This window comes from Barbus barbus (genome assembly GCF_936440315.1).
Source record: "Barbus barbus genome assembly, chromosome: 7".
Lineage (NCBI taxonomy): Eukaryota > Metazoa > Chordata > Actinopteri > Cypriniformes > Cyprinidae > Barbus > Barbus barbus.
In genome coordinates, this window is record NC_136735.1 from 5,657,396 (window position 1) to 5,779,291 (window position 121,896).

Here is a 121,896-nt window from a genome sequence, read left to right on the forward strand (position 1 = left end):
AACACTAGAACTATGTGCTCTTTTACACCTAACCCTAATTTTGCTCGCTTGCTCTTATAGTTTATTTATCCCTTAAGAACCAGTAAATAAGTCAACCTGATGCTGTTCTAAAGCCATATTAGGCTACCTCTTTTTTTTTGGATCACAAAAGTTGTCTTATTGTACTTTTTTTTTGCACTTTTCCATTTAATAAATTGTAACCTTCTTCAGTCATTTTTACAAACAAAAAATTATCCCATGCAAATCGTTCCATATTCCAAGTGTTCTGAAGGCATATTGTAGGGTTTGTTGAGAAATAAATTGAAAATCCCCAGTCATAGAATTTGTGCATTTATAAGAGTTCACACTGGAAAAGCACACAAACGTTGGAAAAGCACAAAGACAAGTGACAGACAGTAACATACTGCCTAGAATGAATGCAAAGAGCGCCCCCTCATATAATCACTAAAAGCAATCACTCACTTCAGATCGTTGCGATCTCATGACATTTCGTTAATAAGCTCCCTATACTGCACAATGAATCTGTTATTTACATCATATCTACACTTTGCTATAATGAGGGGATTTGCAAGCGTTTTAGTCAGCGTTTTGAGCAGTGAGTGGATTCTAACATAAACACTTCTGGTCACAGATATGCCTGTGATTGGCCACATTGCTCAACGCTGCAAATATGTTTCGCTAGTATCAGATGGGGCCCCCTGGTTCCCCGGCATTCAACTATATGCAAAACGGAGCAGGACGTGGACCACAAAGTTGGTATGCATAAAGTCATCACAGAGAGACAGTCAAATAGTGGAGCAACAATTTGATTTTCTCTCGCTACATCCCATTCATTCTTTCCGCCTAATATATTTACAATCAATTTAGCAATTTAGTGGATGGGCGACTCGGGAGGGACGTGAATTTTGCTTTAGCGTGCACCTTTTAAAATATCAGAGAATTATTAAAGATCACAGACAGGTGCAGACACCCACACAGATAAACATATATGCTGCTTTCTTTCTGGATGTTTACATGTCTGGTCTGAGGAGCTTATAATGAATCTCCCGTGGCTCCAGTTGGCCACTTCCGCCGACCATCCCATAATTCAAACTGACAAGGTGCCCTGAAGCGCTGTCTTAAACGAGACTATACCGTCCTGTTTTGTTTCAGATCAGGTGTAGTTTTTTTCTAATGGTGGTTTAGATCAGGACCCAGATTTGGATGCTGGTCCTGGATCAAAGGAAAAGGGAGCCGCCCCCCTGTGGTGTCCTGAAAAGGTCATACAGTTAGGGGTCTTTGCTGGTTGCTTTCATCATCGTCAGAGTGATTTAATGATATATTTAATTTTGATTTCTGTATAAATTCTAAAAATTATGCTTATATTTATGTTTATGTAAATTGTTATAGCTTGTTTAGGGTACATATTAACACATTTTGTGAGAAAACAGAGGCATCCTAAAAGTTCAAGTTCAAGTTCAGGTTTATTTGTATAGCGCTTTTTACGATACAAATCGTTGCAAAGCAGCTCTATAGGAAATTAAGTTTCCACAATATATTTATATATTGCAGAAACTTAATATATTTAACTTATGGCAAAATTTGGTAATTCTGTATGTTGTCTGAGCTTTGGCATCCTCCGAAGTCCTCTGAGGTGTTGGCATCATCTTTTCTCAGGTGTTCGGTCATCTCAGATCATTTAAGGGTTGGATCCAGGCTGAAGCTTCTGTCATTCCTAGTTACCATGGGATGTTAATCCCGTCGCAGAAACAGAGAAACAAATAGAGACATAATTAGCGTAGCTGCTGTTCCATCTAAGCAAAAATTATTTGTTCAACCCAAGCTAAAGAATAATAATAAAGTACATTTGATCAGATATAAGTGCAGTACAAGATTATAAAATGCATTATGTGAATGCTTGGCTAAAGAGATGTGTCTTTTAATCTAGATTTAAACAGAGAAAGTGTATTTTAACCCCGAACGTTATAAAGAAGGCTATTCCAGAGTTTGGGAGCCAAATTCGAAAAAGCTCTACCTCCTTTAGTGGACTTTGCTATCCTAGGTACTACTAAAAGTCCAGAGTTTTGCGACCTTAGAGAGCGGGTTGGATTGTAGTGTGGTAGAAGACAAGTTAGGTACGCAGGAGCTAAACCATTTAGGGCCTTATAGGCAAGTAATAATATTTTGTAAATGATACGGAACTGAATAGGTAGCCAGTGCAGAGACTGTAAAATTGGAGTAATATGATCATATTTTCTTGACCTGGTAAGAACTCTATCTGCTGCATTTTGGACTATCTGTAGCTTGTTTATTGAAGATGCAGGACAACCACCTAGCAGTGCATTACAATAGTCCAGTCTAGAGGTAATGAATGCACGAACTAGCTTTTCTGCATCAGAAACCGGTAGCATGTTTCGAAGCTTGGCAATGTTTCTAAGATGGAAGAATGCTGTTTTTGTAACATAACACCCAGATTTTTGACTTTAGAGTGTAACAGTACATCCGTCTAGTTGCAAATTGTAATCCAAGAGATTTTGTGTACTGTTTTTTGGTCCAGTAAGTAATATCTCTGTCTTATCTGAATTTAATAGGAGGAAATTATTGGTCATCCAGTCTTTTAAATTTTTTCACAATCTATTATCTTAGTTTAGATTTGAAATATTAAATTGTATTATCAACGTGAATGTTAAAATCTCCGACAATTAGCACTTTATCAACATTGACCAATAGATCTGAGAGGAAGTCTGCAAATTCTTTTAGGAAATCTGTATATGGCCCTGGCGGTCTATACACAGTAGCCAGAGCAAGAGACAGGAGAGATTTATTTTGCATATCTAACAGTGTAACATTAAGCAGAAGTAGTTCAAATGAGTTAAACCTCCTGTATCCTGTTTTCTGAGTAACATTGAGAATATCACTATATATTGTTGCTACACCGCCGCCACGACCAGTCTGACGGGGCTCATGTTTATATCAGTAGCTTGGTGGAGTAGACTCATTTAGACCAAAATATTCATTTGGTTTAAGCCAGGTTTCAGTCAGGCAGAGTACATCAACTTTATTATCTGAGATCATTTCATTTACAATAACTGCTTTGGGTGCGAGTGATCTAATGTTTAGGAGCCCAAGCTTTAAAAATTGTTTTTGTTTTGTTTTTCCAGTTCTGTAGCTCTCAGTGATTTGCATGTAATTTACAAAACCCATAATAACACTTTGCAATTACTTATAATGATTTAGTATTTTGAGATATGGCCCACATTTAGTTCTGTTTTTTCCAGCTCTACACTCATGCATGGACAAAAAACCCATCCAAAATCAAATGCAGCCACCCGTGTCTCCATGTTTTCCAAGTTTCTGTTGGCAATGAGGCATATTTGTTGCTGAATGTTAGTTTTATAGAAACACAGACTCTTCTGGGGCCCAGTGTTATGTGTGAATGTGTGTGTGTCTGTTTGGGTTAGCATTGATTAAGCAAACATTGTCTTGCGAAAGTTTGAGTCCCAATTGTTTAAAATAATATTTCTGGGATTCCTTGTACTACCAGAGCAAATTTTGTTTTTGCTACTGAGAGGGACAAACAGATTTTCAAATGTGAGTGTTTGCACAATTAAGGATTTGCAGCTTTTAAGTATAAATTTGAAGGTGTTCCCATTCAACAAATCTTCACCTCAGTGATCACTGAAACTTCAACCCAGTTAGCAGTAATGATCCTCCAGCATCAAACGATGCATTGGCAGAAAGAGTCTGTCGGCAGTGTGCAGAATGAGTAGCAATCAAATCAGCTTCAGGCTCTAGCAGACAGGAAACTCTGCATTAGAAAAGAGGAGCGGAGGCTTTTTAATGAGGTTTCCAAGGTTGCTCTTGTTGGGTTTCCAGTTTGGCAGCTTCATAAATTCTCAAATTCCCCATGTCGGTTCCAGTGAGTCTGGATTCTGGTGCCTTGACCTTCACAACTACCACAAAGTGAAAGGTGTAAAAAAAGATCTTGCAGAAGTGCTTCAGGTGATTTGTTCAGCTGGCAGTAGTTCCAGTTTCCCATGCAGGAGGATATTCATCAAAAGCAGCTGGAACAGAAATGGACGAGGCGTTATCGGCCTTTTCTGTTGGTAGAATAAAGAATCTATCAGAGCAGGGACCAGGAGCATTGGTGAGAACGGCCTTCATTTATTCTAAAAAATGCTGGATATCTGTAAGCTTTCGCTGGCTTATCTCAAACAGTGGGAATCCTTACTCTTTGTAGCCTCCCCTGAAATTTGTGTGCAAAGCGGTTGTGTAAGTTCCCTGAGATTTTCAGTCAAGCCAAAAAAATCTAGCAACGCAGTCAATGCAGGGATTTCTGACCTACATCCACAGGTACAATGAACATCTCATCAACATTAATGCATTACCTCAGATCTTATCACCTCTAGGTTCTCTGGGGTGTTGCAGTCCTCTTCTTTGTGCCAGAAATTGAAGTACCTCACTGAATATTCCTCCTCAGAGCAGCAATGAAATGTCCAGATATTGCTCAAGACCTAAGTGTTTGGAGCACGTCTCGAAGTTACTGCCAGACATCTGTGGAAATCATTTGAAGTCTTGATATCAGTCGTAGTTATCTATCGTGATTCTTAATTTTTGTACTTTTGCATTTTATTCAGATCTGTATATAAATGAGTTTTTTACAATAGCCTTGTACAAAAAAATACTTGTAATATTTAAGTAAAATGACATTAAAAAGGCATAAAATGAAGGAAATTATTATACTTTATGATACTGGTGTTCCCAGCATGTTTTTTTTTTTTTTTTTTGCTTCTACTGTTTTGTTTCTACTGTTGTCATTGCCGATGCTATTGTCAACTTTTGCGGTTGCCAGGTTTTGGCAGGTTTATTTTCTATTCAGAGTGTTTGTGCTTAAACAATATCTATTAATTGGTGTTTTTAGTACCAAGTGTTGAGGTGTGTATGAGTAAATATTGTTCACTTAAACAGGTTTTTTTTAAATGTCACTGCATCACATCTATACGGTTTTAACAGAGTTACTCAGTATTATTCTTAACCACCATAGACACTGAGTATGTGATTAGATTCTTTGCTTCTTGTTTTAGCTATTAGTCCTTTTAAGATTAGAAAAGTATTTGATGCCTCATTATACAGTAGTTTCTTCAGATCAGTGTGTGTTCTTTAAATCAAATGGTTTTCTGAAGAACTACAGAATAAAATGCTCTAATGGCAAACTGACACCAGGCTATAGAACACTTATTTTGAACAGGGATCCACAAGTGTCCCTTTAAAAATATATGTTTATGTCACTATATGCAGCCTATATTATTTGCTGTTTCTGAGATATACTAGGCTCTTAATCCTGTTTGTCATTATGCTATACCATTTGTCTTTTTCTAATTCCATGCCCTAAATCGTATCTGGTTTATTCGTTTTTGGGGGCTTTCCTGTGTTATTGCCTGTCGGATCTAAACCAAAGATTTGTTGCCGTCAAGCTGGAAAATGGCAAGCCTGTCTGATGAGAAGGATGCTTTATTACTTTGCATCTTTGTTTACTTCTGCTATATTCGTGATTTGAAGTCTATGACGATCCTGGAGCATTTGCAGCCTCTGCTATTTGACACAAAATGACTTTTCAGATAAGTGTATACTGTTGCAGAGAGAGTTCATCTGAAGGCACTTGAGATATGGAACAACAGCGAAAGCCTGAGATGACAATGTGAAAGTGGATTGAAACGAAGACACAAAGAGTCTTTTTATCCTCCCCAGGCGGCTGAATGCGAAACGAAGGAATGTAAAGCGGGAATTGATTTAGGAACCAAAAAAACAGAGACAGGAGGGAAAGAGTGTAATGGAATCACAGAAGACTGAGGATGAGACACAATCTAAACCAAGAGCAGTTCATGGACAAGGACTCAACTACACAAACAAGACCAGGAGACAGTTTTATTTAAAACACTGAACACTTACATTTCTCTAGAGATGGTGTTAATTAAGAAGAGCCAACATAGACATTTAACATTTTATTGTTAATGAAAAGATGCTTTGAGACCACTAATTTGGTTGAGACTGTAAACACCAAATTACAGTGTTACATTCATTATATAAGTTCATTAACGTGAACTGTAAGGATATTTAGGGCCTGAAAGAATGGTTTTTGCTTTGGGTCCTGTACAACACCATTGGCCTTTCTAGTCATTTATTGAATATTTTTATGTCTTAGCAGCTAATAATTAAAATTGGTGAGAACCACGTTCTTCATCAAGTGTGAAGGACCCAATAATAACCAGCAAAAAATTCAAAGACTGATCATATGATTAACATTTAGTTTTCTCTTGCAGCAGATGCGTATGTACGTTCACTCATGAAGGTTTAGGATTGTATATAAAGATTGATTAGTCACATGACATTTAGAGGCTCAAACGGTTATGCCGTCTTGGGCAATGTGGCAGATTTTAAATTTTGTGCTTCGTGGTGGTCCTGCTCAAGCCAAGCAACTGTCATTGAGATGAATGTAAAATGCTAACAGACTAACTCTCTCCAGATATTATAGACCTCCTTAAAGGTAGTGCCATTCCAAGTCTGGTCTGGTTATTGCTAATTAAAAATGTACTTTGTTAAAATACTGCAGAAACAATGCCTGACAAAACTCAAAAGTCTGCAATGGTACAACATCACCTGAATGCAACTCAAATTTCAGAGGCCTAAAAAACAAGAGAATGAAAGAAAAACCAAGAGCAAATGGCTAATGAATAGACAATGTTTTATTTAGACAAAAACATAGTATTTGTACAACTTCAATATTTGAGGTCTGGTTATTGATTTCATAAGTAATAATGGCATCAGCTATTCAAGCGCACTCCTAATGTCACCAATATGCCATCAATATAGATTTCTGATATTACGTTTTAACGTTTAAGAGTGCAATATATGACCTGAAGGGTCTCTTTCAGGAAACTGTATATTTTATAATATCTCCATCAAGTTTTCTGCAATTAAAACTTTTTTCTAAACATTTTCTTAGATGTCACACAGGTTCTTAATAAGGATCGTGAAACAAATGATTAATAAAAAGTGAGTAATCTTTAAAAAGTAATATTAAGACCAACAACATTGCAGAACATGACATTTGCTCAGCATTTGGTCAGCACAGAGCGATTGGTTAATGCGTCATTCACAGTTTGAAGGCGCCGCCGACATGTGCCTAACAAGTCTAGAATCAAACAAGTCTTTGGGTTTAATATAGAAGAAGCTGAAGTACTGATCGTATAGCTTGCTGGCAGACATGAACAGGCCTAAAATATGCCTGCTGAATTATGAGTGTCATCAAAGTTTATAGCAGAGGCACATTTATTATTAACAAAGCAATGCACATTCTTTATAGCTTTTATGAACAGCTAAATACACGCAGAACACTTAAACGCTGTCGCACAAGGAAGGTCTTTGTAGCTAAGGCATTGAAGCCGTTTCTAGAAACTTCCACCAATGGTAAGGAAGGGTGTCAGCGAACACTAGATGGGTTCATCCATCCCAGACCGGTTTTTTTTCTTTTCTGCGAATGGTACATCAAACATCAATAGAAAGGCAATGATAATGTTTGTTGGTGAGTTTTCCATTACACTGGCAATAACTTTACAATATCATTACATAGTGACATTGTCAAAAAGTGTTCTAAATATAAACCATATGAATACATACATTACACTTAACAATGAAGCATATGAATGGAAATAACCCTCACCTATAAACGATGAGGGGAAGAAGCTAAACAACAAAGAAAGCAAACAACAGGTTGTGTCTCTAAGGCCTCCACTGACACCTCGCATTTTCAAATGTCTGATAGTGTGATCTGGGACAAGAAAAGGCACTTTGCTACATTTTGCAGAGAGCAGAGGACAGTTTAAGCACATCAATACGGATCAGGAAACGCTATCTTGAACCTCATACTTGACAATCATTGAACACCACACCCTAAAGTGCTTTAAAATCCCAGTTTCCACAGATTCCCATCCCCTCTGACATGTGAAAAAGTTCAGTTGGCTAGGATCCTGACGTCCAGAAGCAATCTTTCACATCTCGTTCTACCTGTCAGTGCAAGTCCCCAGATGAAGAAAGGGAAGTTTCTGCCCAGAGATGAGGCGCTCCCAGTGAGTCAAAGGGTCAACGGCTGCACTCTATCTATTCACTTGACAAGTGCAACCATAACGGTGTTGAGTTGCTGACCTCCGGAAGAAGATGTCTAAAATAAACAACTCGTTTGCCTTGCAGATGTTCAGTTGTCAATTAAAAACATTGACCTACATACTGCAAAAAATATTTTGCCATATTGCATATTTTACTCTGCGTTGCTAGCATTCATTTGGCAGGTATACAATTATCAGAGATTAACAGAGAGAATCATTTATCGTGTTTTACACGCATCTCTCTCTGAAAACCTTTAGTATCATTGAAATACTAGTTTTTCGTAACATTTTGAGTTAGATTCAATGTGATATTTTCCATATTCATTTTAATTTTAGTTAAAGTTTGAGTGGTTTTGATGTGTTTTTGGTGATTTTTATTTTAAAAATGTCTATATTAACTTTCAGTTTTGTTTCCGTTTAGTTATATATTAGTACTTCAACAAACTAAATGAAAATGAGAAATTTTGCCATTGCAATAACATGAAGTTATTCCAAGAAAATACGATTTTTACAGTTTTGATTTTAGTTATCGTTAATAACTCTGCTGGTTTGCTAAACTGGTTTTATCTTGTAGTTGGAATAATTTTGATCTGTTTAAAAGGGAATATTAAGGGTTGTTAATATTAGAATGAGTTTCCAAGTATTGCATCAAACTTCTTGGAGTTCTATTGCACTTTTCCAACTTTAGACTGCTGAAGTCCTGAAGGAACATAGCGTATTAGTCTGTGATTGTGAAGGACACTGGGATACGCAGAGTTTTTCGCAATCAGCTGTAGCAGATACATATAATACATTTTCTGTGTGTGTGTGTTTCTTTTTTGTTCACTTCACATCAATCATTTGATTGTAGAGGAGAAAGAGAAAAGGTTATTTTGTGTTTAATGCAGGAAAATTGATCGAATGTTTCTGTTTTGAAGATTGTGTGTGTGTGTGTGTGTGTGTGTGTGAGTGAAAAGCAATATACCAACATTCTTCATCTCAAAATCCCCTTCACTTGCATCTGAAGTCCTGTCTCTCTTCTAAATCCCTCTCCTATTTCTTTTTCATCCTCTCTTAAAACTCTCTAAAAGTTGGGCCCAAAAGTCTGAGACCATGTTGAAAATATGGGATTCAAAATGTAATTTAAACCAGAAAATAAAAAGAAGGATTTTGAAAAATCTACAAATAAATGTAAAGTGACATTATGCCATTTCAGACTCTGCATCGCTATTCCTTTTTAGGTCATGCTGGAGAAAGCCAGGCTTTGCACTTGATCATTAAAAAAAAACTTAAAATTGGTTTGCTAATATTATATTTTATGTTGAAGGGATTGTATTAAATTCTAAAAATACGAAACAGATTTTCACTGGTGGCCTCAGACTCAAGGTTTTAAATAGTGTTTTACAAATTCACAAATAGTAATTCTTATGCTGATTAAATATTTTAAACCTTTTAAATTCAAAATAGATTTTTCTAAGTCAATTTAAAATTCTTGATATTTCCAGCTTTCCGTGTGCATGAAGACCCTGGTGTTCCCAGCACACTGCACCCTCCACCCAAAACAAAGTATCCTGGCATTGTACGGAGGGGCCCTCACGACCTGCCGGGGTCACGGGTCACGGCTGGAGCTAGGCGTGGCGACAGCGGGCACCGGGTGGAGGCTGAGCTCTGCTGCGCGGGAGGGCGGAGTCACTGGCACATTCAGGGGCGTGGCTTGAGGCTCAGGCCACACCTTCCACAAAAAGCCAGAAGAAGAGACAGGCGGACAAACAGACAAATTGAAGGGATGAACGGAGAGACGATAAGACAAGAGAGCACAGGAAAGGAGACGAAATAAAGATGGAAACGACAGACAGAGAGAGAAACAGCGTTTAGAGTGTGGACTGGCCAATGATCTGGGGTCTTGCAGGCTGAGGCTTCTCAGACGCGCTCATGCAAGACTGTAACTGCAGATCCTGCAGAAACACAGAACAGGACAGACAATGGCACCTCTGCACTGCTGTGTGTGTGTGTGTGTGTGTGTGTGTGTGTGTGTGTGATGCAGTTTTGAAGTTTAGAAAAGTAATGATGCAATAATGAAAATTTCAGACCCAGTTTTCTCAGCATTTCTCTATTTGAGTTCCACTGAGAAAATAACAGCATACAGGTCTTGGAACAATATCGTGGTGAGCAAATAATGACAGAATTACATTTTTAGATGAACGGTCCCTTTAAATTACACTTGTAAAAAATTGAAGCCTAACAAGCACAACATACTGCCCTTCTGTTTCCCAACATTTTCAGCCATTTTCTTTCTTCCTGTTTCTCATTCTGTAGAATAACATGTTCTTTCTGATGCACAATGTGGTTCTAATTCAGTCTCTGAGATTCCCTGCTGGTACTCCACAAAACTGAGAGAGACAGATGGAGGAAAATAACCCTTTTTCTCTGGAATGATACCGGAGATGGACGCAGGATCTGTGAACTTTATTTACAAAATACATTTATAGGTCAATTTAAATTAATGAATTAATTTCATTATAAATTATAATATTATTTATAATATCTATAGTTTAATTTAATATATTTATGTTTATTAGATATATTCTGTTTATGATGAATTTAAGTATAACCATTTTATTTCTCGAAAACAGGGAAAATAAAGTTGCCAAAGTAGCTGTGTAGTGTAACAAAAATAGGCACAATTTGTAAGGCTTCCCGTGTGTACATTTTATAAATAATGGGAGCGATCTACTTTTTGGTTGGTGCCAGAGCAATTTGTTTTTCTGAAAACTTCAAGTGGTGATGATTGGTTCTCGGTTCAAGACCAGCAGGTTTAAAGAGCCATTTCTAGGCCAGTTTTTTTTTGTTGTTGTTTTTTTGCTTTGTAAACATGCAGAATGGAACCAAATTGGCCTCCAGTTACAGCAGCGCTACACTGCCGGTGACAAAGGGCTAAAAGAGAGAGAGCGATTGTGTGTCTAATGTCTCCAGCAATCAGATTGAATATCAGTCAAAGCAGGGAAAGCCAGTCTGCCACAGAGAGACATTAGAGCTGATATCAACTCTGAGGATGCAGAAATGGCTTAAAGGGACTGGCTTTTTCCCAATGATCCTACATCAGATGTTGTGATGTCCATCAAAGGCAAGGAATTCTTCAGTCATACAGATCTGATTCAGTCTCTAGAGCCGTACAGCTCCGATTTCCCCACTGAATGAACTATGGGATCGTCTGATCTCCCTCCCGGAAGGACACTCTTATAATACACTCACATTTCTACACACACACATACTTGTACTCTATTATGGTCCACTTGGCCAAACTGAACCATAACAAAGAGGAATACATTTCATCATCTCTTCTGCTAGGGTTGAGCAATATTATAAAATAGAACTGGTAAAAATGGGTATGTATACTGATTATTTCAACAAGAACTTGAAGTGTGCTTCCAATTACAACTTATAGTCATATTTATAATTTCTAATAAAGTTTTTGAGTTTTTTTTGGACATAATATATTGCTACATTGTCTGAAGAATTATCTCTTGGCTCCAAATAATAATACAAACCATAATAATAATTTTAATGATTTTCAAAAATATATGTGAAATAACTATGTGGTAATATTTAACATGGTTGATTAATAAATTATTTATTTATTTAAAGAATTTTCACCAAGAATATCTATATTACTGGCCAAACTGGACTATTTTGACAATTATTTGACTTTTTCTACATAGTAGAATAGTTGTAAACATAAAAACAAAAAAAAATCATGAATGTATTAATGACAAAAACTTTGTGTCATTGTTATATAAAATGAATCATTGATGTAAGATTTTGGTCATACTATTGCTCAGTCCTTTCTTTCTTTCCTTTTTTCTTTTTCTTTCCTCTTCTTTCACTCACAAACACACGCAGATGCTAAAATGCATGGACATTGGGAATGTTTATTGGGAACATATGAGTATTTCTGTCCCTAAGGGCACTTAGGGGGTTAGGACTGATGGACAGGAAGACACACACACACACAAACTCTCGCTCTCTCAGTCCATTTGCTGTTCAGTAAATCAATTTCACTGAGAATTTCCTCTCTTTGGGGAGGGAGGAAGGAGCAACATGTTGGCAGCTGTATCGAATGTAAAATTCTCAGCATGTAATCTACAGAGAATTCATGAACACACCAGCAAAGGGCTAAAAACCAACTGGCCCAAACTGTACCATTTTGTTTTTCTTCTTCTAGAAAACATTTCAGAGGACATTTCCCAAAAAGTAACAATTCTGTCAACATTTACTCACCCTCATGTTGCTCCAAACCCTTCAGTGGAACACAAAACATAATGTCATAATATTAAAAATGTTAAAGGGGACATATTATGCAAAAATCGCTTTCATAAGGTGTTTGAACATAGTTGTGTGGCTGCAGTGTGTGAAAACAACCAGCCTATAATATAAAAAATCCACCATCTAATTTTTTTTATAAAACCAATAAATCATAAACAGTCTCTCCAAATGAGCTGTTTCAGATTCTCCCTCTGTGCACGTCACTGAGGGGAAAAGTCCCACCCATTTGTGACGCTGCCCTATAAGCATAGACACAGCCATGAGTGAGAAGCTGCAGTCCACCATTACTGGAGATATATACACTGTCAGTGGCAAAGAGGCTTTACAAGTGTTGTGTTTTGGGATGCACTAATAAACATAGGAGTCGCCATAATCTCCCCTCATCTGAGCCGAGGACAATTTCATTTTCAAAGGAAATCAGTAACATCCCCTAAATGTTTAAGAATCAATACCAGCGATCTAGACAAAGTAAGCATCATACGTTTGTTTTCCAAATTGCCTTTCTGAAAGAGCTTCTTGGCACTCTGTAAAGCTAATTGCTATAGCTATCATTGTATCTGCCTGTTTTCACTGATGATGCCTTCAAGTGCTGCCAGAATGATCGTGAATAGGAATGTAGTAGTTAAAAGTTGCATATGAAAGCAATGTGAGTCGATCCCTTGAAGTTGTCGAGCTCATAATCAGAAGTGGAACTTATAAAGTTTGTGATAGCATGAGACCAGCTATGTTGTTATTTTTATCCCACCGTGCTCCCCATCTGTGTAATTCATAAACGCAAATTAATCATGCACAGTAATCAGATGACTGACTTTGAAACCGAGTTTTATGTTTTCTGTAAAGATAACAGGCTTGTATTAATAGTTGAATGTTTATTTGCAAAGGCTAGCACTGCTAATGCCAGAGCTTGAGCTCTTGAAGCTCCGCCCTCTTCTCCAGGAGCAACAGCTCATTTGCATTTAAAGCAACATACTCAAATTCAGCTCGTTTTGGCTCATTCACTAAAAGTGTCAATTTTAACAAGCTATAAAAATTTATCTGTGCGGTATTTTGAGCTAAAACTTCACATATACGCTCTGGGGACATCAGAGACTTATTTTACATCTTGTAAAAAGGGGCATAATAGGTCCCCTTTAAGATAGACTTTTGAATGCTATCAAGTAGATCATATGACTTAGAGTGCTTTCATACCTGGCCCGTTGTTTCGGAACCTGGCGTGTTTCCCCCCTTAGCTCGGTTCATTTGGGCATATTTGAACACGGCAATCGCGCTCGGATTCGCGCCAAAACAATCAGTCTGAGATCGCCTGAATGAGGTGGTCTCGGCTCGATTGAAAACGCACTCCGGAGCGGTTCGGTTGTAGTGAGAAAGCAATCCGATCCAACGGACCAACGAACCAGGCTATATCACAATGTATGATGGGCAATTACATAAGATCCGTGAATAGCATTAGCTTTGTTGTTTTGCTAATACCTCAGAATTAACCTGTGAATGTCTTCGCCATTCAAAATCAAAGCACACTTTTTCATTTTATAATGCTGTCTTATTGCTCTTCTTCGTAGTAGGTGCATTTTAAAAATGTTTTCCCTATGAATCCTGGACTCCTGCTCAAAATGATACATTAATATAACGACATTTCTTCCTGACAGATGACAGCCGTGACAGCTAAGTGAAATCCTGGAAAATATACCGTGGAACTTTGACCAACGAGAGAACAGTTTACTCACGCATGACTTGTATTAGCAAATTTGTTCCACTTAGAAACTTTGCCGTGTGAAAGCGAACCGCACCAAGAATAAAAAGCAACACTGTAATAATTTTAATCCCTGTTTCGGAACAAAGCAATCGATCTACAGGTGTGAAAGCACCCTTAAATTCCTTAAGTCTTCTGAATTGTTCTGGTTTTCCTTTTTATTCAAAAGCATTGATGGTTCGAATAATGTGAAAACTCTGCTAAACATCTATTTTATTCCACAAAAGAAAGTCAGTCAGGTGAGCAAATGCTTAAAGGATTTTCATCTTTTGGGTTAACTGTGCCTTAAAAACAAATTTAGAGAACATTCAGTAACACTTTACAATAAGGTCCCATTAGTTAGCATGAGTTAATGCATTAACTAACAATGAACAAATATATTAGCTGTTTAAAATTATCATTAGCTGTTTAAAATTTTCCTCTATTTCATGTTAGCTCAGGTCAGTTAAATAGTATTAATGTAACATTTGATTTTAATAATGAATTAATAAATGTTGAAATTGTCAAGTACTCACGTATGCGAGATGAACACATATTTCGCATGCGCATGACGTCACCATTTTCACATATTTGCAATAATACTATTGTTTTAAAAAACTTGCACTTTGAAACCCATATTCAAAAGTTTCCAGACACACAAAACGTTGTTGTCGTGTAAATGAACTACAAAACGCATAAAACTTTTCTGTATTTAGTTGAAAATGGTGTCGCATAAATGTCCCCAAGACTAAAAATATTAACACTTTAGCAATATCAACTAGGACTGGCAACATTAATGCGTTAACAAATTTGATTAATTCAAAATGCATAATGCGTTAAAATGATCTATAATAATGAAAACACCCATAACCCTGGTAGGCAGAAATTTCTATTTAAAAAAAAAATCAGATGGAACTCTAAATAAACTAAAAGTTGTGTGCATACATCGTATTTTGAAGTAGCCTACCATTTAAAGGGGTCATAGGATGCCCATTTTGCACAAGTTGATATGATTCTTTAGGGTCTTAATTAAAAGTCTATAACATACCTTGGTTAAAATTTCTCAATTGTAGTGTAAAAAACACCCTTTTTAAACCTGTCAAAATCAGCTGTTTTCAGCAAGCCATTTTTTAGTCCATGTTGCTTTAAATGCTCTGACCCCGCCCCTCTCTTCCATGGGGTGACAAGCAGTACTGTTTACTTTAGCAGCGAAACTGGCTAACAAGTACATTATTAGGAAAGGTGATTTGCAAAGATTCACTTAATAAAATTGTACTCACTTCTTCTGTAGGTGAGGCTGGATCACGAATGATTTGTGTGATCATAGATGCATTTAGGCAGACATTAATCCTCTGCATTTTCAGCGGCTCAGATGTAGGGAGTAATTGACAACTGCTATATTCATTCATTAAATCCCACAACTAAACACTTCAATCGCTTAATCGGAGATATCTTGTCATTCAACTATCGTGGGCGGGGCCTGTACAGAACTACGTCATTCTGACAGGAATCTCAGAACAGCCTGATTTGAGAAAGGGGATTTTAAAATAGGGATTTAAAAAAAACACACTGGGTGGATTTTTATCATTATAGGATGGATGTGTACACACACTTCCAACACACATTTATGTTCAAACAACTTGAAAAGTGACCCCTTTAAAGCTTATTGAGTCTGAAGTCTAGTTTGAGCAAGTCGACAATGAATAAATGGTGTGTTTAATTTCACATTTCAAGTGTGCGATTAATCGCAATTAAACTTTTGATCTTTTATCTGTTGACAGCCCCAAAATAAACATTCAACAGATTTATTAAACACATGTAAAATATGTGAAATGTGCTTTCAGAGTGACTGTACCTGGCTGGCCTGTACGTGTCCATTAAAGTCGTTGTTCCGAGGCATCAGGAATGTATCGTGGCTCATCGTTTTCTCCGTCCGCGGCACACTGGGATCTCCATCCTCCACTCCGTTTGCCTTGCGCACACACAGCACCTTGCGGAAACTCTGCTTGAAGTTGTCGGACAAGAACCCGTAGAGCAGTGGATTGGCGCAGCTGTTTGCATACGACAAGATAACGCCGAAAAAATACACCCCTGCAATCACACTGTTTTCCGGGAGTATGAACACCAGGTTTACGATGTTGATGATGTAGAACGGCAGCCAGCAGAGGACAAACACCACCACGATCACCACCACCATGCGGGTCACCTTACGCTCGGAGCGTCTGCGCTTCGTAAATCCCGCCCTGGCTCCGGACGACTTCACCTTGACTACGATGAGCAGGTAACACATGCAGATGACCAGCAGTGGGCCGAAGAATCCGAGCGTTGCGGTGTAAAGTATGAATGCTGTCGACCAAACGCCTCGTGGCTCCGGCCAACTCATGTTGCATGAGTTAAACATGTCCTGAACATCCGAGAATATCACCACGGGGAGAACAACGATGAAGGAAAACGCCCACACTGCTGCGCTAACTGCTTTAGCTACTCGTGGTCGGCGCCACCTAGTGGAGCGAATAGGATGCACTACTGCTAAATAGCGATCAATACTCATCACTGTCAAACAGAAGATGCTTGTGAATTGATTTAAGGAGTCTGCCGTCATGACGACGCGGCACAGGAATGAGCCAAACGGCCAGTAGGAAAGTACGTTTTGCGTCGTAAGGAACGGGAGGCCCAAAATATACAGCTCATCGGCCACGGCCAAGTTTAAAATGTAGATGTTTGTAACTGTTTTCATTTTAGCATAGCGTAAAACTACGTAGATAGCCAGAGTGTTGCCAGTGAGTCCAACGATGAACACAGTGAATGATATGACAGCAGTAATCATCGTGCTGCTCCCTTGAAATGGCATGCTTTGATCGGACACATTGGCAGTGTAATTCCCAACTGGACTTCCTGAAAATCCCAGTCCAAAGGAGGAGGAGGAGTTATAATCCCCTGGGATTGGCCCCACCGACCCGGATTGGTTTAATGACGCCATTCTGGATCTGGAATGGACAGAAGGATAAAAAAGGATCAGAAACAAATGCAGAGGTAAGGTTGAGTGACCGGGAGAGAGTATAAAGCAGCAATGAATCCATAACAGCTCAGTGGAAAGGTACATAATATCTCTTTATGCGTGTATGTGTTTGTCAGAGGAAGAGAATATGGCTTGTGTTCATTTAATGTGCTTGAGATGGCTTGTTTTAGAGTGAGAGATCAGAGAGACTGAATCAGTGTAGATGATCACACCTCAGCTATATCAGAGCCAAAACAGCAAACCCACACAAGGAGACTGAAGTGACACAACGCATACATGCATATCTCTCTGTCGCTTTCTGCCTCTGTTTCATGTCTCTCCTCAGTGTTGCATGGTGGCACACTACCTTCATGCAAAAAAACCATGGTTTAAAAAAACACTATACTTGACATCTACTGAACCAAATAAGTTTTTTCAAGCTTCTGAACTAAAGAGGCAAAACTCAATTAACTATGGCAACAATTGCAATTATAAAAAAAAATGCCTTAAAGTTTTTCTTTATTGGATTTTGATTGATTCTGCCATCTATATTAGTTCAGAGATCAATTTTCACAGTCCATTTTCTCTAAATTTGAGCACAGTTGACCCAAAACCAACTGTCAGCACAGATCATAATCTAAGAGATCTGATTTGATTTTAGTTAACCTAAAGCACAATTTTACGCGTGCCTGTTTTCCCGTTCATTGTTACATAGACTACTGTCACTGTAGGGTTTTGAATCAATAGTCCAGTTAAATTCTCTGGTAAAATAACATCTAGTTTAAAACTACTACATGGTTTCTGTAAATTCTCACCTTCTAACAATAGTTTTCAACACAATAAAATTACAATGATATGCATTAAGACAAGAGTCTTCTAAATAATGAAAATATGTTAGCCATAAGTTTGAAATGTGTTATCAAGAAGAGGCAAAGTTGGGGAAACTTGTCACATATGTATACATTTATACAGTTTATTATTTACAGTCTTTTTAGGCCATAACAATGGTTTGATATTTCTGTTCTGACTTCACTGCTGGTCTATGCAACTCACAGCATTTACCCGCAGAATAAACGCGTTGGGGGTCTCGACTGATTTACTAAAAAGCATTTTCTTTCAAACTATCTGCTCTCATCCTTGATGAAATCAGTTTGAAGTCGTCAAAGACAGCGATAAAAGAGCTGCGTGCCGGTCTTTCGTGGTTGCAATCTTTAGAGGCATTATTTATGATGCTTAGAAATAACACTTTGTAAACTGCGTAATAACTAAAATGCATATTTTATGTTATTCATCTGTGATGACATTAAAACTTAGTACGCTTAAACAAACCAACCATTGTATTAAAGTGCATTATTGGGCAATTCTAAAGAAAAAAAATAAGATGTTCTTATTTTGCGCAACGTCCCATACGATCAGAGGGTATCAACGAAAACAGTCCTGAAGCAAGTTAAGAACATCCTTACAATTATTACTACAAGATTCCTTAACTTAGATGGTTTGTTGACTAAAATAAAATCAATCAAAACCTCAATCCGAAATGTGCTTACCTGCGTATGTATCAGTGAAACGCAGGAAGGTGTAAAACACCCCTCGCAGGAGAAGAGAAGAGTAGATAAATGTTAAAAACACGGGAAAACATAGTGCAGGTTAAATCTGTCAGCAGCTGTATTTGTTGAATTGGCTTCAGGACAGCCTTTTGCGTGCGCGCTCTCGCACCAGTGCAGCCTCGCGACAGGTGATGGCATCTGCTGCCCGATTCTCTCCGAGATCGAGCTAAACCTGGAGAGAGAGAGAGAGAGAGAGAGAGAGAGATAGGGATCTCAGTTAAATCGCAGTCCTGCAGTCAAGCTGTGCGCGTGCTTCAGTCACAACCGATCCCACGGGGTAATAATTCTTCAACCCGAACATTTTCCAGACTGAGAAATGATGCTGCCAATTATATGGAGCTTGAAGGAAGGCGAGTTCTTATTATAGTTTTTGCATATTCAAATTCCACATGCAACAGAGCCAATAAAGTTTATGCGCAGTTTCAACTCCTCCCTTATTACCTTATATGGCTCAGCGCAGAATGTAAACAAAGTAAACATTTGTTAAGACTTGTAATGGTGAGTATAAGTGTATGGACTACTTTTATGGTACTGTTGAAGTCCTTTTTGACGGCAGTAGGCTATCTACATTAGCTGTAGCGTGTTATTATTTTTTGGGCCATTCCACCGAAAGGGTGCCCTTTGCTTCCAAAACTCTTCAGAAAAAAAAAAATTTAAAGACTGAATCTAGTAATACACATGTTTAACTATTCAAAATCTGCATTGGTCCATCTTAGGTAACTGTCATGATCAAAAAATATTCATTTTATCATATAAAAAATCCCTATTTATCTACACAAGGTGTATTTTTCTAAAGTACACAAACCTATTTTTTCATTTTAAAGGCGACTCAAACCTAAAACCTTCTCGATTTTCTATGATGCAATTTATTAAACAATGGGATAAATTATGGACCAAACTTAATAAAAAAAAATAGTGGTTTAACTGTATTTTTTAAAGAAAAACCTATAAAGTAACAGGAATGAAACTGGTAACAGGAAGGAGTATCCACAAATAATATTTGTTTTTCTTTGGATACTCAAACGCCATTCTATATATGAGTCTAATACATAATGACAGAAATTTCAATAGCATTTTCTGTCATACTTGCAGGAAAGTAATATAAAACAACAATGCAAGAACAACCATAGGGTTTCTCTGGGCAAAAGCATTGTCTCAGTGTGGATAGAAGGCCAAAACGTTGAGAAAAAGATGCATTTTCAAATTTAACTAGATTAATATGGATGTAGCCCAATATTTACATGAATAAATCTGATACTCAATCCTGTTACTTTTACTCAGTTACTATATAAAAGTATAGGATACATGAGTAACAGGACTGAAAGTAACAGGATTGAGATTTTAGGATAAAATTAACAAATACATATAATCTAGCCACATGGAGGTCATGACAAAATTATGAGAATACTCAGCAAATTATAGTGATTCACCACAGATTTGTATTTTTAAAATAAATAAGTAGCATCTGAGAAATAATTTAGGTAACAGGACAGTATATTTATAATGATGCTCCCAGCCACCGTTACAATATCATCAAATATACAGAAAAGAAAATAAGACCACATGCTTTCGATCATTTCATTGCCTTCAGAAGATCCAGATGTTGCAATATTACGTTGAAAATGTGACTTATGGAATTTTACCAGTTTTTTGTGATAGAGTAACAGGACTGAGTGAAAACCTGGGCACACCACTAAAATGTGTATTTTATCCAAAATATTATAAATTTATTTTGAAATAAATGTATTTAAAGCACAGATGAGATATGGAGGTACACAAAAATGCAAAATAAAAATGATTTCTGAAGGATTTTAAACATAATATTTAATGTTCAAATGTAGCGTTAGACATGTGCAAATGCTATATTTTTAGTGTTTCAGGTAGTTTTTAATAATTTTTTTAATATCATATTTTAAATTTGCTTAATAATATGTATTTTATGGTTAATTTTTATCCATGTTTGTACCTATAATGTCCTGGGGACAGAAATGGCACCCATTCGGTGGAATGGCCCTTATACATTTTCTGAAGGAAATGTACTTATTTTCAAAAAGTGATCCCTTGGGTTAATGTTACTCATCCCAAATTGAGCTTTATCCACTTTATTCTTCAATGCAGAAGCCTATATGGGGGAGACTTCCGGTTCATTAGGCGCTATAGGGAAATAAGGAGAAGAATTACAACGTGCAGTAAACGGTAAATTAAATACATTAAAATAATATGGCAAGACACGCAAATTTGCAATATCAAGCAGCAAAACGAGCTGTTTTGTACGGCTAAAAATAGCTGCAAGCAAATGAGACCAGAAGCAAGACCCATAATATTTTACAAATGCCTGCGCCCATTTTTATGGGACGAATAATGTGGATGAAGCAAGGTTTATGATGCAATATTTCATAATAAACAAACAGGATGAACACTATTATTCTGTGAAATTCCTTTAGGGATAGGATCATTTAAGGAGAAACAACAAAGACATTTGTAATTTGGAGAGAAATGTCATTTGTTGAGACCAACTTGGGAATGTAAACACAAAATTCCACTTTCATTCAAATATGGATCATTTGGTCTTATTTTTGCGACCATTTGGTTTTTGGTATTGTTGCATTGTGTTTATGGCAATTAATCACATTTTCTTTCCAAATGTTTTTACTGTTATGTTTCCAGACTTTTACTTTAGTGGCAAACTTTTCCATTACTTTCAATGATTCACATTATGAAGAATAATGTCAAAATGCAGGAAGTCTTAAAAATAGCAAAATGGAATTTCTTATTTCTCATTTTTGACCTTTTCTTGCCAGGTTTTGTGAAATTCACCCCTTTATCCATCTTTCAAGAGTGCCAACAACATAACACCTCCAATATGGACCTTAGCAGCTTTATCCATTAAAATGAGTGGCGCGACCCACACGGAGACCTGAGAAAGTTTTGATTCCTGACATGACCTGGAGGTAGATGTGCCTTTAACAAGCTTAAAGTAACTTTTAAGAAGAAGGTGCGAGACAAAGATGAGGCGTATGGCTCACAGGTGTCTCCCTTCACACATGGCATCTGTACTGAGGCGGTTTGACAGCGACACCTCATTACATAATTCACTTCTCAGTAGGAAGCAGAGTTCCTGTACTCATATCTCACCTACAGCTGGTTGATTTTGCCATACTTATGCAGCAAACAGATAAAACAAAAGAGCTTTGAGATGCGCAGAGTTGTGGTACACAGAACACACCGTTCTAGGTGTTAATCGCACAGAAACAGATGGTGTCTTTCATCACGGCATCACTGGGGAAAATTAATGTTTTTAAGTACCTAGTACAAAATATTCATGCTACCTGACAGATATCACATATTCACTTTCTTGAATATATCTATGCTACATACATACATAAATGGAGAAGATTTAAGTATTACTGTACATGATTATGGCCTTAGTTTGTGCATAAAACTTTCATATAATCTTTAACGTGCATAAATGCATGGACACATATTTATATTCAAACAAAATATCAAAATATATAATATATTATTTGAATGTATTGTTGAACGTTAACATGCTTTCAGGTACTCCTGGTTGATAACATCAAAATAAAAAAAATTCTCTGTCAACAAATACTCAATGTTAAGACAGTAGGGGTGTTTTGCTGCTGAGAAAATCCCAACATCCAGAAAACACACACACACCAGAGATCAATTGAAGTCGAGTTCATTTATGCGTGAGGCAGCTTTGAACTTGACAAGTACACAGCAGGATAATTACAGATATTGATTAACTAGAATCCACATGTGTTCCTGCAAATCTTCAGGTTCATCAGTGTTTCCTCGACGGCTCTGACAGGTCGTATTCTGTTTCAGTGATCACCATCACAGGGTATTTTTAGGCTACTAATCTCTAAACCTGTGTCACGCTGAATAATATAAAATGCATAATAATGCAATATGGAAATTTAGATGAATTCATCCTCTCAGTATTCAGATTAGTGGTTGAATTAAATGATTTTTTTCAGTGACCCATTTTTTGCATTTACTATATTGTCTATCATATATATTCAAAAATTCAAAAACATCACAAATACCCTTCAAACCCTTTTTGACTGCTGATAGCCTCCCCTACTGGCCAAAACCCACACTGAATCTATTTTAGATTTGTATCAGATTCAGATTCTTGTCTTCTTGTTTCCATGGCAGTTATATTCAGTATACAGTATACAGCCTACATGTGTAATTGAGTAAGTTATTTCTGAAATACTGGATAAAGAGAGAAGGTTGAGGCAGAAGACGACAGGTAAAGGGTTAAGGAGGAGCTCTGTGAGGATCGCAGGTGTTTCTGCTAAATCATTGGCCTTTATGAAGAACATAATACTATCTGCAGGCATATATTGAATGGAGTGTGTTGAGTGTATGTTGAGACAGGTAGTGGTATCTTCCACAAAATTAGTGTTGATGTCTCTCTGCTTCTGCGCCAGTCTAATTCACTTACATTGCAGTTAGCATGGAAAATTTCCCCAGCTGCAGACATAAGAACAGCCCCAAGTGAGGTTATATCACTGTCACAATTGAATTCAATGCAAAAGACTTTCAGGAAATGAACATTTCTGCAATGTTAATACAATATTAAAGTATTAACAATAACACCGCTTGCTGACACATGCACGACTGAGGAGTTTCTGAGGAGTACACCATTCAAGCTTTGGTCATAACTGTAAATCATAAGATGTCTGTGTGTCATTGGATTTTGTGCTTGGTTAGTGTCATTATGGAGATTTATTTCCATGATGCCGTTATGGATGGTTAATATAGTTTACCTGCATTTGGACAGAGAGGAAGGAGATTCAATACAGTTTATTATGACTCCCAGACTGCTATTTGTTCTTCTGCTGGCAATAAAAGCCCAGCAGATCTTACACAACAGATAGAATGTAATCAAATCAGCATTTGCACCGCCTTCTTACCAATACCTCAGTCTAAGCAGTGAAATTACATTAGGACTGCTTTTATATCGCCACTTTGAGGTTTGATCTCAAGACATTTATCTTTAGAGGGCCGCTGCTGTAAGGTTCTCGAGCACAAATATATGCAATTAAAGGACACGCTGGTATGATCAGAAAAGAACATAAATGAAAAAATAAATTGATATGGACAGCTTGGGCTGCTCCAGGCATGATATTTACAAATGAAATATTATGAAGTCAGAAAAAGCCAATCTAATCTGTGCTGAAATATATTCAATAAAACTTTGATGCAGCTGCAGATTGAATCCGACTGAATCATTCATTTGGAGATGCCGCATAAATTCTTGGTAAATTCTTGGTTCGCTTTGATGTTTTGTTTTGTGTGACTTTAAGCATCCAAATATTTATATGCACAATGTCACTTTTAGCATAGAAATAGACAAATTAATCTGACCAGCAAGAATATGAATTAGTAAATAGCAAACAGAGAACATGCTGCACACAGTCAGAAAACAAGCCTGTCTAAACTTCCAGCTGTATGTACTGTATAGCCAAAATATTGAATAAGTATTATTAAAAATAAATATTTTTACAGTCTGTAAAATTGTATTTTATATTATATGTATTTATTTGATTTTGGTTATTAATTATATGCATTTACTTTTTATGAAATAAATTATTAAATGGGATTTATTTATTTATTTATTAATTTTGGCAACAGTCATTTTATCACCCTTGTGTCATAAAAATTGCACCTGTCACAAATAATTATATTATTCTAACAATTTAATATACAATATATAAATTATATTATTTTCATTTATGTTACTTTATTATTGCATTATTTTACTTTACATTAAATAAAATTAATTATTAAATACATTTATTTATTTATTTATTTATTTTTGTCATATTGCAATTGTCATTTTGTCACCCTTGCATCGTATACAGTCACTAGCCACCTGTCACAAATTATTTTATAATAATTTAATATATAATAATTATTATTATATTTATATTATTTTGTTGTATTATTTTACTTTTTAATAAATTATTAAATAAATTATATTTATTTATCTAATAAAAAGAAAACTAAGACCATAATAAAACATTCTTTCTTTACTTGAAATAAAATAAATATTAACTGAAAGAAATTAAGTAAACTTATTTGATTTGATTATTTGATTTGCCAAGGCAACATTTCTCATTTTCATTTAGTTCAAAGTAATAACAGAAGATATTTTAAAAATCTAATTCAAAATATTAACAAAAGCTATAATAGTATATTAATCATGCCAAAATAACACTGTAGTAGGTGTTAGAAACCTTGATTAAATTTTTAAGTTATGTAAAAGCTGTTTCATGACACTCAAATATCTCAGAGATCATCCTAATGCAACTTACACCAGATATATATAAAAAAAAAAAGATTTTAATCAGTATATTATGTTGCGGTTCCTGATAATGTTCCAGTCTAATAGCACATAACTGCCTTATTCACTCACCAGTGCAATTTTAATCACATATGGAGCAGTAATTTAAGTGCCCGAGTGCAGAAATAAAGAAGCGTGACTTCCCATTTCGAAGTGTTATGTCAGATCTAATATGACCTTATTAAAAACTCAAAGTTTTGAAATTTCAAATGAATCCCAGTGCTTTCAATACAGACCAATGCTTTCAAAGAAACAGCAAGCGGTGCCAGTTTGATGTGAAATTCCTCCTGCTGAAAATATGAAACCACTGCAGCTCTCGCATACATCACAGGTCATTTTCCCTCCTCCGGCTTGTCTGATCATAACCCACTCCTCTGCAACTTTTATCCCACTTTACTGAGTTCACCTGACCCGAGGTCAGTGACGGATTTGTGCTGACGATCCCAAATCAGTGAATTATAAAGATGAGAACTGATGCAGACGATCTTCTCTGATAAATTCTGGTAGAAATGAAAAGGCTGAGAGGGTCTGATCCCTGTTGAAAAAACAGCATATATGCTGGTTAGGTATGTTTTGAAGCATGGCAGCTGGTTTGAGCTGGTTTAAGCTGTTTATGTGCTGGTCCTAAACCGGTCCTAAGCAACTAGCTCCTGCTCAGGACCAGCTTATACAAGCTCAAACCAGCTGCCATGCTTCAAAACATAATAATATCCTTTTTTTTAATGCTCTGCCTCACAACAGACACATAATGACAGATTCCACAGCCTCACCATTGGTGGAAAAGTGGTGTGCATGTGTTTCATTGCTCCAGTCTTCAGTGTCACATGATCCTTCAGAAATCAGTCTAATCTGCTGAGTTGCTGCTCAAGAAACATTTATGATTATTATCAATGTTGAAAACAGTTGTGCTGCTTCATATTTTGGTGAAAACTAAGATATGTTTATTTTATGAGGATACTTTGATGGGTTTGATTAGGATGCTCAAAAGAACAGTGTTGATTTGAAAGGTAAATATTTAACATTGATTTGTGTGACAAACTTGGCTCAGCTGGAGTTAAATAAAAAACTTTCAGGCCATTCAGATCCTCAAAGACACATGTAAGTACAAAGGAGTACACAAGAAAATTATCCTTATAAACACAAATAAACTACTTCAGCATTCACCTGCCACTGACGTGGAGACTGGCAGCGCACACGGCTCAAAATAAACACAGCAATGTAATAAAGAAAGGTTAACTTAATAAACAAAGCAGGTGGGAGAAGAGACGGACGGACAGATGGAAACATCCTACATCCCATCAACTCCTGAGTTTTGGCTTGAATTTTTTTTATTTTGCCTTTATCTTAGGATGTGCAGAGCAGCTCAGATCAGGGTGAATGAGAAGCCTGTGAAAACACCTGTAAGACACACGCTACATTCCCATGGAGAAAGTCGAGCAGTGGTCTCTTTATTCCTCACAGTGCTTATCAGGCATGCAGCTTGTTGAGGAGATCTGTGTGTGTGTGTGTGTGTGTGTGTGTGTTTACGGTTTTCATCCGGCAGATGAAAGAATGGTAGTAAAACACTACAGGAAGGACACTGATTTACATTTACACTTGTTCATGTGTATACTAGAACAGAGTATAGAATAGAATAGAGACGTTTAACATGGCAATTATTTAGAAAACCTTAGAAACACCCTAGCAACCACATAGCGATGCCCTAGCAACTACCCAAAACAGCTTAGCAACACCCTAGCACCTAGCAACTACCCATAACACCTTAGTAACGACCTAGCAGCAACCCTGAACACCTTAACAACCATAAAATCCTAGTAACCACATAGCAACACCCTAGCAACTAACCAGAACACCTTAATAATAACCTAGCAGCTACCCAGAAAACCTTAGCAATGCCTTAGCAACCAGAAAATCCTAGTAACCACATAGCAACACCATAGCAACTACCCAGAACACATTAGCAACATCATACCAACTAAATAGAAAAGTGCTACAAATCACTCAGAAGACATTAACAACACCCTAGCAACTACCCAGAACACCCTAGTGACTACATAGCAACACCCTAGCAACTACCAGAACACCTTAGCAATGCCGAAGCAACTACCCAGAATTTCCTAGTAACCACATACTGTAGTAACATCCTAGAAACTCACCAGAACACCCTAGTAACCACATAACAACATCCTGGCAACTACCCCCTTATCAACACCCTAGCCTAGCATCTACCTTAAAAACCTTAGCAATACCCTAGCAACTACCCAGAATTTCCCAGTAATCATATAGTAAAATAGCAAACTACCTGAAAGGTCCCAGCAATACAGCAAAGTGCTGCAAACCACTCAGTACCTTAGCGACCATGCACACCTCACATTGTGGCCCCACGTGATTCAGAAACTAGTCGTTCTCTACGTGAACAATTTGTAAGCAAACTCAGTGAACTCTGAAAATAACAGCACAGGTGAGTCTGGATCTACTGAGCCTGTGTAACTCTTCTGTGTTTGTCTGAAATGAACAGAAGTCCAGTTACACTGAGCTGCCATCTCTCACTGTGTTCTTCTCCTCAGCTCTCTTTTCTCCAGTTTTCTCTTCCTCCTTTCATCACACCTCTCTGTTCTGAGCAACAGAGGCACGATAGCTCTGTCTCTCAGTTTGTCTTGTTCTTTTATGCTGAAGGTGGATCACAGACGTCTGTGGTGTTTTAATGACATCCACTGGGAAGACTGACTCGCAACTGGCGCTAACGGGCACGTTAACTCCTGAAACGCAGTGCATGCTGGGGGACAATAACTCTGAGAGGACAGACAAGTTGGGTGGTAAGACTTTTCTTAGTTGAGATTTACTCCCTCTCGTGTCCTTAGATGGCTTCTTCCAGTTCGATGTAAAAAAGCGCAGATTTGCTCACCTTTTAGTGCTCAGTCCTGTTCTGTACACACAGCTCAGTAATTTAAGGGAGAAACAACCACATTCTACAAACGAAATTCTACACAGTGTGTACAGAAACAAATTTAACAACTTGCTGTCAGTGCTGGGTAGTAACGGATTACATGTAATGTGGATTACGTAATCAGATTCCAAATATTTAGTACTTGTAACTAGATGTTTTAAAATGCTTATAATCAGATTACAGTTGCCTTTTATAGATTACAAGTTATTCACATAATGGCAGTAAATTATTCCTAATTTACTGATTCTCACTAATTATTTATTCTCTTAATTTTTTATAACAATAATCCAATTTAAATATATAAAGTTAGGTCAAATGTAATCTAAAAGTAACCTAAACGTAGTCAGAATACATTAGCTATCTAGATTACATTGCTGATTACAATTTTCATCATGTAAGTAGTAATCAGTAATAGACTATAATTTGTCAGTAATCCACCCAGCACTGCTAGTTAATGACATATTTAAATATGTCAGAGTTGTGGGGAAAGAAATCAAAGGGAAGGAGGTACCGCTTGACTCAGTGTTGCCAGATCTTGACATAAAACATGAAACATGAGAACAAGCTTATAAAACACAAAAATGTAAATTTGTTATCTTGGAAATAAGTCGCATACCGAAATATCATGACCTGCACCTGCCTACTTTATTAGTTATCTCCAAAAAATGGATCATTTTATGAGCCGAGACCAGAAAACTAGTCCAAAGATGGTTAATAAGCATTGCTTATGCTATATGGACATGGCAACCCATCAAAACCGCGCTCTTGCGAACATAAAACAAGATGGCTCTATTGACGGTGGTTTAGTTAAAGGGGTCACGAACTGCCTTTGTTTTTTATTTTGTACTGCTCTCTGCGGTCCACTTTATAATGTTATCAGGATTTTCAAAAAACATCATAATTTAGAAATAATAAGCTATTTTCTACAGGGACGTGTTTAGTGTTTTCGGGGCCCTCAGTAAGTGGATCGTTAGAAATCATCCCCCTTGATGAAATTCGCAGTTGATTCCCATCCCCTTCTGTAGAAATCGTGTTCCTGGGGGCCCCCCTGGACCGCAGGGCCCCACGCAAATGTGTGGGGTGCGTGGTGCCTAAACACGCCACTGATTTTTTGTCCTGTTTTAACACCCCTCATCTGAACACTCTGTTTGAATAGGCATAGCGGATTGTAGACTCGGAAATAAACGCCCACTGATTGGCTAACAGTTGTGTATGTTTGACAGTCTACACCAGGGATACTCAAATCTGGCTCGCAAGATCCACCTTCCTGCAGAGTTTAGCTCTAACCCTAATCAAACACACCTGAGCATGCTAATCAATGTCTTCAGGATCATCAGAAATCACAGGTAGGTGAGTTTGATCAAGGTTGGAGCTAAACTCTGCAGGAAAGTGGATCTCGCTAGCCAGGTTTGAGGATCATGGTCTACATCCTTCACAGAGCACACAATCTGCATTGTAAAATATATATAAATAATGGTGACTTGACAGATGGACGCTGCTGTGATTTAGGTCAAAAATGCATAAATAGTACATATCGAAAGATCTGTTTAACAGACAAAGCAATAGTGAACACGTGATGAAAACAGTTACTCACACTTGGTGTTGCAACATCACTGTCTCATCCAGTATATTCGGCACATATCTGGATCTTCATCCATTCTTAATGTTGGGATCAGAAGGATGGCAAAGACTGTTTTTACACAAATCTGGTTGTTTTTATCGTTTGGTTTCTGTGCAGACCTGCACGTTTGCCTCTCGTTATTTACACTACACGTGCAAATTGGTGGGCGGGGCTAAACAGGCAGTGATGTAGAAGCAGGTGTTGATCTTCTTTTGCGGAGGCGGTGCTTAACCACACTATTACATCATAGAGTAGAACATTCCACAAGCTGCCGTTTTAGCAGATTGGCTTCAATATAAGCTGTTTTTAGACTAACGAGAAAGTTTTGAGTTCTGAAACAAACAAGATGTTTTTACAGTACAATTACCTCTTGTATGTCAAAAGATCAAGGGAATGTTGGTTTCTCAGTTCATGACCCTTTAAAATCACTGAACTTAACGATTCTTTGTTCACTTGTAATATTGCTTTGAACAAAAATAGCAGCAAGTAACATTGCTATGGTTATAAAAGTATTAATATAATCTGTTTCGAGCTTGAGTTCTGTTACACACACACAAAATGATAGGCCTAATTAAGGCGATTCACTTCCGTATTTAAATACGATTGTCACTTCTGAAACTTAACAGTGTGTAAGTGGCCATGTGTGTTTTTCAATGATTTGCATATTTAGTCTCCTCAAGTCTTAGACATATTTAGTTGCATCCTTGGGTTCTGTTCCAGTCCATACAGCACTAATACATATGAAGACCTCCTCTACGGCTCCCCCTAGAGTTTAAACGCACAGCATACCCCATCAAGACCTGGATAATTCATCCACGTTATGCCAGAGATCCAATTTGCTCTGGTTAGCGCAAAACGATGTGTACGAATGATGAATTAGCCATATTTGGTAGATTTCTCTGAGGAAAAGAGAAATTCATGTCTGCCTTCTGAACCTTCTTTAAAAAATGAATGTGTTGTAATTTTAAAGAGTATTGCTATAAAAGGGAATATCAGACTCTCAGAAATGCTCTGGTCAAGCTCAGATTCTTAAACTTTATTAATTAGGACTTGATTATTCATACAGCGGCAAGAAAATGAAGAGAATGTAAATATAGAGATAAAGTTAGCATTGTTCAAAGAGGACGTCATTATCATTTTGATATTTTTTAACAATCTTTTGAAATGTTGATATTATCATACTGATTCCTGTAATTTCATCAGACCGAATGTTTTAGGGTGAGGGTTTTCAAACTTTTTAAACTAAATATAAAGGAAGCTGTATATCTTTAAAAACCCATTTATACTGTGTGAAGAAAATATTAAATGTGTTGAAATGTCTTAAAATATTAACTTAAGAGAAAGTAAAACAAAAACATTGTTTACAAAATTGAATCGGCCTAATTGGCTTTTACATTGTCATTATACTACAAACTGTTAAATTATGATCTGGAAAATATTTACAGAGGCCCTAATTAAGACTGTGTGTGAGATTAGCAATGTCTTTTCCTAAAAGAAATATAACCAATTATAATTTTAAAAATATGTGTGTGTGTGTGTGTGTGTGTGTGTAAAATAACTGGAATTAATGTTCTAACCAGTCTTTAGGAAGCAAAAAATTTAAATTTGTGAATTTAGCAGTAAAAGTCATCAAAAAAGATGCGACTTCCTGGATGCTAATGTCATTTATGCAAAGAATAAAATATTACTTAAGACTAATGAACATCACTATTGAAGACATCACCAATTCAAAATAATATAGACCTATCTTAAAAATATGTTTTATTAAAAAAAATCCAAGACTAGAAAGGGGAAAACAGAAACAACTGCAATATATATATATATATATATATATATATATATATATATATATATATATATATAGGTTTTCATGTCACAGTTGTAAAGTTCAGCACCTAGTGAACAGTATTTGGATGTTTCAGTATTTGGATCATGCCACTTGCCTTTACATCAATTCATTTATATGTGCCTGTGGTCTCTGCATATGGACAATAAAATGGGCCGCATAGTAGTGAAGTTGTGCCATAATTAAATAAAGTCAGAGATAAAGCCTAAGACATCTAGCTATGGCAATATATTGGGTTGTATCCTAATAATCAGTAGCTTGTGTTGTGTTAGACGAAGCCTCGTCCAGTGGAGAGCAGCGGCACTGCAGGATGGGAGAACGAGAGGAAGTTCTTCAGGAACTTCTTGCAGAGCAGAATCCAGAGTTTTCTCCCCCCTCCTCTGGAGAAGAAGTGAATCCAGTTCCGTTAACGGAGGAATAGAGGGGGGACTTCAGCGAACTTGGGGGAAAACGCGATTTGCGACGCTTTCTACGCCGTTTCTCTTATGGAAAAACTGGGAAAAGAGTGAACTTTCCTCCCCGCTCCCCGAGGAAAACTTCACCAACAGAAGGGGCGATGAGATGCGAGTGAGCTATGCCTTGTAGAAATGGACAGATTGTGTTTAAGCGAAAACATGGCGTCTGTCTCCCAAAGTTTGGATTATTTTCCAGTCTGCTCTTTGCGCTCTGCTGCCTGGAGGCGCGCTCGGGCGTCGCGACAGACGGGAAAGCCTGCAGCCCGTGTCCGGGTAACTGCTCTTGTACGGCGGTGGGACCGCAAAACTCGTGCGTGGTTAATTGTTCCAGCATCGGACTGGATCAGGCCCCAGCGGCGTCAGACCTACCGACCGACACGCACACTCTGTAAGTGACCCACCGACCGCCGCCGATCGTGTTTGTGGGCGATGATGCGGGTGTTTGTTGTGATCTGGTTGAGGAGAAGGGTGAAGAATGTTGGGTGGTGTAATACTTCAGACTGCCACTGTTTATGTGTCAATCAGTCATAACCGAGGATGTCTGGGATGGGGGAAAACAGAAGGGTTGAGTGGGGGAAAACGCCCCCCTTAAGGATGGTGTAATTTATTTATTTCTTCTGTGGAAATAAAGTTAAATGTGTTCAGAAAAGTTAAAATAGTTTTATTGACAGTGGCATAAATGATGAACCAGGTATGAAAATGTCCAGAAGTTTAATATTATTAGATTTTTATGAAAAATTAAATTTGTACCAAGGGGGTGTTTTGCCTCACAGGTGGGGTAAAATACCCCCCTGATAAAGCAATTTGCTTTATGCATTCACGGCAAAATCAGAGTGCAGGCAGTTTTAGCTTAAAATGAAAAAGAATATAATTAATAATCATGAATTACAGCTAACTTGCTACCAAACTGATGCTAACCTGAGGTCATTTTTAAACTTAAAGTCCAAATATTTTTATTCAAACAACTACAGTAGTCAACATTTGAAGTGGATCAAAAAAGTTCATCAAAGTTGTCCTAAGACAACAACGCATTTTGGTTTTATGTTTTAGGACAACTTTGATGAAAGGTTTTGATCCACTTCAAATGTTGACTAGTGTATACATTTGATGGAAAAACAAAGAGTTTGCCGTTCAGAACAGAGTAAATAACTACAGTAATGAAGCCATGTTCCTGGGGGCGTTTTACCCCACAGACTATGTTTGAGAAAAAAAATGATGTCATTCTGAAAATATATTTTTCTTAAATAAAACATACTTCCTATCTACAGGCCCTACTGTTCTCAGATCATATATTACTGTGATTTTCTACAAAACAACAAGTTTTTAAACACTTTTTTTGTATTCTAAAAACATTCAGATGCAGTGACTAAATGTCAACTGGTGTAACCATCTAGTAAAAATGTTTTCCTTAGTATTCTGATATTTTAGTCACCGTGAAGGTTATGTGACATGAAAACCATCTAGTTTGTGGTTTTGTCACATGACAACAATATGGCTTCCTGCATATGGGTAACTCTACACTGACTTTTTGGTGACCAGAAGTTTGTTGGCCAAGCGTTACTATTTTAAATCATTTTATATTTTAAAATCATTTTTGTTCTAAAACAATTGCTGCAGTGCTTGTGTTTTCCCAACACATCAGCCTTTTCGTGAGCCCCCCCCCCCCCCCCCCTCTTATTTATATACAGTTGCACCACCTAGACATTTTTGACCCAAAAACTACCAAATCAATCCATTCTTATTACTGAACTCATATGGTGCTGTCTTCATCTCAGTCTGTAAAAACTGTCAAAAAGTGGTACTCTAGCTTTCTCTAAGTGGAGAAAAACACATCTCAACCCAACAAAAGGTCCAAATAGCTGCATAAGTTTATGCCTGCGCTCGATTTAACCCATGCACACAGCTTGTGCCAGCAGATGCATGAAGAGTTTGTTGCATCCTGCGACGGCGTCCTTGCGTTGAGAACACTGTGTTCTTTAGTCTCGTTTCTGTGGCGCTCGAGCTCCAGCATGTGTTATCCATTCACATAGGCTGCAGATATATGTGCAGAAAGATCTGATACTTTGAAGGGCATAAACTTCAAGACCGAAATCTTTCATCGGACAAGTGTTGTAAAATTGTCAATAACACTATAGGTCACATTTATAAGTCTTCATTAGGGGGCTTGTTGTTGTGAATATTTCTCAGGCTGTTTATTTCTACAAGTCGATTTCTATAGACACAAAGCTAAAAAGGTTATTGGTTTTTCCGCCATTATTGCCCACGGAAAAAAATGACAGTTCATTGAACACACATTGAACAAACAGAAGGGCCAAATATGGTGATACTGAAACAAGCATTTGTGCAATTTGACATGAAATCTTACTAAGATTTATACAGTTTATGACAAATAGCCCTGGCCTCCCCCGGTTAACTCCAATGCTTTAAGATTGCAATAAGTTGTGCTAATGCAGCAGTAAATTTTATTTATGAATGTTTTTGAACACAGATGTCTTTATGGGCAATAGTAGTTTTTTGTTTGTGTTGTTGTTTTTTACAGTTTTAAAACTTAAATTCATGCTGTTTTCTCTGTCTATAAAAGTGTTTCCTAAATGGAAGAAAAATATGCAGAAAGTGTTTATGAAGTGGATATTTTAAGATACAGACAGAAAGACTGATTTAAATAGAAAGATTCAAAGATGAAACAAAAAAATGTTTCAATCTAATAAGCAGCTGAAGTTTTACAAAAGTTCTGGAGCTTCTCTGTCTTTTCTGGATAGAGGAATTCAAAAAGAAGTATAAAGTCAGTGAGTCTTGGGTTTTGAGACTGAAATCTCCAGAGACAGTCGCCGTAGGTCTCAGAGACGAGCACAGACGCGACGTCTTAAGAGCTTTAGGAGTTTTAATTCATTGACCTCGCTTCCTTTCTCTCGTTGCGCCGCCACGGCCGCCCAGTGATCATTCATATTCTGCGTCTCTAAGACCGAGATAGATGCTAACGTTTTCTTTGCTGTGAGAATGAAAGGATGTCTGGTTAACAGTAATTAAATGTAAAAGCCTGTCGTCCTGGCGCTGACACACGCTGGCGAGGTGCATTAGCGCTGGAGCGCGATCTGGCAGCGCGCCGCGTCTCTCAAGTTCACAGCTGCTGCGCGCAGGAGCGCCGCTTTCCCTTCCATCCGCTCCTTCGTTCCACCCTTCCAGAGAAAAAAACGCAGATCAACTCCCGTTCCCATTCCTGGGAGGTTTCTTCTCTTGTCTTCATTCTCCAGTTGTGTCATTCTGAACTGGATGAGTATGACGTGCAAATCGAACCTGACTTGCTTCTCAAACTTCCAAAGTAGCATCTTAAGAAGCTGTGTTTTTATTGTGTATTGGAAATCCATTTGAATCTGTAAGTGTCTGGTGTTGACGCGCGCGATGCAGTAAATGAGTTGTTTACAGTAAATGAACCGGCAGACTGCTGCACTTCTGCTCACGCGGTGATTCACTGATTCGCTCGTGAAATTTAATAGGAACCATCATTGACTCAGGAGTGATGTAACTGTGCTTAAGGAGCTTCATCTGTGGGAAGAGCTGCAGTGCGACAACAAAAACAGAGACTTGTTCAAGTCTTCCTCAGATGCAGGGATGTTTCTTGCTGGGGCCTGTTTCATTAAACAAGTTTACCAAATATGCCAGGTTTATTTCAGTTAGTCTGATGTACTAAATTAAATAAACCTGGCTTATTTGCTAAACTTGTTTAATGAAACAGGCCCCTGGTCTGTGTAGTGGTCTTCACTGGCTTTTGATAGTCTGCATTGACTTTTTAAGTTTATTTATTCATTTATTTAATATGTCTAGCACAATTAAAGTTATTTTCATTTAGTATTTTGTTGATCTAAGTGATATTTTACCCCTGAATATTAATTATTTTAATAATTAATATTTCATATAATTGCATTATAATATATATGACTTTATATTAATTAAAAAATAAATGAAAAGGAGTGGCTTTTTAGCAGTTTGCAGTGGTCTTTGACCTGTGTTGGTTTATTAGTGTTTTTACTGGTCTTTTCTGATCTTGACTGAAACATGACTTTTATTTTTATTCAAGATTAGTATTTGGATAACCTTAGATGTATTTATTAGTTAAATTAAATAAATGATAGATAGATAGATAGATAGATAGATAGATAGATAGATAGATAGATAGATAGATAGATAGATAGATAGATAGATAGATGGATGGATGGATGGATGGATGGATGGATGGATGGATGGATGGATGGATAGATTTGTGCGAGTCTTTTTTTATCCAAGTTTGCACGTCTGTCTGAACCTGAAAATGGAGATAATACTATGTGGAAAGGAAGAAGGTCTGAATTCCTGCTGTCTGTTTCTTCTTCTCTCAGAATGGTTTAATCACGTCGAGCTGTCGTGAGTTTGTGTGTGTGTGTGTGTGTGTGTGTGTGTGTGTGTGTTTCACAGGCTGGGCTGGAACTCACTGACCGAGTGCGCCGGGAGGTTTATTTTGTTGCCATGACAGTCTCACATCATGACATCACCGTACACAGAAGCACAGGCGGACCGAAGAGCAGTACTCAGCACCAACAGCACATCTCTGCCACTTACCTCTGATTTAAATCTTTATTAGATGAACAGAAGTGCTCAAAAAGTTAAAGATCGGCAATCAGCCAGCAGTTTGAGACTTCTGAGCAATAGTGATGATTGACTTCGAAAACACTACTCAGAAAAATTGACTAAACCTTTTATCACACTTTTTCATATTACAATCAATTGTTCACGTACAAGGAAATTGATTTGTTTTAGTAGTTTAATGCTTGAAATAAATGCTTCAACTTTATTTCAGTTGCCAAACATCTAATATTTGTAATGATTTTTATTTCGGCTTTATTTCAATTACCAAAAATTATTTTTAATAGTTTTAAACAATAAAAACTCTGGAAAAGAGCAATGACTCCATTGAACTTTTGAAAACAGTTATCTAAAAATATTTGCTGAAGAAGTTAAAAATCAACATTAAATACTTATTTATTTTTACTCATTATTTAATACTCAGGGGTTTTGGAAATATGAGCAATAGTGATTATAACTAAACCTTTTTTTTAAATTTTCATATTACAATCAGGTGACATATTTGTATTATTTTTTTTATTTATTAATATTTTTTATTTCTATTTAGCTTTCATTTATTTTTATTTAATTTTTAGTTATTTTAGTGCTTCAACTTACTTACTTTATTTCAGTTAGTTGTCAAGGCGACCTTTTAAATGAAGTGTATTATCTAGTATTTCTAATTTATTTTATTTTTAATATTTCTGTTTAGCTTTATTTTTATTTAGTAATTTTAGTGCTCCACCTTATTTTCATTTCCAAGACAACATTTCTGATTTGTATGTTTTTCAGTTACCAAAAGCAATTTTGAATTATTTTAGATTTAGTTAATGATAACAACACAATGATTTTCTGACTTTATTCAACTTTTGCAAATGGTTTATATCTTTATTAGCAAAAAAATAAGTGCTCAAGAAGTTAAAGATTGACATTCACCCCCGAGGATGAGCAATAGTGATGGCTGACCTTAAAAACTTCTCTCAGAATCATTAGAAACCTATAATGTCTTATTACAGTCAGGTTTCACTTGAAAAGCACTGATCTAGAGTTGGTCTCCTGCACACCCCGGATCATCAGGTTTAAATGACTTAGTTTTGATGAAAATGCCCAGGAATATTTGTTCCAGACGCAGCTGGTTATGTAAGTCATTTGTAGCGGGGCTGTGCTTCATTTAGAGGAACACTGATTCATCATTAACTCGCTAGTGTGTGTGTGTGTGTGTGTGTGCTTATATTTTGGAATGCTTTTGGAATCTCAATGTGCTTTTTCTTCCCCTCCTCCTTCACTCCTGTATTTATCTATCTGTTCATTCACATGCAAGTAAAAATAACCGCTATCATGCTTTTCCTCGTTCTCTCACATCTCTTTCCTCTGGCACTGAGAGCCTGAGGCAGTAAAGCGTCAAACCCTGAAGCAAAAAAAAAAAAACCAGCAAGAAGACTTTGCATGAGTTACTGCACAGCGGCCAAATGCAAGAATAATAACACGCTGCGAAGGCTTCGATAACCCTGAGTGCCTGTGTTTTCTGCACAAGTAATGACGTCCTTGATAAATTTGTCCCTGACTCACATGTCTGTGTTTTTCCACTGATTCAGAAGTATCTGTTGGCGTCTTCGCCGAAAGACCCCATGAAAACAAAACTAGACCTTTGTGGCTTTTAGTCCATGTCTGTTAACCCCATTTCAGCTCCGTTATGTTGAGGTCTTTTAAGGATTTTTTTTTTGTGGACACAAAGTACTAAAATATTGACCATAAATAATGTGGAGTGCTGCGATTATTTGTAAGTTTTGTTAAAAGACACAGTAAAACATTATGACATTAATTGCTGTTGATAGAGCTGTAGCAAAGACTGAATGTAGATCAGACGGACTAGAAATTGGAAACCAACCAGAACACTTTTTGTCATTATTTGAGGGTAAGACAAAAATTTAGATAACATTTGTGTCAGATTTGATTTCTGTTTTAAAATGTTCTTGAAACTTGAGTTTTGAAAAGTTGAGTATATTACACTGTAAACGGAAGCAATCAAAATCAACATTCAACATCATCATTTTTTAGATTATATAATAAATAAAAAGAAAACAGATAGAATAGAAAAAGAATAGAGCAAGCTAGTGCCTTTTAGCTTCTCTAGTGTTAGTTTTTTTTAAGAAAACAAGCAGTTAGTAAATGAATAGAGTGCAAGATTTTTTTTTTTTTTTAAGAATAGAATTAGAATAGAGAGTGCTAGAATTAGTGGGTCAAATGAGGATGGAAAAGATGTGTTTTTAGCCGATTCTTGAAGATGGCTAAGGATTCAGCTGCTCAGATTGAGCTGGGCAGGTCATTCCACCAGGAGGGAACAGTTAATGTAAAAGTCTGTGAAAGTGATTTTGGGATGACACAATAAACGCAAGCTTCTAGAGAGCACATAAGTCTGAAGTAATGAATTTAGGTAAAGGGGTGCAGAGCCAGTGGTGGTTCTATAGGCAAGCATTAATACCTTGAATTTAATGCGAGCAGCTATTGGTAGCCAGTGCAAATTGATAAACAGAGGTGAGACGTACATTATTTTTAGCTCATTAAAGATTAATCTTGCAGCCGCATTCTGGATTAATTGTAAAGGTTTGATAGAATTGGCTGGAAGACCTGCCAAGAGAGCATTGCAATAGTCCAGCCTGGACAGTAAAACGTTATTTTTAGTTAATGCCAAAAACACTTTTGAAGAGCAATAACTGCAGACTTAGTTGAACTTTTTCATACATGTATACGTCATTTGCACAGCAGAACAGTTCACAGCAGATATAAACATCCTTATATGAGCGCTTGACGCATATAAACACACTCGTTCTTTGTATTAATCTGGCTTTCTCAATCTCACTCTGTCTCCAGTCGATGTCTTCCTCTCTGCTCCAGATCTTGAGCTTCTATTTCCTGTGTCTGGAGCTTTCTCTCTGTCTCTCTGCTGATGTTTTCCTCTCTGTTCTCCAGACAGCTGGACTTCTCCTGCTGCGAGTATTTAAAGGGTCGTATAAGAGCAGAAAACATGTTATGAAATAGAACCGTGTAAATAAAGATAGAGCTGAAATATTTTTGCCTACTGTGTCGGGACGGCTGGCTGTGAGTACAGTTTGGTCACATCTCACATTTATTCCTGAGGTTCATGACTGTTTTCTATCTTCCACCAAACAGAGTGTTTATTGTGTGTGTGTTACTGTATCTTTAAGACTACTGTCTATGGTTGATCCCTGTTGATTGGCTAACCTGTATGTCGCAGAATAGGTGTCGAGGTCAAATGTGGACACTCATATGTTAATGAGCTTATAGTTTTGATGTCATGATGATTTCTGAGCAAGTTATTTTGCTGTTTAGTTTTAGTAAAAGATCTGGATGGACTCTGCGGTGTGAAGATTGAAGTTTGTTGACAGTGTATTTAACTTTATAATGTCAAGACATGAAGAATGGTTGTGTTTTATAACAAAATAGAATGGAATGGCAAATCTATGTAAAACATGTCTTAGCCATATTTCACCAGAAAATACAATAAAAACATTTTTAAAATATATATTTTGCTTTAAATAATAGTAGCAAAACATTTCAAGACTGAAAATATTTTGCTTTATTACATTAAATTGACATTCCCAAATATCCAACTTTAAATTATTATATTTATGAGGTATATTTATGTAATATATTTTATAGGTAGATTATATAGAGAGATGTTATTGTTTATATTTATGCAATTTTATACTTTTTAATTTATTTTAACATTTTAATATATATTAAAGAACTAACATTACTGTTATTCATTTTTATTTCATTTAAATGCACTACAGCAAAATGCATTATTTTGTATAAATATATTACAAATTAAATAACAGATATTTTTCTCACATTGCACTAATGTGAATCAGATTTGTTTTTAAGGTAAATGAGAGTGTGAAATAAAATATGCTTATTTGCCATTATTATGCGAAACATATTTTTCTCGTTTCTTTCGATTGGCCTGAAATAAAACCTGGATGTGTTCTTGTAAGATTCATCCAGTAAGGAGTGAGTTTTCACCAATATACGGTGTTACTTTTGGATATAAACAGACTTCTGAGGTGCCTTTCGGCTTCATTGATTCAGAGTGATTTGGCTGTACAAACAGTGAGTCAGCGACTCATGCAGCAAATGATTCTCTGGCTCAGTGAGTCAATCTATCAGTCCGCAAATGATTCAGTGAGTCATTGTGCAGCTGCTCTGTGGTCGGCCCCTGCCATCACTGCACCGAGAGTGTGTGTTGTTTTGATAGGTGTGATATTATGTGTGACTCTATTGGCTCTCTTGCACACTGCTAAGTACATGCACAAAACACGTGTTACTCTTAAAGGCTAGTTCTGTAAACTGTGTTAGCGATGACAGAATTTCATGTGGCTTTCTTCAGTGTAATGAGATGGTCGCAGTTATTGTTTAGTATGTGTGTCACAGGAGATTTAAACATCTTGAGATCAGATGACGTTTGATGTTGTTCGACTGTGACTCGGTTTGTTTACGCGAGTGTGTCGTATATGTGCACGTCTGTAGGTTTGTGGTTGTGTGTGTGAGAGTCAGCTGGGATCCAGACAGCTCATCCAGTAGCAGAGTAAAAACACACACAATGTCCTGAGAGGGACAAAGCGAAGAGCTTTTTACTGTGAAGGACTGGCAGTTATTACAAACTAATGTCTTTATAATCTTCTTTAGGAAACAAATCTCTCCCAACTAATGCTGTTAAGGAACACTGTCATTTGGTACATTATAGGTTAAAGTGAACAACAGCACTAATATATTCCATGCTATTTATTTTCAAGTAAAAACGTTTGTATACAACTCGATTGCACATAAGGTAGTTTTCGTAAAAACTTGTCTTCATTACAATTTATTCAAACGTACATGTATAATTAACAGTAAAAAAGCTCCCTCTGGTGTTTTTATTGCTAACTAACCAACTGTGAACACTGGATATCTTTCCTGAGGTAAATGCAACGTTAAGTGACATAGTTCGCATGCTGTTTTATTTGATTTGATATTATTTGTCTTTCTTTTGATTGAAACACTGATTGAGTGACATGAGACGCGATACATCTTGGTAGTTTGTGATTTATCTTTCAATATACCTTCTGATGTTCATTCATGTTTATTTTGTACTATAACTTAAAGTGGAAGAGACTTAAACTCCGTGCTGCCGCTTGAACTGAAACTGCTACAGCGATCTGTCACACAACATTTAAGAGTGTCAAAACAGTATTTATTGATTGAATTTTGTGATTAAAATGTACAGGAATTGAAAGCTGAGGCTTTGTTTCTTAAAGCACAAAGCTCGTTGTGATTTATAGGATTGAAGGTCCATTACAAATAATGTTTATTGAAGGGAAAACCATGGACCTTGCAACCCTAGCTTGAACTACAGGTAATTCATAGTGTCAAATAGAGCCCGCATTGATGCATAATTATTGCTTTAACCTGGACAGGCTTTAACTTTAAACATTTGCAACAGACAGTTGCTGTCTGACACAGGAAATAATCTGCCCTGGTAATCAGCTGTTTTTAAACAATCGGCCATTGGCATTGTTATTGTCCTGTATAAATATTTTTCAATTTACATATTTAAATTTTCACACATTACACTAATGAGAATGAGAATTTGGAGGAAAATCTGCTTAAAAACACTATTTTTTATTCGTTGATGGTGGTTTTTTTAGCATCTCGCGCCATTAGCATTACATTAAAACATGTCAAATTATAACAGTAAAAACATGTCTTGACTGTATTATAATTCTGTCGGTTTTTGAACACAAACATGTCCTGTGTGAATGCCCCCTCCGTAGGCAGCTGCCTATAGGCAGCACTGCAGTTTGCTAGCTCTAGCAACGGAGCGTTTCTCTCCTCCTCCCCTCGTTTCCCGGCAATTGGAAAGTATCCTGTTAATCATCCTCCTGGGACGGACTTCCAGGAGGAGAGGGGCCGCTCTGCCACATATGAGCCCAGAATGAGGCACCCTGCCCGGGTCGGACAGATCCAGAGAGCCCAGCTGAGGAATAAAGCCAGATGCGAGCGGTTCACAGTGGGTGATTGTTCACTGAAAGCCCCGAGGTGCTACGGTACCACTCTGGTGCTTATCAGGGCCAAATACACATACACACACATAAACACACTCACTCAGACTTAATATTTACACAAACACGCGTACGTTTTGGCTCTTATTTATACACACGCTCACTTAAATAAATGAGATACGTGATCATACACACACACAGAGACACACACACACACACGAGCGCTGGCCAGAATCGTTGACCCCCTCCTTCTGAAATTTCGAACATAAACAAAACGGAGCACGCCATAAAATTCTTTCCTTTTTCTTCCTTCTCCCCCTCCTCCTCCTACCCTTACGCTTTTTTCCACCTCGGCCACAACAGACAGACTGCTGTTTAGTGGGTTAGTGTGTATCCGTGGTTACAGCCAATTGTGGTTTGGCTGTTTTGCCGTGGCGATTACGGCTCTCCTATGCCTAATGCTCATGGCAATGGTCAGTGTTGTCATCCTCATCGCCCGAGTCCACGGCTCCAGTCTCTTCACCTTAAACCATTGCTATGTTCACAATAGCATGCTACCATACTACACTAGCAGTATTCAATATGTATAAAGTGCACAGTAAGCAAAATGTCATTATGCAAAGAAAATCTGTTTAATCTACTACATTTGCTCATCTACTACATGTCCTCATTTGTAAGTCGCTTTGGATAAAAGCGTCTTCTAAATGACTAAATAAATAAATTTGCAAAGTGCAATGATGCACTAAACCTGACCTTCGATTAATAGTGTGATGCATGAATCAGAAGCAGGTTTTTAATGACATAACTAGTGTTCCCTTAGTTTAACATACTTTTTAAAAGTATTATATTTTTTCAGCACTGATAATACAAGTCAACTAGTCAAGATTTAGTCATTTTAATGTTAGATTTTAAAAATATTACATTATTTTGAAAAGTGGATACCTGGAGCGGAAAACAAAATATTTTCATTTCACTTCAGTAAAGCGCCACCTACTGTCAGAGAGTGAATTTGCATTTTTATTCAGCCAGTCTGCTGCTTTTGGTGCCAACTAGTCCGTTACAAAATTTCCATGTAAACAACTGTGAAATTAGTTGCAGTGCTAACCCCAAACCCCACTAGACTCCTAAAATGTTTGTGCAAAATTAGATGCCAAAAAAACGTAATTGTGAGATCATAACTTGATTATAAATGCCAGAATTTTGGCAATATTTAATACATTTTAATCATATGCTGATATAAACAATTCAGTTGGTGATCGTGTGGCCAAAATGTAGCATACTACAGTTTGAAAGTGTACCATTACCACATCAAAAAAAAAAATCCATTCTGAATGTAACTTACCTACACTAAGAGAGTGACGTGACACAACAAAACTAGAACATTCTATAGTCAACAAACATTGTTTGCAGGGAAGACAAGTTTTACAAGAATCATTTTTGGGAAAAACTGATGTGACTATGACTTCTTCTGTCATATTCCCTTCATATTCCAGTCTTTTTTCAGGCTAGAGAGGCTGATATGAATCTCTTTGGCTGTGGAATGAAACATACTCTCTGGGCTGTTTTGCCATCTTTCTTTCTGTCCATTTGACTCTCTCTCTCTCCTACTGGAAGTGGCACCAGACGGCCCTTCGGCCCTTATAAGGTGAAATCAGCGCGCCTGGTAGAGTAAAACAGAACCATATGTCGCTCGCTGACTCCCTCGCGCAGCTCCGCCAAGGGGCTCGGGCTCTGGCGCGGAGCTGCACACAGGAGTCTAACTCCTGCTAATATAAACTGAAGAGGTCACATTTATATGGTCATGTTCAGGCTGCACACTGGTGCTTTATGTTACAGAGAGGGAGGAAACTGCGTTCTGTGTTCATGCGCTGCAGTAACATTATTTTGGCTCTCAAATGAATAGCTCATGTTATTGTGAGTATGGATTTGTCATAATACCCCATTTCCATGCTCATGCCAGCTGTGAATCAGGATGTTTTCTGATCTCATGCATGAAGATCTTCTCAATGACATCATTAGGAACCTCTTTTAGAAGCATGATGTGATAGTTTGATCTTCCAGTGACTCATGGGATTGGTCACACAGAAACTCTTTAACACAGGAATGAATGTTTCATATAAAGTTTAGTGGTGAAAATACAGTAGAATTTAGTTTTATTTTATGATTTGTTATTAATTTTGTAGAGTATTTTGCCCAAATCTAGCCTATTATGATTTTAATTTTTTTTGCTCTGTGACATTTATTGACAATAACACCTTTCTTTTCCTTTTTTTCTTTTGATTTTGAGGTGAAATGTAACTTAAACATGTACTTTGATACATAACATGGAGTTAATAAAGGAATAGTTAAAAATGTAAGTTTATGGAAAATGTACTCCCTCTCAGGTCATCCAAGATGTAGATGTTTGTTTCTTCATCGGAACGGATTTGGAGAAAAGTAGCATTACATCGGTTGCTCACCACCTCTGCAGTGAATGGGTGCCATCAGAATGTCCAAACAGCTGATTAAAAAATAATCCACATGACATCAGTTAATATTGTGTGAAGCGAAATTCTGCATATTTGCTGCATATTTCTCTCCTGATTTAGACAAGACAACTTTTTCACTGCGGAAAGCAATATTATGGACAGAGGAATCATGTTTTAGCTTCTAAACATCTTAATGATGGATTTGTTTTGCCTCATTCTGACGGCACCCATTCATTGCAGAGGATCCACTGGTGAGCAAGTGACATAATGCTAGATTTCTCCAAATCTGATGAAAAAATAAAAACTCATCTACATTTTGGATAAACCTGAGGATGAGTATGTTTTCAGCAAATTTACATTTGTGGGTGATCTATTTCTTTAGCATATATCTATGTAGTTTATGCTATACGTGCTAAAAACATACCATGATACTTTTTGGTTGGTGGTTACTTGCACTCTTAGAAGAGATTGAACCTTTAGAGTTCAAAAAAGAACTTTAAAGTGCACACTTCTAGCTATCAAAAAGGTTCAAATTTGAACTTAAAGGTTCTATAACGATCCACTGGTTATTTGGCAGTTATTTTTTGAACCTTTGTTGTTGTAAAAGGTCCGTATTAGAACCTAACATATTAAATGTACATATATTTCTAAGATGTACTGTAAAGACTACTAGACTGAGTACAGTTAGAACACCATTTAGTAAATTACTAATTCACAAACTCAGTATTAATGAATTTACTCTTATTCAGTTACTAATTGTAATGTCAGATGCAGTTGTGGCCTCCATCAGTTTTTTCTGTGCCCCATGACCACCTCACATATCTCTAAATTGCACAATAACCTTTATGTTGTTGTCAATTTTTAGAACACAAATAAAAAATCACAAAAATCAATGTTCAATTTTATGTACAAGAAGCTATTTTGTGTTCAATTGAGAGGGTGAAATTCTTACCCCTAAAAATAAACTTTATATTCAATAGGCTATCTTCATATTTTACACCTGTACATCCTTTAAAATTTCACATTCAACCGTCAAATCTCAGTTAGCCTACTAATTCAGCTCAGAACATAACAAGTGACAAAAGTGAATTATTTGAAATGAATCTGGTTGGCAAACACCTTTTAGACATGATCAGGTTGAGCTCGTGTTTATACTATTGAGGAGCACCATTATGTCGTTCTGTAACTCTCCTTCAAATGTGAAGCAAATCTGTGTTGTTTAAGGTTTCATCAGCAAGATTATTTTTCTTTCTTTATTTCTTTCTTAGTAGTTTTATTATTGTTGTTGTTGTTCTTGTTGTCATTATTATACTATTATTATTACTATTATGATTATATTGTTTCAATTTTGAGAATAAAAACAAAAATTTTTAAACCAGGCGGAGGGTTTCTGGGCTTGGTGCGTAACGCAACGTAAAGCACTGAAACTGTTTTGCGCAAGATCTTTTAGAAATAATGATGGAAGGGGAGGAGGAGGTCTGAGAAGTAGACGATGTGAACAAGGCCCTACATTCATCTTCAACACTGAACATGCTTCAAAGTTGAGAGACACCCTGACATTCATTGAAAACTGTTTAATGTATCATAATGCCAAAACCAATATGCCAGCCACAATGGCCAGTTTTTTTGATTAAATGAATGTATATGTATATAAATGCATGATGTTGATTATTTATATATGTGTTTGTTGGTTTGTTTTGTAGTACATATTTATGTATTAAACGGTTTATGGACAATCGCGGTGTTCTGTCTATATAGTGAAATTGGATTATAATGTATAATAATAATAACAACAATAATAATGCTATTGCTATCTAGAAAAAGGTTCAAAAAGGAACCCATGAGGGTCATTAATGCACCTTTAAGTGAAGTTTCCAATTAGAACCTTTAAGGTTCCCCCAAAGTTGCAATCTCCAGGAACCTCAAAAGGTTTATTTTCGAACCTTTTCTTCTAAGAGTGTGTGAGGCTTTCTTCCAGCTGTAGTTATGAAGTAAGTGTGCATTCAGACAGATCCCGTCTCTGTCCAGAGCTCACAGCAGAACCACAATCCGCTCTTGTCCGTCGAAGTGAATCTGGGCACTAAATCAAGCCTTTTCAAATGCTGCATGGAAAATCTGAGCTACACGTGAGAGCTACTTCATATTCCAGCGGCTGTCCTGCTGTTCATTTTTCCAGCAATCAGGCGCAGGAACACTAAAGCCCAAGTGGAAATAATCGGCTTCAGATCTTCCTTCTGCAATCAATAAACTAAAATAAATACTTGAAGGAATGACATACAAATAAAGAGAGAAATCTCCAAAGCAAGGATTTAAAGATCGATCTTGAGCGTTCATTTCCATATGAGTTTAATACATGACCTTTTTTAACTGCTTGTCCATCATGTTAAAGTTTCTGTGACTGTAAGTGCATGAATAAGAGGCAAGCGTTGTTTAGTTCATGATTGGTTGTCTGTTGCTTTTTTTGTGAAACCCTGCAATTTGGGTTAAAAGAAGTGCTATAAATTCAAATGTGAAACTTCACTTAACGCAATATTAAAATGGTCTTAACCTGATGTTAAGTTATCATTAAGCATAGTGTGAAAACCCTTAAAACTAAGCTGCAGAAATGGCTTGTACAGAAATGATTTAGCATCCTAGCAATGGTATTATCATTTATTTTGCATGCACTAAAAAGCCCTTAGTTTAAATCAATAATTATATACACAATCTATTTTAAGTATTTATTATAAAAATGTATACAATTAATGATTTGATATTTTATTCTATAATTATGTGCATTTGACAGACACTTTTATCCTTATTTATTTATGTATTTATTTTAAATCAAATACTGGACCGATGATTGTTTTCTACCTTTTGGGCAAAAGGTATTCAATTTTTTAAATTTATTTGTTTCTAGTTTTTTTTCTGTCAAAAAACAGAACTATGACATGCTTAAACAATCAAATTTGCATCCTGATGAAAATGAAAATAAATATTTAAATAAATGATTTTATACATAGAATTATTTTTTTCAAAAATGTTATTTTTGTATGCATTTGACAACCACTTTTATCTAAAGCAACTCGAATTCAAGTTTTATTTTATGAAATGAAATGAAATAAAATGAATATCTTAGGCATCAAACCTACACTGTAAAAAAAATTCCGTAAAATTTACGGTAAAAAACTGGCAGCCGTGGTTGCCAGAATTCTACCATAAAAAACGTTTTAGGTTTTACGGTTATAACTTAAATTTACAGTTAAATACCGTAATTTCTTTAATTGATATAATCTTAATATACAAACCTATTAAAGTACTGAAATCTGTTTTGTTCCTTTGAAATACACTGATAACCACCAAATGCAGGTGATGATGAGAAAGTTACATGATCAGCCAAAGCCCATCACAAGCAACATTTAAACAATTGCATATACAGAAGGTGCACAGTGTCATTCACACAAGCACTAAACACCATCATGGTGAGACTCATTAAACTGAAATATGCAAGAAACATTCATTTAACAATATTAGATGTAACATACAAACCTAATAAACATAACTGATAAGAAAAAACTAAGAAGAAACATAGTTATTTCAAAGAAAAAACGTCAAATTCAAACAGAATTTGAAATAGAACGCAGGGAATTCTGGGAACGTCAGTTTACGGTTTTTCCCTGTAAATTTTACAGGAACTTAAATTAACCATGTAACAGTTAACCATGTAACAGTATGTAACAGGTTTTTACCGTAGCATTTTCACAGTTTTTTACCGTTAAAATCACGATCATTTTTTACAGTGTACGACCTTGGTGTAGTGATTGGTGTACACAAAATAAATTATTATTATTATTATTTTATTTACTTATAGAGGTTGTTGCTGTCAGAAACAGGACTACAGCAGCACACTTACACAATCAGCTTTGCATCCTGACCAGGATAAACTCCGACAAACTAGAATAACTTTAAGGCAAAAGTTTTTCTCTGATTTCTCAGCTGTTGCCTGTCTGACATCTCATGACTGTGAGCTGAAGATATTCTTTTCCATTTCAGCTGCTTGAATAAACTTTCAGAGACCCTTACACAACACGATATAAATCTGATTGTGCTGAAAATACACTCGGTCCCTCAGTGACTGACACACATGCCAGAAGAGCACAGCGCTCCGCTTTCATTCACTTTGCACTGATAACGTTCAGATTTGTTGTCATAGTTGCACACAAACACACACACACGCAGGCCGTGTTATGTAACGTGATGATGTGTAAGAACGCCTCCTATTAGTGAGGAACGGACACAGTAATGACTTTAGCAGAGGCTTTTCAACAGCATTGACGGTCAGTTAAGTAAAACTCCTCCTCCTCTCTTACACAGTCTGTCTGGAATGGACAGATGTTTTCTTCTGGGAACAGAGTTCACACACACACACATGTGCTGACACCCGTCTGTTGTGCAGATTGCGTTATTTATTTAATCGATTGGTGTGTTAATGGGAAAGACTGATGCTGATTGATCCATTATCCTGATTTTGTTTGTACTTTGCATCATGGGTGATGAAAGATGAATCTGAATCTAAGAAAAAAATAAGAGAATGTGGGTTTAATAATTAATTCTTTATATAATACACATGTAATATTTATTTACACTGTTCAAAAGTTTGGGAAATAATGTTTCTGAAATAAATTAATACTTTTATTCAGCAAGGATGCATTAAATTGATTAAAAGTGACAGTAAAGACATTCATATTATTACAAAAGCTTTCTGGTTCCTTCAATAAGCAGTAAATAGTATAAATAATATTGCAAATGAAAAAAAGGACAGTGAGTAATGTCCGTTTTCAGTGCTTGGTTTACCCAAAAATGCAGTTGCTGTCATCATTTATTCATGTTGTCCAAAATGTCTATGGCTTTCTTTCTTTCTACACCAATGTACAGTGATTTACATTGTCATTGTGTGCTCAAAGTACTCAAATTAGGGATTTGAGAGCTACAGCAGAGGGGAAGATTTCAATTTTCAGTCTGTTCCTTGCATAAATCCATTGAATGGTGCTTGTAATGTTGTACACAAGTCACAAACTACTTGTATAATACTTTCTGTGGAGCTCCATTCACTTTTACTATATGGAAAAAGAGCAGCATGAACATTCGGCTAAACATCTCCTTTTTGTGTTCCACAGAAGAAAGTCAGTCATACGGGTTTGAAACGGCTAACTTCTTCTCAGTCTTCCCTCATGAACAGCTTTCTGCAGCGGTTATCTCGAGTATGAGTGTGTGTGAATCTCTAAGCGTCTCTCTCTGGCTTCTGTTGCAGAGATCTGTCCAGAAACCACATTCCCTCAGTGGATTCAAGCCTCTTTGATCACCTCACCGCCCTCAAGGAGCTGTAAGTGCCACGTCTCTCGTGCGTGAGCGTGTGTGTGTGTGTGTGTGTGAGTGTGTGAGTGTGCTGGAGACGCAGTCAGTCATGTATGTCTGTAATGGGTGGTCTGGTGCTTGTATAATAGGGGGTCTGGTGTAAACGTGAGTGTGTTTCTTTGTGCTAAAGCAAAAAGCATACACGTTTTCTAATCTGCAACTTCGTGTTTACCCCCCCCCCCCCCCCCCCTTTATCAGCTATAGCTATCAGGTATAGATTAATTATATTTTCCACAATAAAAATAAAGCCTCCTTTTAGAAGATTAATTGAAATTATTTTCAGCCCATTTTGTCTCCAGATTCTCATTACTGTAATGCAGTTTAATGGATCACAACATCTTTTAGTGCAGTAGACTATTTTATTTTAATATGAGTTGCTGAAAACGTAATATGAAATATTAAATAATATATAATGACATCTTTTATTACAGTATGCTATTTAATTTTAATTAGTTTAATTATTATTCAAATTAGTTTAATAACTGGAAAATATTTCAATTATATTCAATTCATATCTAAATTTGATTATATAAAAAAATCTTAATTAAATGCTAAATGTGAAATACATTCGTTTTATTATTATCAGTATTATTAATAATAAAATATTTTATTATGAGTAACTGAATATAAAAAATAATATTTAATAATATATTATGACATCTATTCTGGCAGTAGATGTTTTATTTTAATGACTAAAGATTGGAAAAAAAATGTTTAATGACTTTAAAGATTGATTTTTTTTTTTTAATTGTTATATTTAAATTGTTATGTTAAAATAAACTGAATTAGAATGCTAAAAAGCAAGTTGTTTTTATTATGTATTTATGTATTATTATTAATAAAGTATTAACTGAATAACTGCATTTTTATTTAAATTTTTCATTTTTATTCTCATGACTGGAAAATATTTACAATAAAAAAGTGAAATGATTATTATAATTATTATTAATTACATTAAGTATTTGTTGTTATTATTATTTTCTTATATAGTTCTTATATATATATATATATATATTTTTTTTTTTTTTTTTTTTTTTTTTTTTTATGGGGAACTGAACATAACTGAAGCAGACACACTCAGGTCTTCCAGTTCAAACAGCCTCCTGTTTGCTCTTCTCCTCAGGTATCTCCAGAGCAATCGTCTGGTCACTCTTCCTCACGGGATCTTCAACTGTGGGCCGTTAGCTGTGCTGTAAGTGTGCATGTGGGCGGCAGTATGGTCTAGTTCCCAGACGGTTTTTGAGCTCATATGGTGAGAATGTGTAGGCGGATCTTTCTGGAGTCTCTCCCGAACCGCAGAGTCAAACGCTGAAGAAACTGAACTTGAATCAACCGGACACACTCCACTCTTTCAGCTCAAACAAAAGCAAAATAAATAGAAAGTGAAACAAGTCATGTATCCAGATGTTTATCTTTGTTGTGTGAACAGTAACACACATGCACCTCGACTACAGCGTTTCTAACACACACACACACACACACATTGTTCGTTCAATCACAAGCCCATTACAACCAATTAAACGTCATAGCTTCAGGCTTTGACTGCACTATTTCCTGCTCCATTTCAGCACCTTCACACACACACACACAATGTCTGGTACACCAAAATCACTCCAGAACTTTTCCATATGCTGCTCCAACGGCTGAACAAGGGAACGATTATACTGAGAGGAAAAGAAAGAAGGGACTTGGAAAGAAGGAAAAACTACTGAGGCTGAGCAATAATATATATTTCACTTTTGTCTTGCAGAGATTTGAGCAACAACCAGATCACCACCATTGAGGAACGAACGTGTGATAATTTATTCAATTTAACTACGATGTGAGTATAAACACACACGTTTCCAATGTTTGAACTTTCAAAACTTAAAAAAAAGCTGAATGACCTGAGCTTAAACCTGAAAACCAGTCTAGATCGAAATGATAATATATAGATGCACAAGTTTAGTTTAGTTTAGTGTGACGGGTCTGCCTTATGTAATGGATTTCTCAGCAGAAGAAAGCAGAAGATCTGTTCTGGCATCATGTCGTCAGATCCAGTAACAGACACACCCTGAGTCCAGCTTCCAGACGCTGTACTAGCTCACTGTGTGTGTGTGTGTGTTTGTGTGTGTGTGTGTGTGTGTGTGTGTGTGCATGTTTATGTGGTTTATGAGGACACAAATTTGTATAATGACATGGGTATGACAGAGGTATAACAATATGAAGGTGGTTTATGAGGACACTGCCTATGTCCCCGTAATTCAAAAGCTTAAAAAACATACTAAATGGTGTTTTTCTGAAAATCTAAAAATGCACAAAGTCTCCTGTGAGGGCTAAGTTTAGGTGTAGGGTTGGTGTAGGGCAATAGCACACACAGTTTGTTCAGTATAAAAACCATTACGCCTATGGAGAGTCCCCATAAACCACAAAAACCAACATGTTTGTGTGTGAGGGATTGATTCCTGTCTGAATTGTGTTTGTCCACTGAACTGAAATTTCATTAAACACACACACACACACAAATAAACAACCTCTAAGACACAGTTATTTTGTGTTTGTTAATGCTTTAAAAGCGGTCATTTAAATGGGTGAATCTCACAAGGAAATGACTTGGTCAAATTAATCACAATTATATTTTCTGCAATGATGATGAAGCTTCTTTTTAGGACCATTAGGATTTATTGACATGATTTTCAGCGTTATGTTTGTCTCCAGATTCTCATACCATAAAAGTATTGAAAATATGTGTGGACACATAAAATACATAAAATACATTTATTACAAATATTACCATTATGTTTACATACATTTGTACAGTTTTGTGTTTGTACAGTTGTAGCAGTTTGAATCATTTATTTTATTTTTATTTATATGAGTATTTGGATCAATTAAATAATACTAAATAATATATCATAGCATCTTTAATTGCAGTAGACTTATTTTTATTTTATTTTAAATGCAAATCAGCCAGATGCACTCAAGTCTTCCAGTTTAAATAAAAGCAAATTGAATACAAGTTAACTGGTTAAATAGAGTTTACTCCAATAAAAGATGTCATAATATATTATTTGTGTTACAAAGTACAATTACAGGTTGGTGGTATTTTTGAACTGAATTTAATTTCAAAGTGTGTCCAGATGATTTGCATTACAGTAATGAGATTCTGAAGAGAAAAATGTGCTTAATTGTCAGGAAAATAATGTCAGGAAATCCCAATGGTCCTAAACAGTCTATTTTATTGCATTTTATCACAGTAACGTTTTGCCAAATTGTAATGATTATAGTTAAAAGAAACATTAAGATTCTTTGTGATTTAATATTCACATGATTAAATGGTCTTATCCGAATTTTATTGCCGTTTTTTTAATTTTCCAAAGCTTAATTTTCTAGTACAGCGTTCCCTCTGTGAATTTTCAAGTACTGCTTTCATACGCTGATTAAAATTCTCCGGTGAACGTCTTTCAGTTCCACAATAATTATAGATTAGAGTGTGTGTTGTGTTTCCTGGACTGATAAAAGAGTGCGTCTGCGGTGACAGATTGCTCCGCCGCTGCTGTACCATCATTTGTGTACATGTCAAACAAAACAAGGCTTAAGCTACACCAGGGTCTCCACGTCCTCTTTAAATTACTATCCTTATCACACATTGCTGTTTGAATAAGGGCCGTATAATGTTTTCAGCCTTTGCCGGTTCATGAAGTATTCCCTGTGTCTTTTGGCAGAGATCTGAGCTTTAACCCGTTCGTCTGCGACTGTAAGCTGGTGCGTTTGGTGAGCTGGCTGCAGGATCAGGGCATTGAAGTGAAGCGGCCTAACTCTATGCTCTGTGACCGGCCGCCCGAGGTGAAAAACCAGCCACTGCTCAACGTCAGTGTGCACACCTGCGGTGAGTGACAGGGGCACATCTCTGTGTTTAAGTATTAACTACATGACGTATTTAGGCCAGTTACTTGTGCATGACCTTCTATATATAAACAGACACACATGCATGTATATATTTAAGAAAAATATGTTATGTTTATATATTAAATAATTTATATATAATATAAATGACATGAATATAAATATATGCATGTAAATATTTTCTAAATATATACTGAATGTGTGTGTATTTATATATGCATAATAAATACGCACAGTACACACACAAATATTATGTACACAAAAACTTCTATTTTGGATGCGATTAATCGTGATTAATCATTGCCCAGCACTAATCCAAACGAATCAATATCAAATTGAATTGAATCGAATCACAAGCCAGTGAATCATGAAATCGAATTGAATCATGAAATGTGTGTCAATACTCAGCCCTAACCTTTAACTTTACCTGTTGACCTTCATTTGTTTGTTAGCTCACACCAATTGAGACCTTCTAGAAACTGGGACGTTTATTTCAGAGCTTTGAATTGGCTGTTGCCATCTCTCTCTCTCTCATCTCTCAGGCCTGACGTACGCCGGCTGTCTGCAGGACGAGGAGCATGCGGCAGGTGTGGAGCTGGTCATCTTCTCCTCCTCCACTCCTGGGCCGTTCTCGCGTGAGGAATGCAACTCCAAATGCTTCCACGAGAACCAGCGCTACGGCGGTCTGGGTCAGCAGAGAGAGTGTCTGTGCAGCACCAACTCCGAACCCAACCACATCAGCGAGTCCCAGTGTTCGGCCCGCGTGCTCGGACCCGCTGGTCATGAAGGAGTGCCGCTGGACTGTGGCGCAGGATGTGTTTCAGGTCCGTGTGGAGACATTCAGATTGTTACCTTGCTTTAGAGTTGAGTAGTCATGTGATTATTGACATGAGGGGTCCTATCATACACCCGGTGCAATGCGACGCCAGGCACGACGCAAGTGTTTTTTGTTAAGCTGAAAATTCAGTTTTGCATCACAGCAATAAATTACATTTTACAATATATTCACATAGAAAACAGTTGTTTTAAACTGTAATGATATTTCACAGTATTACTGTATTTTAGATAGTATAAATGAAGCCTTGGTGAGCAGAAGAGTCTTCTTTCAAAAATGTTCAACTCCAAACTTTTGAAGACTAGTGTGTCATAGTAGTTTGAATATGCTCTCCGTCCACAGGTGAATTTCTCCGCCTCTCTTCCTTCTCGCCGTGTGTCCGTTCATTCAGAGGCTGTCCTGTCTGTCGCCTCGTCCGTCTTCCCTGCCTCTTTCTCATGGGACTTCGGTGACCTTTCGCCCCGGGTCAACACCTCTACACCCAACACCACAGCCAGGCATAAGTACGGTGTCCCAGGACGGTACCAGGCTCAAGTGAGTCTCTCAGCGGGTCACCAGGAGATCGTGGCGCAGGGGTACGTGAGCGTGGAACTGCCCCCTCGACTCGAGCTCCACTGCCCCGAACTCATAGTGGCTAATCAGAGCCTGGAGGAGGCGGTTTCTCTGGTCAACTGGGGCGGAGTGGGCGTAACCGTGGACTGGAGGATCAGGAAGGATGGGAGAGAGATAGCAAGAGGTACGAGACAAAAACATACACTCTGTTCTAAGGCCAACATATATAAACATATTAGAATGATTTCTGAAGGATCATGGGACATTGCTGAAAATTCAGCTTTGATCACAGCAATACATTATATTTTTAATTATATTTACATAGATAACAGTTATTTTCAATTGTAATAATATTTCACAATATGACTATTTTTACTGTATTTTTGGTCAAGTAAATGCAGCCTTGATGAGAAGAAGAGACTTCTTTCAGAAACTTACTGACCCTAAATATTAAATGTGACCCTGGACCACAAAACCAGTCATAAGGGTCAGTTTTGTGAAACTGAGATTTATACATCATTTATAGATCAAAGCTGAATAAATAAGCTTTCCATTGATGTATGGTTGCTTAGGATTGGACAATATTTGAATGCGATACAACTATTTGAAAATCTGGAATCTGAGGGTGCAAAAAAATCTAAATATGGAGAAAATCGTCTTTAAAGTTGTCCAAATAAAGTTGTTAGCAATGCATATTACTAATCAAAAATTAAGATATGTTTATGTTAGGAAATGTACTAAATATCTTCATGGGACATGATCTTTACTTAATATCCCAATGATATTTGGCATAAAAGAAAAACAATTCATAATAAAAAAATTTCTGCAATTTTGGATAAATTTTTTTCACTACACCCATGCCAGTGCGTTTTAGGATTGTTGTCACAAAGGATAAATGTCATATTGTGTCTCAGCTGTAGCATGATGATTTGAAACACCTGAATATTAGTCAGGAATGTGCCTTGAAATGCTGTCTGGATAGGCAGCTCACTACTGTACGTACAATCGCGTATAAACTGGCACAGTCTTGATGACACATTCTCACAGACACGGTTATGTCAGGACGGCTCAAATATAACATGCTCTGAAATGACCATGGGACTCTCTCTTAAAGTATCCTGCTTTTCATGATCTTTCAAGCCATAAATGTCCCATCTCTTACACAAAGCATGGCTGTCCCTGTCGTGCGATGGCATGTGAAGATTCTCTGGTTTGTTTATCAGCCCTGCAGAGATCTGTCCATCATTGTTTGCTTTGAGAGAACAGATAAGAGTGCGCGGCGCTGATCCCAAGAGGAGTAACGGGAAGAAACAGGTTGCAGAAGCAGGGCTGAGCAGAGGAAATCTTTACTGATTTACTTACGGCAGGAAAAGCAATGCCTAATGCAACTTACCATAGATAATAAACACGCTTATCAGCTTTTAAAATATTTTGATGTTGACATCCAATTACATTCGTCTGTCACTTGGTAGAAGCTCATGAAATGAGATGTCAACATGAAAAAGTTGTGTAAGATCATCAAAAACCATGAATGAAACCAATTCTTAATAATACGATTGTAAAAATAAAATAACAAAATATGACCCAGATTACATTTTATATAGGTTAATGACCTATAAAATGACTTACCCATAAAAGTTCATAATAAAAAAACATTTTTTTGTACAGCGAGTTATTGGCTTTTTTGTTGTTGCCCTGAAATCTCAGTGAAATGATGATATGCATTTTATGCTCATGTTTTTATATGTCTTTCAGCATATTTAGCATATAATATTTGCCCTTGTTTTATATTTATATTACTTATGAATGAATCATTCATATTTGCTGTTGTCTTATGTATTAATGAAATTGTGAATTTTCCAGTTCATGCGGTTAAAATCAACATATTAAAATCATTTCTGAAGGACCATGTGACACTAAAGATATTATATATATATATATATTAAAGTTAGATTGAAATTTAAAATTTCTCAATATTACTGTTTTTACTGTATTTTTAATCCAATAAATGCAGCTTTGTTGAAATTTGATGTGGTTCTTCCAAAAACATATTTATGATATATTTTAAAAAGCATATTATATTATATTATTGCTGTTTAGAATTGGAAAATTGTTCATTGAAAAATGATATTTCTCAAGTCAATCTTTCTGGCCCTTTAGCGGAGCCGCTGTGTTTGCCAGATGCGATCCATCACGCTGACTCATCCCGCTGTTTCCTGTTGGTGTCGGAGGAAGTCAGCTGGTCAGACGCTCGACGGAATTGTTCAGCCCGTGGGGGGGAGCTCGCCGTGGTGCATTCCCAAACCGTCCGGGACCTTCTGGCCCCTCGAATCACACAGTGAGTCAGAAACCCTAGAACTGCTTTTCAACTGTTATTCCAAAACATCTGTAGGCATTTATTCTAAATTCCAAAACTCAAATTTTGGAATTCCAAAATCCAAAATTCCAAAATCTATTATCTTTGTGTTGGAGGATTCCGTCTCAGATATCTTTGGATGTTTTGATGGCTTTCATGTGATTTCCTCGTGTGTTCAGATTCTGTCTGCAGCTGAAATTACACATTTCACCATTAAATAATATCAGACAGTTACATCATTCATCTCATAAAGATGCTGAATTAAACTACTTCCGCTGCCAATGCAACATTTTCCTCTGAGACCTATGCCATTTTTGAACCCCACTCACTTTGTCTACACTCTCATCGAGTCCTCTAGAGTTTGACTCTGAGACAGCAGCAGGGCACCATGGAAAATGCCTTTTAAAGTCAGTCTCAGCTGCCCAGTTCATGACCTACAGCAAAAGGACTGAAAATGTGTGAGTTCTTCACAGGAACAGACAGAGCAGGCAGAACATTCACAGCCAAAGACCAGATGCAGACTTGATGAAAGTTCACAAGGAGACCAAAAAAATTGTGTCTTATTAGAATATTGGACGTGTGAAACCATTACAGACATACAGCAAAAAATTATTTTACTTGAAAAGCAAAATGATATAAGATATTAAGTCTTGCTTTTTGGGGGAAAAAAATCTAAAGAAGTTTTTACCTAAAACAAGAAAAATACCTGCCAAAATCAAAATTTCTTACTCCTATTTTTTCTTATTTTAAAGAAATAGTTTTTTCATTGAAACCGATTTGCAGAAATAGAGCATTTCATCACTTGCTCAGCAATGGAGCCTCTGCAGTGAATGGGTGCCGTCAGAATGAGAGTCCAAACAGATAATAAAACCATCACAGTAATCCACACCACTCCAGTCCATCAATTAATGTCTTGTGAAGCAAAAAGTTGTGTGTTTGTAAGAAACAAATCTATTATTGTAGCTTTTTTCATTTCAAACCATTCTTATGGCCAAAATAGGAATCTATAGTCCGTAATAACACTTCCTCCAGTAAAAAAGTCCTCCCACATCAGAATCCACCCACATATTTGTTTAGACAGTTTTGGGCTATTTTTGCTTGTAAACGCTGCTTGAGAAGAGACCACTTTTTCAATGGAGAAAGCAATATTATGGATTATGGGCTCGTATTATAGCCAGAAGCAACAGTTTGAAAAAATGTCTTAATGATGAATTTGTTTCTTACAAACACGCAGCTTTCCACTTCACTGATGGACTGGAGTGCTATAGATTACTTGTGGACTATTGAGATCAGCTGTTATTGATTATCAGCTGTTTGGACTTTCATTCTGACGGCACCCATTCACTGCAGTGGATCCACTGGTGAACAAGTGATGGAATGCTACATTTCTCCAAATCCGTTCCTATGTAGAAACAAACTCATCTACATCTTGGATGACCTCAGGAAGAGTAATTTTTTATTTTTTCAAGCATAAACACACTTAATCTTTGAAGTTTCATAATTTTTTTTTCAGAAACTTTTCAGAGACTGTATCAAATGTATCTTGAATTAAAAATGTTTTGATGTTTCTACTAGAAAAGACAAAAATACTGAATAAGAAAACCATTATCTCTTTGTTTCGGCATGTGATGTAATTGATGCACATAATGAACATTTCTGCCTTCGTTTGCTTCATCTTGTTTGTTGCTTTCATCTTTTCTCTCTCTTGTTGTTTGGCCGTACGTTGAGCACCTCACCTCAGAGAAGAGATCCGTTAATAGCTCATTTTGTTTTCTATAATGAAGCCGCATGTTTGCCTTCAGAGATCGAGCTGATGTCCACCCTTGATCTGTGTGTGCTCATCATCTCCCAGAGCTGAGAAATCAAGTTTTTATGTCTCTGCTGAGCGTCTAAACTCCTGGTTTGTATTCAGATTTCGTGTTCGTGAAATAATCGGTATTTATTCCTTTTTCCTGGATGGAAATTCTGACCACCAAGTCTAAACACATATTGTGTTTCTTAAGTCAAATCACATTTATTTATATAGCGCTTTACACAACAAATTGTTTCAAAGCAGCTTCACAGTAATAAGCAGTACTAATGTTGCAAAATTCATCAGTTATGAAATGATTGTATTGTCTGAGCGTCTCTATGTCGAATGAGCTACAGCTTTGCTGTGAGCCAGTTTTATATCATGGCAAATGATTTCAAATTGACCGGCTCATGTCATATTAAAAAAATAGCTCATTTGGACATGATTGGACTAAATGGGAAGTCCTTTCTGGCAGTGATTATCGTTATTATTCATCAGCAGTGCGCAAAATGTGTAGAACCTAAATCGCACAGTTGATATTCACAATTACACCTTAATTATGACCGATTTGCTTCCTCCTGATTCTTTAATTGACTTCTCCAACTCCGGGAATCATTTCCTACTGGTAATAATGACATTGTGGAGGTGTTCATGTGTGCTAATCTTGTAAAAACGATCATCTCGGCGAGGCCTGAAGGCAACATTAGCTCTGATGTGGACCTGATCTTGTGCTGATAGTAAAACGTCTCTGGATTCATTTACTCTTGCTGAGCTGCTTCCTTTTCCATCATACTCGAGTCTTAAAATGACCATTCTGATATTTACAGATATATTATGTTAATACATATTTAATCTTGATATAAACTTGCATTTACAGTCAGAGTTTCAATACTTCATTTGTTTTGACTGAATTTGTTTGTCATGAAAGAAGGCTCATTCTTTGAATACTGGAAGTAGTTTTGTAGCATTTTATTTATTTGTTTAAACCTTTTCATGCATTTTAAATGATTTATTACAAACAATGAACAACACTTTCCTTGATAATAACAGCGGCCCTGTAACATAAGGATAGAACAAGGACAGAGAAAGAAAACACACGTCTAGATGCTTACGTATTTATTTAAATATTATCGTTAAATGTTATGTTTTTATGATTTTGTAGAATATTAATATATGTATTTTTTTATTTATTTAAATGTTTTCATGTATTTTTAAATCATTAAACATGATTAATTAAATATTTATTCATTTTTGATATTTATTTATTTATTTAAATGTTTAAATAAGGAGTCTATAAGGAAAAGCATGTTCCTTCCACACAAGTTTTTAAAAGCATCCCAGGAGTCGCTGGAATCTAGACAAAGAATGAGCTCAATATAAGAGTTTTCTTCTTTTTTTTCCTCACTACATCATTACCATGCATTGATTCTGTGTTTTCACAACTTTAAAATTATTATAAAATGTGAAAACTAGAAAAATAAGTATAAGTGTCCAAACTCTCAGCCATGTGTGTGCAACTTTCTTCTTTAGCGATGGAATGTTTACAGGTGTGAACACACACACACACACACACACACACACACACACACTGTGGTGTTACACATCTGCTGAAACACAGCTGTAGAAATACGTTACACTCCAGGAGGGAGGAGACACCAGTTCTATGTGTTTATGTGTGTTTATCTATGCAAGTGTGTGTGTGTTTCCTGTCTTCTGTTCCACACCCATCATTAATTTGAGGGCAGAGCTTCCACTGACCAGAGCGAGTGAGAAAGCGAGAGCCAGAATGAGTCTTGGAGGAAGTGTGTTTTCTATCTCTTAACCTGCTCCAGATGGACCACATACCCCCCCCCCCCCCCCCCCCCCCCCCCCCACACACACACACACAAGTGAACAGACCACTTTTTTATTGTTTCTTTTTTGGCAAAAAGTGTTTTTGTCCCTCTTTCCCTCTTGATTTTGTTCTCTTTCATTTGTAGTTTTCACAGATGTGAGATGTTGGATTCAGCCCGTTAGAACCGTGTGTGTGTGTGTGTGTGTGTGTGTGTGTGTGTGTGTGTGTGTGTGGAATAGGCCTGTCAAAGGCTGTGGTGTTACTACTGGCGGTCCGCTGGGACCCCTGATGACCAGACCCTCCCTCTTCATCTGTGAATGTCATGCAGTTAAATAATTATGATTATAACAGAGAAAATGTTTGACAGTCAAACCAGAAGTATCTACATGGTATTTATTGCCCTTTGCAAGATAATACAAACATAAATTATAAGAAAATTAGTTTAGCAAGGTGAACGTCTTAATTCTTAAGAATGTTTCCGAAGTTCCTCTTAACTGCCAATTTCTTCTTATTGTCTAACTTAATAAAAAAGATAAAACACAGTTTTTAAATTCTTTAAAGTCAAACTCTTCAGAATAATTTTTTTAAAAATCATCATAAATAATTTCTTAAATAATCTGAACATTTTTAAGAATATATTACGAGATTATCTGTAGAACTTTATATTTAAATGAGTCCAGTCTGGTGTTATTTTAGTATTAATAATTTTTTATTAATATTTTGAATTAGCTTTTATTATTTATGTCTTTTATTTTTATTTTTTTTTCTTTGTAAAGTTAATTTATTTTTTATTTTAGTTTTATTTACTTCCAGCTACTAATTCTAGTGCTTCAACTGAATTTTTTTTCAATTAGTTGCCAAAGCAACATTTTTTTATTTTTGTTTAGTTTAAGGTTTTCATCTAATATTTATATTTTTATTTTATTTCAGTTTTATTTCAGTAAACAAATGTGTTTTTAAAAGTTTTAGTTTAGTATAACAACCCGGCTCTAAAATGCATAAAAATATTAAAATGACTAATGACAAATCGTTCAATACAGTTTTGCAGGAATTCTTGAAAAGTATCATTGAGCCGTTCATTCTGTGATTTTTGCACTGGGGCCTGTTTGGTCCTGTTTTCCGTCACTGTTTTCATGTCTCGTTTGAAGGCAAATGAAACTTCAAAATGATCAGCGTCCCGTCGGGTTCAATAACGCATCATTAAGGCTCACATTCCCCTCGGCTGCTGCTTTATTAGGGTTATTGAAGCTCTGAACACACTATGCATAAAACATTGAGAACGCATTCACCTCGCATTAACGTCCTGTGTGCGTTTGATTCCATGGGAAGCTCATGGTAAAGAAAAATCACAGGCAACGTCTCTTTAAAATCTCAGTCGCTGCTCCTGGATGGTAATGAGAATAAATGGAGAGCGAAAGCAGTAGTTAGGCAGGGAGTGATAATTCTGTCATCATTTATTCACGTCATTCTGAATCTGTGTCAAACAAAAGAAATGTGTTCTGTTCCCCTTTTTTGAAATGAGCTGTTTGTTTTAGACCCGGAAGCAGCTCGGGGGTCTGGTTTGTGATGTTGTTGTCTGTGTTTGTGTGCACTGCAGGGAGCGCGGCGTGTGGTTGGGTTTGAGCGATCAGTACTCTCCCCGTGTCCTGCGCTGGGTGGATGGTTCAGAGGTCCAGACGGGCGAGGAGGGCACGAGGGACCGGACCACACTGCAGCCTGGAAAAGTGTGTGTGTCACTGGACGGCAGCGGGCAGCCCAGCTCACACTCCTGTACCGCCAAACGAGCGTTTGTCTGCCAGTTCACACGCCAAGGTAAACAACACCATACACACACTGTAACAAAAAAAGGCAACTTAAAAGTTTAAGGCAACCAGCTTCAGCAGAGTTTTCTCAACTTTTTGTTGTATAAACTTAAAACAAGAAGTTGAGAAAACTCAAAAATCTGCTGAGGCTGGTTGTCCTAAAAATTTTAAGTTGGCTCAAATTTTTTTTATTTTTTTTATTTTTTACAATGCTGTAAAAAATCAAAGGTTGAGAGAACTTAATCGTTTAAGGCAACCAGCTTAAGCAGATTTTTGAGTTTTCTCAACTTGTTGTTTTACGTTTATACAACAAAAAGGTGAAAACAAGAAGTTGAGAACTCAAAAATCTCAAAAAATGTTGCCTTAAACATTTAAGGTTTCCCAACTTTTTTTTTTTTTTTTTTTACAGTGCACTCTGGACTCTACAGCTGTAGTCTGCATACCATACGTACTATATGGTATGCGTGAATTGAATTGGTGCATCCTAAATAAATAAAAAATGCTTGGATGTGCACTGTTTTCAGTGGATTTTATGTGCATCTGCACATGCAGGTTTTTTTTATTGGCCATAACTTTTTGCAACATGGATGAGGAGTGACATCTGCTTTAGTTCTTAATCATATAAATTTTTTTCTTTTCTTTTTCTCTTTTTGTTGAATGCATTAAGTACACTTCTCTAGATTTCTAAAAGTCTACAGCTACGTCCAACTTGCATACTATATAGTATGCATCATTTCAGTTGGTGCATCCCAAATGTAAAAAACTGTACTGTTTTCATTTTTAGGTGGTTCTCTGCATAATTTGAGCTAATATTGCCGCCAAGCCTTTTCAGTATGAATGAAGAGTGACATTTGCACTTGTTCTTAATAGCATTTTTTTGTTTACATTCTTTTTGTACATAAATGACAAAAAAGGTTAAGAAACAGACTTCAGCTATAAAGCAGCTCTACAGAAGACAATAGTGCCATTATGCAGCTCAGTTCAGTTCAAGTTTTGTTTCAATGATAAGAAAAAATTACTTAATGCACCGTTTAAGCAAAATATGACGCAGAATAGATGCGGCCTACATGTCTGATTATCACTGAGCAAGTCAAATAAACTATGAAACCAGTTATTCCTGCTGAATTCTGATTGGTCAAGGTAGTTGACCTGCTCCAATCATGTCACTCAAAGCACATGAGCAAAGTTCAGATTGATACGGAATGAAGTAAATCATATTTCATATTTCCACTGAAAATGACCTTGCAGTAGCCGTTGCTGCTTCGAAGGTCTGCACTGTTTTAGTGCAGCAAATTCACTGGATGAGATGAAATTCAAATGTTCAATTTCCACATAACAGGGTCACTAAAAAATGAAAAGCGCTTTTGAATTGAAACGGCAGCGCTATTATGTCACGGCACGCCGTTATTCCCTTTGCACCCAGTTGAGCTTATTTCACTTATTATACTCTCCCTGATGTGATTTTCAGCTTTTTATTCAAAGTGTGGCGCACCTCAGAATGGTGATGCATAGAAAGATCAAAACACGCACCGCAGCTCAAACAGCAATCGATTCAATCAGTAACGCTGCAGCTGTGTGTGTGTGTGTGTGTGTGCTCAGCTTTTCATATGGAGAAAAGTGTTTCATGTGATAACGAGTGCTGATGGGACAGAGTCTGAATGCACACGCTTCTCAGCTGCATTTGGACGCCTGATAACAGCAGGAGATAAGTGTCTGTGTTTGTCTGCAGTGCATGTTCCTGATGCCGCTGTGTATGCGGTGGGCACTGCTGTGTTTCATTTCCACAGTCCTCTGAGCAGCCCCACAGCAACACACTCCTCAGTGCCCAACACACCCACCAGGAGCATCGAGGTAAACACACACACACACCTCCACCAGAACTATAGAGGTTTTAAAACTAACTTTAGATTGTGTGTTGTATTTTTTTACCAGGAGAAATTGTAAAGTTATAAGAAGCCTATTTGTGTACATTTTGTTTCTTTTGGTGGAAAATTCATTAAATCAATCAATCAAACAATCACTCCAATTATATACATAAAGTTATTGTTTTTTTTTTTATGTACTTTATTTGTATTTTTACCATGAATCTTAGAAATACAGTCATATTGAAAGATCTTATATATTGTAGTTTTTATTGTTGTTAAAAAGTATATTTGTATCATTTGGTATAAAATGCAATACATGTATAACCATGCATACATACAAAAAAAACCTATTTGTATTTTCACGAGGACAAATTCTAGTTAATCAAATTAAAATGCAATAAATAAATAATTATAAATTAATTAATATACATACATATGTATTTATTTATTTTTTAAATTATACAATTTTAAAATAGCTTTATTTTTATTTTCATTCTGACAAATTCTAGGAAGTTAATCAAATTGAAACGCAATAAATAATATATTATTTAAAAAAATATTATTTATTGCATATTTTTAAATAATTATAAAAAAATATATGTACATGCATACATATTTATTTATTTATTTATTTTAAAAAAAAACTTCATTTGTATTTTCACTCAGACTCAAGTTCTAGGAATTGAATCAAATTTAAAGATCTTAAATACTTTTAATGTATTGTTGCAGGACAATAAAACATATGTGTTAAAAAGGTGTAAAATACAATAAAGAAATCATTATAAATAACTTTTTTGAAATGAACTTTATATTTTTGTCATTTCACCAGGACAAATTCTTTGACTCTAATCAAATTGAAAGACTTATAATTAGAAAGAAATGTTGTAAGAAGCCTTTTGTTCAATCTTGTTGTGTTCTGTTAACTTTTGATGTAAAAATACAATTAAAATACAAACATAATTCTGTTGACTTATCAGTGTAGTGCGCTTTATACCTGCATTTAGTTTCAGCTCTTTTTGCACTTTTAAATGAAAATATTTTTGGTATAGGATGTACATAATATTTATGGATATGTGATTTATTTTTATTTTTTTTCTATCCAGAAATGTACACCAGCTTGGACAGACATTGTGGTGATTAATATGATCTGTGCTGAGCTTTGGTTTGGTGATGTTGACTTGTTTAACTCTCTGTCTGTGTGTGTGTGTGTGTGTGCGCAGATGCTGCTGTTCCCTGGACTGAGTTTTCTGAGCGCGGGGCGTCTGTCATCTCTGGAGCTGATCACACAGTCTCTGAGCGCAAACACTCAGCTGCGCTTTCAGGTGTACCGACCGCACTGCCAGAGATTCACACACAAGTTGCTGCCAGGTACAGAACACACACACGCGCGCACACACACTAACTTCATCTGTATGAGGACATACTGTACACTAGTGTTCACACAGTTGGGATTTTATAATGTTTTTAAAGTAAGTCTTTAATGCTCACCAAGGCTGCATTTATTTAATCAGAAATACAGTAAAAAACAGTAAAATTGTGAAATATTATTTTCTATGTGAATATACTATAAAATATAATTTATTCCTGTGATCAAAGTTGAATTTTCAGCATCATTACTCCAGTCTTCAGAGTCACATGATCCTTCAGAAATCATACTAATATGCTGATTTGCTGCTCAAAAAACATTTCTGATTATCATCAATGTTAAAATAGTTGTGGTGCTTCATATTTTTGTGAAAACATATTTTGACACATTTTTAAGATTCTTTGATGATTAGGAAATTCAAAAGAACAGCATTTATTTGAAACAGAACTCTTTTGTGACCATTATAAATGTCTTAACTGTCACTTTTGATCAATTTAATGCATCAAAAGTAATGAATAAAAGTAGTTATTTCTTTAAAAAAATTAGTAAGGAAGAAAGAAAAAGAAATCCCATCAACCCCGAAATATATAAATAGTTCAGCCATGAAACTCTATTCGCGCCCTGATTGGTTCATTCAATGGTAACATCTCCAACCAATCAGCTTCACGCATTAATTACTATTTCCTCTATCTATATAACCTAGCCTCCTGCAAACTAGTGAACAGTTACTGTGCGCAATGAGAGCTCTCAGCCCACCACATCCCCAGCACCACCTGCCTAGATCTGCTTGGGGGGACTACCTCTCTCTTCTTGCAGCAGCATGTCTTTAATTATGTTCTTTTGCAGAAGCGAGTCAACTTGCTCTAGATCTAGTGCGCCAATACCAAACCTATGTACATCTTCATTTACAGAGAGTTGTCATGACTGATAATATATATATATATATATATATATATATATATCAAATTTAATTTAATTAATTAATTAATTTCAGATTTCGCTTGCTTGTCATAACATTAATGTCCCCAAACTAAAGTCAGGTTCATGCCACTCCTGTACGTTCACCTCTGTAGTTTCTCTCTCAGTCTCTCTCACCCTTTTAACCCACTCAGTCAGACACTAGATTCATATTCATAAACCAAATGAGTCTGGAGATGTTCCAGAAATGAATCTGGAAAGTGTGTGGATGAGAAAGGCAAAGGAAATGTGGTTCCTGAGACAGATAGGGGCTGTTGGGTTGACTCTGACTGATAACAGCTCAGGGAGAGTCATTAAGGTCACTTTATACTTTATACAGACACCTTCCTCTGCTGCTTTCTCCTGATCAATACAACATGAGCAGAGACAGAAGAATGACAAACATCCATCGATCCGACGCAAAATAGAGATAAGCGGCACTGGAACTAAAGAAAAGAGCAAGCTTTAAGGGAACAACATCTATCTTTTTATTTATTTATATATCTATCATTTTAATCATTTATTAAGTGGCATGTAAATGTCAGTGTGAATTTATAATGTTACTAATACTTTGCTCAGTTTTAATCCATCAGATTTTAGACTGCAAACTTTAATTAGCATCAGAAACTCCAGGTTACTCTGTCCAGTTACCTCATGTGTTGCATCATATCAGCATTTATCTTTCAAAATATTGTCATTGTTTGCATCATAACTTGCATCAAGGGAAACATTGTGTTTAAATATTCATGACTTCTTAATGAAATGGTTTGGTCTTTTCCTCACACACCGCTATCATAGGACTTTCCTGTAAGGAGTCGTGAGTATTAATGCGCAGTGTTTCTCTCGGTACATTGACGTTATCTCCGGACGCCCGTCGTCATGGTAACAGGCTTGTTTGATGACCTAGCCGTTTGCCGTGCAGGAACAGACCGGCAGCCGGAGCTTCGCATATTTTTTATTAAATATATACATGCATGTGTGTGTATTTGTATATACATAATAAATATACACAGTACACACACATATATTATGTAAACAAAAACTTTTATTTTGGAGTTATCTGTTTTTGTGAATAAACTCTTCACATATTCACTTTATAACATTCACAAATTATGTTCTTTTGAAATAATCTGTTTTATTTCATTTTTATTTTATTTTGTTTCTTATGATAAGCTGATTGGTTTGACTTGTTTCAGGTTGCGGTGACCTCTGCGCCCCCATCACTGTCTGTCAGGCCCCGGATGAGTGGCTCAACGACACCTCCGTCCCACCAGCAGCCACAGCGTGTCCAGCGGGACGCCAGTTCTGTCCGTACGCTGAGCGCTGTCTGCCCCTGGCCAGCCCGTGTCCTCCCGGGGCGTGTGTGAACTGTTCTGGGGTCAGTCCTCTGCCTGCGGGCACACAGTATCCCGATTACAGACTCGTCGGGGAGGTGCTGATCTCCCTACTGGCCGGACCCCCATCCAATATCCTGGTAAGTTAACAATTAAACTCATATTTTCCCAAAATTCACACATTATTGTAATGCAAAAAATTCTTACTTAACAGTGTTGTTATTGTAAACTAAAATTGTTGTGTCTAATTTAAAATAAATATTATTTAAAAACTTTAGAAATGTTTAGAAAATTAGAAATGTTGCCTTGACAACTGAAATAAAATATATCTAAGTACTAAAATAACTTTAAAAATTAGAACTAAATATCAGAAATATTTAAAAAACAACAAAAAGCACACAACATTTCTACAACTTACACCAAAATTAAAAAGAAAACTGAAAGTATAAAATTAAAAGTAAATTCAAAAATATGAATAAATACTATAGTAGTATATAATACTAAAATTGCACTGTTTCTCATTACATTAATGTGAAAAAATATATTTAGTATATATATATATATTGTAATAATAGTAATAGTAATATACTATATATAGTTTATATAGTGGTTTGTCATTTATGCTGAATTTTGTTTTATATAATGATTATATATATATAAATTGTGTGTGTGTGTGTGTATATGTGTGGGTGTGTGTGGTTTTCAATGTTCTCAAAGCTGATTATTACATTTTCTATATAGAGAATGTAATAATCAGCTTTGAGAACATTGAAAACCACACACACACACACACACACACACAAAAAACCTCCAGAATCATGAAAATGTGACTAATTTTCTTTATGCAATATATAGTTTCTTGGGGGGGGTTTTCTGTGTGAAATATGGATGTGTCTTGATGGGTTTCCACTGACTGTGGTAAATCTCTTCTGATATATCTGGATCATAGACCATACGTCCAGCACGCTTGAGCATCAGGATGACATGCCAGAGCATTGCGCTCTTAATGAAAGGCTGAGTGTGTGAGTGTGTGTGTGTGTGGGCCTGCAGGTTGTCTGCTTCACCCTCCTTCAGTGTGTTCTTTCTAAACGGAGCGTTTGAAGAGTAACTGCGGGACGGCTCAAAATGTCCTCGAGTGGTGTTCAGATCACAGTTAATTATTTCCACTCCCTCTCTGCTGCCTGAAACCAAGTCCTAATAATGACCCTCAGTCTGTCTAATGGAGAGGCACATTACAGTGAGGCACGCTACTCCTCACAGCTTTCTTTTGGGGCTGTGTTTGTGTGTTTTCTGTGGTATTTGTGGTCTGTTTCAGGGCACAGTGTAATTCCAGAGGTCGGGACCTTATTAAGGGTAATCACTGTCCCCCTCGCGCTAACCACAGTGATGCCATGTGGTCTGGTTTTTGCTCTCAGAAGAATACTTTTTATAAATAATAGGATGTTATTGCAAGCGGTGTTTTGAAATAAAAGATGATTAACAGAAAAAAACCAAATAAATAAAGCTGTTGTATTTCTTCATAAAGGATATATAGCACCTAAAAAGGACATCATTTTCAGATATATATATCTTCTTTTAGCTGATGGTTGTTCAACAAACGGCCTGTGTTTAGAATGCTATGGTAAACAAAACCAATTCAAATATATTGCATATATAGACAAACATTGAATGTTAGGCTTTCTGACCATACAAAACATAATTTCAAAGTGAGAATCCGTATTTGATTGATTGAAAACTTTATTAATCCCGATAGGGAAACTGGTTAATCATTTATTTATACTATCCTTCATAAGTTTGGGGTTGGTATTTTTTATTTTATTTTTTGAAAGAAGTCTCATCTGCTTTTAGGCTGCATTTATTTGATAAAAAATACATTAAAACAGTAATATTGTGAAATATTATTACAATTCAAAATAACTGTTTTTAAAAGCTGAATTTTCAGCATCATTACTCCAGTCTTCAGTGTCACATGATCCTTCAGAAATCACTCTAATATACTGATTTGATGCTCAGCAAACATTTCTGATTATTATCAATGTTAAAAACAGGTATTTTGTTTGTATATATATGTATATATATATGTATGTGTGTGTGTGTGTATATGCATATATATGTATTTTGGGGGGAAACCATGACTACTGTCACTTACTGTCACTTTTGATCAATTTAATGCATCCTTTAAATAAATATCTCAATAATTCTAACTTTTTGGACAGTAGTGTATATAAACCATGCAAAAGAACAAATTTGAAATGAGGCTATAAATGGCTTATATTTATATACTGTTTTTGCTAAATGAAATAAAAATAAACCGCTTTAAATGAAAATGAATCATTTTTAATGCTGCAAGTTAAGCATCACAAAGCTGTAATGTACAACATGAAAAATGGATGCATGTTAATGAGTACATTTAATTTATTATTGTGTTTTAGTGAGCATTAGATGACTAAATTTTAATCTAAATGTAAAAGTAGGTCACATTTGCATGCTCCATTAAATACACAAAATAATCATCCGATAACCAATATAGTAACAAGATAATTGTGAATTTCTAATTGTCCCAGCTGGTAGACACAATAAAATGTGACAACATCAAAAAAAGGAAATCATACTGCTACATAGCTTTTTTCTTTGGAAAAGCGTGTTACTTGAAAAGCACACATTCAAGCATTCGTTGCCACATGTTTGTGAAGATATGAAAATGAAAAACCTTGACGGACAGGTTTGTAATTTGATACAATAGGACAGATTTCATTGCCTCTCACTCTCTGCCCTGTTCTCAATCAGGTCCAGGAGCACATAGAGGACCTGTTAGTTTCCCCTGGTGACTTCATCGCCCTGCAGCACGATGCCGGACCGTCAGGCCTCCTCCAGTGCTCCTCCAACCCCTCGTCGCCATGGAAACAGAGCGTGCTCATCCAGAACCGCTCCGATTGGTGGGACACAAACGAGACGCTGCAGGCGGATGCGGAGGGTGGCTGGGAGGACGGCGTGGTGTGCCAGGTGCGGGTGCTGTACGTGGGGCAGAACAGCACCGCGCTGCAGGGTCCCTTCCTCCGCTCTGGCCTCCCTCAGCTTGGCGACTACACTTTGGAAGTGACGTCCAGTGATGAAGATTTTCCCGTCACCGCATCCTGTCCCATCCATGTCGTTCCACCTCTGGGCCCAGCTGTGATCTATCCCACCAATCACAATGGGACGGTGTACTTCCTGCCCAATCAGATGTGGATTCTCGTCATGGTCCGCTCGCAGCACGATGCTCTGATTGGGCAGCAAGGCAGCAATGAGACCATTCCCTTTCACAAAGCATGTCCTGAGAACCTGGTGGCAAAAGTGGCCGAATGCAGGCAGCCCAGCCCGTACAATGACACCATTTTCGCATGGTTCGACCTCCAGCTCGGGTTCACACCGGGACAGACCAGCATGCTGTTTCTTGTCCAGAGCAACGTTACCAAAGCATCACTACAAATTCAGGCAAAGGTGCAAGAACCTCTCTGGGGGCTCGTCATCAAACCCCATCCTGCTCACAGAGTCCTCATGGAGTCCGTAGTGGTGAGTGACATCCTCACTGCTGAGAGAAAACAATTAAACCTGGTGGTTTGCTAGTTTTGAGCTGGTTTTAAACTGGTTTCCCAGCCTGACATGTGCCCAAAACCCGTCTAAAACCATCAAAATCACATTAGGCACATTAGCCTTAGCTACATCAAAAGAAAGACATGGTCTAATTTGTCTGAAGTTTGCCATATTATATTTAATATTCCTCACCATTTTCTTTACATGTTTTTTAAATCTGAGATTTGAGTCCAATATTATACCAAGATAATTGAACTCATTTACTATATCTATCTTTTCACCATTAATATATATAGCAACATCAGGAGATTTAACGTTTGTTTTAGAGAAAAAAAATCCTTTTGTTTTGCTGATATTTAAACTAAGACATGACTGTTCCAGCCACTGTGTAATCTTTTCTATAGCAGCTTTTAACTTCTCAGCTGCTAGTTCTGCTGTTTTCGCATGTGCAAAAATAACGGTGTCATCAGCGTACATTTGTGCTTGTATCCCTTCACACTGTTTCGGAAGATCATTGATATACAAACTAAATAGTAAAGGACCTAGTACTGATCCTTGGGGTACACCCATTGTATAATGCAAATCACAGGACTTAACCCCTTTAATTTTTACGCATTGTTCTCTATTTATTAAGTATGAGGATACCCATGCTAAAGCTTCAGGTGAAAATTGAAATGTAGACAATTTAGAAAGGAGAACTGTATGATTAACAGTATCAAAGGCTTTACGTAGATCTAAAAATATAGCCCCAACAAATCATCCTTTGTCAACTTTAGATTTTATTTGCTCTATTAAATGTAAAGTAGCTGTTTCAGTAGAATGATTTACTCTGAAACCAAACTGCATACAATGTAAGCCAGCCTCAATGGTATTAAGGTGGGATGTCAGCAGTAGTGTATGTAATGATAATATTTTATAAAAAAAAAAAACTGCTTAAACCAGGTGATTTGCTGTTATTTTGCTGGTTTAAACTGGTTTCCCAGCCTGAAACCATCAAAGCAGACCAACCTAACCACCTTAAGCTGGTTTAAACCATTTTTTCAGCATGCCTTTACATTTTAAACATCTACTGTCCAAGGCTAGTGTATTCATATTTTGAAATATTTTATGCTAGTATTTGAAAAACTGCTTAAATCATGTGGTTTGGTAGTTTTAGGCCAGTTTAAATTGGTTTCTAAACAGCTTTTGTTCAAGGATAGAGTATTTATTGCTGATATTTTATGTTTTTTTCCATAAAAGATGTCTGCGAGACAGAAGCTGAAGGGTTCACGCTGTTCGTTATCCACCATGTCGCCTTTGTTATGGCCCTGACCTTCATCTTTAATGGTCTTATTATTTGCTTACCTCTTCTTCTCTCTCTCGTATTCCAGAGTTACATAGCCTCTGTGGAGGGAGGAACGGAGCCATCGTTCAAATGGACAGTGGATGATAAACCATACTTCACATACTATAACAGCATGTTAAATATCATCTACCAGAACGCAGCAGTGTACAAACTCACGGTGACTGGTTTTCATTGAACTCAGACCAGTTTATGTAAAGGCCTTACTGATTCCATCAGCTTGGCAACTGACCCATCTCTCATCTCTTAGGTGACGGCTATGAACCAGGTTAGCATGCTGACAGAGCACTTCAATGTCACAGTAGAGCGCATGAACCCGATGACTGAGCCGACCGTCCACGGAGTCCCCAAAATCGTGCAGCAGGGTTTGCCCCTGAACCTCTCTGCGTTGGTGAAGATAGACATGGCGGTGGACGTCACTTTCTGGTACGTTCTACGACAGCGAAGCTCTGATTGGTCAAATTAAAGATTGAAGTGTAAAGATTCATCAGATTAATTCTAACCACTTTCGCCAGGAAGGTCATTATGAAGGATGATTTAATATAAAAAACAGCAAATGAAGTTTGCACAATATGTTTTCAATTTTGTCATATTTTATTATATTTTAAAATGTAATTTATTAACTGATACTTTTTTCAGGATTCTTTGATGAATAGAAAGTTTAAAAGAACAACATTTATTTGAAATAGAAATCTTTTTGTAACATTATAGCCTAAATGTCTTTTACTGACACATTTGAATTTGCTGAATAAAAATAAAAAACTTACCTAAACATTTTAACACTAGTTTATTTCTTGTTTTCTTGTGCTACAGATAAATTTTAGAATCACAATTTTATTTGCTTTTATTATTGATATTTAATAATAAATATTAATATGTTTTATATTTATTATTAAATATTCAAAAATATTTTTATTGCTAATTTCATTGTAAAAAAATTTTGATTAAGTGTTAGATGATGGCAAATGTAAATGTGCAATTAAATATCCACTATCAGCTGACATATATGCCATAACAAATTTCTAACATCAGCCAATAATAACATTATATCTTATATATTCCTAATTTCGATAGCATACACTTTGTAATTCAGTCTTTTCAAAATGCAGTAATGGAATTAAAGGGATAGTTCACCCAAAAATAAAAATTTTATGTTTATCTGCTTGCCCCAAAGGCATCCAAGATGTAGGTGACTTTGTTTCTTCAGTAGAACACAAACAAAGATTATTTTAGTCTGTCAGTCATATAATGGCAGTCAATGGGACTCACGGCTTTAAGAGAAAAAAAAACATACACAGACAAAATCAAATTAAAACCTGCGGCTCATGACGATGCATTGAGGTCTAAAGACACGAAACAATCGGTCTGTGCAAGAAACTGAACATTATTTATATATTTTTTTTACCTCTGATCCACCACACTGTCCAACTGTACTGAGTGCATTCACAACATCCGGAGTGATGCGTCGTCGTCGTCTTCTTCTTTTAGGATTGGATGGACCTTTCTTTTTCTTTTTTTTAAGAAGCGAGAGGACAACAAAATAATCCTAGGGTGACCAGATGAGATTGGTTGAAATTCGGGACGGGGGGGGGGGGGGGGGGTGATAATGATAATGAATTATCATTATCAAGATAATGATAATTCATTATCTTTATTATGAATAATAAAGATAATGAATTTCAAACGAAAGTGACTGAACCAATCATGTTTTTATTAATATAAGTAGCCTACATATACATATAATTTTATATAATATAGAAGTAACGTTAGGCTATTTTTATACTTCAAACTGAAGTTAATGAACCAAAAAAAAAAAAAACAAGATGCTGCAGCCAATGAGCAGCCGGCGGGATGTCCCGGATGACTCAACCTCGCTCCACGGACAGTTTTTTATGTTTTATCAGACAATAACTATTTAAGATTTTGCTTCAGTATAATTTTCGGGACAATTAGAGCGGGATTCGGGACAGCAGCTTAGATTTCGGGACTGTCCCGAATTTTTCGGGACTTCTGGTCACCCTAAATAATCCTCAATGCTCAAAGATTCCATTTAGTACGCTACTGTTTTGCGATTTTTTCGCAACGGATTAATTAATACGCATCAGACTCAGTGTGCAAGGTATCTGTGCGTGACAAATTTTTAGGATTACGAATACAAAAAAACACATGCGAAAATTTCGGACTCAGTGTGCAGAGACCTTTAGGGTTTGAGCCAAAATGCTCTGGTTTTGAGTATTTTGCTTTAATGCAAATGAGCTGGTGCTCCCAGAGAAGAGGGCAGAGCTTCAAGAACTTAAGCTCTGCATTAGCAGTGCTAGCCTTTGCAAATAAACATTCCACGATTAGTACAAGCCTGTTATCTTTACACAAAACTTACTATGTTTCAAAGTCAGTCATCTGATCGTACTGTGCATAATAAATTTGCGTTTATGAATTACACAGACAGGGAGCACAGCACCATAAAAATAACAACATAGCTGGTCTCATGGTGTATGGCATGCTATCACAAACTTTATAAGTCCCACTCGTGATTATGAGCTCAACAAACTCAAACGATCGCCTCACATTGCTTTCATATGCAACTTTTAACTACTACATTCCTATTCACGATCATTCATGAAGACAGAACCAGAAAAGGCAGACAGAGACAATGGTAGCTTTAGCATCATTAGCCTTACAGAGTGTCGAGAAGCTCTTTCAGAACAGCAATTTGAAAAACAAACGTGTGGTACTTACTTTGTCTGGAGCTGACGTTTGCGCACGTAGCGTTGGTATTGCACGTATTGATCCCTACACGTATTGGGGACTTTACCGATTTTTTCCAGGACATTTCCTCAGAAAATGAAACTTAACCACAGTGTCCACAGTGGCTCAGATGGAGGGAGTCTGTGGAGACTCCTATGTTCGTTAGTGCATCCCAAAACACAACACTTCAAAAGCCTCTTTGGTGCTGACATTGTATTTATCTCCAGCAGCTACAGTAATCAGTAACGTTAATGGCAGAGGCGGACACAGCTTCTCTCTCAGGGCTGTGTCTATGCTTATAGAGAGAGCAGTGTCACAAATGGCAGGGACTTCTTCCCCTCGGTGACGTGAACAGAGGGAGAATCTGAAACTGCTCGTTCTGAGAGACCGTTTATGATTTTTTAGATTATGAAAAAATGAGTGGGTGGATTTTTACCATTATAGGCTGTTTTTTTTTCACACACTGCGGACACACAACTGTGTTCAAACACCTTATAAAAGTGATTTTTGCATAATAGGTCCCCTTTAATGCCTGTGACTGATATTGTCATTAAAAATAGAGCAATGGTAGCAAATGATAGATTTCATAAAAAAGTCCTAGAATTGGGATGCATTGAGATGAAACACCCAATTACAATATAATCAGTTCCTGATGGGTAAAATCAAGCTCTTTCATGCTTTATGGAAGTAAAATGGGTTGTGAATGCTCTCTTTAAATAACTCTCTTCTTGGAAAGTTAGATGGCTTTCTATATTCACGACTCGTGACTGTTTAATGCACACAGTCTGCACACAAACTTTTTCTCTATGGCTTCCACCGCCTCACACACTCCCAGCCTGCTCTCCTTTAATGGCACTTTCCTCTAGATTTACAGTCTGTGGTTAGCACAGAATGCTGACAAAAATTTTCCCTTCAACGCCGAGCATAGAAAGATTCCCAAAGTTTCCATTCCATCCCCCAGAAGCCTGCTGCGCGCCACTGCAGATGTCTACTTTATTTATTTATTTCATGGATTTCTTTATTTATTGTCAAAAAAAGTCTGTCCAACGAATACTGTAGGGCGATTTCTTCCCATTTCTTTTATCTCGTCCGCTCAGTATCTGTGGAGTTCAGCCCACCGCTTGTTCAGTCAATCGTGATACCCGATTCTCCTTTGGGTTCCACTTTTCTAGAGAAAGTGGGGATAAGATGGAGTGAGAGATGAAGGTGTATCGCTGGGAGCCGAGGCGATGATTCAACAGCAGCTCCATCTCTCCCTCCCGTAGCGATGAGTCAGATAGTGAGATTTGCAAGAAAGAGCTTTTATTCCCTCCAGCTAAAAATATCTTCAAAACAGACATGCCACCTTGCTTTTACAAATTCCTGAGGCACCAAAAGAGACTCAAAGTTGTCTTTCCCCCCGTCCTTTAGTCCCCTATTTTATACTGCAATAAGCTTGTCTTTAAAGCCACCATGAAAGCAGAGTTAACTTATTACATGTTCCTGGACTTACTTTGCACAGTGTATTATTATTCAGAAGGGAAAAAAACAACCTGTAATGCAAAAGTGACTTGTCAAGTTATTTTTCAACTCCCCTCAAGCACTGTCCCATACCTACTGATAAAATAAAGTACTGTTTTACATGAGTAAAATGGGTTGCCATCTTTGGTAAGGTCACATTCCCAATGACTTGTGCAATGAAAATCAAGATTCAGTACTTTCCAACACTATTTAAAATCATTGTCTACACTTGCCGGGTTTCCATTACAGATTTGTGCAAAACTTTTGCAATAATTTATAAATGTCGATAAAAAAACCTATTGCGAATTGACGCCGTTTCCATTAGCCGATATTATGCAACTTAAACGTAGTTTTTTCCTCTCGCGATAATTCATGGTGACGGATGTTGTTAGGTTTATGTATATTGCATCCACAGCACTAGCCATTATTTTTAATCAAAGATGTATCTTTAGTAAAGCATCTTGGAGAGTCACTTATGGGATGCTTCTGAAACATGCCGCGGCGCAGCTGGTATAAACACAAGCATTGACTAGAGTGGCCGCGATCAGCTCCGGTGAACATGTTGAAGCCATAATGCAGTGTAAATATGGGGTTATCCAAGCATTAATGGCCAGGAAAGCCTCTTATACTTGAGAGTGGCCGTGTATGAGGTGTTTCTTGGAGGTTATAGTACATTAAAGAATGATTATGTGACTTTTACGTGTGCCAGGTGACCTGTAAGTGCTATATATGATATATAACTTTTTCAAATTGTCTGAAAAACCACCTCATGCGAGCCTAAAAATGTTTTTGCGATATACGGGATTTTTTGCAAAATTGGCGTGTTTCCATTGAGGCGTAAACTATGAAAACCACTTGTAAAATAATACATGTAATCTAGCATGCAGTGTGTGTGTTTGTTTTGATGGTTTTTATGTGTCACAGGTGGTGGTTTGGAGATGGAGGAAACTGTACACATCAGATTAAGCCCCCTTACGATAACCCCTCTAGTAACCAGGTGGTGATTTGTGATAATGTGGAATATGTTTATGCTCAGCCAGGTAAAAAAACATATTTTGTGTATTCATATTGATTTTATCCAGATTTTTTTATATCTACATTGATATTTTTACTTATATTTCTTGCAGGGGAGTACACCCTATTGTTCTCTGCTTCCAACCGCTATGAGAACAAGACATGCAAGGTCGATGTATACGTCTTTAGCATTCTGACAAGTGTGCAAATTGAGATTGACCCACCCCTGCTACTTGCCGAAAAACCAGCTGACTTTGAGGCCCACCCCCTACCATCTCCCTACGGCATCATCTACACCTGGACCTTTGGTGACAATTCGAGTGTACAGCAGGGGCGTGAACGTAGGGTTCCTCACGTGTATGCTCACAGCGGTGTCTACAATATCTGCGTGAATGTCAACAACACCATTAGCTGGACAGACACCTGCATGGAAATTATAGTCTATGAGGATGTTAATGGCTTGGAGGTGATGTCCTCTGCTCCCACGGAATGCAACACTCCTACCGTTGTCACGGCAAGTCTGGAAGGAGGCAACAATGTAACTTGGAGCTTTGACATGGGTGATGGAATGGTGCACACGGGTATGGAACCCAAAGTTGAATATACGTACAGGAAAGATGGAAACTACACTGTAAATGTCACCGCAAAGAATCCTGTGAGCTCTCAGTGGGTAACCATACCTGTTGAAGTGTTTGTGCTACAAGTGTTATTGCTAGAACCTCCCGGGTGCATTCGGGAAAACAAAGAGGTACTCTTCCATGCATTTGTGTCAGGGAATGCTTCAGGACATCAGTACGTGTGGAGTTTTGGAGATGGAAGCCCCAATGAAACTCAGTATGGAACGCCAAATATAACGCACAAATACATTAAGAGTGGCGAGTACAATCTCTCGCTACTTATGTCAAGTGAAGCCAACAAGGCAAATTTTTTCAGAAGGGTCTGTGTCCAACCTGAACTCACAACAGTGTCTTTGTTTCCTTTGGGAACACGCATCAAGCTTGGTGAGGAGAGCAGATTTACAGTAGCTGCCTTCCCAGAATTTAACTACACCTACCTATGGGATTTTGGGGTACTTGACTCAAGAGGTCCTGTTCGAGGTGGTAAGGAGATGGCCTTTACATTCAAGAGTCCTGGGGAATATCTGGTTACTGTTACTGCACTCAACAACATCTCCTGTATCAATAATACGGTTTTAGTTGTGGTGCAACAATCTGTCAGTTTTTTGCTGATCAGCCATAATGGCAATAAAGCGAACAATCTTTCTTTACACCAAGACTATGCTTTCAAGGCATCTTCAGACTCTGAGAATGCTGTCTACATCTGGGATTTTGGAGATGGGACTCAGCTTAATGGGACAAATGTGTCACATGCTTACAATTCCTCGGGCAGGTTTAACGTCAGCGTTACAGGCAAGAATGAAGTGAGTGAGACCAGAAATGAGATTTCCGTTGTGGTCTTGGCCCCAATCACAGGACTGTCAGTAAATGCCAGCCTTGTTAATGTCCCTTTGAACACTTCTGTTCACTTCGAGGCACACCTTGACCAAGGAGATGATGTGAGGTACTCTTGGATTCTTTGTGACCGGTGCACATCAATCCCAGGCTCTCACACCATGTTCTACACGTTTCGCTCTGTTGGGACTTTCAATGTCATCGTTACTGCAGAAAACAACATCGGCACTGTTCAGTCGAGCATTTCCATCTTTGTGCAGCGTGAGTTGGAGGGCTTGCAGATAGTGGCTGATGAGCTTATTGAAGGATGCTGTTTTGCAACCAACCGTGTCCTTCACTTACAAGCCTCATTAAAAGAGGGCACCAATATGACCTTCAGCTGGAACCTTCTGAGGGAACGTGAAAACCATGACTACAACCTCACGGGCAAGACCATAGACCTCAACTTTTCCACTGCTGGTCCTTGTGATGTCCTCCTCAAGGCAACCAACTTGCTTGGCCAGCTGGCTGTGAACAAAACTATTGAGTTTTTGGATCCTGTAAGGGAGCTGGTCCTTGTGATTTCACCAAACCCTGCTGTAGTAAATGCCATGACAAATATGACAGTATCTGCAAGTTTTGGGACGGCGCTTCATTACAAATGGTGGGCAAATGGTGAACTGTTAACATCTGATATGTCCTCAGTCACGCATCGTTTCAGAAGCGCAGGTTTGAAACTGGTTAAAGTGGAGGTTTCCAACAAAGTCAGCTCGGAAGTGGTCTCAAAGTGGATCAGCATTCAAGAACCGATCTCGGGATTGACTTTCATCGCCACAAATGTTACAAAGAACTTTGTAGCTTCAGGGGACAATGTTACTCTGCGTGGAGAAACAGAGATGGGATCCAGCATTTTGTGGATGTGGCTATTGCCAGATAACACAAAATCGAACCAGCGCACCACCTCCTACATCTTCCCCAAACCGGGAATTTTCACTGTCGCGTTGAACGCCACTAATGACATCAACAGAGAAACGTGCTCACGTGAATTTACCATTCAAGATCGTATCCAGGGTCTGGAGCTCAAGGCCAGCAAACAAATTGCTGCGGTTGGTGAAAACGTTGAGTTTACCATCTCGGTCTCATCTGGAACTTCTGTTGATTTCATCCTGAGCATTAGTGGTGATGCAACTGTTGTTCTGACCAATCAAACCTACATCCACCAGTTCACTAGTGTGGCCAAGTACTACGTCAACCTTACTGCCTACAACCAAGTGAGTTCAGAACGAAGGACTCTGCACATTGAAGTCATGGAGCCTGTGACCAAGTTGACTATACTGGACTGCTGTGATGCCGCTATACCTGTCGGTGTACCTAGGGCTTATGTAGCGTGCACACCAACACGTGATCCGCTGACCATTCTGTGGACCTTTGACCTTCATCATGGTATCAAGATCTCTCGGGTTGGCAAGTCAGTGACATATGTGCCAGAACAGCCAGGCAATCTGACCATATTCCTTAGAGCATTCAATTCTTTAAACGGATTAAATGTGACCAAGGTTATACGAGTTCAGAACATTATCAGGTCTGCCACCTTGGATGCTCAACCAAGCGACACCTTTGTAAACAAGATGGTCAGCTTCCATGTGGGAATCACTCCTGTTTCCACTCCAGCGACATATCAGTGGGACTTTGGGGATGGTACTTCTGCAGCTGTCACAACTACACCTTCTCTTAGCCATATCTACATCCTTCCTGGTCACTATATGGTGCGAGTTAACATCAGTAACCTGGTGAGCTGGGTTACAGCAGAGGTTAATGTCAACATCTCTGTCCTAAAGTGCGACGAACCAGAAGTTCAGATCATTCAAGCTCCACGACTCGCCATCTGGCGTTACCAGCCAACCTTGGTAGAGGCCAACGTGAATTTAAAAGGCTGCGGCCTCTATGGAGTAGAGTACCTCTGGGAGATCCTCACCTCCCCTAGATGTCAGGATGATGACAAGAAAGGTCCACTACCGTCTAAGGTCCGTCTCCCTCCAGAAGTCAAGGTCCGGAGGCTCCAACTTTCAGTGCCCAAGATGGTGATTTCTGCTGGGAACTACACTCTAGTTTTTTCTCTGTCCTATGAGGGGGTGCCACTACGGAAGGCAGCATGTATTCAACTTTCAGTCATGTCCAAAAAGCTGGTGCCAATCATTGAGGGTGGCACATACCGTGTGTGGTCCAAGACTCAAGATTTGCATTTGAGCGCAGAGAAATCCTACGACCCGAACCTGGACACAGAGAACCAGTCTCTGCTGAAATACCACTGGGAATGTGTGAGCACCTCAAAGGTAATCATGATTGTTGTGTAACAGATGTATAAAAATGAATGCTTTTGACGTCTTAAACTTGCAATAAATGGATCTAGGCCACAATGTCCAATTCTGCTTTGGGAGGGACATCTTACTGCAGGGTTCAGCTCCAGCACATCTGCCTGGAAGTTTCTATTGATCCTGAAGACCTTAGTTAGCTAGTTCATCTGTGTTTAGTTGGGACTGGAGCTAAACTCTGCTGGAAATCATCCCTCCAGAAGCAGAATTGGACATCCCTGATTTAATCTCTAAAATAGCAATAGATTTAAGAACTAATGTTGGTGTTTAGATGCTTCTAATATGTGAAGCACCTTGTTGTGCATGACTGTTCATTCAGTACTCAAGTGTCTTAAGCTGAACAATCCAATTTGAGAGTTTTTTTCCCCTGGAAATGATGTGGATGAAAAAGTAAAATAAACATTGTGCTTGAGAAAGGGTTTGAGAGTTTGAGTAATTGGCATTAAAACAATGAACAATAAAGTGCTTTTATTCACTGAGCTCATAGGCATATTTGAGAGCTAATAGCTCGTAACAGATATGTGAATGTGTAAATTTGAGAGTTGTTTTGAGTATGTGAGGGACATCTAGTAGCAGAGGCTTAACTTTGCACACAGCAGCTCAGAAAGATAAAACATGTGAAGTATGTGCCACAAACGTGGATGTTTGGGTGGTGTATACTTGAGATCAGTTACATAACTAGCAGTGGATAAACTTCTCCCGGCTTGTCAGAATCACTGCTGGAGGGGAGCCAGAGATTCCTTCTTTTTATTAAAATATTTTATCACTGACAGAAATTCAAAGGAATATTGTATTAAGTATAATGAAATATTTCAAGCTTCACTGGCACCAAAAAATAACAATTACACTTTAGCCACATTAAAAATTTATGAATGTCATTGCATTAGATGATAAAATAAAATAAAAAAACAGGTGACATTTATTTTAAAGGAAGCGTAAGCGCACTTTAAGTAAAATGTGTCTTAAAACAACATTTTCTAGGTTCTAAATGATAACGCAGTAGATTTATTGTCCAAAATGAAGACAGAAAGTACACTTTGTGGGAGTCAAACATGTATTGAGGATGCAAAGTCATGGCCAGTGATTAAAATGCTATTAGAAAACTCATTAGGTAAAGTCATTAAACAACAAAGGTACCAAAACTTGTTTGATGATTATGTTCTTGTCTTGTATATCCTGAGGCAGGTAAATGAGTTGATTAATTACCATCTGCAGTGATTCTGTCTTTTAACTTCACCCTGCAGGGCCCAGCTCACTGCTCCACTTTGCATTTCGGGTTGGGTCCGAGTGACCCGGTTCTGGGAATCTCTGGTTCTGAACTGGAGGTAGATGTTGAGTATACCTTTCGCCTGACCGTCAGCAAAGAAGGCATGACCCCAGAGTCCACAAACCAAACGGTGAGTACTCTTATTGATTACTGCCAGCTTTTCATACCTAATACTGTATGTTGCATGTACAAATATTTCTTGTTATTGATTCTGGTCATTTGATCAAAAGCTGTTTTTCTCCATTGCTCATACAGATGTTTTATATTCCAAAATACATCTCATCACATTTTAACTTTTTTATATTTTTAATCTTTTCAAATAAAATGTTGGATTTTTTTGTGCATGAAACCTGCATTTTATTCAACAACTACCTGCTGTCCAGTTTAAGCATCTTCAAAGTGCACTGAATAGAGCTGTGTAATATTTTAATGAAGTCATTGTCATTCTTTTCAGTGCAAACATGCCTCTTTTCTATGTAAATTAGGCTCATTATAGAATACTAATTATCCACAATCAAAAACTCACGTCACGCCACAATTAACATCACGCTGTTGCTGCCCCATGGAAAGCTGGCGGTAAACAGATTTTAATTTAAAAGAAACATTTGTTTACAGTTTCTAGCGATCATGACCATAGTAGATCCAAAACTGATGAACAAAAGCACATCCTCCACCATCTCATTACTCAAAACCGGCCTGCGAGATGTGAAATTGTGCCTTTTTCTGGGGGGTATTTGTGCTTTTAACTGATATGCATACTTTCAATAGAGAAGTGTGAGCTAAAACAATGCAGCACATGTAAATGAGCAAAATTATGAGTGGTTGCTATTCATTGTTAGCGTTTCCCGCCTCTTTGTTTTGTTCTACAGTATTCAAATTAGTCATTATCATCATTACAAAATGTTTATTTGTATTTAGCATACTCTGGATTTAGCTATAATTAACTGACCCGAACAGGTAAAGCAAAGGTTCGTTACGTAATTTACATTCTGACCTTCACAATACCAAGCTATATGTGAAAGCCTGATATGATATGTGAGTTTTGAATGAGAACGTATATGAAACTCATTTCACTCACTGAACTGAAATGCTTTGACACTAAAGGGAATTTTTCATGAGATTTAACTTTGAAGGTCTGAATGCTTTGGGGACCATGATGAAACCAATTTGTGATGTCTATTGACCTGCACAATTCTTTTATTTCTTCATAAATTCATTATGCCCGTGTCACATTCACAACAGGAATGGGAAATTAGCCAATCTCAGCACTAACATTGTTAATATTTGAATCAGTTCGAAGAAGGAGAGATGTTTCAAATTAATTAGTTTCCATCAATTACCATGTCAGTTTCCATGGTCAACAGAAAATATTATTGCATAGCTTAAAGGGATAGTTCACCCAAAATTGAAAACTCTGTAATTAATTACACACCCTCAGGCCCAGCGCCGGGGGGTGGGGGGGGGGGGATGTGGCAAACGGGGGCATTGCCCCCTCAGAAAGAATTTGTGCACGCTGACCACCCCCCCCCCCACAAATTTAAATTAACAATGTCCTTACTATCTTTCTGGGCCTTGAACATTGCTGTACATATTACATTGCTGCCAGAAAAATATCTTAATTTGTGTTCTGAAGATGAACGAGGGTCTTGCGGGTTTGGAACAGCATGAGGGTGAAGTAATTAATGACAGCATTTTCATCTTTTGGGTGAACTATCCCTGAAAAGATTGTTGTTCTGTCTCTTCTCCTTGTCACAGGTGTGGGTGCAAAGCGGTCGCATCCCGATGGTGTCGCTGGAATGTGTGTCGTGCAAAGCTCAGTCTCGCTACGAGATCAGTCAGAGCTCTTATATCTACCTGGCTGGCACCTGCAATAACTGTCACAGCTCACACAGAGGGGTGAGAACAAGCGCACTCATGACACGCTGTCATCAATCACAGGGTTACTTTTAAACCATTGTTGCCTATAGGGAAGTACCAAATGCAAACAGTTACTTTTCGAACAGGTTTTCACAAATACTTCCTGCTGTTTCAGGTGGGTCGGGATGCTCAAATAGATCTCTGAAGGACATCATTGAATCAAAATGTGTCCATGTCTATTAGTTTTTTGGCTGTTGAAAGGCATAGCATTTTAATTTCTTTATCTTTCAGCTTTCCAAAAAGCATGGATAGCATGATATAATTTGTCGCAATGATTAACACTGTCCTCATAGAATCTGAATGTTGGGAATGACATATTTGGATTTTGTGAGTCACTCGTGCCTTATTTATTAGAGGAAACACAACGTCATAATTTATCGAAGATCGCTGTGCATGGAGAGATAGCGGCATGATGTCATTTTAGAACGCTTTCTCTTTTTTCACAGGCATGCCTCTTGCTTTTTTCCGACCTGCTTTCTCATAATGCTTAGACTGAGACTCGAGTGATGTTATGGTTATGGGAACCGGAGGGAGGGGAGACCTGAGTGGGCGTACGGGGTGATGTCATCATTATGATGTGATGTGTTCCACTGCATTAGCCGTTAACAACATGCCAAACCTCGTTAAACACGCACAGACATTTACTTGGTGACCGAGCGGTCAAACACTCCTTCCCCTTGGTCTGGTTCCCATGAGCCAGAGACTGTAAATATTAGGGTACAAGTCAGGGACGCTTATCTAGTGCTTCAAACATTAGGGTCTGAGATGAGTGCCAATTCAGATTGATGGTGATGGAGGTCACTGCAAGGTTACTGAAAAAAAAACAGTTTGGAGCTCATTAAAAAAAATTACAGAATTAGAAATAATACTAAAACAAAAAAAACAAAAATTTATATTAACTAGAGTTTTTAAATAAGAATACAAAAAATACATACCACTTTTAAATAATTATATACTGTATAAAATGCAATTGTATATCTATTACTGATATTTATATAATCATTTATTGAATTACATAATATAAATTAGATTTGTTAATTATAACTACATATAAGTTTGTATGCATTTAAAATAAGTTTTAAATGCATTACGGGTGTTTTTAATCATATAAATATTAATATAAAATTTCTTTATACATGTATAACAATGTAGTTGTATTTAAATAATTTTTATTATTAATAAACCGAATTATTCAGTTAGTATTATGCATTTAATTTGAACTAATACATTTATTTATTAATTAACTTCATTATAAAGAAACTGCTCATTTTAAAGTGTTGTATTTATTTAATTAAATTTAAATAATAACATGGAAATGGCTTGGAAATACCACTGACGTGTCCGCCGTGTCTGTTGTTGTTAGCGGTGGACGGCGATGACCGGAGGGAACGAGATGCTGGTGCTGGATCTGAACACCACCACCACGGGCAGCGACAGCATGAACCTAGTCCTGCGACAGGGCATCCTCCGCGACGGAAACTCCTACATATTCAGCCTCCATGTGACCGATGACAGCATGGACCGTGAGGGCGTGGCCTACATCGAGCTCCACCCCAACCTGCCTCCAGCCGGCGGGACGTGTTCTCTGTGGGCCGACGGGGACAGGTCTCAGGTGCGCACGCTGCTGGAGAGAGTGCACTTCAACTGCTCAGGTGAGACTGGAGCAGACGGACTGCATGTAGGACACAGAGAAAGAGCAAGTGCCGAACTAGTGACTCCAGTAGTGGGCGGGACTATTGCGCAAACAGCAATCTCATTGGCTGGCACCTATTATTGTCCCTGTTTGGATTTCAGCAAATCAATTCGAGCAAACGCAGGCAACGTGATTAATATTCATGAACCCAGCAGCTCATTAATCCTTAGTGCGTTTTGTATTGTTATTAGTAGTAGAATTCATAGTAGTATTGTTATCTTATCAGTATTATTTTTAGTTTTTTTCTCTTTTGTTATAGAAACACTAAATGACAAACAATATCTTAAGCACCACCACCAGTCCTAAGTTCAGTTAAAATGACAAAAAAAATTCTAAGTCAGTCTACTGCAGTGTTTCCTCACTCAATCAGTAGAAAATGGTTAACACTCGATCATGCATGAAAAAAATAGCGTTATATACTGTGAAACTGGTATAATTTTGAAAAATACCGTGATATAAATTTTTGGTCATACTGCCCAGCACTGAAGAGTCGCGTCTGGTTTTTCAGGCTACACTGATATGGACGAGACCGAGTCTCCGCTGGTGTACAGTCTGCTGGCGGTGCGCTGCGCTGGGCTGTACTGCGAGGAGTTCTGTGTGTATAAAGGCACGAGTCCAGAACATTCGGCCTTCCTGCCGCCTGGCTTCAGCTCAGCCCAGTACCAGGTGACTGCCATTGTCATGGTGGAGGACCACCAGGGGGCGACAGTCATGGCCCGCAACAGGTAAGACACAGTTTGGCATGAAGGTTTCCCGTGTCCTGTTCTTTGCTGACAGCGCTGTGAATGGTTTGTGATGTGTGTCAGGTCGATGGAGGTGGTGCTGCCGGCGCTTCCTGATGGATTCAGCTGTCTCCCTCACTGGCTCAGCAATCTGACCGACTCCACCCTCAGAGAGCTGCTCCATCAGGGAGACTCACAGAGAGTACGGGAGCTCTCGCTCGCCCTCATCACCGTCCTCAATGAGGTGAGACCCCCCATCCTCCTATCTGTCTGTCTGTCTGTCTATCCATCTATCTATCTATCCTTCCGTCTTTGTCCTTCTTTCTCTATCTATCATCCATCCATCCATCCATCTATCATTCATTCATTCATCAGTTCGTCATGTTTTTCTCGTCTGCTCATCTTGTGGTGTGTTTCTGTGTGTCAGTATGAGCAGGGTGTTTCCCGCAGACGTGAGCGTGTGTCTAAGGCAGAGCGTCAGTATCGTGTGAGCGTCAGAGGAAACATCACCAGAGCGCTGACGTCACTGGACCTCACCACCGTCAGTGACATCCAGCAGACATCAGCGGCGCTCGCGCAGTGCACGGTGAGACGAGACGCACTCACACACCTCAGCTGAATCCTGAAGCACTTCAAAAGACATGTGACACACGACCGGTCACAGTGAAAAAGTTAATCAAATCTGTCTCATGTGTGCTTGTTTGCAGGCTGTGAGTCGAGAGTTTGTGTGTGAAGAGTGTCAGAACAGCACTCTGGACAAACTAGAGTCGATGTTAGAGATCCTGCAGACAGACACCAAACAGGGCACAGTCACCCCGACCGAGATAGCAGACAACATCCTCAATATCATGGGTAACACACAAACACACACACACACACTCTTAGACTCCAGTGAGACAGCAAACACAATCATCCATTTCATGGCTATGTTATGCTAAAAACGTAACATTTTTTATTTTAATTCATAAAATATATTATCATTATTCGGACGAGGGCTGCAAACTAGCTTTATGCTCTATGCCCTGTACACGGCATCGGTTGTCTGAGTGTAACGATAGCTAGTGTATTGACCCTGTTAAATAAACAAATAAATAAATAAATGATATATCATCATCTTCTCAATTATTTACTCATCTGCCATAAAATTTCTTTAATTCATCTTCATTTTGGGGAATTTATTTGAGTTTTTAAAATTTGCCTTTCTGTTTAAAATATTTGTATATTTCTATTTTAATATTAAATATTACTCCATTTTAATTTCTTCTTATTAATTTTAATTAATAAAATATATATTATGTTATATTACATTATATGACTTATCTGCCACTAAAATAGTTTTTATTTATCTTTATTTGATTTATCTTCATTTTAAGGTTTTTCTCAGTATTGTGATTAATTGAAATTAATTTGACTGATTTATTGACAGCTTTTTTTTTCACCAATTTTTTCTTCAAATGTCTTTTGATTTGTCTCCATTTTGGGGCTTTTATTTTATTTTATTACTTTTTAAAAGATTTGTATATCTCTAGTTTAATATAAAATGGTATTCAATATTAATTTCTATTTTAATTTGTAAAAAGTATATTATTATATTATGCTACAAAGGCTTTTATTTCGCTTCACTTGATTTATCTTCATTTTGATTTTTTCTTCTGAACAGTGTGATTAATTACAATTAATTCAGTTAATTTCTCGACATGCAACTAATTTTTATTTTTTTTAATAGCAACATTAAATCAAATTCTAATCTTGTAGCATTTATATCACTCCTCTTTTTTGTTCTTTCATGGAGCCTTTTATCCTGTTCCTGCTGGTTTTCAGTATTCATCCAGTCAGTAATCAGACCTCCACACTGTCTCCTCCCTCAGGTGACCTGATCCACCAGGTGAGCCAGGCTGCCTCCTCTCCTCCTCCAGAGGCTGAGGACAACGACGGCCTCTTCCAGCCGCCTCCACTTCTCTTAGAGGAGCAGCAGCATCACCCGCTGCGGGTGGCTGCCAAAGCCTACACCCTGTCCTCCGTCCTCATGCGAATCCTCATGCTGGGCCGTGTCCTGAACGAGGAGCCACTGATCCTCCGCGGGACAGAGATTGCCGCCGCCGGCAAACGCGCCGACCCGCAGAGCCTGCTCTGCTACGGCGAGAGCAACACACCCGAGTGCCAGCGTTTCTCCATCCCACGAGCCTTCAACAGCAGTCTGGGACGGGCAGCAGGGGGCGCTCTGGCGCCCAGCAGTGAGGACGGCATCGTGCAGCTGCTGTTCCAAGTGGAGCCCAATCCGTTTCCATTCAACTATGTCGCCAATTACACCGTATCGACAGAGGTAGCGTCCATGGAGTTTCGCACGGTGAACGGCACGCAGATTCCCATCTCAGATCTGGAAGACAGCCATGCCATAACGGTTGCCGTTAATAACGGGAGCGTGGCTGGGCTGGATGGGAACAGATTGGAGGCTGTCTTGCTGCCGGCGGGAGCCGAGAACATCAGCCACTGCGGCTCAATCGTCGTGAGGGTGAGCACGAGGAACACCAACAGACAGGCGGGAATCTACGTCCAACTCAACTTCACCGTACTAGACGGTAAGACGCCCAACACAAGGGGGAGCCACTGAGAATAAGAAACTCGTTCAACAGCAATCACAAACTGTGGCAAAAACGTTAAAATCTAATGACCAGTTTATACTGTATGAGAAAAAAGCACAGGTATCATATTATAAAGGTAATGTGGTGTTTCTGCAAATAAATAATTACCTTTCAGCATTATTCAATATTGGTCATTGTACTTAAGAAAGATGTTAAAATATTACTTAATAAAAATAAATAATAAAAAAAATATATAATAAAAATAAAAAGTAAATATATAAAATATATATAAATTAAAAATATGATTTAATTATAAGATTATTTATCTGTGGTTAGCACCATGATAAACATTTTTTCTACAAAATTATAGATTTACAGTGGTGGCCAAAATTCTTAGAATACCTGACAGATCTGAAAATATTGACCTATTTTTGCCTCCAAAAAATGAATTAATTTCATAATGGTCATGAAACATGCAGATGGTTGCTCTGAGCACAACAATTATCAGATGAAGCGAGTCATACTGTTTTTTTATCCACTTTTAAAGCTACAGTCCATAAGTTTTGCCTCTTTGTCGCCATCTCTGTTTGAAAACCTGGAATTGCTGTTCTGTGCAAAATTATCTTCCTTGCATGGGGTTGTGAGTCGGCATGGCTTCAGCACGGATGAATCTAATGTTTTGAGGTGAATGTGTAGCTGTCAGTCACTGCACTTCGCAATCACAGATTCTAGCCTGTGTCTTGGAATATATGACCCAAATAACAATTTTCACCATATATCTGAACAAGTAACAAGTCTGCCACATTTGTTCTGCCCAACTGAGGAAAAAAGCATTACCATAAATCACGCTTCCAAAGGTGATTTAATCTAAAGATCAGTTCTCATATCATATCAAATTAACACTGTTATACTTTGTTCGCAAATTATTAATGTTAACAATATCAGCATTGCGTGACTATGAGTCAGCTATAGTGTGTATTAGCGTGTGTGTATTTCAGTTTCTGTACAGTCGAATCTAATTGTCATACCATTCGAATTTCATATTAAGAAATTCTTTTAACCCAAAAATCAAAATATGCTCCCTTCGAACTGGTTTAAAACACAAATCTTGTGTAATCCCAGACTATCTGTAAGCAGAAGCATGTTTAAAACTGGAATATAATTTAATTTAATTCACGTGTTTCATAAACACGTAATCCTTTCTGGATTAGAATCCGCATTCAAAATGATAAATTTAATTATTCTAGCTGCTGTGAGAAAAGACTAAACGATCCTTCACCTGCAGGATCCTCACATGCGATATAAACTACTATCCGGGAAAACTTCTTCATGTTTACAGACGTGACGTAATGACGCAGTGCAAGGCTTGAATTTCCTGCGAAAACCTACCCGTGCAACTCAAATTACAAAACATTATAAGATAACCGTTGTGAATCGGGCTAAAGTAAGATGATAGTTTTGAACACTGGCTGGTTATGTACTTGCTCAAATATTGATTTAGAATCATTTTTAACGGAAAAAAGTTACGGACTGCAGCTTTAACTTTAATATTTGGTATGTCCACCTTTTGTAGCAATTACAGCAGCACATCTCTCTGGAATAGTGTCAATATATTTCCTGAGAACGTCAACACTAATGTTATCCCATGCCTTCTGCAACTCAAGCCAAAGGTTTCCTTTGAATGTACAATAGATCTCTCCAGTTTATTTTCCAACTCGCCCCAAATTTGCTGGATGGGGTTGAGGTCTGTACTTTGAGGGGGCCAGTCCATCATTTTCAATGTTCCAGCAGGTTCCTTCTGTCACAGGTTGTTCCGGCAATAGTTTGTTTTATGGGTATTGTTATGGCCAGTTCAACAAAAACAACTGAAACCTCTTAAATATGACAAATGTTCTAACAATTTTGGCCACCACTGTATTTTTTCTTCCTGTTAAAAATTTATAAAAATATTATATAAAAATATAATCACAATTAATCTCGTGTTATCTGATCAGAAAGCTGAATGAGAAAATATTATCCAATTGTGAAATGTCCAATAATAAATAAATTAATAAACAAACATATTTCATTAATAAAAAACATTAACTTGGCATAGTGTTATTTTATTATTATTTATATATTATTGTAGTGGTTTTTAATCTTTTAAATGAGCTTTTTTTAATTATACTTTGTTATAGTAAATTTGCTATATGTCATTGTTGTTAGTGTTTTGTTTTTAAAAAATAGTTTTGTTTAGTTTGAATTTTTTTTTTTTTCAGTTTAATAACTTAGATTCACTTTTAGTCATTTTTTTTATTATTGTTTCAACTCAGTTTTTCACCTAATATTTATATATTTTTATTCAAGCTTTATTTCAGTTACCCCTCCAGGTTCATTTTAGTTTAGCCAAACAAACCAACAAGTCAACTAATTGGAACAATAACTAGTTATTACAGCACATGGTCAGTGTATAGTGATGTATTGTAAAGGTCAGCTTTATTTCTCCCGTCAGAGGGGAAATAGCATTTTCAGGGAAATTCAACCTCCTTTTGAGTTGTTATTTATCTCTTAACACCTATTTCTTTTTGTCACTTTGTCCTCAGATTCCCCAGGAAAGTGGGAATTGGATCCATTCATCACAGCCTATCTGCACACCTCCGAATGGCCCAATGAATACAACAGCACTGACAGGAAACACATCACACTCAATATGACGCGGGGGCGGGCCCTGGACCACCGGCTCTACACTTTCTTCTTATCTCCAAAGTAAGAGGCTTCATAAAGTAAAGCTCTTAAAGTTTCTCACTGCTGTATATGGCAGAATAATATTGGAAGTGCTTGTTGATGTTAGGCCATTCATCTATAATAAATGATGCGTTTGAAAGCGGGCGGCTCTTTTGTTTGTTAAAATCAACATCAGCCCCCACAGAAGAACCTGCTCAGAGACTCGTTCATCGTTATCAGCAGTGAAGATGAGCATTTCACGAAACACTCATCCTTTCGGATACTAGTTTCGGAAACTCTACATTATTAATTTTGTCAATTATGTTTTTGATTTTCAGCCAATAAAATAAAAGCATTTGCAATTACGCACTAATACACACAAATGAGCTTTTTCTTCTAATTTCTGATTTGTGTTCTCCGTCAGGTCCTATGACACCACGCGTGATCACTATATAAACGTGAGCACGGGCTGCGGCGCCGGCGATCCCGATCTGATCCGGCTAGAGGTGGGCGTCTTCACGTCGCTGTGTCAGTATTTCAGCGAGAGCGCCAATCAGTGGCGGACGGATGGCATAGATCCGCTCCCCGAGACCAGCGTGGGCCGAGCCGTGTGCCGCACGCGTCATCTGACCGCTTTCGCCGCCAGCCTGTTCGTTCCTGTTGACGCCGTCTCCTTCATCATTCCTGTGAGCATTACAAATCAACTCAGCGGACACTTGGTTTTTCATAATACCTATAACAATATTTTTTAAAATGAACCTTAATTCTGTCCAGACTTAGTTTTTATTATATAAAATGTTATATTTAAATACATTTCTATTAATTTTATGTAGTTTTTTAATTTTTTTTAAAACTACATTATATTGTATATTTTTAATTTTTTTTTAAATCAGCCTTTCTTCTATACAGACATAAATATTTTAATTTATGATCATTTATATTAAGTTTAATATATACTAAATGTAGTATTCATTTAAAATATAAAATTATTATTTTACAAATTTTATATATTTAAATTTTCCCAAAAAAATTAGCATATAGTGTTTAAAAATGGTATTATTCATTTTTCATATAAAATAGTATTTTTAAAATTAAACTTCCTTCTTTCCAGACAAGTTATGTAAATTTAAACTTATATATACAGTGGGGAAAAAATTATTTGATCCCCTGCTGATTTTGTACGTTTGCCCACTGACAAAGAAATTATCAGTCTATAATTTTAATGGTAGGTTTATTTGAACAGAATAACGATAAAAAAATCCAGAAAAACGCATTTCAAAAAAGTTATATTGATTTGTATTTTAATGAGTCAGATAAGTATTTGACCCCTTCACAAAACATAAATTAGTACTTGGTGGCAAAACCCTTTCTGGCAATCACAGAGGTCAGACGTTTCTTGTAGTTGGCCTCCAAGTTTGTATACACCTCAGGAGGGATTTTGTCCCACTTGTCTTTGCAGACCCTCTCCAAATCATTAAGGTTTCGAGGCTGACGTTTGGCAACTCAAACCTTCAGCTCCCTTCACAGATTTTCTATGGGATTAAGGTCTGGAGACTGGCTAGGCCACTGCAGAACCTTAATGTGATTCTTCCACGGGAAGTCGTGGCCTAATGGTTAGAGAGTCGGAGTCGTAATCCAAAGGTTGTGGGTTTGAGTCTCGGGCCGGCAGGGATTGTAGGTGGGGGAAGCGAAAGTCCAGCGCTCTCTCCACCCTCAATACCACGACTGAGGTGCCCTTGAGCAAGGCACCGAACCCCCAACTGCTCCCCGGGCGCCGCAGCATAAATGGCTGCCCACTACTCCGGGTGTGTGTTCACGGTGTGTGTGTGTTCACTGCTGTGTGTGTGTGCACGTTGGATGGGTTAAATGCAGAGCACGAATTCTGAGTATGGGTCACCAGACTTGGCAGTATGTCACTTCACTTCACTTCACTTCACTTCTTGAGCCACTCCTTTGTTGCCTTGGCCGTGTGTTTTGGGTCATTGCCATGCATTGTCATACCCATACATGACCCACTTTCTATGCCCTGGCCCTGATGGTACACGGCCCGTTCTTCGTCCCGTTGATGCTGTGCAGTTGTCCTGTCCCCTTAGCAGAAAAACACCCCCAAAGCATAAGGTTTCCACCTCCATGTTTGACGGTGAGGATGGTGTTCTTGTGGTCATAGGCAGCATTCCTCCTCCTCCTCCTCCAAACACGGCGAGTTGAGTTGATGCCAAAGAGCTGGATTTTGGTCTCATCTGACCACAACACTTTCACCCAGTTCTCCTCTGAATCATTGGCAAACTTCAGACAGGCCAGTACATGTGCTTTCTTGAGCAGGGGGACCTTGCGGACGCTGCAGGATTTCAGTCCTTCACGGCGTAGTTACCAATTGTTTTCTTGGTGACTATGGTCCCAGCTGCCTTGAGATCATTGACAAGATCCTCCCGTGTAGTTCTGGGCTGATTCCTCACCGTTCTCATAATCATTTAAACTCGATGAGGTGAGATCTTGCATGGAGCCCCAGTCCGAGGGAGATTAACAGTTATTTTGTGTTTCTTCCATTTGAGAATAATCGCACCAACTGTTGTCGCCTTCTCACCAAGCTGCTTGTCGATGGTCTTGCAGCCCATTCCAGCCTTGTGTAGGCCTACGGTCTTGTCCCTGACATCCTTGGACAGCTCTTTGGTCTTAGCCATGGTGGAGAGTTTGGAATGTGATTGATTGATTGCTTCTGTGGACAGGTGCCTTTTATACCGGTAACAAACTGAGATTAGGTGCAGTCTTCCTAATCTCAGCTCCTCACCTGTATAAAAGACACCTGGGAGACAGAAATCGTGCTGATTGATAGGGGATCAAATACTTATTTGACTTATTAAAATGCAAATCAATTTATAACTTTTTTTGAAATGCGTTTTTCTGGATTTTTTTGTTGTTATTCTGTCTCTCACTGTTCAAATAAACCTACCATTAAAATTATATTTCTTTGTCAGTGGGCAAACAGAAAAAATCAGCAGGGGATCAAATAATTCTTTCCCTCATACATATATATATATATATATATATATATATATACATTTTAATTTAAACTTAATTTATACATTATATTATATTAAAGTATAGTTTAGGAGGTATGGTCTGATGACAGCTGGTTGAAGGGATAGTGATAAACAGTGTCATCTATCTCATCCATGTCAGGAGCGTTCAGTGACTCGCAGTCTGGTGGTGGTGTTGGTGTGTGTGATGGGACTGCTGTGTTACGCCGTGGCCGGTGCTATAATGCGCAAGCTGGATCAGATGGACCTGAGACGGGCCTCTGTGGTGCCGCTGTGCGGGAAGGACGGGCTGTACAAGTACGAGATCCAGGTCAAGACCGGCTGGGCCTACGGAGCAGGTGAGATGCAGATGCTTCGCAGATCATCAGTAGGTTAGGAAAGTCTGACCGTCCACATTAAAGTGAGCAGCCACTGACTAGTTCTGTCTCACCGTATCCAGGTGTTGGGTAAGGTGTGACAATTTACGGGCAAAAAGGGCCATTGTCTATTATCAATAGTGTAGATATGTGAAGCACAATGAACATAACATGAGTGAAATTTGTGTGTGGTTAAAATACTATTATAGTTTTATTTTTTAATATAATTTGAATTAGCTTTTATTTTTGTATTTTACATTTTCATTTTAATTTGAGATAAAATATTAGTAATTGTGTTGTGTTCATGTCTATATCATTTTTATTTTATTTTTTTATTTTAGTATATAAAGTTCAACTATATTAAAATGAGAAATCTTGCTTTGGCCACTAACTGAAATAATAAAAAAATGTTTTTTAATGTTTTAGTTTAATTGTTACCTTTATTTAAAGTAACAAAAATGTTTGGTTTTCTTTATGGTTTTGGTTTTAGTTAACTATAATAACACTGGCGGTGTCTGATTTGTTTACATCAGATCACTTACCAGCAGACTGTCAGTCTCGATGAATGAATTTCCATCAGTTTTATGCATTAGAGCGATGAATATTCCTCATAATTGTATTCCCTCACTGAGTGACTGCCAGTTGTCTTGACTGAGATGGTTTTATTCCCGCTCCAGGAACCACGGCTCATGTGGGCATCAGTCTTCATGGCAGTGAGAGCCGCAGTGGACACAGACATCTGGACAGCATCGGCGCGTTCGCTCGAAACAGCCTGGACATCTTCCACATCGCCTCTGACACTGGCCTGGGCAGCGTGCTGAAGATCCGCGTGTGGCATGATAACAAAGGCACTGATTCATGAACAACACGAGCAGTGTGGAGCGGGGCAGATCAGTCAGGATAACCCTGTCTCCCTGTGTCTCTGTCAGGTCTGTCTCCTGCATGGCTGCTCCAGTACGTCCTGGTGAAGGACCTGCAGACGGGCAGCAGTTATTTCTTCCTGGTTGAGGAATGGCTCTCAGTGGACAACGAGAAAACAGACGGCAGAGTCGAGATAGAGGTGGAAGCCTCAGGTAAAGCCCCGCCTCCACAGATATAACACCTGTTGTGATTCGTAATTAGATTCGTAAGATCATGAATATTCAGAGGACGAATAAGGGTAAGAACAAATCATAATGCTTTAAGAAGGGGAAATCAAGTTCTTTAAATTCTCTGTTTGCTCATAATGTTTGTGAACATTAACAGTAATGCATTGCTCCTAATAAAAAGTTACATTACATTACACCTAAAACACAGGATACAATTATGTGCATGTCATTGACAAAACAAGAAAATAGTATAAAAGAAGAAATGTTAGATACAATATTAAATATTGTTATAACATTTTAATATTAAATAACCATCACATATGGATATTAGGGTGTGTGTGTGTGTATATAAGTACACACATATATATATATACTTTTTTATATATATATATATATATTATATATATAGTTTAACATGAACAATTAATAAAAAATTATATTACATTAAAAAATTGTAATATTTTAACTCAAATTAAAATGGAGATGTAAAATACAAAAATAAAAACTATATGTATTAAATATAATAGTTAATTTCAGTATAAATATAAAAATAAAAAATTGCATTATACATTAATAAAAATATATAATACAGAACATAAAATAATTAATAAATAAATAAATAATTTAAAAATAATTCATTTTTATTTTATTTGAAAAGCTAAAATTGTATTGTGTAAATTTACAAAAAAAAAAAAAATACTACTTTTAAATTATTACGTTTATATATCGTTCTACTTTATTTGAAATGTCTAGCTCCCAACTATGCTCAGCTGGAGTGGGCTGTTAGGTAGGTATTATATACTAACTAGTTAGCCTACTTAGTACAGCAAGTGTTCACTTCTGCATCATGTTCACATCACTTACTGCGCACAAATGAGTGAAAGACCAGAGCACACCAGTGTCCGCGGATAGCGTTTGCCCAGCTTCCTGTTGCTAACTCTGTGTTTCCTGTGTGCAGAGGAGGCGGAGCTGCGTGAGTGGCCGCGGCTGCTGTCCTGGGAGCTGCAGAGGGCCGTGTGTGAGAGTCACGTGTGGTTTTCGCTGTGGGAGCGTCCTCCGCGGAGCCCCTTCACACGGCTGCAGCGGCTGACCTGCTGCGCTCTGCTCATGCAGCTCTGCATGCTGGCCAACGCCGTGTGGTACGGCACCGTCTCCTACGGCAACAGGTGAAGCAGTGGCACTCAATCTATTGTGCAATTATGTTGTATTCAAATTTTTTCTAAATCTTGTGTAATATAACTTGCTGACATGGCATTAAATAAAAATATACTACTACTATATTGTATTAAAAATATGATTAAATGTGTGAACGTGTGTTTTAGCTCTACGCCGGTGTCTGCTCTGGTCTCGGTGAATGCGGAGACGCTGTGGGTGGGGCTTGTGAGCTGTCTGCTGGTCTATCCTGTCTACCTGCTCGTCTTCTATCTGTTCAGACTCAGCCGCAGTAAGGTAAGACACACACACACACACACATGATCATCTGTACAGACATCACCGCAGTGATGCAGTAAATGAAAAGCTGTTTCTCTGTTCTTGATGACGGTCAGGTCTCTGTGGAGCAGCTTCCTCCTCAGGTGGATCAGGAGTCTCTAGAAATCGACGACTTCCTGGATAACTCACTGACAGGAAGCTCTTTTCTGATGCTGAATGGCATTCCTGGAGAGGTACGTTCAAATACTGTTGGAGAAGTACATACCTGAGATTTCCACTGCTCCACAAGCAGAAACCCCTACTACTAACTCACTAACCAAAACTATTTTATTTATTTATATAACAATTATTTTTACATTTACTTATTTGTTTATTTAGAAGTAATTTTGTATTAATTTGTTTTTGATTGGTTATAAGTAGATTTATATTTGTTCTTTTATTATTTATTTTTATATGAAGTATTATAAATGGTATTTTTATAATGCTTAAATAGCTCATTTATTTGACTGTTTTTTTATTTGTTTTTATGTATTTATTTATTTTAAAAGTTAATTTTTATATTTTGTTATATTTTACATTTATATTTCTGTCTGTTCATTAATTTTTCACGTTTATTTTAAACAAATATTTTTGTTTACATTTTTCAATTTATATATTTTTATAAATGGTATTTTTTATAATTATTAATTCTTAGTTATTGATTTAAAATTGTTTATTTATTTATTTCAGTTTCTCTTTCTCTTCTTTTCACCTTTTCTACATTGTTTAATAATCTAGTTCTTCACTAAACCCCGGCGTTGTGTACTATGAATATTGTTAATATAAGTTACTTTGGACAAAAGTATTTGCTAAAGTGTGTGTTTGTGTGTATGTATATATTTACATTACACTGATTGATGAATTTCATTAGACACTCATTGTAGTAAATGATTCTGTTTTGGATTGTTAATTAAAATAGCATTAGTTAAAAGCAGCACATAATTACAATAATGTATAAATAGTTTATAGTCCAAATAATGCATCATCATTTATCTCTTGACAGCCTCTGTGAGTTTGACCCCGAGCACTGCGGGATATAACAGCTGATTAAAACACATTTTCTGCTAGAGAGACTCTGATGCAGGTCTATGTGTTGTTCAAAGGGAGAATACAATATATGTATTTTGATTTATTCTGACAGAGACCCAGATGCATTTCTCTCGTACCTTTCATGAGGTGCAAATTGAAATGCGCTTGCCGAATACTTTGTTTGCGTGTTCCAATTGATGCAGAGACACACAAAGGCCGAGAGAAACCTTCACCAAGACCTTCTTATCATTATGTTTCTCAGTCATAGCTGATTTGTTTCCATTTCTCTGCGGTGCGGTAGGAGGACAAGCTAAATGAAACAGTCTGAAAAGGAATGTCTGAGTCTTGAAAGGTGCTTTTGTCGTTTTCATAACATTTGAATGTGCTGCAGTTGAGTCTGTCACAGCCATCCCCGAATGTCACATTTCCAGGCTGCTTTTTATTAAAATGCAAAACATGATGAACCGACTTGACAGTTTAAAGGAGTATGAGGTACAAAACTGAGACAAGAAGCTTCATTTAGATTCCAGCCGTGAACTGTGAGGGGAGCGAATGTGAAGCACAGCAGCATGAGCTGATATTTATATATATATACGGCAGCAAACACGTATCCTGAGATGAACTGAGTGTATTGTGCTCCTGCAGAGGAATGAGCTCACCGTGTGCTGTTTCTCTCTCTCTCTGCAGACATACTCAGAGGAGACCAACATTGACCTGCCCACGCCGTCCACTAAGAGGTAAGCATGAGGTCACCGAAGTGCTAAAGCACAGCTCATTAAACACAGACCTGCAGGATGCAAAACATCCTTTACATCCAATACAACACTGAATGAAAGAGTGAATGATTAGCCTAACTGAGTGAGAATCAACAAATGGCTAAAGTCAATCTGTTGTTACTCTTAACTGAAACTAGATGAAAAACTCTATAAGCTTAAAGGAATAGTTCAGCCAAAAATTTAAATTTGATGTTTATCTGCTCACCCCAAGGGCATCCAAGATGTCTTTGTTTCTTCAGTGGAACACAAAATAAGATTTTTAACTCAAAATGTTGCAGTCTCTCAGTCATATAATGGCAGTCAATGGGACTCACGGCTTTGAGAGAAAAAAAAGCATACACAGACAAAACCAAATTAAACCCTGCGGCTCATGACGATGCATTGAGGTCTAAAGACACAAAACGATCGGTCTGTGCAAGAAACTGAATGGTATTTATATAGTTTTTTTTACCTCTGATCCGCCACACGATCCAACTGTCCTGAGCGTGTTCACAACAACTGGTTCGTGATTAGTCTTCTTCTTCTTCATGCTTTACAGCGGATCGCAGGCTTATAAGTGCATTACCGCCACCTATCTCTCAAATGAACCACTGACACTCTATTGACAATCTCAATTAGGAGATTGTAGATCTCCTAGGAAAAGTCCTTTTCTTTCCTAAAACTGAAATTTAAAAAAAAAAAAAATATTGAGAAAAATTTTTTTTTTTTTAAATACTAAAACTTGAAAATGGAAAAATTTAAAATAAAAAGCTACCCCCAAATATTAATGCATACTATAATATTATATAAATAATAACAAAATAACACTGGCGTGAATAAACTGGTATTGAGTAGTGTGTATGTGTATGCGTTGGGTTTGTTTTTTTGTTTTTATTTATTTTATTTTTAACAATGTTGAATAATCCATAGGTGGTGGGTAAAAATGATTGTTAAATAAATTATTTTTAATAAATGGTATTAAATAAAGGCTTGATTGTGTAAAAATGTGAATAAGTGAATGAAAACCAATTCACTGAGCAAGTTAGTGAGTAAATGATTAAATATGTGAATGATTCAAAAAGTGAGCATGAGTGAATCGAGTCAGTGAATGAATGAATGAGTGATTATGAAGGAATCGGACTGAATGAGTTTGTGAGTGACTGACTGAATAAGTGAATGATTCAAAAAGTGAATGTATTGAGTGTAAGTGAATCAAAGAGTCAGTGAATGACTGAACGAGTGAGTGTGAATCAGAGTTAATGCGTGAATGACTGATTCAAAAAGTGAATGAATTGAGCGCAAGTGAATGAAACCATCAATGCAAGACTGTATTGAATGAATCACAGTCAATGAGTTAGTGAGTAAATTATTAGATGAATGAAAGACTCAAAAAGTGAAAGAATTAAGTGAATGTGAGTGAATCAAAGAGTCAGTGAATGACTGAACTAGTGAGTATAAATTAGTCAATGCGTGAGTAAACGATTGAATGAAAGAATGATTCAGAAAGTGAATGAACACATAAGTGAATCAAACAGTGATGAACTGAGTGTGAACTAATTGGAGTCAGTGAGTTACTGAGTGAATGACTGAACGAATGTAATTAAGTGAGAGTAAGTGAATCAAATAGTCAATCAATAGCCCAATGAGTGAGTATAATTGAATCCGTTTCAAGAGTTTGTGTGTGAGTGCATGAATGAATGCATGAGCAGGAGTGAATCAGAGACTCTTTGAGTATAAATGAATCAGAGTCTGAACAACTGAATGTGAGTCAGCACAAGAGAGAATGAGCGAGTGAATCAGACTGAATCTCTGAGCTTTTTCTTCTGCTGTAGTCTTCAGAGGTGGAGTATTCCTGACTGCGATTGGCCCGATGTGTTGACCGACCCGTCTGTGGAGATGGGGCCGGTTTTCCCCCCTCGGCTCAAGAGAGGACAGGGCAGCAGACATCTGGGTGTGGACATTCCCTTCAGTCCCGATGAGGAGGATACCATCTATGACAACAGCCACAGGAACAAATACTTTTCCTCCTCAGGTGACACGCTGAACTCTGTCCTCTCCTGTATTTGTGTTTATTTTTCCATACTTAGTACTTAAAGGAGTCATATGATGTTGCCAAAAAGAACATTATTTTGTGTATTTGGTGTAATGCAATGTGTTTACGTGGTTCGAGGTTCAAAAAACACATTATTTTCCACATACTGTACACTATTGTTGCTCCTCTGTGCCCCGCCTTTCTGAAACGCGCCGATTTTTACAAAGCTCATCGCTCTGAGAAGCGAGGCGTGCTCTGATTGGCCAGCTATCCTGTGCGTTGTGATTGGCCGAATACCTCAAGCGTGAGACAGAAATGTTATGTCCCTTACCATGTCCCAGCGCGACAAGACGAAACCAATAAAACTCATTTTAAACTAGGCATTTGTTGCATTCAGTGAGGACATATTTACTAATTATAATGACTCATACTGTCTTTTTATGCGTTACACCGCGCCGTGTAAACATAACACCACGTCTGCATTTGTGATCGGAGAAACGCCAAACAAGCACTACTCTACACTGCTCAAAACTCAAGTTTGAATAGTCAGTAGCAAATACTTTAAATATCGAAACATACTTACAGGCTGTGAGTCAGAAGCACCAGACTCTACTTGCGAAGTTGGAATTGCCCCACTTTATAGCCATTCATAATGTTCACATTGTAGGCTACTCTCTCCCAGATTCAGGAAACAATCCTCTGTAAAATGCGCAGCACACACTCTAATTTGGGTTGAACTGTTCTGGAACAGTGTTGTAAATATAACTTAACCACTGATTTCTAATTGTGTACTCATTTGGAAGCCCAAACAAGGTACTTTCGCTTTCACAAGCGTCTCCACGACATGGCGGCAGCAACGATACTACAGCGAGAATAAAAGTTACGCTTTCTTTCTTTGCGTATTCGTTTGGGAGGTGTTATGCAAATATTCCCACACAGTGACGTAGACATGTGGGGGCGTGTTTAAATGAGCCATTTTAGGGGGGCGTGGCAGAGTCTTAAATTTTATAAAGAATATCTCTTTGGGTTTGAGACTTTAATCTTTGCAACATATGACCCCTTTAAGTATATACTTAGTGTATACATATAGTGTATACTTCATGTGCCAGAAGAATAGAGCTGGTTGTTGATTGGATGCTGGTTTTGATTGACAGATGAGGATCTAATCAAGCGCATTCTGGCCGATGGACAGCTGCTGTCTCAGACAGACAGTGACATGGGTGATCTGTAAGTCACACCACAGTTTCTCATCTGCACTTCAGAGTGTCTATAAACAGGGCCGTCCTTTGGGCGGTGCATCTGGTGGGGTCGCAACGTGCCCCGCACTTTGAGATTTAAAAAATACTTCATTAATATCAACTGGGAAATTTAATTTAAAAAGTCCATAAAATGAAATATTCAAATAGAAATAATATAAGGGACATAAAATAATATATAAAAAACATTATTGTGCTGTGTATATTTAGGGCAGCATGTATGTGAATGAAATGGCATCAGATTCATCCTAAATTTGGTGGTTGTTCTTCAGTGCTCTTCTGGTTTTTTTGTCATTCATGAATTATGCATTGATCAAGTGCATGAACGCTCATTAAAATTTTGTTTAAACATGTTTTATAGCATATACACTATCGTTCAAAAGGTTTTTTTATGTTTTTGAAAAGTCTCTTATGGCTGAATTTTTTTAAATCAAAAATACAGTAAAACCAGTAATATTGTGATATATTATTTCAATTTTAAATGATCAATTATTGATTTTGTTCTCAATTATTAATAATGGTGCTTATTATTATTATATGTTGAAAGTTTTTGCTACTTACTATTTTTGAGGAAAGTGATACTTTTTCAGCATTCTTTGATGAATAGAAAGTTAAAAAGAACAGCATTTATTTGAAATAGAAACCTTTTGTAACATTATTAATGTCTTTACTGTCACTTTTGATCAGTTTAATGTGTCCTTGCTGAATGAATGTTGTTTGTGTTTAGCTCCAGTATTTTCGGTGATAAGACCGAGGTGATTTTACTGCAAAAGATGACTGAACCTGTTCCGTGTGGAACATTTAGACGAGACCCTCCCAAAACTGCCTTTACTTCATGCACAGGTACAAACACACACACACTTCTAAAACCACATTTACCTCAGAAATAGACACAAACAGCTGAATTATGTGTGTGTATTTCTCTCTCAGTGGTGACGGATGTGTGTAAGCCCAGGCTGTTTCCTCCTCTGTGTGGATTGGCTGCTCTGTGGGCCAGCTGGGTGGGGCTTATCCTCTCCAGCAGCCTATCAATGTGGCTGGGGCGGAGCTTCAGCGAGGGCGTGGCTCTGATGTGGCTCATCTCCTGCATTGCCAGTTTCCTGTCGTCATTCCTCATTCTCGAACCTCTGAAGGTACATACACCCACAACAGCACTACACACTTAAACGGAAGCGTAGGCTGGTTTCTGTATGGGTTTTTTTCAGCAGGGATAATAATTGATAATTAATCAATGTCAAATAAAAATCAGCTCATCTTCATAGAAGTTGACATTTAAGTTTCAGTGTGTGTTTTTAGTTTTAGTAGTGAACCTTAAGAGATCAGAAAAAAAACACTGCCACTAGTATTCATGTTAAAGGGGACCTATTATGCCCCTTGTTACAAGATGCAAAATAAGTCTCTGATGTCCCTAGAGCGTATATGTGAAGTTTTAGCTCAATATACCCCACAGATCAATTTTTACAGCTTGTTGCCAAAACGCGCTGTTTTGAGTATGTTGCTTTAAATACAAATGAGCTGTTGCTCCTGGAGAAGAGGGCGGAGCTTCAAGAGCTCAAGCTCTGGCATTAGCAGTGCTAGCTTTTGCAAATAAACATTCAACTATTAATACAAGCCTGTTATCTTTACACAAAACATAAAACTCGGTTTCAAAGTCAGTCATCTGATTATACTGTGCATAATAAATTTGCGTTTATGAATTACACAGATGGGGAGCACAGCACCATAAATATAACAACATAGCTGGTCTCATACTATCACAAACTTTATAAGTTCCACTTCTGATTATGAGCTCGACAACTTCATATATATAAGCTGGTTGTTTTCACACACCGCGGCCACAAAACTGTGTTCAAACAGTTTATAAAAGTGATTTTTGCATAATAGGTCCCCTTTAATAGCACAAGAAACACTGTGAAAATGATACTGTGTAAAATAAGTTTCACTTATTTCTTTCAGACAAGACTTTAACAAGCCAACATTGTCAAAGTTGGTCTTGACAAACTTCCTTTTTTAGTGAATATTACTATAAATGTCAAATAAATATTAATATTTAACAAACTGATTATTATTATTCAAATGAATAATATATTCATTACATATAATTACTGAATGTATAATTAAGTTTGATTATTTGTATTTATATTATTATTATGAATTATGATGATCTATAATATTAATATCAATATGAACAATAAAATATTTTCATAAATATTTATTTACTCATGATGACACAAATAAACACTCAAATAATGATACAATGGCCTGGTTTCACAGCCAGGGCTTAGACTAAGCCAGGATTAGGCCATAGTTCAATTAAAACATTTAAGTAATTTTTTATTAACATGCCTTAGATTGATAATATTCATATCTATATTGACATCAATGTGAATATGAATAAGAACATTTAATTATTTTGCTATTAATATTCATTAATGTGTATATTTTTAAATAACTTGTGTGGATGACACAAATTATACATTGTGAAATAAGTGGTGTTTTAAATGCAGCTGTGTTGGCTGAATCTGCTGTGTGTGTGTTCGTGTGTGTGTTCAGGTGTTGTTGGAGGGGGTGTATTTCTCTTTGGTCGTGGGTCGTCTGAGAGCTGAGGAGCAGGATGTGCTGGTGGACTGTCCGCGTGTGGAGAGAGTGGTTCAGAGGATCCCTCGAGTGCGGCCGCCGCAGGGGTTCGCTCTCTCACAGGCCCGAGAGGAGGCACGCAAGGTCCACCTGCTGCACACCATGCTGAAGGTACGGCAGTCATTTCAGTGAACAAAGGCTTCAAATTTGTCCTAACTATAATTTTCCTAGAAGTCCTTTGTTAACTTCAAAATAGCTTCAACTCCAGCATTAGCTCCTATTATAAAGCCATTGAGGACATCTTTGTCATGGCTGACAGCCGCCATACACACTGTGCTCCATTAACATCACTGTGATTGCCAGCTCGACTTAAAGAACTTTGAGGAAAACTCTGATTGGCTGTTGGACAGGAGCGGGCTCCTTCTCATTAGACTCTCTGAGCTGTGATTGACGTGTGTTTCTCTCTGCTCGTGAATGTGAAGGAGTGGGTGTCTGAATAATAGATGTTTTGTGTCGGATTGACAGGGTTTCCTGCTCTACATGCTGTTCCTGCTGGTGGTTTTACTGCTCAATTACTCAGACTCGGCCAAAGACGCCCATCGTCTACGACTCCACACTCAACTGCAGGAGCACTTCCTCACAGAACACTTCAACAACATCAGCAGGTACCACACACACACACACACACACATACACACACACACACACGTTTGTTTTTGTGAAAAGTGGGGACATCCCATAGGCGTAATGGTTTTTATACTGTACAAACTGTATGTGCTATTGCCCTACACCTAAACTTAGCCCTCACAGGAGACTGTGCATTTGTACTTTCCCCCAAAAAAACTCACTCTGTATGATTTATAAGCGTTTTGAAAAGTGGGGACATGGGTCAATGTCCTGAAAATCACCTTCACCTTGTAATACCTGTGTCATTATACAAATGTATGTCCTCATTTGTCACAAAAACGTGCACCCCCCCCCACACACACACACACACACATACACACAGATGTAGCTCAATTAGCATTCCACAACTTTTGTCCAGCAGCAGACAGATACAGGGGCATATAGACTAGATATTAAAGAACGTTCTGACTCAATAAGCTTAAAGCCAAAAATTTAAAGGGTGTTAAACAAGTTGAAACTTTTTAGACAAGCTTTTGGCAAGGCAACATCTTGACAAACCTCTCTTTTCTAATAAGTGTTATGCAATTTCTAATTAATATTAATTTCAAATTTTATATTAATAAATTACAACAATTTTTTTTTTTTATATTATTATTATTATTATTTAAATTAATATATTTCTTAATTATAAGTGATTATTAATAATAATGTATCATTAATAGTTAGGTTTTCATCTATGTATAATAGATTAATTAATAGATGATTTTAAACTTTAAAAATGTCATTTAAAAAAGTTAAAATAAATATTTTTAATAAACCTTTTAAAACTTGTTTAAACTTTTTAGACACGGCTTTGGCAGGCCGGCATATTTCCTGTGTCAACACATCTTAATATAACTTCATATTAATAAGTATTTACATTTTAAGAATTTTAATTAGTATTTATATAATAATATATTTATTAATTATAATTTATCATTACTGTGTTAATATTATTTATATGAATTATTGTCACTGTAATTGGTATTATAAATTAGTATGAATACTGATAATATTAATAGCAGTATTGATATCAGTGTGAATATAAATAAATATGAATATTTAATTATGTTAATATTTATTATTTTGAATATTCATAAATATAAGCTGTTTTAAATATTACTAAACATTAATATTGGTCTTTGTAATATTAGTATTAAAATAACAATACTTTATGTAATTTATCTGCACACACACCATCTTGGTTACGTCGGCACAAAAGTTGTTTCAGCGGCGGAAACAAACTAATATTGTTCTTTAGGATATGGTGCACTGCTGAATCCTGCCTAACAGCACACTTTGACAGTCTTTCCGTGTTGTCTTGTTTCTCTTGTTCACCCATCTGTCGGGTCAGACTCCACGCAGTCAGTCTGACAGAAGTGTGTGTGTGTGTGTGTGCTGATGTATGAGATCAGACAGAGGGAGGTGAGATGACAGTATGTTGATGTAGTGTTTTCGACAGGTGGCTGCTGTTTCACACCATGAGCCTCTCTGAGCGTCACAGTCCGTTTGTAACACACACACACTCACACACACGTCTCTAACTTGTCTGATCCTGTCTGCAGACGTGAAGATGTGTGGGCGTGGCTCTCAGACTCCCTGTTACCACGGTTACTGGATGGACCCGACCTGATGGAGAAGACGAGCAGCCTGCTGATAGGTCGACCCCCGCCTCCGACAGCTGAGAGCTCAGCCAGGTGCTCCACCTCCACATAAAAACAGACGCTTCATAAAAATATAGATTAATATATCATATTATAATAAATATAATACAATAAATATTATGTCATATTTTTTTTTTTTATATATATATTTATCCAAAGCAACTTATTATGGAGAAAAACATTCTTTAGAGGATCATTCATTATATAAATGGCTATTTAATATATAGTTTGAAGCAGAATATTGTTGTTTCAGGAAGGCATTACGTACATAAAGCGGCTCATTTTCTGCTTTTATTACCTTTGTTGGTCCTGTGCTCCTAGATTTGCATAAGGCTGTATAAAGATAGTGTGCATGATTTCATTCCTGTCGTTGAGAGGTCAGCACTCGCAGATGGATGAAATGTTCCGAGAACAATGAGATTGACAAAGAATGTTCAAGCAGCGCTGATGTCAGACTGAGACTCGTTTCATTCTGACTGAAATTGATTTTTCCTCAAAGGCACACACATTCATATAAGGTGGATGAGTAAGAAGTTCAGAATACACTTCAGGCACTTTGAACTTTGCTCATTTAAATTTTCACTACATACATTCCAGTGCTGGGGAGTAACTAGTTACATGTAACTGAATTACATTATCACAAAATAAATGTAACTGTAATCAGTTACAGTTACTGAGAAAAATGTGTAATTTAAATTACAGTTACTTATGAAAATGTTAACGGTTACATCTGAATCAGTTAAAAAAAAATTCACACAGAGAAAGAGAGATTTGAAATTTCGTTGTCAAGTTGTATTGATTGTTCTAAAATATGAGACAGCAATGTTTCAGGAGTTTAGGATACAGAATAGGACACATGCTTATTCGATAGCTATATTGTTTCTTGTTTGGGTTTATGTATATGCTTGTAACTTTTTTTCATAAAGGCATTGTTAGATGCCAGTGTTTCCTGTCATAGCTATGCAAAGATTTGATTTCAAAAACAGTATCATAGCTATTAATACTATTTCTTGTCATGATTTTGTGGTGGCTGTGCTTTAAAATTGAATTATTATAATCTTAATTCAAGCGGTGAAGGATTTGGAAAGTCTGACATCAGTGTCGAGTACTACTGAAAAGTAATCAAGTGTAATCAGTTACATGATTAGCTAAAGTAATTGAAATAATTATTCTACTAATTACATTTTAAATAGGGTCATTTGTAATCTGTAACCCGTTACATTTCCAAAGTGACCTTCCCAACGCTGATACATTCTTTGGAAACAAATAATAAAAGTATGAATCACTCATAAACTTTGACCCCCATCTTTCTTGCTGTCTTCCAGAATGCCCCATCGTTGGCTATTTCCCAGCAGCCTCGTGGTTTGGGTGTGTCCCGGCTGGATGGGCAGAGTCAGCCTCAGAATTGGTGCAGAACTGGAGTATCAGTACAGCTCAAAGCAGCGGGTGAGAGTCACGTGATGCATTTGTCTTCTTTTTTTGGCCAAACTGAAAATCCCAGGATTCATTACACAGGAGAGTGAAGCTGTGCATGGTTTGGGGAAAAGGGTGAATTTCAATTGGCAAGGCAATTTAATCTACAAGATTAAAGAAGCTTTGTTCTTCCTTGACACCCCTTGTAAAACTATTGTCATCCAAATTTTTCATTTGATCTCTTGGTTTTTTTGTTCTGGAATACAAGGGTCAAATAAACTGGAGGCCGTCAGGCTTCTGGATCAGTGTGCGGTCAGTCTGTACAGATCTCTAGATGAATTAGTCATGAACCAGGATGATCTTGGATCATGTCTTCTGGTTGCGACGTTGTCTTCGTTTTCTCCTGCGCTCTGGAGCCTCGTTCGCATGTCAGTGAGATTCTCATGCAGGTTTGATGTGTGTGCAGTGTGTGGCACTGGGGGCAGGTGTCTGTCTACAGCAGCGCTGGATTCGTGCAGGATCTCAACAGGACCATGCAGGACTCCAGAGCTCTGATCAAACAACTCAACACACACCAGTGGCTCGACCCGCTGTGAGTATAAACTCACACACACTGATATATACAGCTAATGCATACAGCTAATGCATACTAATCAGTTTGTGAGGAGATGCTCAACACAAGACTGAAGAAGGAGGAGGAAGTTGTTTTGGAGGGAAGTTGTTTTATATTGACTATTTATTGCACACTCATTTGCACCACACAATAGGCCTTTTATGAAACTGATCAAATCGGTTTCCTCAAATATAAGCTGTATAAGTGGATAAATGTATAAAAGAACAACAGTTGGCTTCTCAAAACTGAGCTAAAAATGTATTACCATTATCAGTCATGAAATGATTACCTAATAAAAATATCTTTGAATTTTTTAATACTTGCTAGATTACCAAATTATTTAATATTTTCAATTAAATTATTTGATTTTACTAATTAAAAACAATTTTGATTACCAGCTTGATAAGCAAAAAATTTTATAATAGATATTAAAATGCCTATCATAATCTTTTAATGTATAATTTTTATATATATTGTATTATATTAGATTATTTTTGTGGTTTAGGCATGTCATAATTCATTGCTTTATTTAAAAATGTAAAAATGTATTCTATATATATATATATATATATATATATAAATAAAATATAATATAATAAAACATGTTTATTATATTATATTAACATTTAATTGATTGATAAAAATATATATATATATATATATAAAAATCAGTAAATATAATATAATAAAATATGTTTATTATATTAACATATTTAATTGATTGATAAAAAAAAAAAATATATATATATATATTTTTTTTTTTTTTTTTTTTTTTTATCAATCAATTAAATATGTTAATATAATAAACATATTTTATTATATTATATTTATTTACTGATTTTTATATATATATATATTTTTATCAATCAATTAAATGTTAATATAATATAATAAACATGTTTTATTATATTTTATTTATTGATTTTTTTATTATTGATTTCTCAATTATTGCATGGCACAAATATTACTACATTATTTTCCAGTTATCTCATTGAATGGAGGGAACAATACTGAGATGTTCCTGTAGCTCAAATAGTAGAGCATGGCGCTAGCAACACCAAGGTCATGGGTTCGATTCCCAGAGAAAGCAAGAGCTGATAAAAAAAAAAAAATGTAAACTGTAACTTGAATGCAATGTAAGTCGCTTTGGGTAAAAGCGTCTGCTAAATGCATAAATGTAAATGTACTGGGAATGACTGTTCTCTGATGCTTTGTGTGTTTGTGTTCAGGACCAGGATTTTATTCGTGGAGTTTCCCCTCTATAACATCAACACCGATCTGTTAGCCGTCTTCACGTTCCTGCTGGAGTTTCCTGTATCTGAGCGTGCTCAGTTGAGTCTGGACCTCAAAACCTGCAGCCTCCACACACTCAGTCACGGCATGGACCTGCCGCTGTTCCTCACGGTAACGTCAGCCAATCACAAAACACTTTTGAAGGCTGATCCTATTATTTCAGTTCTTTTTTGCTGTCTGAAGAAAGGCAGAGGTTCATTAAGTTCTTTCTTTCTCTCACAGCTCCTCCTGCTGGTTTTCGTGATCTATTTCTCTGTACGTGAGGGCGCGGCTGCTTGGAAACAAGGGCGTGGCTATTTCCTGCGTTTGTGGAACGTAGCAAGTGTTTGCAGTCTGCTGTTGGCCATTTGCATCATCTCACTACACCTGAGCCGCTCTGTGCTCTCCGCCCACCAATGGGGGTCATTTCTACAACAACGGGACACTTTTACGGACTTCTTTCCTCTGGCTCAGCAGAACCAGGTTCTGACCCAGCTCAGTGCGACTCTGCTCTTCCTACTGGTTCTCAAGGTGAGCAAATGGGAATCAAACCCATAAACTTCAGCATTGTTAGAAACGTGCTCTACAGTAGGAGCTGCAGAATGCCACACCTTAATAAATGGTGTTGCAAAGTCTCTACTAAAAATTTTTTTCCAGTGCTTATAAATATGGAATAGTACTGTGAGATGGCATGCTAGATGAAGTTCAGAACTGATAACTAGAAAAATGAACCATTGTGCCCTTGAGCAAGGCACTTAACCTCAGGTTATTCTAGCGGGATTGTCCTGCTAATAAATTTGTTCGTGACAGCTAAATAAATGCTACTGTATGCAGACACCCATCTGCAAAGTTATAAATTCCCACCTTAAGTTCTTCCCCTATACACATCAGGCCGGATATCACTAAATATTTAAAGGATCTGTATATAATATTGACAGCCAGCAGTCCAGTCCAAATTCAGAATATTGGAGAGAGTTGTTTCTCCTGCCCCCTCTTACTCAGGCTCGATGCTCATGCAGGTTGCCAGATTGAGCACACGCAATTAAAAATGGAAGGCGTCGAGCCTTACACTGTAAACTGATGAGTTGATTTATCTGTGTTTAAATATGCTCATGCTTATAGAGATTTTCAGATGGATGCTGAGGCTTTTTAGGTTGGGTAGACTCTGCAGTTTCTGACCCAGTTTGTTTGCTGGCTTCCATGGTGTTTTTTTAGGGCTGTCATGATGAATCGATGCATTGCGATTCATGGATCGATTCTGAATGCATCACGATTCTCTCTGAAATTGATTCTGAGCTTAGTTTTTAACAGCAGATGGCGCTTTGTACTAGTTCATATAAAAGTCATATAATTTCACCTTGGCTCAGAATGCTTTTAAGACGCGAGATTAATGTAAACATAGCTCACTGTAAAAACCCTTGTAATTCGCTTCAAACTTTATGAATGATTATTTTAGGTTCAAGTGTGTGTAAGGAACAGGAATAAAGCAGACTACGGCTGTTTCTAAAGCATGCAGTGGCATCTGCTGTTAAAAACTAAGCTCAGAATCGATTCCAGAGAGAATGGCGACGCATTCGGAAGAATCGATGCAGAATTTCTCAATTCCTTAGCCCTAGTATTTTTATGCTTTACTACAGTCAAAAAAACTTAAATAATTCTGCAATAATTAATGACATGAAAATACAAACCGGTGAGGCATTATTTGTCACTCACTTCATTTCTCTCTTTTTAGGCATCACACCAGCTGCGTTTCATGAGAGAATGGGGGGTTTTCGGGAGAACGCTAAGGAGATCTTTCTGGGAGCTTCTGACAGTTGCAGTCACTCTACTCGTGTTCCTGTTGGCATACTCACACACCGGACACCTGGTTAGTACAAACAGACACACACACACACTGTTGCACAACATCTGCAAAATGATTTAAACCACATGGACTCATAGTTCCTTGGTAAACACAAACCTGAAAAAAGTGTTTTTTCTCGAAAATGAATAATGCATTTTGTCATGATTATACCGGTGACCTACGCGCATCAACAAATTTCCTACTAATGCAGCGGAAACAAGTATAATTGAAGACATTTATTAGATGCATAAAGGATGTGAGTTCATAAAAGCAGCACATCTCCTTGACGTCAGCCTATGATTTATCTGAACTGAATGTTCGTGTCTTTAACTATGTAAATAACTGAGTGTATGAGGACTTTGAATCTGCCTAAATTACAAATTTCCTACATGGGGAGGTAAAACTTGGCATGCTGAAGTAACCTTGTGCATTACCCAGCTGGTATTGTTATTAGTTGTTTAAGCCAAGCATCACCATTGCTTTTACTCATACAGATGGATTTGGGCACACACACAAAACTAATGTATTAAACATCAGGGCACAGCTTCTTCCACACTATTTGGTCTCAGATCATGTGGCTTGTTAAGGAGAATCAGAATCAGAATGAGCTTTATTGGCCAAGTATGTTTACACATACAAGGAATATGTTGTAGTGACAGAAGCTCCACAGTGCAACAGAAAGACAGCAACAGGACACAGATAATAAAAGAATACCAACAATTAACCAAATAGGCAATGTACAAAGCAGCAAAAACACAATATATAATATAGACAACTATGTATGTACAGGTCAAGTATGTGCAAATTAGAAATGAGAAAATAAAAATAAAATTAGTGAGTGTGGTGAATGGATAATGTATTATAGTTGTGTGTTCCACGTTTATTGTTGAGTGTTCATGAGATGGATTGCCTGAGGGAAGAAACTGTTCCTGTGTCTGGTCGTTCTGGTGCTCAGAGCTCTGTAGCGTCGACCAGATGGTAACAATTCAAAGAGGGACTGTGCTGGGTGTGAGGGGTCCAGAGTGATTTTGCCAGCCCTTTTGCTCACTCTGGATGAGTACAGTTCTTGGAGAGTGGGGAGGGTTGTACCAATGATTCGTTCAGCAGTCCGGACTACCCTCCGTAGTCTTCTGAGGTCAGATTTGGTAGCTAAGCTGAACCAGACAGTTATAGAAGTGCAGACGATAGACCTGTGGCAGGTTGAAATTCCTCAGCTGGCGAAGAATGTACAACCTCTGCTGGGCCTTCCTGACAATGGAGTCTATGTGAATATCCCACTTCAGGTCCTGGGAGATGGTGGTGCCCAGGAATCTGAATGACTCCACTGCAGTCACAGTGCAGGAGAGTTGTGCTTTTAATTTTTAAAGCAGTTGCAAAATCCCATAGACCAGAATATTATAGAGTTTTGGGGGTGGGCTTTTTTGACTTGGGCCATTAAGCAACCATCACTTTAACAACCACATAACAGTGCCCTAGCAACTTCTTAACCATATACACTGGTATTGTGGGTTCAGTTGTCTGTGGCTGTGTACTCATTTGTATATGCATGTTTGTGTTTGGATCTGAACACACCACACTTCCTTCCTCCTGAATTATTAAATTAAAATTCCAAGAAATTCTAGGCTGTTTACATAAAGAAAGTGCAAAAAAAAAAAAAAAATACTCTGACACAATGGTGAAGCGGATGCAAGAGGCTGTAAAATTATCTCCCTCACTCAACTAGAATATTTAATGGGTCAATTATGAGCCATTAGTGAACGTTTTATATCTCTTAAGAGCAATCTGTTCTGATCAATAACTTTAATATTTATTTTCTGGATTTAGTCCAGAACAGTATTAAGTTCAGCAACATCTTAAGACAAGTACTATCTTTTTTCCCCCTCTAGCTTTTCCACTCTGTCATGGAGGGCTACGGAACTGTTAGCTCTACTTGCTTGAAGTTACTAGGCTCTAATGGGCGTGGACTGTTGTCATGGCGACCGGACAGTGGCTCCGCCCCATGTACTGCTTCCCGTTTCATCTTCTACATTAGCTTCAGTCTCCTTCGACTTGTTTTGCTGTGGCTTTTGATCTCTGCGTTGCTAAGAAACTATCGTCGGGCAAGGGCGGAACTGTACCGTCCAGCCGTTGACCTGCAGGACTATGAAATGGTGGAGTTGTTCCTGCGACGCCTCAAAATGTGGATGGGTCTAAGCCGTGCTAAAGAGGTCTGTGTACTGTACTTTAATAATACTCAAGATTCCCTGCCCTTTTGTCTATAATGCATCCAACACAGCATGTCAAGAATTAGGTCTTATTGCATGTATCTGATATATTTATTAACTCTGCATAGGTTTATGGAATCACAAATAGATAATTCTACCTGAGGCACTTGTTGTTTATTCAATGTTTTTTAACCGAACTTGAATAGCTCAATAATTCACTAATCCCATTTTCCCTTCCATAGATTGGTAGTACATTAGTAGATTATTTTAATCCAAAGCAATTTGCAGGGCACAAAAAGATTGTGGCTAAACCTTAGGGTAAGTAAATGGTTGCTGGTCAAACACTCCAAAGAACGAGCTATGAGCTGTTACCATTGGGCACCTTACCCCAGGTTGTTCCCAGCAATTTCCTTTATAAAAGTATTCAGTAAGTTGCTTTGGATAAATGACTACTTGCTTCTAGTATGTCGAGTCACCAGTCCTCCAGATTAAACCTTCATCCCATACCTTTGCCCTTTAAATTACCACCGCCTTCTCTTGACCCATAATCCCTTTCTTCCTTGACAGTTCCGGCACAAGGTGCGGTTTGAAGGTATGGAGCTCCCTCCTTCACGTTCCTCTTCAACTAGCGACTGCAAGTCCTTGTGTCTTCCTCCTCTGGACACTCCTGAGGCTCCCCCAACTCCTGACAGCATTGACGGAGGATCTGAGGCCTCCTGGCGTCCCACATCCAGCAGCCCTTGCAGTTTGGCTGAATCCCCAGGTCTGGGACTAGGCCTCACCTTAGGTCTTGGGGTGATAGTTGGAGGCCAAGGCTGGAAAGAGAGAGCTGAAATGGAGGCAACACTCCGCAGAATCCTCCCAGCATTCGATGCTTTGCTTCTACAGCTGGACCGGGCAACCCACGCCACAGAGGAACTGTATCAAACAGAGTGCCGCCTAGAAAGACTGCTGAGGAAGAGTAGAGGACGGGGCAGAGGGGTACGCCGCCACAGAAGTCTGGAGTCTGCTGGACAGAAGAGACATAGATACAAGGGGACAGACAGGAGTACACAAGTGGCAGAGAGTAGCATATCTCCCCCGAGAACTGTAATAAGTGCCCCTGTTTCCGAGAGAAATCCTCACAAGAGAGATCGAAGGTCAAGAAAATCAGAGAAGTTCTCACAAATCACAAGTGCTCTTCCCACAAGCCTGAATAAGGTGGACTTGAGCCCCCAGAAGACCGATAGTCTCCAAAAGTCTCAAGAAACCCCTAGTGCCATGGTGGCAGGTGTTGACAAGACTGAGAAAGACCCTCACAAGGTGGACTCTGGTCCCCTCAAAGTAAGTTCACCTGAGGGGGACAGTAGTCAACCTAGAGGCCAAAAGGCTGACAAGGCGTTTCACAAAGTAAAAGGAACCTCCAACAAGGTGGACCCAAATTTCCAAAGGGATTCTGAGGTTGCTGGCTGTGCCAACAAACTCGTCCCTACCCCTGTTCCCACTCCAGAGTCTGCTTCCTTAACTACTCCTGTTTCTACCATAACTACCCCTGTACCGATCCCTCGCTCCCATGAGTGGATTTCTCCCACCAACAGTGAGAACCTTCCCTCCAGCGTATTCCGGCACCCTGCACACACTACTACAAATCCCACCCGCAAACGCAAGCACAAACCTCCTCCACTTAAAAATAAGGTGCACCCCAACACAGACAGACCTATCTCAGGACATCCCAAACCTTGATATCACAAGGTTCCTAAGTCAGTCAGTACACAAGTACAGGCAGGAGTTTGGAATTGAGTTGTAAGGCTTAGGAACTTGAGCAATGTTAAAGCTCAAGGGTTACAGCTTTTAATGAAGAAAGGAGGACCTGGTGACAGCAGGTTTTGTAACCAGGCCCTCAAGAAGAGCGAAAGCAATACTAGTTGCTTAAAACCAAATAATACACCTTAGCCTTAAGTTCCAACCCACTAGTCTTTTGATTTATAATGCCTTACTTAAAGTCTCAAGATAGAAACTTGATGGGTGCAGGTCACCATGGTTTCTACAATCCTCAAGAAGTTCCAGTTGATGCAAGTTGCCCTTTTCCTTCCCCACTTGCAGTGACCTCAAGTCCAGCCTTTTGACCCTGGTGGTCAACTGGGTTGAAACTGACAAGAGCACACCTTGTGCTGTTGCAACAACAAAACAAACTCTTGAAAGAGACCGTGAAGGACTACAACAGCACGCCTGTTGATGCAGGATGGCTAAAGCTTGATGGTATTTGTTGTACAATGTTTTTAGTTATGTTTGATGAAACATGTTCTTTTTTTGTGTTGTTAAAGGAAGCTATCTTAAGGTCATGGGTATATGTATCGCCCATTGATGCAGAATAGGCACAGCTTATTCAAAAAGGGCTCACACTGACAAACTCACACACATACAGACATAAAAACACAGAGATTGCAGGTACATATTTGATGCCATTACATAAATATAGAGCTATGCTTCGAGGTACATATGCATAATTCATGCTTCTTAATATAATGGCATGTTGCGTAAAATAGACAGAAAAACATATCAGAAAATATATGTACAATTTACCCACCTACACTTATACACTCACACTAACATACTTCTGAAGAGGCCATCAGGGTGCTAAACAACTAGTAATCCTCAGGATTTCAAATATATATTCTCTGACATAATTGCATGTCAGCTCCATTCAGAGGTTTCTCAGAGCGAAACAGACCAGAGGGCGAGTGAGAGTAGATGAAATTAGGAAAACTAAGAGAAGGGAAAGCATGTTAGAAAGTGTGAATTGAAAGGGAGACCAATAATTTGGGATAACGAAATAGTAGGACATGAAATGTTAGATGAAGTAAGGAAAAAGTTGAGACAGAATTAAGACAAAGGTACGGCCCTCATTCAAGCACAACTCCCAGAATTCTCTGTATGGGGATTTGTTATTCCAGCAGGTAAAAGCGATGTTCTATAAAGCATTATTATTATGTAGTTGTTATTAAGTAGTTTGTTAATGAATGAAAAACCAGCTTATGATATATGCAAGTATGTTTGTTGCTGCCTTCTATGATGTTTTGAATCTAATTTAAAAAGCACTTTTTATTGATGTTATAATATGAATGATTGTGATGGCATCGGTGTGATTTAATTTGAATGTGTTATGGAAAATGTTTTGCAGAAGTAATAAAATAAGCTTGGTACGAACATAAGAGATAGTTACAACAGCATTACTCTCCGTCTAATTTTGCCAAAGCTTGCTACTCAAGTAACAAGAAATTAACTTAAGTTTATTTTGAACTTAGCACTTTATTTCAATGTCAAGCTTTAGTGCTTTGCCATATTTAAACTAGTATGTACTATTTCTTCACATACAACTTTCCAGAACTATTCTCTTTGAGTATGATACACAAGCTGCATCAGGATATTAATTACCATTCATGTATTTGTTTCTACAATGTGTTGATTTTATGTCTCTTGTGAAGTACTAAATTGTTGTTTACCGTGATGATGCTCAGGGACCCTCTTTTTAAAACACCAAACCAGGATTTTTTTTGTTTGTTGTTTTCCGCTTTAAACAATACATGTATTAAGGTCTCATATATTGAAATTAGAGTAGTTGAGAGTGATTTGATGATTCGCTTATGCTTAAGCACTCGGAAATATCCACTACAGGGAGTTTTGATTCTGTCAAAGGTCACTTCCACTACAGTTACGTTCTTATTCAGGCCATTCCAGATGAGGTTAGAAAGGTTATGTTTATCTGTACATATTGGTGTGCCCTGATGTATATTGTATTCGAGTTTGATTGCATTGTTTTGATCTCATTTGCCTTAACCGCACTGAGCAGAAAATTGGATCGTAGTATGCACAAATTATTTCACACAAATGCTTTGCTGCACATTTCATTTCTCCCTGGCACTGGCCAAAGGAAAAAATAAGACCCAAAAATGGTATGAAAGCATTGCTATTTCCAACAGAACTACACACAGCACAAGCAGTCATTTTAAAATATAATGGCTTTTTAGTAGTTCTTTGCAGGATAGTACTGCCGCTAAAATATTTCGTACTTTTTGTCAGAAAAAAAAAATAATGTCTGCCATTTCAAACCAGTCACACGTGCCAAAACATACTTGCATGCAATATTGTAAAGTCTTAATTTTTTTGTATCAAATGCTGAAGGTACAGTAATGTGTTGATTGCAGGTTTGACATTTTGTGTTGTATTGTGCTGTTGTACTTGTAACGTTGTAGCACTTCGCTTTACATGCTTTTGCACTTGACAAAGTCAAATAAAGTGTCTGACAGCTGAGAGTCTGTTGTTCCTGTGGGGCTTCAATTCAAGATATTGATTCACCATTCTCTTGTCTTTTAAATCACCACTAAAAACTCGTCTCCACCCAACACTATCTTTTGACTTCTAATGTTTAAATTAACAGACAGTGTTGAGTGTAATGCATGATTAATTATGGTAATTTACTTACCTTGAAAAGGCAAAATAAGGGATTGCTCTTAATTTTGATTTACGTCTGATGTATCTGCATTAAATATAGACTATAGAACAATTAACAATAGTGGATTTAAAATACGAAATTAATACTGAATGATAAAATGTATGTTTTAATATAACCTCCCTTTAAACACTTTGGTCAGTTCAAGAAT

At 37.5% G+C, this 121,896-nt stretch overlaps 2 protein-coding genes across 2 annotated transcripts; one reads left to right on the forward strand and one right to left on the reverse strand.

The window, feature by feature from the left end:
• Positions 1 to 9,991: 9,991 nt before the first annotated feature.
• LOC306873195 (somatostatin receptor type 5-like) lies at positions 9,992 to 17,152 on the reverse strand (the record flags this gene model as incomplete). The annotated part of the gene is made up of 2 exons (XM_079422304.1): positions 9,992 to 10,075; positions 16,028 to 17,152. 2 exons carry the CDS (start codon positions 17,150 to 17,152, stop codon positions 9,992 to 9,994), a joined length of 1,209 nt encoding a protein of 402 aa, XP_079278430.1.
• A 14,992-nt stretch (positions 17,153 to 32,144) lies between these two features.
• On the forward strand, positions 32,145 to 121,541 carry LOC306873285 (polycystin-1-like; the record flags this gene model as incomplete). The annotated part of the gene is given in 50 exon segments (XM_079422471.1): positions 32,145 to 32,413; positions 50,439 to 50,510; positions 51,666 to 51,734; positions 52,293 to 52,364; positions 54,247 to 54,410; positions 54,970 to 55,187; positions 55,189 to 55,251; positions 55,605 to 55,998; positions 57,975 to 58,152; positions 63,394 to 63,608; positions 65,328 to 65,449; positions 66,684 to 66,831; positions 68,983 to 69,260; positions 71,908 to 72,672; positions 74,064 to 74,195; positions 74,286 to 74,461; positions 79,205 to 79,320; positions 79,408 to 83,057; positions 84,341 to 84,493; positions 86,119 to 86,259; positions 87,644 to 87,932; positions 88,482 to 88,698; positions 88,780 to 88,939; positions 89,123 to 89,281; positions 89,403 to 89,547; positions 90,564 to 91,274; positions 93,860 to 94,022; positions 94,405 to 94,666; positions 97,161 to 97,356; positions 98,052 to 98,222; positions 98,304 to 98,447; positions 99,421 to 99,628; positions 99,785 to 99,911; positions 100,010 to 100,126; positions 101,649 to 101,698; positions 103,549 to 103,748; positions 104,903 to 104,975; positions 105,732 to 105,847; positions 105,935 to 106,137; positions 107,558 to 107,752; positions 108,107 to 108,246; positions 109,813 to 109,912; positions 109,914 to 109,944; positions 111,237 to 111,357; positions 111,791 to 111,916; positions 113,167 to 113,341; positions 113,453 to 113,740; positions 114,942 to 115,076; positions 116,939 to 117,259; positions 117,824 to 121,541. Coding segments are annotated over 50 exon segments (13,893 nt in total). The 3' UTR covers positions 118,979 to 121,541.
• Positions 121,542 to 121,896: the final 355 nt, after the last annotated feature.